At 34.3% G+C, this 112,057-nt stretch overlaps 1 protein-coding gene across 1 annotated transcript; it reads right to left on the reverse strand.

Moving 5' to 3' along the window:
• Nucleotides 1-10,899: 10,899 nt before the first annotated feature.
• On the reverse strand, nt 10,900-100,140 carry BMAL2 (basic helix-loop-helix ARNT like 2). Its single transcript, XM_052000969.1, has 16 exons — nt 99,854-100,140; nt 69,466-69,504; nt 67,974-68,012; nt 65,502-65,659; nt 52,297-52,376; nt 49,885-49,977; nt 48,197-48,314; nt 45,001-45,144; nt 36,906-37,146; nt 35,635-35,741; nt 35,261-35,411; nt 31,814-31,872; nt 28,474-28,582; nt 20,218-20,293; nt 17,072-17,180; nt 10,900-12,139 (listed from the first exon to the last, which is right to left on the reverse strand). Exons 2-16 carry the CDS (start codon nt 69,483-69,485, stop codon nt 12,003-12,005), a joined length of 1,641 nt encoding a protein of 546 aa, XP_051856929.1. The 5' UTR covers nt 69,486-69,504; nt 99,854-100,140; the 3' UTR covers nt 10,900-12,002.
• Nucleotides 100,141-112,057: the final 11,917 nt, after the last annotated feature.

Here is a 112,057-nt window from a genome sequence, read left to right on the forward strand (position 1 = left end):
CACAATCTACTTACCTTTCATGATCTACTCCTCAACCCTACCTCAGCCACACACCAAGATGATTATGCCCTTATTCTTGCCATTACCTACAAATGTACCACCAGCATGTTCGAGAATTCAGAAACTCTCTTATCTAACCTTAATCTATTGGCCTGTCATCCCCTACATGACCTTACTCTTCATCCCCGTTGTTACTTCCAATCCCTTGACCTGTCATTTCTCTTCCAGGCCATCATTCCTGAATTAGCCACTCTCTCCTCTTCTCCTTGATGAAGCGATTTCTTTCTTGAATTCCTACCCCCCTTATTATATCATTGATAATACCCAGCCAAGCCCCAGCTTTGCATCACTTCCACCATTTGTTGTCTCTGGTCCTACACTCCGATTACTAAATGAAGGTAAAGAAAATCAGGCAACCATTCTGACTCTTCTACAGATCTATATTAAATAACTTCAACTGGGCCCTCACTGCTGCTAGACAATCTTACTACATCTCCCTTATCAATTTACTATTCTATTCTTTGAAGCTACTCTTCTAAAACTTTTCATCCCTTCTCAAACCTTCCACTCTCTCAGCTGGGAATTATATCTCATATTTAAAAAAAAGTTCATTTGTCCATTTGCCCTGAGGTCCCTCTTCTCTTGTCACCCAAATGCATTCTGACTGTCTCTCCTCTGTTCAGCCATGATGAAATAGCTGTACTCCTTCCCAAGGCTAACCCTTCTAATTGTCCAGGTAATCCCATTCCATCTCATCTTCTCCAACAGATTTTCCCCTCTATCATTCCTAATTTTCTATTTATTTTCAATATCATTGAGAAATGGAGTGTCCTATTCAAGAACAAGTAGGCCAGAAGAGTGGGTAAAGGGGAATAAAGTTTAAGGAGAAAAGTAAGAAAGGGATGGCTTAGGAAAAAGCTTTAAATGCTAGACAAGTGGACTTTGTATTTGATCCTGGAAGTAACAAAGATGCACTAGAATTTTTTGAGCAGGTAAGTGATACAGTCAGACCTCTACTTTGGAAAATCATTTTGGCAACTAAGTGGAGGATGGATTGAAGGGATAACAGACTTGAGACAGAAATCTTAGAAAAATCCAGTTATGAGATGTTCAAAAAACAGATGGTGTTTATTCAAAAGACACCCATTGTCCAGTTCTAGTTTCTCTCAGGAGGGGGAAAAAGGGAATTCTTGGCAAATTGTCTCAAATTTTTCAGTGACAGTGAAAAGTGGGTATCATGGAAAACTGGAAGAAAGATGAGAAGGTTTGGAACAGCTGCTTTGACAATGACATACTCACTTGATTAAGGAGGAAAAGAAAGATAGCTTTGTTATATTGAAAAGCAGTTCTTATTCCCCAAAGTTCAGCTCCCATGTATATAGTCTATTGGAGCAAAACAGAACGTGATTCCCCATCCCCTTCTTGCGCCCCCCCCAATTTAGTCTATGTCCATATTTGTTTGTTTTTCCAAACAAGGTAAGTTCCATAAGGTCTGGAACATTTGTTTTGTGCTTATTAAATTTCTACCTGTACTAAGATAATATGAATACATGGACAAAAAAAAGAGCAGTTGCCTTTGAACAGCTTATATTCTGTGGGCTGGGATGGAGGAGGGGAAAGGATATACTACAGATAAGTGAATATAGAAATATATCCAAAAAAAGCAAAGTAACTTCAAAGTAGAGGAAATACTAACAACTAGGAAAATCAGGAAAGGCCTCTTGTAAGGAGGTCTTTTATTTTATTTTATTAAAGCTTTTTGTTTACAAAACATATGCATGGATAATTTTTCAACACTGACCCTTGCAAAACTTTCTGTTCCAAATTTTCCCCTCCTTCCCCCCATCCCCTTCCCTAGATGTCAGGTAGTCCAATACATGTTAAATATGTTAAAGTATATGTTAAACACAATATATGTATACACATTGATACAGTTATTTTGCTGCACAAGAAAAATCGGATCAAGAAGGAAAAAAACCCTGAGAAAAAACAAAATATAAGCAAACATCAACAAAAAGAGTGAAAATGCTATGTTGTGGTCTACACTCAGTTCTGAGTCCTCTCTCTGGGTGTAGATGGTTCTCCATCACTGAACAAGTGAAACTGGTTTGAATCACCTTATTTTTGAAGAGAGCCATGTCCATCACAATTGATCATCATATAATCTTGTTGTTGCTGTGTATAATGATCTCCTGGTCCTGCTCATGTCACTCAGCATCAGTTCGTGAAAGTCTCTCCAGGCTTTTCTGAAATCATCCTGCTGGTCACTTCTTACAGAACAATAATATTCCATAATATTCATATACCACAATTTATTCTACCATTCTCCAAGTGATGGCATCCACTCAATTTCCAATTTCTTGCCACTACAGAGAGGGCTGCCACAAACATTTTTGTACATGTGGGTCCCTTTCTCTCCTTTAAGATCTCTTTGGAATATCAGCCCAGTAGTAACACTTTTGGATCAAAGGGTATGCACAGTTTGACAACTTTTTGAGCATAGTTCCAAACTGCTCTCTAGAATGGTTGGATTCATTCACAGTTCTACCAACAATGTATCAGTACCTGTACTAAGATAATATGAATACATGGACAAAAAAAAGTACGTATTTCCACATCTCCTCCAACATTCGTCATTATCTTTTCCTGTCATCTTAGCCAATCTGACAGGGACAGGTGTGTAGTGGTATCTCAGAGTTGTCTTAATTTGCATTTCTCTGATCAATAGTTATTTGAAGCACCTTTTGACATGACTAGAAATAGTTTCAATTTCTTCATTTGAAAATTGTTCACATGTGAGGAGTGGTTTTTGAGTTAAGTTTGAAGGAAGGTAAGGAGTGAGAACATGCTAGGTATCAGGCTGGGGTGGGGGGAAAGTTGCTGCAAAGGACCAGAAACAGTAGCTGGAACATCCTATTACATAGAATCTGTGCAGGGGAGTAATATGGAATCAGTCTGGAAAGCCAGATTTTCAGCTTTTGGTAATTGGGAGCCACTTGAGCTTCTTAAAACTGGACTTCAAGCTGAGTAGGCCTGTGCTTTAAGAATATCAGTTCACATGAGAACATTGTACACAGCAACAGCAAGATTGTGTGAAGATCAACTTTTTTTGGTTCTATTCAACAATAGCGTGATTCAGGTTAATTCCAATAGACTTGTGATAGAAAGTGCCATCCACAACTAAAGAGAACTATGAAGACTCTGAATGTGAGTCATAATATAGTATTTTCACCTTTGTTGTTGTTATTTGTTTGCTTGTTTATTTCTTTCTCATTTCTCCCCCCTTTTAACCTGATATATATGGAAATATGTTAGAAAAATTTGGGGCACAAGGTTTTGCAAGGGTAGATGTTGAAAACATACATTTTGATGCATGTGTTTTGAAAAATAAAAAGCTAGGGGCAGTTAGGTGGATGCAGCACCAGCCTAAAATCAGGAGGACCGAGTTCAAATGTGACCTCAGACACTTAACACTTCCTAGCTGTGTGACTCTGGGCAAGTCATTTAACCCCAATTGCTTCAGCAAAAGAAAAAGAAAAAAGTTATTACTTTTTAACAAATTAAGATCAGTTTTTTTGTGCAGCATGATAATTGTGGTAGAACTGCACATGTTTAACATATATTACCCTCTAAGGGAGGGGGTGCGGGGTAGGGAGGAAGAAAAAAAATTGGAACAAGGTTTTGCAAAGGTGAATGTTAAAAAACTATCTATACATATATTTTGAAAATAAAAAGCTTTTAAAAAAGAATATATAATAAAAAATGAATATCAGTTCAGCAGCCAAGTAAGTGGAGGAAGAATTGGAGAAGTTATCAAATTGTCAAGGCCAAAAGTAATGAGGCTTGAATTCAGGTAGTAGGTATATGAATGGCGAGTTAGCAACAGGGTGGAGAGATATGGATCAATAGGAAACCACACCTTCCATGATAACTAGGTTTATTACAAGAGTAATAAAAGTACATATAGAAATAAAAGCAAGTAAATCTGCAAAGAGAGACATAGAGAAACCTGTTGTAGCTGATTAGATTATCAAGAATCAGTCAGTCAATACGCATCTATTAATGCCAGGCGCTGAGAATATAAAGAAAGCCCTCCCTCATCCAAAAATGATCCTTTCCCTCAAGAAGGGCACATTCTAAAGACCAAAAGGCAGTAGAGAGAAAAAATAAAAAGGTCTAGGACAGTCCTCACCCATAGAGGCAGTTGTTTGAATGATGTTTCTTTCGATAATACTTAGAAGGATCATCCATACAGGTAAAAAGAGAACCAGGAGAGACCAGTTTTATTAAAAACCAGAGAAGATTAGAATATTTCAGAGGGGATGATGAAGAATGTTACAAATACACATTTATTTATAGATTTACTGTTCTAATATTGAAGTATTAATAAAAATTAATCAACAAATTAATACAAAATTAAACAGTAAATATTTATATTTATTACAGACATTTATTTACATTTATATACATTTAGAGAGTGTGAAAGAAAAAAAAGAGTGATCAAAGAGGATAAGGACTGATAAAAGAGATTTTTGTGGTTTGGATATCATATGATTTTGGAGAAAGTAGCTTCAATCCAGTGGTGAGGTGAGAAGTCCAAATGAGTGAGTTGAAGTGAGGAAGGAGAGTCAGGTGTAAATAACGTTTTTTTGAGGAGTTTGTCTCTAAAGGGGAGGAGAACTAGGAATCATGATAGGGTTATGTGAGGAGCTCTGGTAAGTCTGTCAAGTCTTGAATGCTCTTCCAGTGACATAGTCTACTTCTCTTGATCCTGTGGCCAGAATTAGTCTTACCTGGAAGCAAAAGGAATTGGATTGCTACTATCCACTTGGTAATTTTTGAGAGGCATATTCCTCTTTTTTTTTTTTTTTTGGCATATTCCTCTTGAGAGAGATATTCCCCTTTTCCCTCTCTTCTACCACATTCCACATAATTACATTTTTAGAAACATCACATTACGGCATCTGGTGATAACAGGCAGATACACTTGGTGAAAGACATATTAATTTTTTGCAGTCATCCAACACCATAGTGTGAATTATTTCTGTTTTCTTTCCGAGTGACAGCCAGAGATTTTGAGTGAGTGGGCCAGAAGGAATGGAGAGGTCCAAAGTTTGGTGTATTAACTAGTGAGGTGGCCTGGAGGAGACAGAAAGTACCATACAAGTAAGGATGGGAGATTTTGTGTGTGGGTGCAGCTGGGTGAGGAGAGAGAGAGGAGAGGAAAACATGAAGGAGGGAATGAAATAGAGAAAGGGGAAGTGATGTCTCTGAATACAAGCTATCTATTTCCTGATTTTGTCCAACATGAAGAAAGTCCCTAGCTCTCTCTTTTATTCTTGAAGAGCACTGGAACACAAAACAGGACCAGAGACTCTCCCTTTTTTAAAGGTCTGCTGAGTCATCTGCTCTTTCTGCTCAATGGCCAATAATGGGAAACTTCTTAATAAAAAGTGAAAGACCCGAAACTGAGTCACACATGGCCTTGTCATCCCAAAGACCAGCAGCCCTAGGTCATGCACATGTAGCTGGCTAGAAGCAGGGAGGGAGACTTTGTGAGGGAGGCCTTGTGGAGACACTATTCAACTTCTCAATTACATTATAATTTGATCTTTGACTCACTCATTATTGAGAACATTATTTTATAATCTCAGTAGAGAATTAAGGCATGACCTATAATACAGAATCAAATGTTTTAAGTTTACATAGGCAAGGCTCTATTTTGGGGTAGCTTCTCCCTAATATATATCCACTGACTAATGTCTCCAGCTAGCTTTTCCTTGGCTATGTCAGAATTTTGCTTGTGGCTAAATTTGTGTAGCAAAGATAAAGAATCTTCTGTTTTTTGCAAGCATTCAGACCAACAATACATCAAATATAGGACAGGTTTTATTGACCTAACAGGAAACAGCAAAAATACAGAATACTCACATCCAAATCCATAAACAAATGAACAGTTGAATAGCACAAAACAACTTTCTTTCCCTTTCCAGTGGGCCTCCATTTTCCCATAAGGACTAACCTATTTTTGAAGAAATCCCCAAATAAATAAAGCACATGGGGTTGCTAGAGTTGACTTCTTTTACTCAGTTATTTCCACTTCTTTCAAGTAACTATATAGCTCTTCAGATTTATGATATTACATTGGGGTGTTCTCTTTAATCACTTCTTCCAGGAAATTGTCTTTATTATTTCCTGAAACATGGCATTTACATTCTGTGTATCTATTCTGAGATAAGTAATTCTCAGTAAGTTTTACCTACTTCTTCTGATATTTTTGTTAGGATTACAGATATCCCACTTCTGCTCTTTTTTTTGGGTTTATTTGTTTTTAAATTTCTGCTTTGTTATCTATTCTTTTCCTTCTGTACTCATGTTTTCTATATGAGCTTTTCTATTCCAAAGAAAATTCGTTGATTTATTAAGATTTTCCACTGATTCTTGGGCCTGCTAAATATCATGTTTGTTTGTTTGTTTTCTGTTCGTTAATTAAATCCATTTTACTAGATGCTAGATTTCCTTTCATTTAGCATATAGTACTTCTAAACTACTTTGAAGATTTTTTTTATTGTAGATCCATTTTTGCATCTGAGTATCTTGTTGACATTGTTGTTTGAACCTTTTTGTGCTACATATTTTTTTTAGTTGCTCTTTTCATTTTTTTCTAATTTTTTTCCTCTGCAGATTTCTTTTTTTTTTCTTTCTCTTTGGTTGCTAATTTTATTTGGCACATTTGGTACTATTTTGAGGCAATAAAAGACAAGCTGGTCTTAATTATTACTACTCAGGCATTTGGAATTGCCTTCTCCATGCTATTTTTTTTCTACCTATTAAGCAGTGAAAAAACAGTGAGTTATAGAGTGATAGCTTAAAGGGATGGTACTATTGCCTAGTAAGGCTTTTTAAAGGATTTTGGAAAGCTGAACAGCTCAAAGGAAGAAGGAAATAGAAATTAGGAATGATCAATGGGGCAAACTTCTGAAAGAGAAGGAGAATAGGATCCAAGGTATATGTTAGAAAACCAGAAGAGGGGCCAATTCATTCTATGACATTAAAGCAAAGAAGGAAATGAACGGTGGAAATGCACAGAGCTTTTTGAGGCGTGGGAAAATATAGAGATTATAAGTCATGGCCTTAATCTCTACAAAGTAGGAGGTGAGGCCATATGTTGAGAGAGGTGAGAGGTATAAAGAAAGTCCTTTAGAGAAAAGGGGAAATTTTATGGATGATTTGGGGAGTGTGGTAGGTAATAAAACAGAAAAAACCAAAAAGGATGAGAACAGCTGATCAATGACATAATCTCAATTTGAAATATGTCTGCTTCAGATGGTAGTTGTAATTCATTGTTCACTAGCAAGGGTTTTTCTCTAGCCTCTGTCCCCTATTTAGGAGGAACATTAATAGTTTGCTTTTTCCAAATATATATAGTATTACCAAATTTTTAAAAAGTCACCTAAGTCCATAATTTTCCTAAAATAAGTTTAAGTTTACCTTTTCATTACTGATTGCATATGTGTAAGTACAAGCACATAAATATAATCAGAAAAGAACTAAGAAATGTATAAAAGAAAAAATCTAAACTAGGCCTGCATCCTGGTTAGCATTCAGCATGATATGACTAGGGATTCTGTGAGAATATGTCAATCCAAGTAACACTTTCCTCTTTAAAATATTAAAAATGCAATCATGTATCAAAAATATCTATTTACATGTGGCAATATGGGGATATGAAAATAGGCTTATTTTTTTTTTCCTGTTTCAACAGTCCCTAATTTTTCTTTAGTCTATGAGTAGTCCATGCCGCCAGACCAGCATTAAAGAGAAAAAATATGTTTATAGTGTATGTTAAATCCCAAAGTGTTCTGTGGCCAAATTAGTTTAGTAAACATTGGCCTCAAATCAAGATTGAGGAAATCAGTTGCCTCTTATATTGACTATCTCTCTAATTGGCAAGGTGTGCAAAAGCTTATCTCAGACAAAAGTTTCAACAGGCCTTCTTCTTGAGGCCAAAATTTGCTGGCACTAATCCTCCTCCAAGAAATTCCTACCAAAGTATATATCAATATGTGGCCAAGTTATTTTTTAATGCCTAATATCTATCTATCTATCTATATCTATATCTATATAGTTATATATAGATATAGATATAGATATATCTAAATATATCTAAGCTCTTCTCAGAAAAATGTATTCTAAAAGATATCTCATAGGATATCCATTATTTTAATGGTAGCACAGAAAAAGTTTAACTCAGAAGTACCAGATGTAAATTTATACTATGTAAAGGAGTTACAACTGCCTTTTTAGTGTCCTATCTGGCTTACATTAAATGTCCAATAAAAAAACAAAGCACTATATATAAAAAATCGTATCTAATGGCTCCTTAGTATTTATTTTTTAAATGGCTTCTTTTTTTTCGGAATGGTTAAGCAAAAAGTTGCTCTGCTCACCAAGACTAACAAGGTAAATCTAATCTTCATTGCTGAAAGATAATTATCACCTATGTTGAAAGTTTGTCTCCAGACATGAGATTGATTGTAATTGAAACACATACTCTAAAAAATTAGTTTTTAAGCATATTTACATGTCTGTATCACATATACACACTTGGTAAATACCATATCCATCATCATCAGATTTACATTTTTTGGATTTCATTACTATGAATACAACATAATTTATAGAATTCTTAAGATTTTCATTTAGCTTTTGTTTACCAAAGTGTCTGTTTTAAGGTCACTTTTTCCCTTATTTTTCTCTTTTTCTCCCTCAATTACTTTTAAACAAATCAAATATATTACTAAAAACATGCTACACTTTAAATTTGGTTTGTTCATCCATCCATTCATCCTGTTTTAAAAAAAAAAGGGACTGAAAATTTTTAGATGGCTTAATATTCTATAATTTTATATAGATTTTTACAAAAAATTAGTACATGAATAGTTATGCTCTTATATTCCTACTTTGTACCACATGAGCTCTACTCTACAGTTAATGATGTTTCAAAGAATGGTTATTCACAGGTAAATAATATACATGAATTATTCTTTTGGCCTACCTGGATAACATAATCCCTTCATACAATATACTGGATTCTGACCTCAGTGTTTAAAGTTCTATGTGATATGAAAAAGCATCACATGACCTTAAAGATATTTTTTTCTGACTTGACTGTTTTCACTGTTGAAGAAATCAAGACTCTGAATGGCTTGCCTTAGGTCACATAATTAAGTTGATACCAGAGCCAATACCAGAACTCAGATTTCTTGACTTTTAATTCAGCTCCCTTTCTACTCTAATGTACAAAATAATATAAAGAAGCATGTTGTTTTCCACCAAAATATAACATGTACATCATTTGTGATAGGAAAAAATAATAAATTTAAATTCACATAAATATCCTACTTTCTTCTAAACAGGGACATATATAGTTAACATCCACTTTTCCCAGAAACCCTGTCAGCAGCATAAAATTGTATTACATTGTGCATTATTCAAGCAAATGCTTCTGGTTACAGAGCCATGTGACCTATGGGAGTATGTCTGTGCAACAGTGGAAGATACTGTATAGGGTCAACTACTAAGAGACAGCTAAGTGGCCAAGTGGATAAAGTGCTGGACCTGGATTCAATTAGACTTGAGTTCATCTTCAGACACTTACTTGCTATATGACCCCCAGGCAAGTCACTTGATCTCTTTTAACCTTACTTTCCTCATCTATAAAATGGGAATAAAAATAGCACCTATTTCCCAGGATTGTCATGAGGATAAAATGATTTAATATTTGTTAAGTGCTTTGTAAACCTTAAAGCTTATAAAGATTATATAAGTACTTGCTATTATTATTAATAATTATTCCAGATAGTAATTGGTCTTTTCCCCAGTGGCCTATAGGACAACCTATACTTTTGAAGGAGGAAAAGTTTTGTGATAGATAGGTCAGCAGAAAACCCTGCTTCATGTTCTGGCACTATGAGCCTTCAAGAAGCTTCCCAATCATGAACCATTCAAATCCAACCATGGGCTTGTTAATTTTGAGATAAGCTTTGGAGACGTGGATAAACACATCAAGCAGATGGAATTCTTAGTCCACTTTCAGTCTTAACAATATGGCTCAGGTTGTCTCAGGTCAAACTCAGATATTCTGTACCTGAAAAATGGGCTAGTCCTTTCCCAGGTCCTCAAAATTCAAAACTTATATACACCTAGGAACATATACCCACATCCTGTCACAACAAGATGTTTTCTAAGTGATATTTGCTAACTTGTCCTTCCCCTCACAATGATTTCTTTTATATTTCAAGAGAATTTTTGTTTAGTCTACTCTTATTCAAAAAACAGTGTACTCTACATTTTTTTATGAAAATTGAAATTTAGAGCCTACAATAATAAGAATATAAATCCTACACTGGGTCAAGCCAGGTCTAGCTAGACCAAGATTCTGTCTCTGTCAATGGAAGTTTTGGGGGGAAAGTTACTTTCTACTATATCCTCCTCAAGGGCTAGAGATGTACTCCTAAACATTTCTTCCAATCAATAAGTCAACATTGATTAATTACCTAATTACTTCCAATGAAGAAACTCTCTTTGTCAAGGCCTATTATCAATTGCTCTGAAATTTAAAATTTTGGAGATTTTTTGGGGGATATAGAGAAATTAATTGATTTGTTCAGAATCACAGGACTAGTATGTGTTATAAGTGGGACTTGACTTCATGTCACCTTGACTCCAAGGTCCATTCTATCTACTATGCCACCCTATTCCTATATTGTGCATTTTTGTTAAACTTGAGCTTTTTATTCATTGGTGATATTGAAAAATGGTACTATTTTTTTATGTTAGCCTGAAAAGAAATAGTGACAACTTATCCCCATGAATACAAGGATATACAAACATATATATATATATGAGAAAAAGGGATCACTAAGATATCTTCCAGCTCTAAAATTCATCTATAATAATACCATGTCCAAAGTTGACAGTAGGAATATTGAGTAAAGCAGAGAATATTGATTTATGTAAAGTAAGAAATCAACAGCCTGGCTTTAAGGCACCTTAAAAAAGCTCTTAAAAAAAAGAACCAGCAAGAACAGAAAAATCCTGTGAATAAAACATCACATTTTCCAATATTTTAAAAAGTATTTTTACTTTATCTGGACAAATCATTTAACCCCAATTGCCTTACTAAAAAAAAAGTATTTTTACTCAGAAGCATAGGATTCCAACTAGAAGGAACTTTAGAGACAATCTAGCTTTAAGTCTGCTATTTTAAAGATATAGACCTGGAAAGATGAAGTGATTTGCCTAAAGTCATATAGACAGCAATTGAAGAACTAGATTTCAAATTTCTTTCTGATTCTAAATCTTTTGTTCTTTGCATTTCCTTGCTCTGAATACTAACTCAGAGTACCATATTCTGCCTCTATCTTCTGATTTGGTTCCTATTTGTAGCCATTAAGACTACATACAATATTCTGTATGATTGTGCTAAACATAACATTATCCTTTCAGTTTTGAGGTATTTACCTTGTCCTTATAGCCTATAAACCCCATCACCAATTAAGAGTACATACTTAAATAAAAAAGACATATCAAAGAACAAAACCTCATCAATAATCCAAAAAGAAAAAAAAAAGTCATATAATTAATCCTGTTGAATTCAGATGTCACACAAAGAAATAAACAACTAATATACAAAGAACATTGATACTTAGTACAATGTACATTTGAGGAGAGGGGGGAATAAGAACATTTTAGGATAAAATAGCCAATCCATGGATATAAGCAATCTTATTCTATAAAGGATTAGTAATAAACTAAGGTTCTCCATTGATGGAAAACTGCAGCTTTTCACCTATTCCTTCATCAACAAGTTGCAATTCAGTACAAATCAGTAGATCAACAACTTGAAAGATAAAAATAGTATTAATACAATACTGAGGAATATACAGTTGTATATGAAACACTTTTATACACCTCTCATTTATAGAGAAGGACAAGAGCTAGAGTGTCCACTGGATGTCACTAAAGTCAGCTGGATCCCCCAGACCTCCTTCTGCTTCTAAATAATTCATGAAGGCAGCCATGGCAGTGTCATCATTTTCACACATTGCATCAAAATCCAACTGCGTGTTGTCACCTAACAAATTTTAAAAGAGACACAGAGTAAATAAGGAGAATTAAATAATAGGACAAGAGACGATTATACCTAATTCAACAAGGGAAAGGCATAAAAGGCATGGTGGGGTAGCACTGAATGCCAAGAACACAGACCCTCACTATGTATTCTAAATGGGAAGGGTACATAGGACAGAGCATCTGGACATTTGGAGAAGGATAATTGTGGAGAGAAACAGAAGCAATGTCATGGTAAGAAAAAAGTACAGACCACCAACCCACAAGGAAGAAATGAGGAGTTACAGAAGCACATTATATATGGTAGTCATGAGAAACTGTCAAAAGTGGAATAGCTGATAGATTCTTGTCTTCTTTTAAGAACAATGTAAAAAACTACAAAGACAAACAATGTTCTGGATCTGATTCTGAAGTAGAAATGGAAAGAACCTTGAAGGCATGTGATTATACTTTTTGTTCCTAATGAGCAAAGAAGAGAAAATGAGATATAGACTGATGTGCATTCCACATCTTGGGGAGAGTAGACTTCAAAAAGTTCATTGAAAGGATGCTGCAAATTCCATTAACAAAGACTCTTCAAGGGAAATTGGCTCAAAATGTAAGGTATGCTCATAAGAATGAAATTCTATGACAAAAACACAAATTATTCTATTTAGGAAAAGGGAAAGCTTTATTTATTTGAAAAAAATTAAATTATTATACACTTGACAAGCATCAACAAATATTATCATTTTCTTATGCAAAAAAGAAACGAAAAAAGAGGGTTGTACATCACACTATGATAGCATTAAGTTAGTTTTACAAATCTACCTGGGTTTTTGAAAATGCAAATTAGTTTAAGTACTGTTAGGACATTTTCAACCCTACTTAATTCAACCCTCCTGCTGTCTTCTGTGTGTTTCAATTTCACTGATACTCTTTTCTTTTTTCTTTTGATTATCACTATGCCTCCATCATGCCCTATAACTCTTCCCCCAAATAAAAGCTTTCTCTTGTAACAAATATAGTCAAGCAATTCAAACCCATGATTATCATCGTACCACTGCTCACTCTCCATAATACTCATTCATCCTCAAAATAAAAAAAAAACCTTCCCTTGTAACAAATATATTCACAAATCCAAAAATTGGCTGTATCTGAAAATATACATCTCCTCTTGAATCTCTAATCAATCATCTCTATGCTGTCAGATGGGAAACATACATCATTGTCATTATCATCATTATCATCAACAACTCTTTTCTAGAGCTATGATTGGTCATTTCTTTGAAAATATTTGTCTTTCACAGATATTTTCCTATATAATATTGTAGTTATTGTATAAATTGTTTTCCTGGTTCTTCTTTCTTCACACTGCATCAGTTCACACAAGCCCTCTCAGGTTTCTCTAAATCTCTGCTTTGCATAATTTTTTATGGCACAACAAAATTCCATTATATTCATATGCTAAAATCAATTAAGCCATTGATCAATTAATGGTAACTACTTTACTTCCAGGTTTTTGCTATAACATAAAGTGTTACTAGAAACATTTTTCTATCTATGAGTCTTTTCCCTCTTTGATCTCTTTAGAGTATATGCTTTAGAGTAGCATCTCTGAATCAAAGGGGATTTACAGTTTAGTGACTTTGGAGATATAGATCTAAATTGCTTTCCAGAATAGTGTATCAATCCACATCTCTCTAAACAATGTATTAGTATGCTTATAGTTCTATAGCCCATTACCTTTATTTCATCTTTGTCAACCGATGAGAATGAGGTGGAACCTCAGAGATATTTTAATTTGTATTTCTCTTATTATTTGTGATTTAAAGCATTTTTCTATATGATTGTTGATAGCTAGTTTTCATTCTTTGAGAATTGACTGTTCATATTCTTTGACCATTTGTCTATGGTGGAATGGTTCTTATTTTAATATAGTTGTATTAATTCCCTTTGGAAAAGAATCCTTGAAGATTTTTAGAGGAATTTGCTGCAAAATTTTTCCTACGTAACTTTCTTATAATTTTAATTGTGCTGATTTTACTTGTTTAAAAAAAACTTTTTGGTTTCATATACTCAAGATTGCCTATTTTATCCCCTGTGATGCTCTCTATCCTTTGTTTGGGCAATAACTTTTCAGAAAGAGTTTCATAAAAAGAAGTAGCTATATAAAAGAACACAAAATTTTAAAAAAATATTCATGAAATAGAATTCAGTGCCGATATAAAATATGTCACTATAACTTCAGAATTAGGAAAGTTTAAGTCTAAAAGGAGTTGAAGCTAGCAATGAAAGCTTAAGACAGAAAAGGGGGAGCTTTTTCTTTATTAAGAGCTAGAGAATGATTTAAAAAGAGAGAAATAGAAAGGTACATTTACTTGATGTAAATAGAATAGTAATAATTGATAATTGAAAAAAAAAACCTTTTTGTTTTGCTTCTGTTTGGCATTTGTTTTTTTCCCCCACCAAAGAGAGTGTACTCTTGACTAGAAGGTATTGGTTGGCAAGTGCAATTTAAAGTGCAGATAAAGGGGGCATATTAAGAGAGTACCTAGGGCAGCTAAGTGGTACAGTGGATAGAGCACTAGGTCTGGGGTCAGAAAAATTTGAGTTCAAATACAGTCTTTAGATACATATTAGCTGTATGACCCCCATGTTATTTAATGTCCATTTGCCTCAGTTTCTTCATCTATAAAATGGGGACCAATGATAGTACACACTTCTCAAGGCTGTTGTGAGGATCAAATGAGATAATAATTGTAAAGTTCTTAGATTAATGCCTGGCACATAGTAAAGTGCTATATAAATGTTTCATTTTCATCATCATTATTATTACCTAGCTGGCCTCCATGAGTCAACAGGTCATGATGAACTTAATCCCAGGATACTAAGGGAATTTGGAGATTTGTATTTAAGCCATTCTCAGTAATCTTTGAAAAAATGGGGAGAACAGGAGAAGAGTCACAGGACAATGGATAGAAAAATATCCCAATATTTAAAAAAGAACAGGGAGAAGTGATAAGTTGATTCTTCAAATGATGAGCCGATGCCCCCTCTCACTCTACTGATGCCTTCCTCCAAAGATGCTTTGGTTGTCTCCAATTCCTCAGGGTTTAGGCGTGGATAATTTGTCTTTTTAACAAATTGTATTCCCTTATTGACTGCACCAGAAAAGTGTTTCATCAGATAAAAGCATCAAGACCCAGAACAGCTATTTTTAGTTAAATACCTCACTGAAGCCTTGTGATTATATTCTAGCCCTTCTGTGACTACACCAACTGAATTAGAAGAGGAGAAATCATTTCCCTTTATTTCAATTTTTGACAAAATTCTGGAATACATTATTAAAAGTATCAAGAAAGAGAACTAGGGATCATGAAGCCCCAGTATGGATGTTTACCAGGTCATACCAGAGTAATCTAAATTCTTTTTTTAATGGGGTTGCTCAATTGGTAGATCAGGAAATTTGCTATTGACATAAGATACTTAAATTTCAGCCAATTATTCAATAAGTGAAGACCAGAGATAGCATGGCAATATTGGGGAGAGAACTAGTCTCAGAGATAGGAGGCTCAAGATTATATATATAAAATATATAATACAGATCCTTAAGTCACTTAACCATTTAACTTTCAGACTCCCAGGAGTCCTGACTTCAAATTTCAAAGAAAGTGCCAATCTATATTTGGAGAGGGAGTTCCTCATCAGGAGTTCCCAACATGGATGTAATTACAGGTCTAATCCATACACATTTTACACTCATCTGCTGCAATCTTAAATAAGCATGTAGCCTTGGAGGTTGTAGACCTCCTTAAAATCCTTTGGAACTCTTTGAAAAACAAAATATTGTTTTTAAAAGTTTGTTTGGGATGCTTTAGATATAACCGTATCTGAAAGCAAGGAATAGTTTGGATAATTTCTCATGATCCTTGATTCAATTCTCTTTATAAAAGGTCTCAGATGTAATCAGGATGGAACTATAACTCTTTAAGATCTAATTCAAGATCAAGATAATGTATATAAAGTGCTTTGCAGACCTTAAAGCACTGTAAAAACTCAGCTGTTATCAATGTCATTATCAATACCATGAGTATTATCATTTTCATCATTGTCTTAGTCTCATCATTGTTGGGGTTTAGAAAGAAACACATTGTTCTCATCATTTTTTATATTTAATGTTATGTGACTATTAAATAGAAAAAGGGTTGCTTTTTGTAAATGAATGACAATATATAAGTTCAGTCTCTGTAGACTCACTAAAAGCATCTTCTGGGATCACTCCAATATCAAAAAGGATGACAAAAATGATATGTACTCATCTCGTTCTCACATAGTTTTAATTTCTTCTATCAGGTCCCTATGTTTTGAGTAGTTTTTTTTCCCAATGTGGTTTGGAGATTATAAGTATTTAAGTAAAATGTTCTTAAATTTTTATGGATCAGTGTAATTTCTGATGGCAAAGACCAGATGTTTAATCATTAGTATAAATAAGGTCCTTCATTTTGATAAGCAAATATGAATTATTATCATTATCAAAATGTCTTTTATAATTAATCTAATTTCATTCCAAACAGAAGTTTCCAAAATAGAATTATATTACAGATAGAATTCTACATATACCCCCCCATCCATACTGGACTAGTCTTGAAAACAGTATGCAAATTCTCATCGTCTTTCTCTATATGCATATTAGTAACTGGAAACATATTTGCTCATTAGTTTGCTTATTAGTTTAATGGCACACAGACTCAAATTGAGTTCTGTCAGGCCACCCTTCACTATGTATCGTCAATATAACACTCAATAATTTATTCAGTTGCCTCATTTAAAAGGTTAATCTCAGCATTCAAGAAAAGGTTCTCCTTTAGAGAGGTCTGCTGGGCCAAAAGCTTTAGTCTTGGATAAGGGGTCTTTGTGGAATTAAAATGATCAGCGGGAGCCAAAGACAACTTACTGAGCAGTGTTTCATTGCCGGAGAAAGAAATAATACCAAGGCTTTGCCCCGAAGGCTCATGGTTTCCCCTTTCAGAAGAACATAACTGAATCAGCTCTTTGTTTGGCACCTAGAAAGACAAGAGGAAAAATGAATGGTAAGTAAGCTTTGCAATTAAATGAAATCAAAACCTTGATGGAAGCATAATTGTGGGTGGGTGGATAGGGAACCAGAAGGGAAGAATGGGGGCGGTTTGAGATTAATATAGAAAGGAACATGAATAATAAATACATCAAGTGACAATTACTTCAGGATTAAGACAGGAAGTAATGAGAGAATCAAATGGATTATGAGCCTACAAAGGTGAAATACTGTTTTATAGAAACAGAATGATCAAAAAGTTATCATGATGCTTGGGCACAGACCACTTATTTGCTTTCATCTGCCTTTACTCTCTCTTCACCTCCAAAAAAGGGACAGGTAACTTGAAGTTTCTCATCTTCCTCTCTTTTTGAGACCTGATCAGTCATTATCTGACTTTCCCCTTCCCCATTCTTCTTTATATTTTTCCAAAAGGCTTTCATCGGTCTCATCTAGGTTATCTTAGTATTTGGCACAGTGTGTGGCACATAAGTACATAGGATTTTTGGTTGATTAACTGATAGTGATCTACTAATGGCAAAATGTGATTTACTTGCTGAAATATTAATTTACTTAAAAAAATCTACTCTCCTCCTGCCTTAAAAACCCCAACAAAACTATTTTACCTTTTTTTTGCTTCTTTTAATTCCTAAATTTATCTCTTAAAATTTTGAGTCCATTGATGCTTTCTTTAATTTCTCATTTCCTTTCAGATAGTGAAAAAAAAATTTTTTGAAAGAAAATCAACAAAAAGATTCTTTCATTCTACCCTACATTCAGGACCTTATTTTGTTTCCAGCAAATGAAAACAACTTTTAAAAAAACTTTTTTTCATTATTATTTGAAAGTATTTAACTTTACATTGTTTGGTCAGTTTGTATGTTATACTTTGCTTACCTTTTTTTTTTTTAAGAAATTATTTTCATTTTCCCCTTTTACTGAGGTCCAATTTTTTTTTCTGCTTAAGTTCATCTTTACACTATATTGTTTGTTTTTCCTGTGCCAATTGACTTTTGCTTTTAAGAATATCATATACTGATATTTCTTTTGGTTTCTTATACACTCAATCTATTCTTAGTGATTGGAGGCATGAAACTCGAATATTTTGGAATGTTATTATTTATTTTTCTTGCTGCCTTAAAATTTTGTTCTTTGATGTTGTAGTTCTGGAATTTGCTTAGAATGGTTCTTAGTGACCTAAACTTTGTATGTTTTGTGGATTTTCTTAATCTATACTTTGCTATCTGCCTCCAGTATTTCTTGATAATGTTTCCATATGATTTTCATATTTTCCTTTTCCCAATTTTCCCTGGAATATCTGTAATTCTTAGGGTAATTGTCTACATCATATCATCAAGTTTAATATCTTTGGGGCTTTTCTGAAGTCTCATATATTCCTTTAACCTTGGTGTTTAAAAATTTTTGTTCTATCATTTTCTTCTGTCTTTACATTTTTGCACTCCTAATTGTTCATTCTTTGCTCATCCTTTCTTCCTTTTGAAAGCTAAGCCTTGTTAACTTTTCTCTCAACATTTGCTAACTTTATTCTGTTCTCTCAGACTAATAGGGTTGGACTAAGTCTGTGTCCCTCAGAAAGTAAGAGTGAAGAATTGCTTCCGTGAGATTTTGGGAGGTTACTGTAGTGGGACTTATTCTTTATCTTCACCACTTTTTGAGGATGTATCCTCTTCTCTGCAGTCACCTTTAGAACCAAGCTTGGTCAATGGGAACTAGTCTCAAAGCCTTTGTGACTTTCAGAGCAATGATGAATTAGGTGTTCAGACAAGTTTTTACCCTTGGATCTCTTTCTCTTAATCTTTCTGTTGGCTGCTCTCAATCCTTTTGCAGACTATCTTTCTCCTAGTCTTGTTATTTTGTTCTCTGCTTTTTAAATAATTTTAACCAATACTACATTTTGGATGACTTCCCTCTTTAATAATCTTGTTCCTCAGACTCCATGCTCTTCCACAAATGCCCCTTTTTCTTCTTGAGCTATGAAATCTCCATGGTTTTGTCTTTGGTGATTGAGAGAGACCACTGACTACCAATTTATTGATTATTTGCCAGCTTAATTAATAAATTGATTATTAATTCCCCAGAAAATCTGTCTCTTGGGCTATTCATTCATCTCATGTGAGAAAACTGGGATACTAAGGCATTGTTGCTGGAGTTGTGAATTGATCCAACTATTCTGGAGAGCCTATGACTCTTTGAACCTATGACTAAGGGGCAATAAAACTGTGCATACCTTTTGATCCAGCAATACTACTACTAGGTTTATATCCGCAGGAGATAACAAAAAGGGGGGACTAGAAGGATCTATTTGTATAAATATATTTTTAGCAGCTCTTTTATGTAGTGGTTAAGAACTGAAAATTGAGGAGATGCACATCAAATGGAAAAATGGCTGAACAAGCTGTGGCAGATTATAGTGGAATATTATTTTACTATAAGAAATTATAGGCAGGATTTCAAAGAAACCTGGAAAGACTTACAGGAAAGTGAAATGAGCAAAACCAGGAAAACATTGTATGAAGTACAGCACAGTACGATGAACTATGTGTTCCAAGACAATCCTAAAGGACTCATGATGAAGCATGCTATCTACCTCTAAAGAAAGAACTAATATTCTGAATACAGACTGAAGCATGCTGATTTTTACTTCTCTCTTTTTTTACTTTCTTTCATTTTCTTTTGTTTCATTTTCCCATTGACTTCTTTCATTCCTTTTTTGCTATTGAGTTTTCTTGTACAAAACGATTAATATGTAAATGTTTTATATGATTGTACAATACAACTTATGTCAGATTGCTTCCTGTCTCAGGGAGAGAAAGGAGAGGAAAAGATTAAATTTGGAAGTCAAAACTTAAAAAAACCCTAATAGTTGGGGGGAATAAAAAAAAGATAAGAGCAAGAATCACACAGGATCAGCAGGCTTTGGTGGCTTGTGACCTACAGTGGAGTAGGGAAGCACAACCATCAGAGAGCTCACAGATCCACTGAAAAATCAAAGTATGCATACTTACATTACTGCAATTAATTGCTGGAGATTCTCTGATGTTTGTTGGACTTGAATCAGCAAGAGATGGAGAAGAATGTAACCTTTAAAAAGGAATATATAGAAACATTTGTTCTTGGCTGACTTTTAAGTGACCTCAAGTCCCAAATACCTGAGAGACCTTTACTTATCTAGAAGGCTCATCTAGAACTATTTGACTTTTGGAAGCAAGGAAGAAGTCCTAAGTTTTTCATCCTAGTGGTCAGAAGTCAGAACAGCTCAGGAGAGACCTTCAAGATTGTAATTCACACATTTGTTTTCAGGGGTCATCTATTTGTTCACTCCTCTGAGACATTTTAAACAAGTTTTTCTTTTAACAGATTTTCCTACAGTTTCATTTTTATTGATTTTTTTTCTTTTCAATTGGTAAGTGCCAATTTAGGTATGAACCAATGGGGATTTTGAAAATGTTTGTTTGCTTGTTGAAGTTGAATGATATATATTTAGGGGATATATGTAAGCTCCAGGCCCATTTCTCATGGGAAGTCTAAACTTCAAAAAAGTTAAATTTGAGAGAGTGTTTTAGAACTATGCATAATGATTCCACTAGATATAAATGTCTTCTTCCCCAAATTACCTTGTATTGGCTTATACGTGTCCATGTTGTTCTCTTTCCTTCCATCCCCAGAATATAAACTCCCTAAAGGCAGGAGCTATTTAATTTTTTGCCTTTATATTTTGCCACTAGCACAGCTCTTGAGCAGCTAAGTGGCTCAGTGGATAAAACATTAGACTTGGAATCAGGAAGCGATTCATCTTCCTGAGTTCAAATCTAGCCTCAGATAATTACCAGTTGGATAATCCAGGACAAGTTACTTAACTCTCTTTGCTTCCCATTTCCTCATCTGTAACATGAGCTGAAGAAGGAAATAGCAGACTATTCCAGTATCCTTGTTAAGAAAACTGCAAAAGGGGTCATGAAAAGTCAGACATGACTGGAAAAATGACTGAACAACTAGCTTTTTGACTGCCTTATAGGTGACCCCAAGTTTGAGAGTTCTTAAGTTTGAGAGTTTGGGTAATGGTCCTTTCATAGAGAAAGAAGACAATTTTCTAAGTGGCTCTTATGGTTGCAGGACTAAAGATATTACAGAATTTCAGAGTTCAAAGGGACCTCAGAAGCCATATACTTCCAAACTTTTGCAGAGCAAAAGTCCCCTTTCCAATGTACCTGGCAGGTTTAGTCTTTGCTTAAGAGCCTCCTATGAGAAATTACCCTGGCATGGATTCTGTCAATACAAAGTTATTATTAAATAAAAAAAAAGTTTGCAAAGCTCTATACCTAAAAAAAAAAAAAAAAAAAAAGAACCTCCTATGAGGAGCAATTGCTTCCCAAAGTAGTCTCTTCCACTTTTGGATAGTGGTACTTGTGAATAGTACTTGGACAGTAGGTACTGTGCCAGGAATTCAAGTAAAGCTCACTGGACTATGGTTTCTAGTTGACATTCTCTGCCCTTTTTAGAAAATTTGGAAATTTGTCCTTCTCGAATCTTAATTTCTTTTTTATTTTACTATCTTCTCATCTATCAATAAATAATTCTACAAAGTTTTATGAAGCATCTATTCTGTGTGAAGTATTATGCTGGGCCCTGGGGATACCAAAAATAAAAAAGAAAAAGAAAAAGAAAAAAAAAGGTCTTTCGCTTCAAAGAACTTACATTCTTTCAGGAGAAACAATAAGTCTATGTGCAAAATGCATGCAAAGCCAATACAAAGTAATTTTGAAGATGGGGTACCAAAATTTGGGGGAATCAAAAAATCTTTATGTAAAAGGTAGCACTTGAGCTAAACTATGGTGGTAGGTAGGGATTTTATGAGGCAGAAGTGAAAAGAGAAAATTCTCTTTAGACATGGGGGATAGTCTGTGAAAAGGCAGAGAATGGAGGTGGATTTTCATTTATGAGCACCACAAATAGGCCAATTTAACTGCAAAAGAACGACTGAAGGAGAATAATATTCAATTTACCTAAAAAGGTAATCTGGAGCATATTATGAAGGGGTTTAAATGCCAGCAGAAAAAGTTTGAATTTAATCCTAGAGACAATAGGAAACCATTAGAGATTTTTGAGAAAGGAAGTGACAAGATCAGATCTATACTTTAAACATGTTATTTTGGTAGCTGTGGTGTAGAAATAATTGGAAAGATCAGAGCCATTAAGTCAAGAGACTAGTCAAGAGGCTATTGAAATAATATCTTCTTCTTATTTAATTATTTTTGGTCCTCTCCTATTGTTTAAGATCCTTTTAATTTTTTTTTGGGGGGGTGGAACAAAGTTCTTGGCAAAGATACTGGATTTAACATTTCCTTTTCTAGCTCTTTTTACAAATTGGGAAATTGAAGTAAAGAGAATTCAATGATTTGCTCAGGGTCATATAGTTATCTGGTTATCTGAGGCTACACTTGAAATCAGATCTTCCTGACTCCAGGCCTCCCCTAGCATTCTACCTACTTCATCATTTAGTGGAATAGTATAAATAAAAGGAAATCCATTCTAAGGTCTTGGCTGTGTGACTAAAGAACTAGAGACATATCTGTGAGATGTTGTGAAAATATAATTGATAGCCTAGGCAAATAATTGGATGTCAGAGATAAGAGATAGTAAAGAGATAAGGATGACCTCACGGTTATGAATCTATATAATTGGAATGGTGGTAACTGTCTCCTTGTTTCAGGTCTCCCCCTATTCTACTCTATCTTCCATTCAGCTGTCAAATTAATTTTCCTAAAGCACAGATGTGAATATATCACCTACCTAAAATCTTACTGAATAAATACTTCCTATGCTTCCAGGATCAAATATCAAAACTTCTTTTTTGGCATTCTTCTTATACCTCACTCACCTTTTCTTCTCCTTATTCTTCAATCTAGAGATATTAGTGGTTTGGCTGTTCCTGAAACAAGATGTTTTATTTCCAGGCTGGACATTTTTCACTGATATTCCTTCATGCATGGACTATTCAGCATTAAAGGGATTGAGAAAAGACTTCTAATAGACCCTGGGATTTTAGCTAGGACTTGGTGGAATGCTCGCGCCTTCCCTTTGTTCATTATCTCCAATTTATCTGTTATATAGTTTGTGTATGCATAGTTTTGGTGGTGTATGTGTGTGTTGTCTCTCTTGTTGGACTGTAAGCTTCTTAAAAGCAATCATTGTCCTTTTTACTTTCTTTGTATCCCTATCCTAGGGGCTTAGTATTGTGGTTGGTACATGGTAGTTCCTTAATAAATTCTTATTGACTGACTTACCAATGCCCTCAACAGAAAGAGGGAAAGAAGAGTTTTGGGGGCAAGATAATAAGTTCAGTTTAAATCATATCAAATTTAAGATGCTTATGGAATATCCAATTCATAATGTGTAGTAGTCAATTACTAATAGGTAACTGAATTTTAGAAGAAAAAATTGGCTGCTTATATGGGTATTATATAAGATCTTATGTAAGTCTTATACATATTCATGTTAATTAAACTCATGGAATCTGATAAAATTATTAGTAAAGAGGTTATGAAGAAAAGAGAAAAGGGTCTGAGGCAAAACCTTGAGGTATACCTTCAGTCAGAGAGTAGGATATAAATGATTTCGAATAAGAGACCAAATTCAAAGAGGAAAGAATAGCTAGAAGGAAAGAATGGTCAACAATATCTAATATAGCAGAGAGATTAGGAGAGAAGAATGCAGACTGAGAAAAGACCACTGGAAGTAGTAATTAAGATATCATTTGGTCACTTTGGAGAGAAAAGTTTCTTTTGAATGATTAGTTTGCAAGGATTTGGGAAATGAGGGAGAGGAAAGAAAAGAAAATTACTTAGGATACAAAGAGTTTTTCTAGGAGTTTGGCCATAAAAGAGAAGAGAGATAGCATGATAGCTTGAGGGTATGGTCGAATGAAAGGATTTTTTGAGAGTAAGGGAGACCTGCAAAGGATATGAACAGACAATTCTTAGACTAAGAAATTGAAAACATTTATAGACATGAAAATATGCTCCAAATCATTATTAATCAGAGAAATGCAAATTAAGACAACTCTGAGATACCACTACACACCTGTCAGATTGACTAGAATGACAGGGAAAGATAATGCAGAATGTTGGAGGGGATGTGGGAAAACAGGGACACTGATACATTGTTGGTGGAGTTGTGAACACATCCAGCCATTCTGGAGAGCAATTTAGAACTATGCTCAAAAAGTTATCAAACTGTGTATACCCTTTGATCCAGCAGTGTTACTGCTGGGCTTATATCCCAAAGAGATACTAAAGGGAAAGGGACCTGTATGTGCCAAAATGTTTGTGGCAGCCCTGTTTGTAGTGGCTAGATGTGGAAAATGAATGGATGCCCATCAATTGGAGAATGGTTGAGTAAATTGTAGTATATGAATGTTATGGAATATTATTGTTCTGTAAGAAAGACCAGCAGGATGAATACAGAGAGGATTGGCGAGACTTACATGAACTGATGCTAAGTGAAATGAGCAGAACCAGGCGATCATTATTTACCTCAACAACAATACTGTTTGAGGATGTATTCTGATGGAAGTGGATCTCTTCGATAAAGAGAGCTAATTCAGTTTCAATTGATCAAGGATGAACAGAAGCAGCTACACCCAAAGAAAGAACACTGGGAAATGAATATAAACTGCTTGCATTTTTTGTTTTTCTTCCCAGGTTATTTATATCTTCTGAATCCAATTCTCCCTGTGCAACAAGAAAACTATTTGGTTCTGCACACATATATTGTATCTAGGATATATTGTAACCTATTTAACATGTAAAGGACTGCTTGCCATCTAGAGGAGGGGGTGGAGGGAGGGAGGGGAAAAATCAGAACAGAAGTGAGTGCAAGGGATAATGCTGTAAAAAATTACCCTGGCATGGGTTCTGTCAATAAAAAGTTATTAAAAAAAAAAGAGAGAGTAAGAGAGACTTGGACATGTTTGTAGGTCATATACAAAGAGACTGGAGATAGTGAAAACATACATAGTACATTTTAGTCATTTTCATTCTGTTCTTTTAAATCCAAAGATTATTCTTTTTGGCAAAGAAAACTGAAGTGAAATGAAAGGCTAGCAGTTCTGCTTTGTTAGCATTGTTTCATCTATCTTGGGGAGGCATCTTTGATCATCTTCTTGTCATCAATATGTCAAAGCCAAACAAATCCTAATATCCTTTCAGTTATCTTGTGCTTTCTTCATTAGTCTCCATTCTTTTTGAGCCTTAATGCTCTTACTATTCTTCTCACAGGAGTGTACCATTTGTAATTTTTTTCCTCATTGTAAGTTCTGACTTCCATCTTCTGAACAGGCCTCTTAGAAATCCAAATTAATTGATGATATCTCTATGCATCCATATTGGTCTCTTTTGATCATTTCTTTTCTTTTTCTTTGAGTCTTCAGAATTTGGTTTTGGGGAGAATTCCATCTCTTCTGAACTAATTTACCCTGTGGAACTTTTTGGCTATGGAATCATACCAGTCCTTTCTCTATACTCTTTAAAATCTGCTTTCCCAAATATAGGATGAAACTCAAGATATTTCCTCTCAATTTCTATCACAAATTCTGCCAAAAAACAAATAGCTGATAGTTTTTAACTGAATATAAGGACAACTTATCCTTTCATGAGTAGAAAAGCCAAGAAGGAAGATTTGTTCTTGATCTGATTGTAACCAACAAGGATGCTAGATTGAAGAACACGAAAACCTCTGGGAAAGTGGCCACTTCATCTATTTATCAATCTTCCAATCTCTTCACACAGCCAAGATTCCCCACTGTACCTCTTTACATCCTTTTTTTTTTTTTACGCTAGAAACTTTATGTTAATTCTATTTATTTATAAGGAAAATATTCTCCTTGATATCCCATATAATAGAAGGGTATTCTTTAATTCCTTTTCGTTTAGCTTTTCTAGGAGGAAAGCCTGCACTTTGGATATAGACAAGTTACTTGGCTGTAGCAGAAACATAAATATCATACACTAGAGAAACTTTTATCCATCTTACTAGAGTATATGGTAGGAAGATGTTTGTAATCACAAGGATCACAAGAATAGGCAGAAAAATAAGCAACTATAACATAAGTAGCTGTCTTAGTCTATTAATGGATTGATACTTCTAGAATCAATAACTTGTAAGGCTACTGTCTTAGTATAATAGAATTTGTAGCAAAAGATTTATATGCTCTACCTCCACCTTAGAAAAATTACCAATATGCTAAATTTTCAATGTAATATTTGATTCACTGGTGCAGACCCCCTATTCTTCAAAGAGAATACAGAAACTTAAACATTATTCTAAGCCCTGAAGCACTTTGGAAACAAAAACTAATTCTCATCGTATCTACCAAAGACAGTTGAGGAATTACTCTAGAGAGAGAAATAAAAGAAGAAAAGGAGCTTAGGACAACGCAGATGGGCAAGGAGAATGTTCAGCTCATAGTCTGCTTTCCAGGTAGTTCATACTGATCAGCATAATGGTTGGATATTTTCCGCTATTGATTTATATTTTTAATTCCTTACCATTGCATATTAGCTTCAATTTTAAGATCAATACTCTTACTGCTTCAAGCCATCCTGTACATGAGTATCAGATTAATTTTCCTAAAATTTGGTTTTAACCATGTTATTCTCCCAAAGAGGAATCCACAGGTGTAAAGAGCAACAAAGCATGGTAGAAAGAATTTTGGTTTTAGATTCGGAAGACCTGGCTTTGGATCACATTACCTCTTGGGGCCTCAGTTTCCTCACCTTTAATAAGGAATTTGAACTAACTGATCTCTAAGTTTCCTTCCAGCTTTATCAGTTTATGAGTCTATTAGTTCTACAATCTGTAAGATAAAGTTCAAATCTGTTAGTTTGAAATTCAAGGCCCATACAATCTGACTACCTTATTTATTCAGACTGATCTCCAATTTGTTCATTGCACTGCAGTTAGTTGAGCTCCTTCACAGCCTTCTTAACTACTCTAAAAGTCCTGTCTTTACTTCCTTTCTTATTTTCCAAAGTCTATTTATCCTGCAAGTTCTAATTCAGCTTCACCTTTCTTCATGAAACCTCCCCAAGTTACATTGATTTCTCTTCCTTCTCTGGCCTCCTAGAGGAAATTTCTGAGCCAGAGGGAACCCTAGAGATAACTGCTTTTTGCAGATGAGAAATGAAGATTTAGAAAAGTTAATATCTTGCCCCAAATCACAGATTGTTAATATCAAAGTCAGGACTAAACTTCAGATCTCCCAGTTCTCATTTCTCTTATACCATGAGATAGAGCCCCCATGGCAAGATGCTTGATAAGAACTGAACCAAGTGGAATAAGAGGATGCAAGGGCCCTCAAAGGTCAACAAAGGCTGGTGAGAGGGAAAAGGATCCTCTAGAAAATCACACAAGAAAATAATAAATAGCTAATAAAATTTAAAATGAGCAGAATACTGAAATATCCTATATATGATTAAATGCTCCAAAGTCTAAGTGATGTTACAAAAGTTCTATATCCCCAGTGATGCTGGGGAAAGGGCTTACAGATATAGAGCTGCAAGAAACATTAGAGGACATTTGGTCTACCTCTTTCATCCTTCAAATATAGATTAGTTTCCTACAATATATAAGATAAAGTCCAAATCTGTTATCTTGGAATTCAAAATACATCATAATTTGACTTTACCTTATTTATTCACAACCATCCCCTCCAATTTATTCATTTCACTCAGTTAGAAGAGTTTTTTCACAGTCCCCTCATCTTATGCCCAGGCTCTTCCCATCCCTAAAAGCCTAGAAAGGCAATTTGTTGAAAGTCACAAAAGTAGTGTTATACTAGTTCTAAATTTCTCTAAGTAGCCAACATAATTCAAAGTCCCAGGTAGCAATTAATAAATATTTATTAAAGTAAATTGAATATAGAAGATAAAATAACATCAACTTTATATAGTATTTTAAGATTTGCAAAACTTTTCCCACAAATTTTTAGAACAACTCTGTGATATTAGAGATATAGTAATTGTTATTCCCATTTTACAGATGCAGAGACTGAGTATGAGAGAAGCCAAGTAACTTGTCCAGGATTCACACAATTATAGGTGTGATAGGCAGGATTGGGGTCCAGGTTTTCCTGACTCCACACCTCATATTCTATTTACCTGGCCAAACCGTCTCTATATCAAAGCCACATGACAATAAGCCACCAGACTCACAGTCTGTGCTCTACATACACACACTTGAATTTTGTAGCCACATAGAATTACCTCTGTAAGTCGAGAACTTCATTTTCAATCTCTGTTCCTATACTACCAGCACCAACGACTGTTCCTGTAGATATTCCAGGCACACTAATAAAAGACTGTCTGGAAGCATCTAAAGCCAGAAAACACAAATGAAAACATGGGGAAATTGTGAAAAGATTACAGTTCCAAGCATGTCATCTCTATTAGTTTTAGTTTAGGTTTTTTTTTCTATTCAGATTGAATTCTCTGAGCACTCTTTAAAATTGTAATCCATCTGCTCTAAAATGTGTTTTGCCATTGGATTTTAACCCATACTATAATATTTCAAAAGAATGAAGAGGAATTGATTATCTGAGAATTAAATAAAATAGCATCATCACTAGTTATCTTTTCTTGTCTGACTACTAGTACTAGTGAATGTAAGAATGTGATGCAATTATTTCAATACTAAAGAACTAAGAGGAATAAAATGCTGGTTTGACTTAATTCATGAACGAGTTAATTATATATGGCATATGATCATCATCATAATCATTATAACTAAATTTATGTAATGCTTACTATGTTCCAGATACTATTTTAAGTACTTCACAAATATTACCTTAATTGATCCTCCCAACAATCCTGGAAGATAGAGGCTATAATTATCCCCATTTTTACAGATGGGGAAACTGATGTAAATGGAGATTTTTTTTTTTTAGATGACTTGTCCTGGGATCACATAACTAGTAAGCGTCAGAGACTGCATTTTAACTCAGGTCTTTCTGACTCCAGGCTCAGAACTCTTACTGAGCCACATAAGAAAAGTGTCGTATCCACACAGCTGGCATAAAGTAGGCAAGGGTTAACAGCCAGACTGTTTATAATCATTAAAGATAAAGGCAAGGGTGTGCTGGAGTCAGATTGAACGGGCTCAAGAGAGGCAATTATTAAGCTTTCAGTGTGAACATTCATGTGGGCAAACACTGCAAATTAGAATTTTGGTTCATTGTTTTGTTGATTGTTGAGACTTGAGAAACTGATTGTGAAAATTATCATGATTCAGGTTAAACTTAAAAGTGTTCCATGTGCAACTCCAAAAGACTCATGATGGAAAATGTTATTCACATCCAGAGAAAGAACTAAAGAGTCTGAATGCAGATTGAAGCATATCATTTTCACTTTTTTTCTTTCTTGTAGTTTTTCCCTTTTGTTTTAAGTCTTCTTTCAGAACATGATTAATATGGGAATGTTCAACATGATTGTACATGTATAGCCTATATCAGATTGCTTGCTGTCTTAGGGAAAAGGGAAAAGGAAGAAAAAAAATTGGAACTCAAGATTATAAAAATGAATGTTGAAAACTATCTTTACATATAATTGGAAAAAACAAAATATTATTTTTTGGAAAGTTTTTGGAAAGTTTAGGAAACTTTTTTTTTAATTAAAAAGTGTATTATGTATACTTTATTTTTTCTGGAGATCTGGTTAAACATTTGTCAGCACATCCCTAAGTAAGGGTATTGGCCACTATAAACAAGGAACGGAGATAACAAATTTGGTAACAGAGTGAGGAAACTGGGGTCCTTCAATGTTGGAGTTAATAAAAAAGAAACAAAAGCTGAGGCAAGAACAAAATGTCAATCAGAAAAGGAAATGAGGCCAGCATAAGTGAGCCTGACTGCTTGTTGAACTCAATGTTCTCCAGCAAATTTTTGCAGATGTGTGAGGACTGATTCCACTACTTTTGCTTTCTTAAAAGGGACAATGAACTTGGACACAGAACTGTCCCAAGATCACAGATTTAGACTGGAAGGTACTCAGGGATCATTCAATTTGATCCCTTCATTTTATGAATCAGGGAATTGGGGGGGGAGGGAGGTGTCTTGCCCAAGGTCATCCAAGGTCAGAGCTGTCAGAGCTGGAATTCTAACCCAGAGACCTTCACAAAGAGCTTGAGAGATTTTGCAAGCAACACTGTCTCCTAAAACAACTTGTAGATGATGTACACTTACTTCAGTACCAGAAGACACATAAAATATTCCATTTTAATATGCTATAATCTTGATTTATTGGGAGCCAAAATGCTAAGAATCTTATTGTCAAGTTTCCCTGCCAGGATCGCCTTTCTCCATAAACACAGGATTGCTACTTTTTAATGAGCTCTCAAAACCAAGACCAAAATCTTAGGGACATGCCAACGGGCCCTTTATATTTCCTAAAACAAACCAACCTTGTGGTCACAGTGGTCCCAAGAGGATCTGATTTATGCACAGAGCGGACAAGATTAGTGAAACATCCCAATGTGACTAGTTCAGAAAAATACCATCTCCTACATTAAGTCTTTCCAGAGCCCAGAAATTGCCATTACCTTCCTCTTACCAAATTACCTCATATTTATATATTCATAAGGAAACAATTGTCTGTCTTAAAGACCATCACCTTATTGAAGGCAGCGACTTCTGCATTTTCTCTTTGTATCTCCATCCCCTAATGGCATAGTGGCCTAAACTTTTTTTTTCTTCAGTTAGACTGCTAAGAAGAAATGCTGGTAAAGAACTTCCTTTATTAATAATGTGCATAGGCATCTATTCTGCCACTTACAGTCTTAGAAACTTTCCTGGGTCACTGAATGCTTTAAATAACTTGCCTACAGTTATACAGCAAGAATTATGTCAGGGACAGTCTGTAAAATAGGATCTTCCTGATAGAGAAGCCACTTATTATACCATTATACCATACTGCCTCTCTACCTGGCACATAGGAACTTTTATTAAATGCTTACTAACTGATAGAAGGTAAACTGCCTAGAGGTATGGTCTCTGTTCCTTTCTTTGGATACCTATCCCCTATCATATTTTAAGTGCTTAATAAATGCTTGTTGATAGATTGATTGATGTAGAAATAGTTTAATTATGGAATCAGCATTCTCCTTTTCCTATTATTTCTTATGTAACATTGCCAGTATCTGGAAATCTTGCTTCCAAACAGGATATTGGCTTCTTCCTCTTGCTTTAATATGGAGTTTGGGTCCCCAATGTTCAAAATAAAATATCCTGAACACTAACTCCCCATCTTTTCTTCAGCATTGAAAAATGATTTAAAATCTTAAAGATAGAATAGCACAATGGATCAGACACAGTGGAATCAGATTTAGGAAGACCTGGGTTCAAGTAAGTCCTGCTTGAAACATATTGGCTATGTAATTCGAAACAAGCCCCCTAACAACTCAGTGCCCTGGACAACAAATTAAAACTATCCATTTCAGAAAAGTTGCTTATCGCATTCATAGAAAGGGTTTCCTAACATCAGAATAGAGTTCCCTGTACCAATGAAACCATAAGCCCAAAAGAAAAGATAAAGCAAACCCCCCTAATCTTACCTTCTGATGAGTGTGAGCTGCAAGTAAGCAGTGATGTTTCCCTGGATTCTCTACATCCCCTAAAATTAAAAAATGCTAAAAATTTAGAAATTTTTTTTCAACAAACAATACAAAAATAATGTATTAAGTACCTTCCATGTACAAGGCTTTGTTCTGAGTCCTAAGGAATTAAATTTATATGCAATTATTTTGTATAGTAATATTTGTAAATAATTGGTTAGAATTTTTAAAAATCACATATTTTTAAATTATCAAAAAAAACCCCCAAAACCAATAAGCATTTGTTTTCCCCCTTTCCTCACTAGAAAAAATCCATTGTAGCAAATACATGTTTATGTAAATATATTTATATGACTATGTATACATTTTTTTTTGTTTGGCTATATATGTATATCTATTTGTATAAATTTGTATAAGTATATACATACCCACACATATATATGTTTGACTATATATATAGTCTGTGTCTATATGTTGATGTTCAGTCATTTCAGTCATGTATGATTCTTTGTGACTCTATTTGGGTTTTTTTTAGCAAAGATACTAAAGTGGTTTGCCATTTCCTTCTCCAGCTCTTTTTACAGATCAGAATACTAAGGCAAACAGGATTAAATTAAGTGACTTGCCCATTTTCACACAAGTAAGTATCTGAGACCAGATTTGAACTGAGGAAGATAAATCTTCCTGACTCTTGGCTTGGCACTCTATCCACTATACCATCAAGCTGCTTCCTATTGTTATATATCTACATCTATATCTGTAAACACATATAGTCAGGCAAAACAAATTGCCATGTTAAACATATAAGTTTTGCACAAAGTGATATATAATGTTTTAGAGAGAATGTCACCCTCTTAAACAATATAACTCTGGATCAACGCTCATTATCTTATATCCAGTACATGCCCTGATATTTAATTTTATGTCTTCCTCATTATACTTGCTTAAATTATATCATCAATGTTAACAAGACAAGAGATAATGTAAGGGACAGCATATTAACAAAAGGTATTAAATTCTCATCTCTTTTTCACGACTTATTCTAAATAAAAAAAAGATCACTATTTTAGAAATCCCATTGCAAATTCAAAGAAACAATTGCACATCAAAAAGTTTACAGGATAAAAAAGTACAAATAATAAGGGGAGGACATGAGCTTTTAGATAATAAATTACCATATGTGGTTTAAAATAAGCCTGTAACAAAATATTCATATGCTCTGTTAATGGTTGGGGAGTGCTACAAATAAGTATTGATAGTGAGATTTTGTCATAAGTATTTTACAAAGGAAGTACAAGCTACAATAACTATAACAATAGCATGTATGTAGTGCTTTAAGATTTGCAAAGTATTTCACAAACATTATTTCATTTGGTCCTCAATAACCCTGAGAGATAGGTGCTATTATTGTTCTTATTTTAGCAATGAGGAAATAGAAGTATACAGGATTTAATTAAGTGGCTTGTCCAGGATCCCATAGCTAGTAAGTGTCTGAGCCTGGATTTAATTGGGAAGGAAGGGAGGGAAGGAGGGAAAAATGGGAAGGATGAAGGGAAGGAGGGAAGGATGGAGGGAAGGAGAGAAAGCTGGAGGAAGGGAGGGAAAGACAGAGGGAGAGGGAGAGGGAAGGGGAGAGAAGGAGAGAGAGAGAGAGAGAGAGAGAGAGAGAGAGAGAGAGAGAGAGAGAGACAGTGAGACAGAGACAGAGAAACAAGAGAGAGAGAATGCTTCAATCTGTGTTTAGACACAATCAGTTCCTTCTCTGGGTATGAATAGGATTTTTCATCATAAGTCCTTCAGAGTAGTCATGAATGATTGTATTACTGAGAACAGCAGTCATTTACAGTTGGTCATTCCAGAACATTGCCATTGCTTTTTACACATTTCATTTTGTTTGAGTTCATGGAAGACTTTTTAGGGTTTTTTTAATTTTTCTGAGAGCATCCTACTCATTATTTCCCACAGAACAATATTCCATCACAAACACATACCACAGTTTATTGAGCCATTCCCCAACTGACAAGCATCCCCTCAATTTCCAATTTTTTTTCCTGAGAAGAGAGCTACTATAAAAATTTTTGTACACATAGACCATTTTCCTTTTTTAAAAAAATTACTTTTGATATTTATGCCTAGTAGTGGAATTGTTAGGTCAAAGGATATGCATAAATTTGCAGCCCTTTGGGCACGATCATTATTTTTTGATCAGTTATCAATTGGGGCATGGCTCCTATTTTTTATAAATTTAATTCTGTTCCCTCTATGTTTGAAAAATGAAGCCTTATCAGAAAAATTTGCTTCAAAATTCTATTTACAATTACTTTTGCTAACTATATTTCCCTCCATTTATTTTCTCTCTCCTTTCAATCTATTTTGCTACTGACCACTCCCTTTCCCCCCCTTTTTTTTGTTACTCTTCCCCCTTCCCATACCCCATGCCCCCTCCTATTTTCCTACAGGGTAAGACAGATTTCTATACCCACATTGAGTGTGTATTATACTTAATTTTTAAAAAAATATAAATTGTACAAGTAAAGGTTGGGGAAACATAACACTGACAGTTTATAAGATTTAGTGATATTGGTTGATTGCAAATTCAATATGAATTCAGAGTATATTGTGGCTACCAAAACTAAGATTTATCAATAATTCTCAGTAAATGATAACAGGCTTACTATTACATACTGGTCAGATTACTCTGGTGAATTTTTTTTTTTAATAATAGCTTTTTATCTCCAAAATAAAAAAAAAAGATAAAAAAGATAGTTTTCAATATTCACCCTTGCAAAATCTTGTATTCCAAATTTTTTCTCCTTCCCTTCCTCCACCCCCTCCCCTAGATAGCAAGTAATCCAATATAAGTTAAGCATGCACAATTCTTCTATATATATTTCCACATTTATCATGCATAAGAACAATCAGATCAAAAAGGAAAAAAAAATGGGAAAAAAAACAAGCAAACAACAACAAAAAAAGGTGAAGCTACTATATTGTGATTCACATTCAGTCCCCACAGTCTCTCTCTGGATACAGATGGTTCTCTCCATCACAACAGACTACTCTGTTTTCAGGTTAAGAGAAACACTGACAAACCAGAGCACATTCAAAGAAGGGACAGGACTTGAAACTATGCTACTTGAGGTAGCAAGTAGAGAAGCACATGGCACTTGGAGGAGGAAGATCTGAGTTTGAAGTTGGCTTCAGACATATTTATTAGCTGTGTGACACTGACTGGGTCTTAAGCTCTGTGTGCCTAAGTTTTCTCATTCTTCACATGATGATAACAATAGTATCTATTTCACAGGATTCTTGTGAGATTCCAATGAGATAAAATATATAAAATCTTTTGCAAACCTTGAAATTAGTATTCTAGATATTATGTCATAGGAGGAAGCATTAAAGAAACAGATTGTATGTGCTATGATAATAATTTTTAAAATTACTTACAGAACTAATGTGTTGATGGATACAATGTATTCCAGTTCTTTGGTCCAAGGGTTTATGAAACTAAACCACTGGCTTTTTAAAGTTATAAATGAACCATCTTTTGCTTTGAATTTGTAGGAATCAGTAAAGATTTTCTCCTTACTCTGTAGGACTAAACAGATAAGAAAAATTCAGATTATTATAATATTTTTAAGATAATATATCATTATTATAAAATTAATTTCTTTAATATTCTTTCAAACTTCTGAATTTATGTTCTGTATGAATTAGGTTTCAATACTATTTGAGGGAAGAGAGAGAAAGAAGAGGGAGGGGACAGAGAAAAGAAAAATTCAGGTAAATATTTACAGAGAAAAATTCTATTCATTGCATACCTGCTTTATGTTTGTTGGTTAGATTACTCTGATCATCTTGATGGAAGTATTCATAACAAGAAGTTCCCAAAAGTTCTTGTGGAAGATAGCCTAAAATTGCTGTTGCCCTTTTTAAACAGAAAAAAAATTCAGAACTGGTGAATACACAACTGTCTAGTATACTGTATACTGATTCTAATTAATAGTCTACATGGGAGGTATTCCCCTGCTTCATGTGGTTCACAAAACTCCCAAGTGCAAATGAACTAGATTAAAATTTAATTGGGAAATATTTAACAAAATAATAAATGTATAATTCAATATGGATAATGTTAATTACATTAATACAATTACTAATACAAGGTAGCCAGGTATCTGTTTTTTTTTATTTTTTATTTGACATCACTAGTCTATCCTACATTATTGTTATTGAGGTAGACAGATGTCATAATTGGAGAGAGTGCTTGGTCTAAAGTCAAGAGGAGATAAATTCAAATATAATCTCAGATACTGACTATGTGGCTCTAAGCAAGTCACTTAACTGCTCTGTGTAACTCAGTTTCCTCAAGTGTAAAATAGGGATAATAATAACACTTACCTTTCAGGGTGGCTATTCTGACCAAATGAAATAATATTTATAAAGAACTTAGCACAGTGTCTGGAACATAGTAAGTATTTAATGAATGTTTGTTCCTTTCTCCTTCTTCCCTTCCCAAGTACTGGTTAGAAGAAAACTATAGCAGGACAATATATAAGTAGTAGGCAAGGAACCTTCACAGGAGTTTCACAGGATTATAACATTACAGATCTGAAGTTGGACAAGACATCCCAAGCCATCTAACTCAACCCCCTAATTTAATAAGTGAGGAAACTGAGGCTTGAGGAAGTTAAGTGACTTGCCCAATGTCACATAGGCAGTAAGTATATTCTTCTTATGTATTCTCTGATTTCTTTGGACTCTGAGATTCCACTCTGGAATGTTGTAGCACATCTGGAAATTTCAAGGGAGGATGCAGATCTTCCTGTGTCTCAACCTAATCAAAGACATAGTGATTATTACTCCCAGATCAATGAAACTATGGCTACAGATTGTCTCCATCTCATATCATTGACTGAGATACACTGTAGTGATCATGCTTCAGTTAGAAGTATGCTGACATAGCAATATACTCATTCTACTCAAACCTTTTCTTTTTAAATTAAATCAACCCAGATGGGCTACAGAACAACTTATCATTCTTGTAATCTTATAAATCAGCACTTGCAATTATAATTGTTATTGCATTGGTTACCGTTGATCCACATAAACAAATTTTCCATTCGTGGCAAAGCGGGTAACAAATTCTGTTGGTTTGACTTTAATTTCCCCACTGTTCTGTGGAACAATATATGGATGTAATCTTCCAATGGCCACAAGGCAGTTAAAGTTACTGCTGTTTTTCTGGTTGTCGTTGTCTTCTTCCAGTCCTACTACGCTCATGGGCCAACTCCTCAAATAACCCATACAATGAACAGTACAGAACTTCCTGTGATCTAATTTAAAAGAAAGAGGGAAGGAAGAAAAGAAAGAAAAGAAGGGAGGGAAAAGGAAGAAAAATAGAAAGAAAGGAGGGAAGATAAAAGGAAGAAAGGAAGGAAGGAAAGAAAGAAAAGAAGGAAGGAGGGAAAAATGAGGAAGGAAGGAAGAAAGAAAGAAAAAGAAAAGAAAGTGAAAAAGAGAGAGGGAAGGAGGGAAGAAGGGAGAAAGAAAAAGAAAGGAAACAAAGAAGGAAAGAAGGGAAAGAGGGAGGAAGGCAAAAAGGGAGGGAGGAAAGAAAAGAAGAAAAGAAAGAAAGGAAGGAAGAAAGAAAGAGAGAAAGAGAGGGAGGGAGGGAAGGAGAGAGAAAGAAAAAGAAAGGAAAGAAAGGAGAGAGGGAGAAAGGCATAAAGGGAGGGAGGAAAGAAAAGAAGAAGAAAGGAAGGAAGGAAGGAAGAAAAAAAGAAGAAAAGAAAGAGAAAAAGAGAGAGGGAGGGAGGGAAGGAGGGAGAAAGAAAAAGAAAGGAAACAAGGAAAGAAAGGACGGGGAGAGGGAGGAAGGCAGAAAGGGAGGGAGGAAAGAAAAGAAGAGGAAAGGTAGAAAGGAAGGAAGGAAAGAAGGAAGGAAAGAGAAAGGAAGGATGAAAAGAAGGAAGGAAGAAGGGAAAGAAGAATGGAGGGAGGGAAGGAAAGCAGAAGAGAGGGAAGGAAGAGAAGAGTGAAGAAAAGAAAATGAATTAAAGTCATTAGGAATGAATTCTAAAAATTTTTCAGTCATAACATTAATCATTGTATTTCAAAAGTATGAATAAGCCAGAAAATGACAGATGAATTGACCCTGTTTTAAAAGAATTCTGTGTTCTTTTCTGCTTTGTAGTCTTGATAACTGAAATGATTCTATCTCACTTTCTGGGAAATTTAGTTATGCTTTCCACATGAAAAGAAGGGAAAAAAAACCACATGGCTAATCTCTTGTTTCAATTGATATTAATCTAATTCTGGTTGCATAGCTATAATACAATTTGTAAAATGAAGGTCATTAACATGTATTGAAAAGAATTTCACAACATAGCTCCATCCATCCTCTTAAATTGTATGGTTAGTCATTTTTCATTAATTTCTCAAATTTAGTTTGGTTTTTTGGGGAAAAATATTTTGAATATATTATGGGCATATTCTAGAGGTATCCAGGAACTAATGAAAAGTGAAAGAGTATGTTTAAAATAGAAATTTTTTTTAAAAAAGAAGAGGAAAGAGATTTCTTTTCAGTGACCTGATGACACAGCTAGACTTTTAATCTTTTAATTTGACTTAGTCAGATCCTCAATAGAAGGACTCAGGATTGGAATAACATTTTACAGAGCTCCCAAATTTACATTAGTAAGAGCAAAGTCATAGTCAAAGCCAAAAATGCTCGAGCTTGAAGAACACACTGACCTTTAATTGTTAGTACCTATAAATATGTCTGTTCTGGGCCCATGCAAATATTGCAGACATTGCAGAGTAGGGAACACATTCTGTTGGTCTGACTTTAATCTCCCCACAGTTTTATGACGTTGTATGTGGAGAGAAGTTTCTAAAGTCCACAAGACAGTTAAAGATATTGTTTTCTTCTTATTGCTTCTCTGTTGGCATTATAATGTAAATAAATATGTTTATTATATTTCATATGATTATATAGTATGCTGTATATTTAATTATGCATTAATATATATTTACACATGCTTATTGAGAATGAATCACATAAAATTTATAATCATAGTTATTTTCTATAATTATTAGCAATTGCTACTAACCATAGCCCAAGTTTAAATAGCACTTTAAATTGCTATCTGAAACAATAATTCCCCCCTTCGCTCCCCCTCCCCGGCTCAATTTTTCACACTTTGTCCTTGTCTCTTACTATATTCTGGAGCTAGTTCCTCAAATAATGACAGTGGAGGTTAACTACATTGACTTTTACATTTTCAATAGAATTTTCAGGGAGGTTTCCTGGTAATTTCAAAATTATTTTTAAAAATTCAATTATATTTCATCTTCAGTTCTAAGTTTTCTTCCTCCCTTACTCTCACCCCATTTGGAAGACAAGAAATATATTTTTAATTATGCAAACTAGAAAAATTATCTAATTTGCCAAAAATATTTGATGGAAACATTTCTAGGAAAAATCATATGTTTTTATTTGATACCTTCTTAAGAGTTTATTTTTGGGGGATTTTTTGGGGGGCTCATTTAAAATTCAGTTCAACTCATTCCTCTCCTACAAAACCTATAGTGGTCTCAAACATTTTATTGGACCCGCTCATTGGTTAGACAAACACAATCTACTGATATCTCAGAATCCCAGACTTATTATTCTTATTTACCTTACATGGATTAATTTTTTCTCTTTTCAGTTAGACTGTAAGATCCCAAAGAACAAGACTCTATTTTATTTTTTATATGTTTATTATTTTTACATGTATTTTTCATATTTCATTTATTTATTTATGAAAATTAATTACAAATGTCTTTCCCTGGGTCACAGAGTTAGTGTCTGAGGTTGCATTTGACCTTGGGTCCCCCTGACTCCAGCAGTGATCCACTATCCACTGTGCCACCTAGAAGCCCCAATTTTACTACTTTTGATCCAAAACCCATAGAATTGGAACTTCAGAGATCATCTAGGCCAGTAGTTATTAAAATGTGGTCAGAGGGTCTTCAAGACTTTTACAGCGAATGCATGAAACTAAAATTATTTTCATAATAATACTAATATGTTATTTTGCAATTAAAATGTCCCTTGGTTTTCTGGTTACATACATATCTGTGTGAGGCCAGATTTTCTTCATAAACTTTGACTAGATGTATTTTAGTGGATCGAATGCAGAAGTAGAGATTTGCAAACCTATAGAAAACAGGGGTACTCTTCTCACCAATTTTTTTTGTTATGGAAAGCAATGGTTATTTTTCACAAATAATATAATTTATGTTAACATATAATAGGTTTATTCTTATATTTAAATTTATAAACATTTTAAAATTTATCAATTTTGATTTCAAATATGGTAAGGATAAGCAAATATAACCTATCTAAACACAAAGCTCTTTGGGGTCCTCAATAATTTTTAAGTGTATAAAGGGATCCTGAGATCAAAACATTTGAGACTTATTGATCTACTCTCACAATCTTTTAAAGAAATTTCTGGTTAATATTTAATATCTTTCATTTATTTATTTTTAATTGAATTTTCCTTCTTAATATATTTGTAAAGAATTTGCAGCAAAATATGTACAAATGGAAGGATTGACGGAACAAAATTTCTGATATAAATTTCTATTTATCCCCTATTCTCAAATATTTATTTCCTCTTCTTTCATTAAAAAAATCTGTGATGTCATATCCTATTCCCAATGCTGACAATTTGGTAATAAATATATTGACATTATTAAAGCTTCAGCATATGTCTTTCCTAATCCTCCCAATTGCTAGTAATCTCCCTCCCAAATTACACATTGTACTTAACTACTCTGTATATATGTCTCACAGCCTTTTTGTATTCTCTTCAGGGTCCAGCACAGGATTTTTCCATGGCAGACATTTTAAAAATGTTTGTTAACTTGAAAAAAAAAATAAAAGCAGAATGTATTCACACAGTAGCCATTAACATTGCCATAAGTGAATTAAATGAAATCAGAGATATCAAAGGGAGGCAGTGTAAATTCCTTGATGATAAATATAGTTTCATTTTCCCAAGGAGCTAGTTGGCAGAGTAAATAAAGCCTTGCACTTGGAATCAGGAAGATCTGATTTCAAATTCTACTTCAGATACTAAAGCAAATCACTTAACTTATATATGATTCAGTTTCCTCATCTGTAAAATAAATATGAAAAATAGCACCTACTTTAGTGTTGTGAGGATAAAATGAGATAATTGTAAAAGCTTTGTAAACCTTAATAAAGGGCTATATAAATGCTAACTATTCTTATCATTATTTTATCTATATATTTATTTTTTTCTTTATAGTTTTATCTTTATATGTGGGATCAAAAAAAAAAAAAAAAAGACTTCTTAGAGGAAATGCCTGAGTTGAGCCTTGAAGAAAATTTAAAATTTTAAGACATGAAGTGAGAAAGTATTTCTTTATAGTAATGAAGAACCCAAAAGTATATAGGCAAATGTTATACCTTATCAGGTAACAATGAGAAGACTACTTTGGCCAACCATGGCAGCCTGAGAGATGGTAAAATGAAATTAGTATGGAAGAAAGGCTGGATCCAAGGCTGTGAAGGGTTTTAAATGCCAATCTGAGGATTTGATATTTATCTGAGAAGCAACAGAAAATTACTAAAGATTCTTGAGCAGAGAAGTGTTAGGGTCAAATCTGTGTTTTTGGAAGACTGTTTTGATAGCTGGACAGATGGATGGATGAGAGAAGGCTCAGAAGGAAAAGTACCACCAAGAGGCTATTGCTGCAATAGTCCAGGTGAGAAAACTTGATCTATGGCATAGACTGCATGAATGGAGAGCAAATACATATAAAATATGCATCTGATTAGATGTAAAAGAGAGGGAAACTGAACAGTTGAGGATGATTCCTAGACAGCAGACCTGGATAACTAGATTCTGGAAAGTAATTTGGAATGATATCTCCAAAGGTATCAAACTATTCATACTCTTGACCCAGCCACATTAGTTTTGGGACTATACCCAAAGAAATAAGAGAGGAAAAAGACTTTTATGTATAAAAATATCTATAGCAGCTCTTTTTTCATGGTAATCAAATATTGGAAACCAAAAAGGCATCTTCCTATTGGAGGATGGCTAAACAAATTTTGGAACATGAAAGAATGAACAATAATTGTGCTATAGGAAATAATTAAATGTATAATTTCAGAGGAAGACTACTATGAATGAAGATGAAATATGCAACTCATTTCCTGCCAGAGAGGTGAACTTAAAAGGTGCAAACACACATTTTTGGACATAGCCAATGTGGGACTTTTTCTTTTCAGATTACATATGTATATATTTAGATTTTTTAAGATGTACTCAATTGAGAGAAAATGTAATGGGGGAGGAAACAAATTAAATTTAAATATCTTGGTGGCTAGAGGTATTGTAGTTCCTTTAATAAGTAAAGACATTCCTATATAAGATGAATTTAAAGAGGAAAGTAATATATTCTCTTTTGGATATTTTGATTTTGAAAGCTCATCAGAAGGTTGGAGCTCAAGAGAGAATTTTTATTGATGATGTCCAGTCATTTCAGTTGCGCTCAAGTTTTTGTGATCCCATTTGGAGTTTTCTTGGCAAAGAAGTTTGCCATTTCCTTTTCCAGCTTATTTTATAGATGGAAATACTGAGGCAAACAGGATTAAATGACTTTTCCAGGGTCACACAATTACTAAGTGTCTGAGGTCAGATTTGGAACTCATAAAGATAGTCTTCCTGACCTTAAATCTTGTGTTCTACTTACTGAACTAACTAGCTGCTCCCAAGAAAGAATAGGGCTAGATATATAGATTTAGGAATCATCTTAATAGAAAGGATACTTGAACCCACGGAAGCTGACAATAAGATCAATGAGGGAGGGCATGTATATAAAAAAAGGAAAAAAGGGTGCCCAGAACAAAACTTTGAGAAACAACCACAGTTAGGGGGAAGGGATCTGGAATTTCACCCAGCAAGGGAGAAGGAACAATCAGATGGGTAGGAGAAATACATGAACAGTTGAAGGAGAAAGTCAGAGGGAGAGGGAATAGTCAACTGTGTCGAAAGCAGTGGAAAGATTGAAAAGGATGACTAAGAAGAGGGCAGATTTAGTTAGAAATCATCTATAACCTTAGGGAGAGTGGTTTCCATGGCATGATAGGATTAGAAGCCCAAGTATAAGGAGATGAAGAGTGAGAGTTAAGGAAGTATAGGCAAGTACTAGACAGTTTTTTTCCAAAAGTTTAAAAATAAAATGGAAGAGGAGGTTAGGGGATGATGCCTTAAGAGGGGAAAAGGATCAAGTGAGGATCTGTTTGTTTTTTAAAGATGGGGATGACTCAAACATGTTTATAGGTAACAGCAGATGGGTAAAAAGAGATTAAATCACAAGAGTGTACCCTATGTGTGAGGAAGGGGGTGGAATGGCCAGATAAAGGATTAAAGTAGAAGGGTTAACCTTGGCGAGAAAAAAAGCACATCTTCCTCAGAGACTGAGCAAATAAGATGAGACTGAGAGATGACATAAAAAGAATTTTGATGTATAAATTAAAGGAAAGAGGTCACTTTTATAAGTTGAATTGCTCTGCTGAATGGGCAGCAGGGATGGGTTAGAAGACCTAATGAGGAAAAAGAGATTTCAGAATAGCCATTTTAAAAGAGTGTGATTGTCAATCAGGAAAGGATAAAAAGGCTATTTTGTAGTAGTGATGGTTCAGTTGAGATTAGATGATATAAATTTGTGGTGGATTAAGTCAGCACTGCAGTATGACTTTTTAAAATGCATTTAAAGCTTTGACTTACTCTATTTATAACTGAGCTGGTCTGTTCCTCTTTAGTCACTAGTTTAGTCTCACTCCTACTCCCACTCTTAGGCCCCATAATATTAAAGCCAAACAGTGCAGATCCAGGATGGATATAATCCATAACAATTCAGAACTCCTGAATTAAAGATATCTACCAGCACTAGCCTCCTCAGGAACTAGGATTACATTATATACTACCACTGACCTCTTTTCCTATACTTCTCAAGCATATTCTACAGTGGGTTGGAAACAGAACTTAAGAAGAGGAGAAGGAGGTACTGACTCACAAATTAGTCAATTAATATTCTATAAGGACAGGTTACCCATAATCATTCATATTTTCACCTGTAAATTGTTTTCCTATATTGATATGTACCATATAAATGATCATGATCTATTCTTCCTATTGGATTCAATTTGTCAGCACTCGGTGTTAATGTTTTTCCTGCCAAATTATGATCATTTATTCTTTATCAATGTATAAAAAAGGTAAATCTAGTATAGAATTTTTTCACATATCCCTGTTTGCAAACCAAGATAGGGAGGTGGATAGACACAACATTGGTATTAAGAATGTACACAGAGTAAAACACATTTTCTTAATAATCTGCTTTGAGGGAAATAGAATCTTACATTTAACTTATTTAGTATATAGTTATAGCCAAAAGGCCTCTGAAGGTCCTTATATTTCCAGACTAAGTTTTGTGGATAAAAATAAAAGCAATTCAATATAAAGTTACCCACAAAGAAAATCTGTAAATGGACACATAACCAGCAAAGAACTGGTTTTATTATGAAACACAAAATTTACATTAAAAGAAAATTATTGGGATATTTTTGGTAACAGTATAATTCTTTAATGGTCCTAGAGGCCAATACTAGGACCAATTTGTTCAAGGTTCAGAGATAGGTTTTAGCTCAATGTAAAGAAAATCTTCTTGACAATTAAAGTATTCCAAAGTAGATTCCAAAGTAGAATCAACTTCCTCGAATAGGTTAGGTTTCACTTAGTAAAAGGTTTTTCAAGTAAAGACCACTTGCTGGGTATGTTGTAGAATTATGGTTTGGTTTTTGAATTATGAGTTGGAGTAGATGTTTTTGGGGTCCATTCCAACTTGGAGATATTTTCTTTTTGATCCAACTCCTTTAAGATTGTAGAGAATAAGATGAAGTATTGACTTGATTCTGGAGTGAATGTGATGATTCTGAATTGCCAATATGGACAATTAAATTAAATATATTGCTTTTTCCCTCTTGTCAAGAAGCTTATGTTTGACTGGTATTAAGAGTACATTTCATTTTGTTTAGTAGTAACTACCTGGGGACAGTAATTTTATTTTCAAAAACAAAATCACATATTTTAAAAAGATACCTTTCTTCTTTGAGTTAGGTAAGCATTCCTGTTCTTCTTTGATTGATGGTCTATAAGATTTTATCCGACAAAAAAAGGATCGTCTTGCACCAGAATAGAGATGAGTTGTTCCAGCAGGGAAATTTGCTTGGACTTGAAAGCCAGCTTTCACAATAGACAAAGGATAGAGAATTAGTCAGAAGAAAATGTTTTCAAGTAATAATGAAATTTTCATTCCCTAACATTTTTAATCACTTCTTACATTTCTCTGTTTACAGTAAATGAAAAAATATTGCTTTTGTGCTTTGATGTAATAACAGGCAAATATTAACAAAATTCCTGTTAACAGATCCAAAAATGGCAATTACAAAAAAAATCTATTTTAATTTTATGTAATTTCATTTTGAATTTTAAAAGATTTTTTAAAACTTTTTTTTAAAATAAGTTTTTATTGACAGAACCCATGCCAGAGTAATTTTTTACAGCATTATCCCTTGCACTCACTTCTGCTCCAATTTTTCCTCTCCCTCTCTCCACCCCCTCCCCCAGATGGCAAGCAGTCCTTTACATGTTAAGTAGGTTACAATATATCCTAGATACAATATATGTGTGCAGAACCAAATAGTTCTCTTGTTGCACAGGGAGAATTGGATTCAGAAGGTATAAATAACCCGGGAAGAAAAACAAAAATGCAAGCAGTTTATATTCATTTCCCAGTGTTCTTTCTCTGGGTGTAGCTGCTTCTGTCCATCTTTGATCAATTAAAGCTCTCTTTATCGAAGAGATCCACTTCCATCAGAATACATCCTCAAACAGTATTGTTGTTGAGGTTTATAATGATTTCCTGGTTCTGCTCATTTCACTTAGCATCAGTTCATGTAAGTCTCGCCAGTCCTCTCTGTATTCATCCCGCTGGTCATTTCTTATAGAACAATAATATTTCATAACGGTCATCTACCACAATTTACTCAACCATTCTCCAATTGATGGGCATCCATTCATTTTCCAGCTTCTAGCCACTACAAACAGGGCTGCCACAAACATTTTAGCACTTACAGGTCCCTTTCCCTTTTTTAGTATCTCTTTGGGGTATAATCCCAGTAGAAACACTGCTGGATCAAAGGGTATGCACAGTTTGATAACTTTTTGAGCATAGTTCTAAATTGCTCTCCAGAATGGCTGGATGTGTTCACAATTCCATCAACAATGTATCAGTGTCCCTGTTTTCCCACATCCCCTACAACATTCCACATTATCTTTCCCTGTCTTTCTAGCCAATCTAACAGGTGTGTAGTGGTATCTCAGAGTTGTCTTAATTAATAATGATTTAGAGCATATTTTCATATGGCTAGAAATAGTTTCAATTTTTTCATCTGAGAATTGTCTGTTCATATCCTTTGACCATTTATCAATTGGAGAATGGCTTGATTTCTTATAAATTAGAGTCAATTCTTTATATATTTTGGAAATGAGGCCTTTATCAGAACCTTTGACTGTAAAAATATTTTCCCAGTTTATTGTTTCCCTTCTAATCTTGTCTGCATTTGTTTTGTTTGTACAAAAACTTTTCAATTTGATATAATCAAAATTTTCTATTTTGTGGTCAATAGTGATCTCTAGTTCTTCTTTGGTTGATTTTTTTAAACTTTTAAATTTTTTAAAGTATACAAGAAATAATTAGTTGACATCTTTAAATATATTTTAAATGTGAGAAGAAAAAACTCCCAAGTAACTAGATAGTTGTGATCAGTTGGAAAAAAATCCCATAATTTTCTGTCCATTTCATACTTCACCATGATTTTCATAGTTCAGGAATCTATGATTTCATCAGTGTGAAGACTCTTTTCATTGATGCAGATCATGATTAAAGTATAAGTTATATGATGTGTATAAGATACACTAATGAACTTGATCATGGGCCTGTTCAATAACTTGTTTTGGCTAAAATAATAGATCATATGGTAACTACATAATAAGTGAGATGCCTCCCTGAACTTGGCCAAGTTTCTTCTCCCAATATAGTTATAGTCTATTCCCAAATCTGAATAAAAACCCTTTCTGGCTTGATAAGGTCTGCTAATGTCCTACCAGAGAACCCATGATCACCTCAAGATGGAGCAACAACAAGATGAAGCATCAGAAGAGATCTTTGGTAGAAGTGTCTTTTCCTTCCTTGGCTCTGTCTCTGTCCCTTTCTCTGTCTGTCTCTCTCTCTCTCCCTGTCTCTTTCTGTCTCTGTCTCTCTCTGTCTCTCTCTCTCTGTCTCTCTCTCTCTCTCTCTCTCTCACACACACACACACACACACACACACACACACACTCACTCACTCTCACCTTTCTCCCTCTGTGAGTGTCTCTATTTCTGACTCTCTGTCTCTCTTTTTCACTGTCTCTCCGTCTCTCTCTCTGTCTCTCTGTCTCTCTCTCTCTCTCACACACACACACACACACACAAACACACACACACCCTCACCTTTCTCCCTTTGTGAGTGTCTCTGTTTCTGACTCTCTGTCTCTCTCTTCACTGTCTCTCTGTCTCCCTCACGCACAATTCTGTCTCTCTCTGTGTGTGTCTGTATGTGTCTCCCTCTCCCTCTCTCTTTCCTATGGTATCATTAGTATCAGGATTTCTCAGGGAGAAACTTCCTCTACCATATCAGTGCATACTGGCAGCTTCTTTGGAGCTTATATTATTAGAGAATTTTGTAGGGAATTGAGAGATTAGGTGATTTACCGAGGGTCACAAAGGCAGTATGTATCAGAAGTGGGATTCAAACTCAAGTCTTTATGTCTTTCAGGTCAGTGTTCTTTCTATTATCAATTCTTTTTATATCCTTGTGTTATAAAGGTATGAATTTTACATGATTTAAAGTCTGATGAAATTTACTCCTTAAAGCTGTGAGGAAATCATGTTTTGCCAAATGAGTGTAAGAATGGGACCAATCAATGATGGTTGCAGAGCATGACAACAGAATAGGATTCCATTTCTTGAACAATGTCTTTTCATCTTAGAGAGAAAATATTTGAAAGCAAAAATGTCACAAAATGAAGTCACTTTTTGATATGGCTTTTAATAGACTGTTTATGGATGTGAATTGCAGAGCCCAACAAAATATACATATTTGAGTAAATTGGTACTTAGATACAGATATGATTGATCTCAACTTTTAAATAACTAATCAGAGTCTTATAAAACAGTGATCATAGCAACACTTACTTTTGGCATCTATCACTTTCTCTCTTGAAGAAATATCAGAAGAAGAAAGCTGTTCCTTTACTTTGGCAACATCTTTTGGATGTAAGTAGTCAAATAAACTTTGTCCAGTCAAACTTGCCTAATTGGAAGATAGACTATTCATTTCAAAGCAATATAACCAAGCTACCCCCATTTTCCCTCCATAAAATAAATATGATTGCTTTTGTTGAAGTTCATAATAAACAAAGAAATTTTCACAGTGCAAACTATCCATTTTATGTTTCAGATAAATATTATTTATTTCCTGTACATCCTTTCCCTAGTCCTCCTCATTCCCCTGCCTATCTCCTTGCCAACAGTGAATAGAATTAATAAATTTAGTTTAATACCATACATTTCCAAATTTATATACTTGTGTTTTAATCACATGAAGATATACCCTAAAGTCATTTAGCCCTGAAAAGTAGGAAGGTATTGTTAATTAAGTTGTAGCAAATAAAGACAGCAGTGATTCTATAAAATATTTTATAATTCTAATAAAGAATAAAGTAATTCCTAGTTAAAAAAAAACCACAGAGATGTGTAATGCCATATATAAACCAAACTAACTTTAGGATCAAAATAACAACCCAGATATTCTTTGAATTTGTGGGTGACCATTTGTATGTAGAAATGTGACCATTTCTACCCACAATGATTTCTCTTATGACTACTTATAGTTTGTATACTGTTCTCCCTGACTGAAATATCCTTTTCTCTAATTATTTAAGTCCTAATTTTCTGAGCAATTGTGATAGAGTAGAAAGAACACTGTGTTTAGAGAAAGAGGATCTGGGCTCAATCCCAGCTCTGGGATTTACTCCCTGTGTAATACTAGACAAATCATTTAACCTGCTTAAGCCTCAGTTTTCTTATCTGTAAAATGGGAAGAGTAGAAAGGATCATCTTTAAGGTCTTTCCAGTTCTAAATCCTGTAATTGTATGACACAGCACCCTTTTCTGTTCTTTGTACTTGAAAATGTTCATATTTGTTGGTGTTTAGGAAGCTCAGAATAAAAATAATTAATTTTTAAAAGGGCAGGGAAGACCTGGAGGAAGCCTCCCTGTACCTTGAGTGGATCCTTTGTGGACAATTTCTCAGAAAATATGGACAAGAACTATACAGCATGAAAAATTGTAGCTGAATGGCAAATAGATTATAATCTATGTCCACGGAAGAGATCACAGATTTATACCAATATAGAAGTATAGCCAGAGTCTGATGAATGTAAATAATGGGAGTTCCCTCGAAATCTCATTATTTGAATTTGTAATAGCTATTTCCATCAAATTGGAACCAATTGCCATCTTTCATAATTATAACTTCAAACACTGAGAATTCAAATGCATGCAACCATTTCAGGGGATTTAATATGGCCATTTATCTGTTTTACCAGTTTTTCAACAATTTCTTAGTAAGTAATCTAAGCCTAGCATTCTTTAGTCCCTAATAACTGAAACCACTGACATTATCTCATTACTTAAGGGCATATTTTGAAAGAGTATTATGCAAGATTATATTAGGAACTTTCACAATAAGAATACTGCTTTTGGAATTTTGATGTTAATGAATAGAAAGAAGTTACTTGGATAGATTATATTTGTTCAAAAAATGTAAAAATAAACTATTTTAAAACTACCTTCAGTTTTTGAAAAGCAGTGTGGCATACCTGATCATAATTAAGTGTTTTGGAGACTGATTTAGAGACAAACAAAATTTTTCCTCGATCACATCCAACAACAAATAGGAACCCATCTGCAACCTATAATAATAATAATCATAACAATAACAACAGTAATGTTACATGTATTCTTTTTCATATTTTGAAAGGTTTGATTTTGAACAAACTATCTAGTAGCCTCTAGAATAAACTAAATCTTAATTTATTTTAATCTACAGCATAAGACAAAAAGTAAAATGGAACCAATGTTTATAAGATTCTTAAGTTAAATCTAAGCTCAGACTCATGCTTTTGAACTGGAAAGAAAACTCAGATATGGAATACATTGTTTTGGTCTTAAAAATTATCATGTTTTCTTTTTTTATAACAATTATCTTTATAACATTTCTACTATATTAATGACATTCACTTGGGGAATCATATTTTTATTTTATAAGAAATTAGAAAAGTTTGCCAGCCTTTCAATTAACAACACTTGTAACTCAATCCAGATTGTTCAGACCATGTGAACAAAATACTTACTACTTACTGTCTATGGGCAATGTATTCTGCTTGCAGAGGAACCTCTTGTAAGTTACTCTGAAAATCTAAATTCTGTTAAAATATCTGCATTTCCTCTTCATTCTGACTGAAGCAAATAGAAGGCATTTACCATCACATAAAATATCTTTATATTTTATCGTAAGGAGTTAGGTAGTACAGTGGATGGAATACCATGCCTAAAATCAGTTCAGATTTGACCTCAGTCACTTATGGGCCATATTCCCCTGAGGCAGCCAGATGGAACAGTGGATTGAACTCAGGACTGAAGTTAGGGGATCACATCTTTTCGAGTTCAGATCCAGCCTCAGACACTTTCTATCTGTGTGACTCTGAGCAAGTCACTTAACCCTGTTTTTCTCAGTTTCCTCATCTGTGAAATGATCTGGAGAAGAAAATGGCAAACCATTCTAGTATCTCTTTGCCAAGAAAAACCCAAATGGGATCACAAACAGACATGATGGAAACAACCGAATAACATTTTATTGTAAAATTATTGCATAGCCAATACTTTCTAATTTAGAAAGAGATTCAGCATAAATTGTAAAGCCTAGCAAAATTTAGAGTAAACAAAATCGACATGATATTAATATATGACAAGAAAAGTAAAAAGTGGAAATAGTACTAAATAATATATCATTTTTCAACCACTCTATGTGCAAATATATTTTTGAATATTTTTAAATTTAAGGAATAAGGAATATTTTTAGATTGAATTGCTTTAATAGGAACTTTTTACTATAAAAGGAGCTTGAAAAAAAAAAGGCTAATCTCTTAGCTATTGTCATAGCTTAAAACTGATAATTCAGACTACATGGCCTAAAACAACACACATGACCTGACTGGTGATACTACTCTTCCCTAATCAAAGAGAGGATCAAGTTTAGAGAAATTACTCAAGGGAGTAACTTTTGAGAAAGATGAACTTAAATCTCAAAGATAGGAAGTAAAGATGACAGCAAATGCGCCAAGTTATTTGCTGACAATCATTTAATCAGAGATTATATATATATAGATATATAGGTCCTGAAAGAAGAGGAAATATTTGAGTGAATTTTGAGGAAATGGGCAGTCAGATGGAAAAATAATAATTGATATTTCTTTGTTATTCAGTCATTTCAGATGTGTCCAACTCTTCTTGGAGTTGTGGTATTTTTCTTGGCAAAGAAACTAGCATGTTTTACCATTTCCTTCTCAGCTCACTTTACAGATGAGGAAACTGAGGAAAACAAAGTTAAGTAACTTGACTAGGGTCACACAGCTAGGAAGTGTCTGAAGTTAGATCTGAATTCAGGAAGATGAGTCCCCATTCCAAGCCCAATACTTTATTCACTGTGCCAACTGGCTAGTTCTATGGGATTGTATGCATTCACAGATGCATGCATGTATGCACGTGCATATATGTACATATATATATTCAATAAATGTCTCCCATGTGTACATGCATATGTATTTCTACATATAAATGCATTGTGCACATATATAACCTTGATGTTTGCAAAATATTTACATATGGGAAAGATTTCTGGGCATCCGAGCAGCTGGTAGAATAAATGTTTGAGAGGAAACATGAAAGCATCATATCCCTTAGATGGAACATTGGGCTAACTATAAGGAAAGGATGGCCACCAACTACCTTACCACACACTTTGGTTTAGTTTTGTCTATTCATACTCCTTTTCTACGCTGTTGTCTCAGAAACTCATATACTATGGGCAAATCTGCATATTTTCTTTTCCTAATTAGGCAGGACTCAGTGTTCCAAAGATTTCCTCTGTTCCCCCTCCCCTCCATCCTCTCTCCAAACAAAAAGGAAAGACAATAAGGATGAGAATGGAGGAAATGTCTGTCTGGACTTACCTTGAGGATTAAATGTCTCAGCTCATCATCCTGTATAAATGTAGGCTTATAATTATCTCCTGTATAAGAACTGGTAGAGCCTAAAAATAAGGAACAAATATAAAAAGATCCTGAGAACACATTCTAGGTTGAAATATATATTGTTTTCCAGAAATCTTTTTAAAACAGCAGATTGTCATGAAGCTTATAGACAACCATAAATACAACTTAGAGTAGAAGCTGGTCCCAGAGACAAATCCGTTTTTCCCCCTAACCTTAAGTGAGAGAAATGTAAATAACTTACTCTGGAACTGTGACTCTACGAGATATGAAACTATACATGACTTACCTTTTAGGGTAAGAATGTACAGTCAAGTTGGGGCAACTAGATTGAATAATAGAATGCAGGGCGTGGAGTCTTCCTGAGTTCATTTCTGGCCTCAGACACCTAATAGCTGTGTGACCTTGAATAAGTCACTTAACCCTATTTGCCTCAGTTTCCTCATCTGTACCATTACCTCTGATATACATTCTTGAAGGCAGACCAGACCATCTCATCATTTCCTTGTGGAGACTGTCTTTTATAAAATATACTTACTGAATGGAACTACTTCTGCAGCTCATTAAGAACAGAGGACTCATTCTCTATATCCCAGTACTTAAAAAAACTTCATCATTCCATCAAGAAGTACAATCTTATTCAAATAAGAGACCCCTTGAAAATCAGATTGGATCAGACATAGATCTGTGACTCCATCTCCAAAAGATGACAAGAATTATTAGAACAAAAATGAAAATTGAAAAAAAAAATCAGAAAATGATTTTTTCAAAAACAAATATCCTTGAAAACAGGTCAAGGGAATCATTATATACCTCAACAATAATACTGTATGAAGATATATTCTGATGGAAGTGGATTTCTTCGACAAAGAAACCTAACTCAGTTTCAATTGATCAAGGATGGACAGAAGCAGCTATACCCAAAGAAAGAACACTGGGAAATGAATATAAACTGCTTGCATTTCTGTTTTTCTTCCCAGATTATTTATACCTTCTGAATCCTTGGGTTCTGCACACATATATTATATCTAGGATATATTGTAACCTATTTAATATGTATAGGACTGCTTGCCATCTGGGGGAGGGGGGTGGAGGGAGGAGGGGAAAAATCGTAACAGAAGTGAGTGCATGGGATAATGTTGTAAAAAATTACCCTGGCATGGGTTCTGTCAATAAAAAGTTATCAAAAAAAAAGAAAAAGAAAAAAGCTCAAGGAAGGAGACCTTCAGAGTCAACAAACTAGATGAAAACCTAAACCATTAAAAAAATTATAGGAACCAAATGCTTCAAGAAATGATGATCTGAGGTACCACCTCATATTTATCATATTGGCTAAATAAGACAGAAAAGAAAAATGATAAATGTTGGAGAAGAAGGAAAATTGGAACACTGATGCATTGATGGAGGAGTTGTAAATTGATTAAACTATTCTGGAGTGCAATCTGGAACTATGCTCAAAGGGCTATAAAACTGTGCATAGTTTTTGATCTAGCAATTTCATAGTAGATCAGCCAAAGAGACCCTAAAAAAGGGAAAAGAACCAACATGTACAAAACTACAACAACTCTTTTTGTGGTGGCAAAGAATTGGAAATTGAGGGAATGGCTATAAATCAAGGAATGATTGACCAGGTTGTGATATATGAATGTAATGGAATACTATTGTGCTATAAGAAATGATGAACTGGCAGATTTCAGAAAAACATGAGCATGTCAGAACAACAATGAACTGATCCAAAGTGAAATTAGCAGAATCAGGAGAATATTGTACACAATAACAACAACATTGTGTGATGATCAACTATGACAGACTTAGCTTTTGATACAATGATCAAAAACAATTTCAAAAGACTCATGGTGGAAAATGCATATCCAGAAAAAAAATAATGAAGTTAGAATGCAGATTGAAGCATACTACTTTTACTTTTTTGATTTTTTCTTTCTCATGGTTTTCTCCTTTTCTTCTGATTCTCATTTCATAACATGACTAATGTGGAAATATGATTAATATGATTAAACATGTATAGACTACATTTAATTATTTAGTGTCTTGGGGAAATGGGAGGGAATGAAAGGAGGGAAAAAACTTAGAATTCAAAATCTTATAAAAATGAATGTTGAAAACTAATTTTACATATAATTGGAAAAATATTAAGTGTGTGTGGGGAAACAAACAAAAATCAATTAATTAATTAAAAAAGAAAAGAAAAGAAAGAAATCATAAATGAAAATTGCCCAGACCTAAAAGAATCTTAAAGCAAAGTGAAAATAGCAATAATTACCTAATAATCTCTGGAAAGAAACCCCAAAATTAAAATGACTAGGAACCTTAGCTAAAATCCAAAGCTTAGAGTATGGCAGTCAACGAGTATTTATGGGACATGGGAAAGGAAGGAGATCGGTAGAGAAAGACTTCTCACAGAAATTATGATTTGAATGAAGTCTTCTGCTTTCTGGTTTCTCTTGCCTTCTATGGTTTCTATGTTCTTTGGTCTACCAATCTTTTGATCTGTTATAATTGTTATTAATTTTAGTCTTTTCTTCAAAGGTCCACTATTTTCATTGCATTGTGGTTGGTAAATGATGTGATTTTTTTTTTTTAAGTTCTCTTCCTGACATTCTTTGAAAGACTAATTCAGTTCAATATAGTATGTATAGCATCGTCTATGACTTCAGCCTAATGTGGCTGATAGTTCCTATATTTTAAGTTTATTAGAGAGTTACAAAACAAAGTGCTAAGTAAAGTTCAGAAGGGAAAAGTCATTATAATAATCCATGAATTAGGGTAGCCTTTGTGGAGGAGATCACATCTGAGTTGAATTCAGGTTTTGTCAAGGACATTAAAAGGAGCCAGGGATGTTTAACTTGGACAAAAGAAGACTTAAGGCAAGCTGCTGCTGCTACCACTTTTGAATCTTGTTCCCCTTTCGTTCCAGTGAGATTGACATTTCTTGAGGATGAAACAGCAGAGAAATTCCATAAAAAACTGATAAAACCCAAATTGAATTGACATACATATCCAGTGAACAAGAAGGAATTAGGCTGCCTCTCTTCAAACTAGAATGACTCTGAATGAAGATCAAAAGTTCTACATCTTCAATGGCTCCCACTATGTTCATGGTATTTACCAAGATTAAGACGCTTGATTCAGATACCTTTAAAAAAGACAAAATAACATCATTCACCAGTGAAAAAGAATTTGATAACCTCACTTAAAGTGAAGTTTGAAAACAAATTGGGCATTTGACATTCATGAAGCTGATTTTGAAAATATAAAATCCTCCTTAAAAATGTAATTGAAGAAGTAGGAGATTGATTTAAGATAGTGATGAATGTCAGGAGTATGAGATAGATTTAAAAGAGCAAAGAATATTCAATTTAGTAGGAGGAATTTAGTTGATCAAGTGACCAGGAAATTGATTGGAATAATAATAAAATATGCTTATACATGATCCAACAGATCTCTAAGTGGATTTGGATCAAAAAAGCATATGTGGAGACTCTGTATGGCCTGCTTTACTGTAGGGATGTTGGACAGAACAGGTTTTTCTGGAAGGCAGCCATGATAAAGGCATTTAGGTCAGAAGCAATTTGAATTTGGGTGAGTGAAGCCTTACAAATTGTTGGAGGATTAAAATAAGAAATATGAACTGTGTGAATGCTATCTCTATTTTTAAGGGAACAAATTAGAACTCCACAAGTATATTATCCAATACAGATCAATATTTAGGCAGTCTTAATGGGAAAACATTAATGAGATAAAGTTGGAGAATGGAGGTGTTGCAGTGTTGCAAATATTATAGAAATGAGAAGATAGTTTGGGAAGGATGATCTATTTGGGCCTAATAGGAAAAAATTAACTGGCACATCCCAACATGGGGGAAAATACAAACAAATTGGAAGGAAATCTGGAGAGAACAGCTGAAGTATTGCTGAAACAGTTTGGCAAGACTTACTGTAGAAGGACAGGAGGCCATGAATTGAGTGACAGACACTTTTATCAATCTATATTCCTCTCCAGTCTTTCCAGAGCCAGTAATTCCATCCACATTAGGCTACACAATCATGATCATGAATATTTTCTGCACAAAGGTATATTTCTAAAACTTTTACAACACTTCAGTTAGAAAAAATATCCTTCCAAAATCTAGATGAACATGTTTAAAAACTTAACATAGTAGATACTGAATAAATAGGGGTTCATTTGTGCTTGGAAAGGACATGCCACAGGGTAGATGAAAGTGTTTATAGAATCAAATATATGATCATGATTAACTGTGTCATTTAGCTATATTAGCACATAACTTTACACATGTCTGACTTGGAATGACACTTGCAATTTTTTCACAGAATAAAGAAATGAATAATTTAAAAAGAACAAAATAGATTCTATTTTAACAGGTAGGAAAAAAGTTATTGATGTAGAACTTGTCTCAGCCATCTTGGTACAATAAGCTCATCAACATGTCAGAGCTAATAGAGGAAAAGGAAAACAACCTAAAAGTATAATAATGAGTATAATAAAAGTATAATAATGAGGAAAAAATGGTATGCAATTGAAACAATTTAACCCTGAACAATTAAATAAGCATTTAAAGTAGAAATGGACAACAGAAGTAACATTTACAACAACTCTAATAATTTTATCCACAAGTTTGACCAATATAAATTATTTGCAAAAAATAAAAATAAAAATAATCCCAGAGGACATCATAGTCAGCACATATCCTGACATTTGCCAAATGGAGAAAGATGATTTCCAAGGGCAAAACTAGGTTAAAATAAACTCATTTGTAAAATCTAAGAACGAATGATGGACAATTGTAAGAAGTATAATCTCAGGAAACAAGAGAGAAGTGGTAAAAGGTAAAATCAGTTAAAAGATAGCTTGGTTAAGATATGCAATTAAGAAATTTCATCTCAAGAACATTCAAAGAAGTAGCAGTTAGGTGGCGCAGTGGATAGAGCACCAGCTCTGAAGTCAGGAGAATCTAAGTTCAAATCTGATGTCAGACACTCAACACTTCCTAACTGTGTGATCCTGGGTAAATCACTTGATCCCAATTGCCTTACAAAAAAAAAAAAAATCAAACATTCAAAGATGAAAAGAGAAAGATGTCATATAGAATAAAAATGGAAATGATTTGCAAAAATTATCCTAACAAATTGTGTTTTCCATCAAAGACAGTAGAACCCTAATACCTGGACCCTACCATCATAGTATCAGATGTCCTTATAGGAAAAATAGAAATGGAACTAAAGAATAATACACAGGAAAAGCAACTGTATCAAATTGAGAATATATAGTAGATTTTAATATTGAAGGTGACAGAACTCTGAGGACTCTGATTGACTTATATAAAAATTACCTAAAAGAGATGAAAATACCAGAAGTGGAAACAATCTCAGATTTTATTAATGCAAAAAGAAATACAACTGAGAACATAAATTACTATTTACTATGTGTGTACTCTTCCATATATTCAAAAATCTGTATAAAGATCATTTTTCCAGGACATCTTTGATGAGGATATTAACAAGGGAAAAGAAATAGAAGAGAATAAGCATTTAAGATTCCTTGGAAGATATCACAAAAATAACCCTAATTAACTACATATTACAATAAAAACCAGACAAAACATAAGATGGGGAAATGTATATTCCTCAAAGATAGTTGCCACTGTAATAGAGGAGATCCAGAAGAGATTCTAGATTGAAGAGGAATTCCCTGTGGATGATGAAGTTATTCAATTGCACCCCTTGGTAAATAATGTATTGAATACGTTAAGATCCAGAATATTGCAGACCCTCCTAGAATCAATCTACAATTACTTAAAGATATTTGGTCTGTCCATTTACATGGGAAAAAACAAAAGAATGAAAATATCAATTTCCCATATTTTAACATGTATTTTGGATGGACACTCTGTGACACTTGTCCAGCAGAATGTATATTTGGATAATACAACACAAACGAGGAATTATTTGGGTTCAGAGTTGAACAGGAAAAGAGTGGGCTGGATTATTTCAAAACTCCTTTATAGACCCCACACTTTCTATGAAAGCAAAGGTCTGGTGTTTTAATGTTATTTTTTTCTGGTGTCATTATGAGAGAGTGGAACATAGGATACAACTGTCTCAGAAAAATGAAAAACAAGTTTCACACCAAGGGCAATGAAGTTCTAGAATAAGATTAGTCTCTTCAAGTTTGTGTCCAGAGGCAGTGTGATTTTTGATTGAATCATCATTCTTCCACTAGATTGGATCCAAAAGATCACTCTTTGCTCCTCGGGGTATCAATTATAAGTCGGCTATGACACCTGGCCTGAAACACTGGCTGTGGGCTACTGAGATATCAGGATATCCTCAAAATAATCTTTCTAACTCCCTGGGGTATAAGATTCTATGTCTTTACCTAAAATGAAAAAAAAAAATGAAAAAGGCAAAGGATAAATGCCTTTCTTTCAGACTTCATGGCCTCAGAAGGAAAAAGTCTTAAGGCTTTTTCCCTGGAAATATGGCATCTCGCTTGATGTTGTGAGCAAAAACGTCACTGAGATCTTTCAAGATTGACTATGACAAAAGAGGTAGAAGGCTGACAGGTGTTTTTGAGAGTCTCCTTTCACCACTTAGCTAGCAACAGAACCAGTTACAGAATGTCTACACATGGTCTACAGTCTCTTTAAGACAGCTCTTTCCTGGAGACAAGCTCCCTAGAATTTTCCAGGTGGAAAAATAGCTTTAGCAGAATAAACTGATGGGATCTGCGAGTGTGGTAGACATCTTTAATGTCTATATGCCATATGTATCTCCAAAAGAATATAAGCTCCTTAAGAGTAGGGATTGTCATTTTGTCTTTGTAACATCATTGATCTATCAATGTCCAGAACATGGTAGACACTTGATAAATTTTTGTTAAAATTAACGGGGAAAATTTTTTTTGCAGGGAATTTCTCAAATTTTCTAAAATTTTATCAAAGTCTCATTTTCAAACTATATAAAGGACAAATTCAAATGAATAAAAGTCATTCTCCAATCATTGTTGCTCATTTTTTGTTTTTGAAAAGGACCAATGATATCATGATTTTGGAATAAATTTTTTTTAAGTCAACAAACATTTATTAAGTATTTTGTCCCAAATATTATGTTAACTACTAGGGTTAAAAAAAGATAAAAACAGTCTTTGTTCCAAAGGAACTGACAGTCTAATGACTTCACATCAAACCAGGTGGGGAGAATCAGCTGCAAATACAAACTCTTTATCTCTCTATCTGAAGGCTTAAATCAGCCTACTTATTTTTGGAAAATCCAGTAAGCAAGAGAATATTTTGGCTGATTAGAGTTTTTTGAATGCGTACTCAGTTTTGACTCAAGTCAAAAGTCCTTTTCTCCACACCCCCACTATATAGTGGGGAGCCCACAGGTATCACTTCTTGAGTAATTGCACATTCTCTAAGTAGCAAACCATTTTATCCAGCATTTCCAGAAGTCCTCCATTAACCAGTCTCCTTTCTCCCCAGTTGTTTCCTAATGTTAAAGATTGACTAAATGATAATCTTTAAGATCCTTTAAAAAGAAATACTATGAAATGCTTCATGTTTACCCTCAGGAGAAAGAAGTTTGAGTGGAATTTTAGTGAAATCAAAAAGATTAGTTTTAAGGACTGAAAAAACTGGCCAAAAGCCTACTGAAACTGAAAATTTAATTCTTACCCTTCCCCTCCAACTATAATTCTGAAACAACTGGTTAAAAAATATATGTGTTTAACAGAATTACTCTGTTAAACAGCAGTGATTTTATCAGTGAGACATCTAACAATTGACTGGTATAATTTCTTTATCAATTGGATAAATTTGCTAATTTTTAAAAAATTATAATAACTTTTTATTGACAGAACCCATGCCAGGGTAGTTTTTTTACAACATTATCCCTTGCACTCACTTCTGTTCCGATTTTTCCCTTCCCTTCCTCCCCACCCCCCCCCCAGATGGCAAGCAATCCTATATATGTTAAATATGTCACAGTATATCCTAGATACAATATATGTGTGCAGAACCGAACAGTTCTCTTGTTGCACAGGGAGAACTGGAGTCAGAAGGTAGAAATAACCTGGTAAGAAAAACAAAAATGCAAACAGTTTACATTCATTTCCCAGTGTTCTTTCTTTGGGTGTAGCTGCTTCTGTCCATCATTGATCAGTTGGAACTGAATTAGGTCTCTTTGTCAAAGAAATCCACTTCCATCAGAATACATCCTCATACAGTATTGTTGTTGAAGTATATAATGATCTCCTGGTTCTGCTCATTTCACTTAGCATCAGTTCATGTAAGTCTTTCCAAGCCTCTCTGCATTCATCCTGTTGGTCATTTCTTAGATTTTGGAGTAAATTAAGGGATTCTGGGTGATAATTTGACTTGAGTGTGAATTGGATTTTCGTGAGACAGAGTTGTGCAAAACTATCAGCAACAGAATCATTAAACTCTAGTAGCAGGACAAAAGTTCCACATCACCTACTTTACTTACACCTTTACTTTACACTTACATCATCTCTCTAACTCCCCAATTGATAAATGGCTAGAGGACATGTCGTTTTCAAAGAAAGAAAGCTATCAATATCCATATTTAAAATGTTCCAAAACACTAATAATTAGAGAAATGCAAATTAAAGTAACTAAGATCCTAACTCACACTTGCCAAATAAGTAAAGTTGGCAAAAAATGAAAATAATAAATATTGAGAATTGCTGTGGGAAAACAATTATTACTCTTTTAATGAAGCTTTGAAGTGGGCCAGCCACTCTGGAAAGCAATTTGGAACCATGCATACCCTTTGATCCAAAAATAGGACTATCATGTCTCTATTTCCAAAAGATCAAGCATGAAAAAAAGGACCCATATTTTATTTCCTACCAGCTGCATTTATTGGCCTGGACCCCATTATGATTATGTTCTTTGGAAATCTCATCAAGATTGCATTAACCTTGATACTGACCCCTTTTCAGTAATTCAGTACCTGCTTTCCCTACAATTGGATGGCTAGAGGGCAAATCACAGAACTCCTCCAAGAACCTTCATTTGAAAAGGGCTCCTATACCAGCTATTTTTTTATTTTCCACCAATTTATACTTCTAGGACTGGACTCAACCATGTCTCCATAATATATTCTTTCCCTGGGTCCTGGGTTTTCAGCTTTCTTTTGTATAGTGCTCTTCTCTGTTAGATTAGATTAGCTCTTTGAGGGACTTTCTTATTTTTATTTGTAATTTCAGAGTTAAGCACAATGTCTGGCACATAGCTGATGTTTCAAATGTTTACTGACTGATAAAGACTTGGATAAGGACAAAACTCTTATTATTGAACCAAAGAACTAGAAGCTGAGAGAGAGTCTGTCTACTGGGAATAGCTAAACAAATTATGGGATGTGCACACACGTGTGATATAATATTATTGTACCATCAGAAATGACAAAAGGGATAATTTCAAAGAAACCTGGGGACATGTGTATGAAATGATACCAAGTGAAGTAAGCTGAACCAGGAAAACAATTTATACACTAACAATATTGTAAAAACAACAATTTTGAAAGGCTTAAGAACTCTGACCAATGTAATGACTAATCACAATTCCATAGGACTAATAATGGAACTCTTCTGACAGAGAGAAATAATGAATTCGAGATATAGAATAAGACATACATTTTTTGTTATGGCCAAGTGGGAATTTGTCTTGTTTGGCCTTACATATTTATTTGTTGAAAAATAAATGTTCTTTTTTTTTTCCTAAATAGAAAGGAGGATAGTGAGGGAGAAAAAAATTGCTTGTTAGTTGAACAAAATATTTTTAAATAAATAAATGTTTAATTCATCAAGGTTAAAAAAGATTTAAAATAATTTAGTCTAGACATTTTTTAAAGGATTTTCATATGTAAGAAAGATCAACATATTGCTAATTGAACTGAACCAGGCAGAAGTTAGAGAAAAGCATGTTTTAGCTCAATATAAAAATTAACTTCTGTGATTCAGACTTGTGATACAGATTGTGTAGAGTGAGTTCCATGCAACTGGAGATCTTCAAATAGAGACTGAATGGTTGTTTGGAAGGAATGTTGTAAGGGGGGGTTCCCACAGGGGGCTTAGATTAGATGGTATTTTGCTGCCAACATTAAAGTGTTGTGATTGATTTGTAACTGGGATAAAAGCTTAAGGAAAATGTTATATAAACTTCATGGCAGTCTTCACTGATGATGACAAATCAAGTAACCTATTATGCAACAGAGTTTTATAAAAAATTGTGTCCCAGGAAATTCCCCTAAAAGAAGCTCCCCAGTGAATTCCCACCATTAACCATTCCATTGCCATCATTAGGAGCATCAGGACCTTTTCCTCTTCTAGTTGACCTGTAGGGTCCCTTCCCTACTGTGTCATTTAGTATACAGCATACATACTAAGTGAATTAGACTATGAGTACTTTAATAGGTCTCACATGAATCCCACAGTGTTATAAAAATCGCACTGACTCTGGAATGAGAAGACCTAATTTCATATATAGCCTCTGGTAAATAACAACCTTTGTACATCCCTCCACACATCTCTTGTCTTGTTCTAGGGCCCCAAGGGTCCTCAAACTACGGCCTGCGGCCAGATGCAGCAGCTGAGGACATTTATCCTCCTCACCCAGGGCTATGAAGTTTCTTTATTCAAAGGCCCACAAAACAAAGTTTTTGTTTTTACTATAATCTGGCCCTCCAACAGTCTGAGGGACAGTGAACTGGCCCCCTATTTAAAAAGTTTGAGGACCCCTGTAATCTAGACCTTCTGGGGAACCAGTTCAATCTACACTATGCTTTACTTTCTAATTCCTTGCTCCCTTGTCCTGTTACTGATTACTCCTTGCCAAACCTCAATCTCAAACCTCAAAGTGGATTACTTCCACTATTCATCACCTTCATTCTTACTCACATGTTACTGAATCAAATTAGAAGAAGCCACAAATCCATGCTGATTGGGTCTATTGCAAATTTACATAATATAAACTCAATTGAGCCCTCATGTCAGTAAGACAATTCTTTACCCATTATTAAAAAAATGCCATCCATTTCCAGAAAAAGAACTGATGAACTCCAGTGCAAATTAAAGCACTTTTTTTCTTATGTATGTCTATGTGTTTTGCAAGATAGATAATATAAAAATATGTGTGATGGTGATAAGATCTAAATCTTATCCTTCTTCAAGAAGCCCAAGTGATCCCTCCTTCCACCCTCTCAGCTGAAGACCTTACTTTATATTCACTAGAACAAAATTTTTGAGGCCTTCTATTAAAAGTGCCTTCTCCTTTTCTGCTCCTTGTCTTATATCCCTCTGACATCTCATCTTCATCTTTAACTCCAGCCTCTAATAAAAAAATGACCCTTCTCCTTGCCTAGGCCAATCCCGTTACACACATATTACACACATCTCTTTTCTTATGCCTCCTTTAGCAGATTGCTCTTCCCTTCCTCTGTACTCTCTGATTTTCAGTCTTCCCCTATCAACTGGCTCCTTTCCTGCTGCATACAATTAAGTTCATGTCTCCCTCAGCCTCAAAAAATCCTGACTTGATCCAACCATCTCTTTTAGTTCTCATCCTGTATCTCTTCTCTTCTCAATTAAACTCCTTTCGAAAGTTTTCTATCTTAGATGCTTCTGCTTACTGTCCTCCCACTCTCTTCTAAACCCACTTCAGTCTGACTCCCAATGTCATCATGTAACTACAACTACCCTTTTCAAAGTTACCAATTATCTCTTAATTTCCAAATCTGATAGCTTGCTTAATCCTTCTGATCTCCCTTAAGAATTGGACATTGCTGGGCATCCTCTCCTAGATACTCTCTCCTTTCTGAGAGTCCTATTGATCTCTCTTGCATCTCCTCCTTCCTATTTGATTATTCTTTCTCTGTCTCCCTTGCTGAGACTTTTCCAGAATGCTGTCCCTAATTATATTTTAGAGTTCTATTTTGGGTCCTCTTCTCTCTGTACTCTTAAGATCATTTCCCATGACTTCAATTTTCATCTCTAAAAAGACGATTCCCAAATCTTTATATCTATCCCTATTTTCTCTCTTGGACTCTAGTCCACTATCACCACATGCAAATCGAACAATTCAAACTGGATGTCTCATAAACATATAAACTTAACCTGTCTTATTATATTTCTTCTCAGATACTTCCCCTCATACTTATGTGGAACACTACCAAACCTCCTATCACTCAGCTTCTTCCTCCAATCTTTGTTCTCATTTACCATCCATATCCAATTAGCTGTCAAGTCTTCTTGGTTCTTCCTTTACAATATTTATTGTTTATGTCCTCTATGCATACAACTAGCATCCTAGTTCTGATCCCTATCACTTTCCCCTTATACTTGTATAATTGTCTTTTATTTGATCTCCCTGTTTCAATTATCTCCCCACTCTAATCCATCTTCTACACATCTACCAAAGTTATTTTTCCAAGAGCCATGTCCATGTTATTTCCTTGTTTGATAAATTTCAAGCACTCTATTACCTTTAGGATCAAATACAACAAAAATTTGAAAATTAAGATTTTTGAAAACTGGACACCTCACATTTTATTTCTTCCTATACTCTAGGAACTAACAGAACCAATTCACTTGTTATTCCTCAAATAAGGCACTACATCTCTCATTCATCCCTTTGACTAATGTCCCCATACTTTGAATGTTCTTTCCCTATTTTTTCCTTGACAAAGATACTATAGTGGTTTGCCATTTTCTTCTTTAGTGGTTTAAGGCAAATAGGGATAAATAACTTGTCCAGGATCACATGGTTTTTGTTTTGAGGCCAGATTTGAACTCAGGTTTTTCTGAATCCAGGTCTAATGATGAGCCACTTAGCTGCCTTTCTCTTTACTTCTCTGTTCTTGACACCACTAGCTTCATTAAAACTCAAATCAAATGCCACTTTCTGTAGGATGCTTTCCTAATCCACTCAACAACACAGCCATCTGCTTTATGCCTACTTTCCTTCTACTTTTGAAATGCCTATTTATTTACATGTCCCCTCACCCATTCATATGTAAGATTCTAGAAACAGCAACACAACTGAAAAGTAGCCCTCACTAATATAGATCAAGAAATTACCACATACTGAAAGACAAATTCTTTCCCATCACCTTTTAAGGACTTCAAGTGCTGTACAGTCATTCTCAATACAGTAAGTTTGTCCAGTTTGCGGGCCGTGGGATTGCACTGGGGGATCATAGCGGATAGTTCTTCAATTAAGTTATTCATTTTATCTCTTCTCCGTTTTTCTGTCTGACTGTGAGCTTCTCTGAAAACAAAAAGAAGAATTTCATTTAAGTATAAGATTCAAAAGACTCCAGTGACTGATGCAAGAATTATCTTAGAGGATAACACCAGAAAGTAGATCTATTTAACCTTTCCTTTTCCCTTGCGATATTTGACCAATAGGATCATGGAATCATATATTTAGAGAGAGTAAGGCCATGGAATCAAATTCCCTTATTTTACAAATGGGGAAATTGAAGCACAGACAGGTGAAGTGGCCTGATCAGGGTCACACAGCAATTAAGTATCTGAGGTAAGATCTAGCTCAGGTCTTGCAGATTCAAAGTCCAGTGCTCTATTCACTACTCCAGGCTGTGGATAAAAATTTCTTTGGATTTCTATAAACTAATGAAATTCTTTTTTACCTTTTTTCTTTCCATTCCCATATTCTTCTACACATTAATTCTCAAGTAGATTAGGCTTTTCCACTGCATTTGTCAGTGTTTTATATTCAAATGGAAATTAATGACCACTAGGTTATTGACATGGGAAGTTAGAAGGAGCAGTGAATAGAGTGAAAGGCCTGGAGTCAAGAATAACTGCGTTCAAATCCAGTCTCAGACACTAACTAGTTGTGTGACACTGACCAAGTCCCTTAACCTTTTGCTGACTCAGTTTCCTCATCTATAAAATGGGCATAAAAATAGCACCCACCTTTCAGGATTTTTGTAAGGACCAAATAATTATAAAGCTTTTAGCAGAGTGCTTTGGCACATAGTAGGTACTCTATAAATGTTAGGAAGAGGATGATGAGGATGAGGATGGAAGTGAAAGTTCAAAATGGGTTCTAGTAATCTCTGATATAAGAATGCTTTTTACCAAAGTAGATCAATTAGATTGTTTTAGTGAATGGGTGGAGCATAGAGAGTTTCTCCTGGTCACATAGTTAATATCCAAAGCAGGATCAATAGAAGTCTTCCTGACTCCAAGGTTAATTATCCACTACATCAGAATTATCAAATACTCAAAGCTGCAACACTTCCAAGTGCTGCCAGAATTAAATTAAAATGCACTTGGGAAATATTTAATAAAATAAATAAAATATGATGGAATGCAGATATTAACCTATAGTTTTCTCAGTCGATATTTAGCCAACAATGATCCTTTTAGACTGTATAATGGCCCCTAGTTCTATTTAATTCTGAATTTTCACTACACCATTAATGCATTAGTAGCTTTTCAGTTGTGTCTAACTCCATGATGTCTTTTTGGGTTTTCTTGGCAAAGATGATAGATTTACCATTTCTTTCTGCAGCTCATTTCATAGATGAAGAATCTGAGGCAAACAGGGTTAAGGAATTTGTTCAGAGTGATACAATTAATAAATGTCTAAGACCAGATTTGAACTCAGGGATATAAGTTTTTCTTACTCAACTCTGGGCAGTCTATGCCTCCTGATTGCCACTACACTATGTACTTCTCAGTACTTGTATATCTCACTCAAATTCAAAGCCTTCATTATCAGATAATTTCTGAATTGAAAATACTGTTATTATCTTTATGGCTGTCAATTATTGAATCTTCTCTTTGCTTTTGAAAGATTATGAATTGGCCATAACATAAAATAGGCCCAGAAACTAGACAACAGGTTTATAGAACAGGACTAAGATAATTAATTGCTTTGAGAAGAAAGTTTGGGACAAACTGCTTCTGAGTTTTGCTTCTCAGTTCTGCTTTTTCTGTCTGAGGTCCACTAATCATGGGAAGTAGTCAACCAAAAAGATTTAAGAGAGATTTCATCAAAGAAAGATTAATCAACCAGTTTGTAAATTACTAGGGCCATGGCTTTTTCCGCTCCCTATTTCTGGACCATTTAGTTTATTAGCAAATCCATCAAAAAGTGGGCAAAATGGAGAGGAAACACAATGGAAATGACTCAGCACTGCCAGTTAATAGTTATAATACAATTGGTTAAAGATTTGATGGAAGAAAAGGTCAAAACTATTGACCAAAATAATGACTCAATAATGTAGTATATGAGAATTTTAGTTATCTTTCCATGAATATTTAAAGCTAGCTATATAACCTGGATCTGTTTTCCACTATAATTTCCAAATTATAACACAATTTAAAGAGCTGTACAAATTAAAAAAAAATCAGCATTGATTATTCAAGCTGAAATGATAGCTAGAATAATCAAGAAGAGTAGCAAATAACAGGAAACCATCACTACGCAGTATTTTTTTTTCTTAACAAGAAGGCAATTCATTTCTGACAACTTCCAAGAACATCAACTAAAGACTGTTCATTAAAAACAAATATTACTAAAACATCAACCAACTCACATATTAATGTACCTGAAGGACTTCATTTTCACTTGTTCACCATCTTCCATTCTACAAGAGAATAGGATAAAACATGAAACTATAGAGAAAAATATTTCTTTCATATTAGTTTAAGAAGAGAAATCAAATATCCAGTGTCATGAAATCACTTTTAAGTAATCTGAATCCTCCTAAATCCTTGGTTATAGAAGTCATGACCTGGCACACAGAACTCTCAATATACCATCACTTGTAGGAATGACCCTCCAATGAATACTGCCATAAACTCTCTAATCCCTTTTCAGAGATAAAGATAATATTACGACTTACCTATCTTATCTACATGTAAAATTTAGCAATTTTTCTTTTTAAGTAAATCTCTTATCAAACTTTCCTTTTGGCTCCTTAAATCCCAAGAAATCTTTTAAGACTATAGTTACTAGGAAGGGTAGAAGTAATTTCTAGAGGTAAAGTGGCAAAAATGGTATTGATCAATAAAATAAAATTTAATATCCACAGAGCTTTGTGCTATCATAGTAAGAAGGAAAACTAGAGTGAGGAAAGAAAGTTTTCATAGAAAAAGTTAAAAGAGGGTTTAAATGCTAATTTCATAAACATCATATTATATACATTTTGTTGTTCAGCCATTTTTTTCAACCTTGTTTGCTCTTAGTGACCCCATTTGGAGTTTTCTTTGGAAAGATATTGGAGTTGTTTGCTATTTCCTTCTCCAGCTCATTTTACAGATGATGAACAGAGGCAAACCAGGTTAAATGATTTGCTCAGGGTCACACACAGAAAAATTTGAATTTAGGTGTTCCTCATTCTAGGACCTATGCGTCACCTAGCTTCCTATTCATACATACATACATACACAATATGCATACATAATATATACTGTATATATGTGCATGTATATCTATTATGTGTTTATATGTATGTATGTGTATATATTTATACATATGTATGTATGTATATATAATAAATTATCAATCACTTTCACATACAGAGATTGACCAAAAAATAATATTTAATCTAATGATAAATATATTGACCCACAGAATGATCTGAACATAAAATAAATCACTAGGCAAATAAGAATTTTAATTAAAAAATTAAATTATGGTCTCTACTTCTATAGCATCGGTGGTGAATTGGTTCAGTTACTAATGCTCCTATCCATCAGAAATGTAAACATTAGAATACTAATTAATATGAAGTGAATTAAACTTTTTTCAGCATTAACATTTTATCTGTGATGTGACGAATAAAATTTAATCAATCAGTAAGCATTTATTAAGTGCCTACTATGTGTTAGGCACTGGAGATAAAAAATCAAACAATCTCTACTTGCAAGGGAAGTAACAGTATCTTCTGATAAAGGTATTCTTAAAGAAATAATTACACATTCCAGAAATAAAAAGGGGGCAGTATCATACAAACAATATACACACTCATAGGAATAACTTTCCTTTTCCCCCATTGAAATAATTATTAGTTATTTTGAAATAGCTGATGGTTTTACCTGCTTTGTAAATGATCCATAACAATGTCAACAGCTTCTCTGCAGAAATAAAAAAGAAAAAGATGAACAAATTAAAATGTAATTTTTTTCTTCCCCCTTTTTACTCTGACTTCACAATTAGGAGTAAAACAGAAAAAAATGATAACTAATGATGCTCTTCAATAGGTCAGCTGGAATCATGGAACATATACTTTAATATATAAAACTTGATGCTAATGTATTTAAATAGAATAAATGGGGATTTTAATCACAGTTGTCATTTATTAAAGTTCAGGGTAAATGTGGCTCCAGAATGTGAAACACAAACACACTGTTCTTACATTTAAACTTATTCTCAATTATTAATGAGACCTTTGGGTAAGCAGTTCTCAAACTTTTTGGTTTTAGCATTAGTGAGGACTTCAAAGAGCTTTGGCTTGTGTAAGTTACATGTCTTGCTATTTACTGTATCTGAAGTTAAAACTGATAAAATTTTAAAATATTTATTTCTTAAATTATTTAGTTTAAAATATTTATTTATTCACTTAGTAATAAATCTATTATGTGTTGATGTAATTTATTTTTGTGAAAATAACTTTCCAAGCCAAAAAAAAAAACCAGTAAGGAAACTGTTATACATATTTTTACAAATATCTTTAGTGTCTGGCTTAATAGAAGACAGCTGGATTCTCACATCAGCTTCTCTGTTTAATCTATTGTTATAGGTTTTTTGATTAAAGTAAATGAAGAAAATCTGCCCTCATGCAATGATGGCGCTGAAAAAAAGGAAGAGTATTTTAATAGATGAGTAATGTCTTGATATTATTGTGAAAATATTTTTGAACTTGAAGATCTCCTGGAATCATCTCAGGGACACTTTAGATTAAATGCTGAGAACTGTTATTTTAGACCATAGTAATATTTTGTAACTTAAATAGACATTTAGCTTGTTACCAGCTACCATATTTTATTTATATTTTTATAACTATATTATTATATTACATATTATATTTCTGCTAATACTTAGTCTAGAACCATCTTTTCCCCTTATCAGATTATAATATGTTATACTTATTTGTGTATTTCTTGCTTCTCTCACCCCCAGACTATAAGCTATTTGCGGTCAAGGGCTGTATTATTTGATAATGATTGTTTATCATTATAAAGAGCTTTAAGGTTTATGTAGTGTATTACATACATAATTTCACTTTCTTCACACAAACTCCTCCAGGTACAGTTTATAATCTCCATTTTAAAGAAAAAGGCACTGGAATAATTATCCCAGAGGGACAAGAGAATTAAATGTCTGTTTAAGAATTCAAAGCCAGTTTTTTCTCTAAATTTAGTCCCTTCTCCGTTACCACACTGTGCCTCTCTTGGTTTTCAGTTTGGTATTCCTGGTGGCCAGGACAATGCTTTGCACAAAGAAGAGATTTCTCTACATTAAGTTGTAAACTCCTTGAGGGCAGAAACTGTCTGTCTTTTTATTTGTCCAGCGACTAGCATACATAATATGTGCTTAACACATATGTTTATTGACTTTTGATGAGCTAAAACACAAACCAAGGATAATTTATTATTTGTTCTTTCTCACTGACATTCAGTTGGAGGAGAAAAGGAGGCATATATCAGACAGAGGTGAAATCAGCAGGCCTTGGCAACAGATTGCAGGGGTCCTCAAACTACGTTGTGCCGGCCAGATGCAACAGCTGAGGACAATTATTTCCCTCACCTACGGCTATTAAGTTTCTTTATTTAAAGGCCCACAAAACAAAGTTTTTGTTTTTACTATAGTCCGGCCCTTCAACAGTCTGAGGGACAGTGAACTGACCCCCTATTTAAAAAGTTTGAGGACTCCTGCAGTGTGAGAGACAATGAGGAGGTAACGATGACTGAACAGTCGTGAGCCCGAAAGACTGGAAAGATGTTGTTGCCCTCCACAATACTAGGGAAAGGAGGGAAAGGACTTAGAAAGATGAAAGAATCCTGTTGTTTCTTGGATTTTTCTCACATATTATATCCATTTAATTATTATTATCATTTCATCTTGCAAAACATGCAGAACATTTTCTTCATTAGTATGTGAATCTGGGCAATTTCCACTGATATAAGAACATAGAGATTATACTATTTTTTTTCCTGCAGATACTCTGCATTCCCTGATAGTCTACTACATACTCAGTGTTTTTGTATTTTAGGACAGCTTTGTAAGGAGGAGGATGATTGATAAATTGCTCATAAAGATCAGGGCAGAAATTATTAATTTCATAGTGCTGTATCTCTGCATACTGAAATGGCAATCCACAGCAAAACTCAAAGAATATAAGCTTGCAATATAAACTCAGGATGCAATGGAAAGAACAATCCATGTAAAGATTCCTTTTGAAGCCAGAAGCCACCTACATGGTACAGTGGATGGACTGCTAATTTGGAGTCAGAAAGACTCATCTTCCTGAGTTTAAATCTAGCCTCACATATTTTCTAGTTGTTTGACCCTTGGCAAGTCACTCAAACCTGTTTGCCTCCATTTCTTCATCTGTAAAATCAGCTGGAGAAAATCATGACAAACTACTCCAGTATATCTGCCAAGAAAATCTTAAATGGGATTACAAAGAGTTGGACACAGTGAAAAATGGCTGAACTAACAAATACTAAGTTGTCATTAAGAAACGAAGTTTTTTATGAAAAAATTCTTATAGAAAGGGTAGATCTATCAAGCTAATAAACTGATTCTATAGGAGCCACATAATGCCGATGGGAAAGGCCAGCAATTAATGGGATTAGGCAATGATCTGAGAATTTGAATATAGATGGATAGTGTGAATATGGTGAATAGTACCAGTGAACAGTGTTTGGTGCATTACATCAAAGACAAATATAGAATGACATAGTAAAGCTCACTTGATTGAATTTATATTTCCATCCAAATTATAAATAAAACAAATGACATTAATCATTGTAATTATAACACATTGAGGGGACAGTAACACTTCTGAGTCTCTACAAATTTATAAAACATTATCTGTAAAAGATTGAAAACAAAATCCACATACTATTGTTTTTCCATGAAAAAATGATATTTTTTATTATCATTATAATTAAAACAATAATACTTTTTAATCAGTCATATCTGAACCTTTATGATCCCATTTAGGTTTTTCTCTTTTCTTTTTTATATTAATAGCTTTTTTATTTTTCAAAATACATGCAAAGATAGTTTTCAACATTCACCTTGCAAAACCTTGTGTTTCAAATTTTTCTCCCTCTCTCTCCCCTTCCCCTATACAGTAAATAATTCAATATAAGTTAAACTGTGCAAGTCTTCTAAACATATAAAATTAATACATTAAATCAATATTATTTGCAAGAGAGAAAATGTGTTATAAGGATGCAGAGATAGCCTCAGAGTCAAGAAGACTTGATTTCAAAATATTACCCTGATCCATACTGGCTGTGGGACCATGGAAATCTCTTAATCTTTCAATCCCCTAGTCATCTCTTCATGACTATAAATTGCATTGGAAGAGAGTATTTATTTTCTTGGAAGTTCCTATATACATGAAATAATAGGTCTGGACTAAAGGTACTCCCAAATATTTATGGGAACATTATTAATACCCTATTCTAATATCTTATTAGACTATGGAAGTGACAGTGGGATCTTAAAGATTATACCAGTGGATTGTAAGTTTGAGCAATTCTCACAAAGTCAGAAAATCTTTGATTAAGTTCCTTGTGATGGACTATATCCTTTTTGGCCAAAGACATAATTTTGCAGAGAACTGGCATTAGTTTGGCTGCAATGTAGTGAATTCTTTTACCACAGAAATTCTTGAAAATCATTTATGAAATTGTTGAGGAGATATAATCTATACTGGTAGAAGATACAAGTATACTGATTAAATACAGAGCCTATTGATATAATATTTTCAAAAGCATAGTGCAAAATTAAAACAACCCTGAGGTATCTCCTCAAATCTATCAAATTGGCTAATGTGACAAAAAAGGAAAATGATAAACATTGGAGAGGAGGTGGGAAAATTGGGATATTGATGCATTGTTGATAGAGTTGTGAACTGATCCAACCATTCTGAAGAACAATTTGGAAATATACCCAAAGGGGAATTAAATTGTGCATAGCTTTTAATCCAGCTATGCCACTATTATATCTATATCCTAAGGAAATCATAAAAAATGGAAAAGGACAGACATGTACAAATGTATTTATAGCAGCTTTTTTTTTGTGGTAGCAGAGAATTAGAAATTGAGAGAATGTCCATCAGTTGTGGAATGGCTGAACAAGTTGTGGTGTATGAATGTAATATAATATTATTGTGCAATAAGAAATGATGAGCAGGTAGATTTCAGGAAAAAAAACTGGAAAGACTTATATGAACTGACACTTAATAGTAGAACCAGGAGAACATTGTACACATTAATAGCAATATTGTACAATAATTAACTATGATTGATGAGCAATACAATGATCCAAAACAAGTCTAAAAGAGTTATGAACATATTTCTCATATCCAGAGAAAGAACTGATAGTCTGAATGCAGAGTGAAGCATACTATTTTTGCTTTCTTTATTTTTTATTTTTTTCCTCTATTCTGTTTCTTCTTTCACAACATGACTAATATGGAAATAGGGCTTACATAATTGCACATATATGACTTATATAAAATTGCTTACCATCTTGGGGGAGGGAGAAATTCTGGAATTCAAAATTGTATAAAAATTGATGTAAAGATTGTCTTTACATGTAAATGGAAAAAATAAAATATTATTTAAAAGGAAAAAAAGCAGGGAATATTAGAGTGGGTAGAAGTGAAGATAATCAGAGACAATTAAGATAATAATCTCCATTTTAATTTTTACTTCAAAATAGAATATGTAGATGTCATATGTCTAATATCAATTTATTTTCCAAGAACATAAGTCAATGTGACATTATTAGGAAAGAATTTGATTCCATATAGTCTATCTCTTTAGAGGAAGTAGGTAAGATTACTGAGTCATCAGACTGTGGATGTGAAAAGATGTGATCAAATAATGAACATTAGCAGAGACTATTATCATTCACCAAAGGCGTTAAATTGATGTACATCAATTGCAATGAGGAAAGATAAGAGGATTTTGGAAAGTATTTTGGTCAGCAAAATTTGATTTTCTCGGCAAGGAGGGAGATAAGGAAGCCCAGGGCAATACCAACTTAGAACATAAGCTAAATTTTACATCAAATTTATATATTTATTTATTTTAAATGTATTATTCATTATTTATTTGTTTATTTTTATTTATAAAGTTTATATTAAATTTAAATAAAAATTTAAGGAAAGGCATAATAGAAGATTAGGACTAATATCATCTCATAAACATAAGAAGCAATAGAGAGAAAATGAACTTTCTAGCAAGCTTGGCAAGAGACCAGTTCAAGCCAGATTATACCAAAGGCAAATGATGAAACTGGATGAAGGAAAACAGAAATATTAAAAATGAAAAAGATCATCAGGTTTTCTATAACAAAATTTTCTCCATTTGATTTTTTCAGCAACAGGATAGAAAGAATTGGTTGCTATGTGTAGAAATGATAGAGACTTTTGGAGGAAGTGAACACTTTGTCCTAGAATTTGTAATCAAAGAGAAAAAATCCTAGATTTGGGGACATACATTTCAGAATTGATAAGAATAAAAAGTATCTTATGTCCTAATCTTCTCTAGAAATGGGATCAAAAGGGATGGACAACTCAAGAAATTCTAAAGACCCAGGAATATGACTCCAATGAAGGAGAGGGAGGGAAGGGATGGAGGGGGAATGAAAGTTGTCTAAAGACATTGAGATGTATATACAAATAAAAATCACCAATTAACTTATTTTTAAATTAATTTTTTAAAGCTATGAACAGAAGATGGAAGCAAGTGCAGGTCTCAAAGTCTACCTTTTTATTCAGAAAGTAAAAACTAAATTTCTTTTAAAAGTATAGTATGAGGGCAGCTAAGTGGCACAGTGAATAGAGCACCAGCCCTGAAGTCAGGAAGACCTGAGTTCAAATTTGACCTCAGACACTTAACACTTCCTAGCTGTGTGACTCTGGGCAAGTCACTTAATCCCAATTGCCTCAAGAAAAAAAAAAGTATAGAATGAGCCTTTAGAAACATCTCAGAATGTGTAATGGGCTGGTAAGGCCAAGAATAACAAAACAGGTTGTTGTTGTTTTTTCTTTTCTTTTTCTTTTCAGAACTATTTTGGGAAGTAATGAGAACCAAAGAATAGAAAAGACAGTTGCTTAGAGTAGATGAAACAAGCAATCAGTCAACAATCATTTATTAAGCACTTGCTGTATCATACAAACATGAAAATGAGATCATTTCTACCCTCAAAAAAGCTCTCATTTGCTAGAGGAAAAATATGTACATGTGTAAGTAGAAGTCATTTGTGTATATGTACATAAAATAAATATAAAGTAATTTGAGGAAAGCACTAATAGATGGGAGAAATCAGCAAGGGCCTCCTGTAAAAAAAAAAAAAAGGTAGTGCCTGAGATAAGCTTTGAGGAAAACCGAGGAACAGAAGAGGGAGAAGTGAAGAAGTACATTCTAGGCATGGAGATAGCCAGTATGAGCACAGAAAAGAGAGATGGAATATTGTTGGTGAGAAACAAGAAAAATTCAGTAGAACACTGAGTGTATGAAAGGGAATAATATATAAGAAAGCTGTAATGGTAGATTGGAGTAAGTTTGTGAAGGGCCTTCAGTAAGGAACAGAGAAAATTTTATGTAATCTAGAGATAATAGGGAACCATTGGAGTTTATTGAATATGGTAGTAATGTGGTGAGACTCAAATAAAATGCTTAGATTTGATAACAATACTCAAGGCAGAGTTCAGAGGGAGAATAATCTCTCTATGCTTGTAAGTTATGCTTCTCTAAATGCAAACCCACTGTATTAGCCTTTTTTGTCTGCCATATGACACTGTTGATAGGCAGATTGATAAAGAGAACAGAACTCTGGACCCAGAATCTGGAAAATTGAGTTCATATTCTGCCTTTGATACAAATTGAATGACAATGGACAAGTTATTTAACCTAAGACTCAGTTTCTTCATCTGTAAAATGGAGCTAATTACCTTTTACATTTTTTCTAAGGCCCAAATTAAATAATCTGTATAATAGGCTCTGTAAATTGTCCAGTTTTACATAAATATCAATTATAATTATTTTTAAATTCTACGAAATGCAGTCTACTAAAATAGCTTTCTAACTAACCAAGACTCTCTGATCTTGTTCAAGTCAAATTTTCAAACTATCTTAAGACTTTTAATTTGTTCCTATTAAATTTCATCTTATAGATTACTAAATATATTTTTTTAAAACATAACTATCAAAATCAATGCAATTCTAATAAGAATTATTTTTGGGAGAAATTTGCTTCAAATATCTCTGTCAAAAATCTAATATCCAAAACATATAAGGAAAAATACAAATATATATAATCCAATTTCCAATGGACAAGAGGACAAAATTTATCAACCATTTTCAAAAGGTTTCACATTATATCTAGCAAAAGGACAAGAATGAGAATGGAGAAACAGGCATGCTAATATACTGTTGGTAGAACTGGGAAGTCATCCAGCCATTATGAAAACCCAGAACTATCCTAAAAAAGGCATACATATTGATTCACAGAACTTACGGCAAGGCCCCAGGAAAATTATGTTCCAAAATATATGTTGCAGCACATTTACAGTAGAAAAGAGCTAGAAACAAATAGATGACCACCAATTACATAATGTCTCAATAAATTTAGTGGCATATGAATTTTATGAAATATTATTGTTTTTTAAGAAATGAGAATTATGAATACAGAAAAGCAGAGAAAAAAAAGAAAAGCAAAGGAAGACTTATGTGAACTGATGCAGAGTGAAGTATTCAGAGCCAATATATACAATGACTACAACAATGTAGTCGGTTTTAATCACCAGACTACACTGAAAAGAAAACAGAATTGTCTATGATCTTTCCTATTGTCTAGATATCAGTATTTCATGTACTCTAAGCAATAGTCATATCACAGGATCATAGATTTAGAAATTTATTGGAGATAATTGGAGGTCAATCTAAACCAATCTCTTCATTCTATAGATGAGGGCTAAAAAAATCCTTCTAGGTCTTAACATTCATAATCAGTCACAATTCATTCAAAACTTCAGTACTCCTGATGCTATTCTTTTGAATTTATCTTCGGTCACCAGTCCTTAGCCTTTCCTATATATCTTCTATATGTTCCAGCAGATTTATGATCTCATCAATCTAGACATTTCCTTCATCTGTATAGACCAACTCATCTATGTTTTTTTCATTCATTTTTTTATCATTCACAGCTCTTCCATAGATGATCCAAGAACTCTACTTTGAAGTTCTTTTACATTTCATGTCTATCGTTTTGATGAGGTCCTGGGTCACTGGGGTTGACAGAGAAAGCCTGAAGCACTGATAAAATTACTCTTTGAGGCAAGAAGGGATAGGCATTGATGGGAATCAGCTCAGCCTTACAGTCCCATTTCTGTAAAGACTTTGTGTAACTCCACAGAAAGCCAAGAAATGTCAAACCCCTGAGGTTAAATTTTCCCTATAAATCTGTCCATGGCTCAGCCATCTTTGCTGAATCTCTTTTGGGTTAGCCTACCATGGGTTCTGTCTCGTGGTGATTTTCTCCACAACACTCCCTTATACCTCATGGCATCTTTTCTTTCATTCCCCAACTATAGCTCATGATGTCTTTTCCTTCTTACAGCTAACTCTTTTTAGAGTGCTAAACTCCTTTATGAATTTAGCCTGCTAGTTAATAAATATTCCTAGCTCATGGTATATTCCCTTTATCCTGGCTGATTGTGAGTTTCACTAGGAAACTTGTCTTTTCCCTTGTTGTTAAAACCACTTTCCTGTCTAACTATATACTCTCCCAAATCTATTTCATATTTACCAGTACCTATTGTACTCCTTCATTTTGTCTATAACCTCTTCTCCTAAATAAATCTATTTTTTGTCAAAGAGAATGGCTATTGTGAGTTCTTCACATGATTTAATCCCAACATTTGGTGCCTTCATCAATCTCTTTATTTGGGGTTGAACCTCAAACACATCAACTGTTTCACTGGGAAAATCCATCTGTTATCCTTCATCTCAGTACATGAATAGCCGACCTTCTTAGCTTATCACAGATTTCCCCCATGAGATTCCTTATGCCATGTGCATAAAACTTATTACCAAAAATATAGTATAGGCAGCTCACACCCATCATGAATCTTTCCCTTGTCCTTTGGGTCACTGACAATTTTGTTTAAAGTTTATGGATTATCTCTGTATCTATACAGATACTTTGTATCTATAATATACTTTTACGTATGTCTTATTAAAACATATTGGATGATACTTTCCATTAGTCTCTTTAACTAGCTCTTTTTTTCTTCTACTCATCAAAAGTATCTGTGTTTACACTTTTGAATTTCTCAAGTTAGTAATAACTATGAGAAGACATTTACTTCCTTGAATTAAACTATTTTATGCTGCTTATTACCAATACTGAGATTATTTAGGTTTTAATGTTTAATTGGTAGGTAATTAATTGTCAATAATTGTTTAATTTTTAGCTTTTATTCCCTGTGAATTACTGGAGCCTCTCTACTAATGAAAAATCTTCATTTTCTTTTTCTTTCCTTCTTTCCTCTTCCTCCTTCTCCCTGCAGTTTGGCTCAGCAGATATATTAGGTCTGTTTTTTCTCCTTCCCCTCCATTTTGAGTTTAAACTTTTTTTTGAAAGATTGCTAGCAAATATATTTTCACTGACTTTCTTATGTAAAGATTACATTGTCAGTCATTTTTTTTTTTAGATATCTGGTTTTACCTAAAATCTTTAGAACTTTGAATTGAATCTGTTTCTACACAGAAAGCTTTCAGATAGGCATACTAAGAGTGGAAGGAAAGAAAGTGTAGTCCATTTTAAATTTTAAAAAAAGACAATTTACACTACTTTGTTTGAAATACAAATTTGGCATGTATTGTATCTAGGATATACTGCAACATATTTAACATTTATAGGACTGCTTGCCATCTTTGGGGGGGGGATGGAGGGAGGGAGGGGAAAAAAATCGAAACATAAGCGAGTGCAAGGGATAATGTTGTAAAAAAATTACCCTGGCATGGATTCTGTCAATACAAAATTATTATTAAATAAAATAAAATTTAAATTAAAAAAAAAGAAATACAAATTTGGAATTACCCCATTTTTTTTCTTTAAAAGTAATAATGTATATGTCACATATGCCTTCTCAGGACAATCTGGCAAAAGGAGAGAGATCAAAATATTAAACTAGTTTCCTCAGAAAATGAATTATAGAAAAAACAACAAATCTGAATTATATTACTTAAATGACAGCTATTTTCTTTTTTCCTCCCTATATAAACATGCTAAAAAAAAAGGGAAGCAAGAACATTAAAAAGGGAGTATTTATTCTGTAAAACATGAGACCACTTGAACAAGTAAAAGACCATTATATAATGGTCAAATTGCTTTCAATACAATGGATCCTTTCTGGAAACATTAAATCAGGACAGAACCATTTTATTTACCTAAAAACTCTCTTTGTATATTTAGCAAACCATTTTGTTTTTTTTAATGTACTTCCACTGCAAGTAGCCAGAATTTTTCTATACTTCTTAGATTAAATCAGGACAGAGAATTGCCTAATTGTAACTGATTTTGATCATACACAACAAAATAAGATTATTCTCTTATCCTTTGAGTAACAGAACATATACTTATTTTTAAGTGTTAAAAGAGGTAGTGGTATGGCAGACACTTTGCTTCTAATTATAAGCTTCCATGCACCTTATAAACTCCCTAAACTTCATTTTATTTCATCTTTTTAAAAGAAAGGGAGCGAGGTTAGAATAGATCACAGGCTCTTAATTTGAGTTCTAGGCTCTTGTTTTGTCTTGTCAATATTTTGATGACTGTATTTCAATATAATTGTACTTTTCTTTGTGATTGTATGTAGTGCATTTTACGTTTTAAAAAATATTATTCTGAGCAAGAGTCCATAGACTTCACCTAAATGCTAGAGGTTTATAACACAAAAAAGAGTTAAGAATCCTTGGATTAAATAATCTCTCATGCTTCCCAACTCTCAGTTCCTAAATTTTGTAAATTGAAATATGATACTTCGTTTGTTCTATATTTCTCCTTAAAGATTCAACTTTAATTTTCTTTCCTAGAAAACAAATTCTTCTTTTTCCTTTGGCAATAAATCTAATTTTAGACAACAAATGAAATTGAATCATAACTAAGCAAACTGAAACCTAGAAAAGGGAATTGTATTAAATTAACAACATTTTTAGCCAATGTGAGGGATCTGTTTTATATAGTTGTCCCTTCCACACTCTGATTTCAATATAAGAATTAAATGGGAGTCTGACAATCTGTAAAGGCCAGTATATGACAGAAAAAGTTTAGAAATTCAAAAATGCATAAAATTTTTGTATAGTATTGTATAATGGCAAGAAAAAAAGAGAAAGAAAACAGAGAAGCTAGACTTCTACTCTGATACAAAAAGAGGATCAAAACATTTTAGATTTTTCCACATCGCCAGCAGGGTCACCGCACACCTAACTTATGCAATGTGGAAGGGATAACAATATTCTGACATGTATTTCTTTGACAGGATAGTGAGTTTTCAATTATCATGTGCTGACTGACATGCAGTTTAATCTGTGATGATCCTACAATTAATAAGAAAAGTGGGAGGTAAGAATACATTTGAGAAATTATGCAGCACTTTTAATGATCCCAAATTGCTCCCTGACCTGACATAAAAATTCTTCCCTTAGTACTATAGATTTTGAACTAGAAGGGACCTCTGAGGAAGTCAAGTCCAGCTGTTCTGTTTTATAGATGAGAAAACTGAAGCGAAGAAAACTGATTTAATCAAGTTCACAGGTTGACAAAGTTGGGACAAGCCACATTTTTTCCTGTCAGGGCTATATACTTTAATACTTTATCATGTAAGCTCTGTTCTGTGATTTCAGGACAGAGATAAATTCAATTATCTGCCAATTATCTATTAAAAGCCATGGTCCTACATGAAAGAATAATTCATTATTAGCAATTGTACTAGGATCTCAGTATAGAATTAAAGCGCTGCAAACAGTAGTATATTGTTTATCAATCAGACCTCAATAATCTTTTAAATTGAATTCCACATCATTAACATTTTCTCTAGAATTTTCTTAAATTTAGACAATCAACCAAATAAATCGAGTCCTGGTTTGTAGTATTTGTTAGATTTCTGAGGTAAAAATACTCAGAGAGAAAACAGTTTTCTCTTGCTAGCCTTTTAAAATTGATTCTAATATACTGCTGGTAGAAGGGACCTTATATTTATATTTCCTTTAAAGGCATTTCTTTCATTTCAATATAATATTATAGGTCTCTCTTAAGGTAAGTAGGGTTGAAATAGATGAGAAAATATAGATAGATTGTGATTTGTGCTGGGTAACAGAAGATTCCATATTGATGACATTATAGGTATAATACTAAGAGTACCAGTACATAAATAGTTCTGTTTTTCACTCTACTGAAAAAAATTCTTAAGTATCCTTTGGTAAAATAAACTTGATGGTAAAATATTTATACTTGTAGTAGTGAACAATTACATCCTAATAACTGTCTGAGTTATCTTGATGTAATCTAATAGGGCTCTACTCTATGCCAAGGTAGATAGACATCCTTCTATCTCATATACATTCTCTTTTGACTCATCATTCCCCAATGGGTTCACTTATTATCTCTATACATATGAAGCTAAGGTTAGCAGCCTTCAAATATCTGAAGACATTAATATGTCCTCCTTGAGGACATTCCAGTTCCTTTCATTGATCCTTATATCACAAGGCCTTTGCCATATTAATTGCCTTCTTCTGGATGCTCCCTTCTTATCAAAATCCTTTCTAAAATATGATGCCCAAAACTGAATATAATACTCCAGATGTAGTCTGGCCAAGGTAGATCTAGTGGAATGATCTCTTCCTTATTCCTGGAAACTATGCTTCTCATTGAAGCCCATGATGGCATTAACTTTTTTGGTTGCCACAGCACATTATTAACTTATACTGAATTTGTATTCCAATAACCTTTAGATCTTTTTCAGACAACTTGCTGATTAATCGTGATTCTCTCAGTTCGAATGAGTAAAAATTATTTTTTAAATCCATATCCAAGAGTTTAGACTTGTTTCTGTTTAATTTCAATTAATTTGATTAAGCTCAATGATCTAGCATGTCATGATCTTTTTAAATCCTGACTGTCTCACATCCAGTGTGTTTGTTCTCTGTCCCTCACCACTTGATGCCATTTTCAAGTATGATAATCATGCCATTTATGTTAAATCCAAGTGTTGGCAGTATATTTAAGTAGAAATGTTCAATAGATGGAAATGCAGAACTGGAGGTTCGCCTGGCATTTCAGCAACTGATGACTGAAGAGGCAGCTAGATGCCATAGTGAATAGTGAACTGTCTCTGAAGTTTGGAGGACCTGAGTTCAAATCCAGCCTCAAACACTTTAACACATCCTAGCTGAGTGACCATGGGTATGTCACTTAACCCCAATTGCTTTGGCAAAGAAAAGAAATTAATGACTGCCCCAAAAAGATGATAAAGATGATAATGATGATCTAATCAACATTTATATAGAGCTTTAAGATTTGTGAGGTATTTTACAACTATTATCTTATTAAGTCCTTTCAACTTTGGGAGATGGATACTACTATTATTCCCATTTTTACAGACAAAGAAACTGAAGCAGAAGAGATCTGATTTACCTGGGATGACAGCTGATAAATGTTTGAAGTCATATTTGAACTACAACTTCCTTCTTCTAGATCTAGATCTACATTATACCAATCAAATATAAATATATAAAATGTATCTCACAAGTAACAGTTATTTAGTGACAAATATTTTAAAAGATCCACTTAACTTCTGGAAGAGAGGATTTCTGTAGTTAAGTAATGGACTTTTGTGCTGAGGTTGTTTTTTTTTTTAAACCAGAAAGATTTAGTGATAGATTAAAAATAGAAACTGTTTCTTTTAGAGTATCCTTCTGAGTTTGAAAAAAAAAAAGTAACATCATGCTTTTTGAATAAGATATTTGTAAAGCACTTAGCACAATGACTGGAACATAGCATGCACGCAAATATTGCTTTTTTCCCTTTTCCTTTCTATGAAAAAAACAATATTTGGCTACCAGCTTGATAGAGATCTATTCTAAAGTCAGTTTTGCCCACTAACCTTTGTTATACATAAATACTTAGAGATCCATGATCTCATCATCACCTTTGTTGTGAATATTGCAACCCATCCATGCCTTCTTAACCTTAATAATTCTTAGCCATTTAACTTTTAGTTAATTAGTCATTTAACTTTTCAGTGTCCCCAAACAAATCTTTAAGACTAAGTTTAAGACTAAGTAAGAACTACTCAGTGTAAGTTGAGAGCTTCTTCTGGGTTTCTTAGAATTTTGAGTTATAGGCTTTATGATCTATTATTCCTCATTCTCTCTACATGACTGTTTCTCCTCTTTTTTCCCAATCATACATCTCCTAAATATTAACTTATATGCCATCACCACTTGAATGCAAGCCATCATTAATCATAAACTGTAATATTCACCATGCATCTCTCCATTGCCTTTTGGACCACCTGCAATCTTGATTCTCTGAAGAATGTGGTATTTAATAGTGTGTTCAGTCCTTGGTGCAGGAATGATGGAAGGACATTTGAAAAGTTAGATAATGTCCAGAGAAAAGAACAACTTTTATACTCCATAAATAATATTTTTTTTCATTTGCTATACTTTCTATATTTTTAAAAAGAGCTTAAGGCAGAAATAAATAATAACATAACACAATTCCTAGAGAGGTTAAATTTTATTATCCAACAAAAAAGGTAGACCCATAGTTGTTGAAGTGGAGTTTCTACATCTGCAAATTTCTATCACTCTGGATACATAAAGAAACCTAACAACATAGATAAAAACAGCTTAAACAGCTACATGAGCCATTTAACCAATTAGAGACATACATTTTTTAAATGGCTAAATTTAAACTTTCCCCAAAGGAAACTTTTTTTTTTTTTTTGCAATATTCAACTTGTATCAGTCTAACTAAAAAAGAGAAGTGGGGGGGGAGTAAGGCTAAGGAGTCTATAGCAATCCACCATAGTGTTCAAAATGAGTGATGATCAATATTATGGTCTTGGAATCAGACAAAATGGCTTTGTTGAAACAACCATGATCTCTATGAGGAGATCAAGAGTAATAATCTGTTTCTTAGTGATATGGTATATAATCAAATAATATTAACACTGAAAAATCAAATGATGAGTATATTGGTAAATGCCAGTATATTTATAGAAACAAATAATCTCAACGTTGAAAGTAATGGCAAAGGTCAACCTAACTAATTGCTTTTATGACATCACCAATAAGGGATAATTAAGCTTCCACTTCAAAAACTCCTAGGAAAGTGAAACCAATTACTTACCTGAGAGAGACATTCCTGAAGAATTCTAATGGTTCAAAAATTTTTTTTCTTATATCAAGTCTCAGAAGCCTCTTCTTATTGCTCTTTCTACTCCACTTCAAGTATCTATGTCTCTTTTTAGTGTTTTCTTTCTAGTTTATTTAATTGAACCTCATATGGTATGGTTCTTCATTTCAACATTCTTGTTCTTTTCTTTAAAATGTGGCCATACAATTCAACACAATTTTTTAGATATGATCTGATTATGGCAAAGTACAATGTAATGATCACGCTTATTGTACTACATACTACTATTAACTTAACAAAATTTAATACAATGTTAGGATTTTTTGGCTGAGATGTCACACTAATTACTCATTTTTAATGTATTGTCCATTAACACTACCTACCAGATAATTTTTCACATGAAATGTTGTTATACTATTATGCCCATCCCATATTGCATTTGTTAAAATAATTTTTTACTCAAATACAGAACTTTACATTTATCACTAGTAAATTTTATCTTGACAGGCAGCTTGAAATAGTAAACAGAAAGCTGACATGATGTCCAGGAAGATCTGGGTTCAAATGCAGGCTCTGACACATACTGAGTAACCCTGGGTAAGTCATTTAACTTTTTAGTTTCCCCAAACAAATCTCTAAGACTAAGTTTCAGAGGAGATACTGACCCACATTGGTGGAAGGAGTTTCCTTATTGGGATGAAATTACAAGTCGATTCTCTATCCCTAAATTACATCTTCTTAGACCCTACATTCATTCTTTTTAATCTCAAATATGTCACCAAAGATATTAGTTATCTTTCCCAATTTTGTGTTATCTGCGAATATGCAAGCATGCCTCTGATGCCTTCATCTAAATCACCAAGATAAAAATAATGAAAAGATACATAGAACATTCTACTAAACTTCTTCCAACTTAACACAGAATCACAGACTAGAGATCATTTGGGTTTGGCTATTTGACCAATATCAAAGTTATGGAGCAGCACAGGCATATGGCCATCACTGCATCATGTCCACAAGAGAAAATATAACTTTCTCAAACATTCTTTTGAAATCCAGATATATTTTATTTATAGCATTCCCTTGATCCACCCATCTAGCTACTTTAAAAAAAATGAAATGATGTTATTTTCGCATGCTCTGATCTTGATGAAGCTAGGCTTAGTGGCCACCACTTTAATTTCTAAATGCTCAAAAATCTATTCCTTTAATAAAATATATTTTTACTGGTAATTGAGTGACTAGCAATTCTTGTTGTGAATTAAGAAACAACCACAAAACATGTTTGTGGGAAAATATTTTTTGTACAGATTAGAAAAGCATGTAATTTTCAGAGGTCTATATTATAAATTTTAGATTTTCTGTGCTATTAAGTAATATCACCATGAGTTCTGACAGGAACACAGAGTTTTCAAATTATTATATCCACATATATCCTCATTAAATGCCATTTATCATTACTACAGAACATATGATAGATAATCTGAAGCAAACATTAAATTTCAATTTGATTTAAAAATAATAATTAGAATAATATTCCCAAGAATTTATATGGTACCAATCTTCTGAAAAGCAATTGGTATAGTGGGTAGAGAGCCAACCTCCATGTCACAAAGACTTCGGTTTGATCTCTATTCTGACAAATATTGGATAGGATCTGGGCCTCCTGATTCTCCTGAACAGCTCTCTAATATTATTAAGTTGCAGAGCAAATAACTTATATGCATGGAAGGAGAGAATTTCCTCATTATCCTCAAATGGATGAAATAAAAGTCTGGATTCATAATCCTTCTAGGGGGCTCAAAGCATTATTTATCCTTAAAACACATCCTATATAAATAAAATGCCTTAGAAAAGGATAAAGAACATTATCTTCATTTTACAAAGTTATCAAAATCCAAACTAGTCAAAGACAAAAACCAATTTAATTACATTTAAGTATAATTTAGTTCTAAGATAAATATGATAATGAAAATAGCTGATATTACATAATAATTTAGAGTTTGCTAAAACATATTCATAGACATTATTATGTATGATCCTCACCATGAGCACCATTTGATAGATGAAAAGACTAAAGTTGAGACAGATTGACCTAAGTGTTTAAGATGGGATTTAAATCCTCAATGTGATGTTCTCTCTTGTCTTTTCCTTAACCTGTGCTAATTTCTATTAATATAAGTATGTTAATTATATAAGTATATTAAAATACTTATATAGTTAATATATATTATATAATATATCATGTATAATATATTATATCATTAATAATATAAGTATGTTAACATAGTATATTAATATAAGTATTCTGCTAATATAAGTATGATGACAGATAGCATCAATATCAGTAGGGTTTTTCCATAGGCAAGCACAAACACAGAACTCATTTAGCTAAATTAAGATGATCTACACCCACATCATTAAAGTGCTTATCAAAATACAAGTTGTAAGAATCTATGAAATAATAATGTGAACAATGGCCAGAATCAATTAATACGAGGAGTCCTAAAAGTCTCAGTGCAGTTTTAAAGCAACTAAATCTTAAAAACTATACTAAGACTTTTGGGATGCCCCATATTTATTAGTCGGTCCAAGATAATTCCATTAAATCTATGAGTTTCTAAGAAAAATAATTTCAGAAATGGGGCATCTTCAAAATTCTCTTTGGAAAAATGCCTTATGATTCATAAGAATATTTGCTAATCTGATTAAAAGATGATTATTCTGTAAAAAACAAGAATTAAAAAAGGAGAACTTAACATGGGATGACAGATGTTCAACTCAAAAAAGACAAAGAAAATAAATCTTGAAACAAAATGTTGTAAGGAACTTACTAATCACTGTAATAATCATAGTCAGAAATACTCTCATATTCTTCCTGAAGAGACATTTCATTTAAAGTTTCAGGATCATGGCTTGAACATTGAAAGGGACTTTATAGGTCATCCAACTAATAATGTAAGCTCCTAATTTTACACTTGAAAAGCTGGCTCTGAAAAGTTAAATGATTTGTCTAGTGTTAAAAATTGCTAGTGGGAAGAATTCAATCAAGAAAGCTCCAAGACTTTATTTTATTTCCCAGAAAATCGGGTTTGGTACTTTTCTAGGTGTATGCTGTTGCCAGGGAGACCTGTAACAAAATAAATGATGTCTCTCCAATTTAATGCTTCTTTGCTGTCAAAGAGAACATGAACACATCGGTTGGACTTGATTATTTTATTCTATTTTATTTTTCCTGGTTAGCAGCATGACTATCATATAACTTTGGGAGGTCAAGAAGGATATAGTCCATTTCTGGTTGGAGACTGACAGATTGCAAATGATCAAATAATCAGCTGATCAGATACTTGACAATCTGTCAAGAAGTAAATCGGTGATTTACAGCTACCTTCAGATCAAAATCTTATGTTCTTTGCAAGTCTAACTCTTAGAAAGGTCATTATTTTTGCATCTAACTTACTATTTACCACTAAATTATTACTAATAATTATCACTACTAAAAAACTACTACTACAAAGATAGTATTTATGTCTTTGGTGTCCCCTAGATACAGATGGGTATTTCCATTTATTCTCCCAGATTGTAGGCATGAATGATCTAATTTAATGATACTGCTTCTATTTAGGAGGAACTTCTGAGACTTAAATTAAGAGATGAATGTTCTCTAATGACCATGTGCATATGTGCTCCATGAATCAGATCAAGAACATGTTTAAACATTCTGGGTGTTGAATTCCTTCCTATTTATAATCCTTCATTATGCAGTTATGTTGGATGTGGAGTGTGTGGGTATTTTCCCCTTCATTCTTTGTCCCTCTTTGGTTTTATAGAAAGGATTTGTGTATTCTGACTGAGTTTTTCTCCTACCTGGAACATATGTTCACCAAAAATTATGAGGGATAGAGAGAGGTTTTTCTTTATGATGATATAACACATCTGATTATATTTCAACAGCTTTGGTTAGCCCAAATGTCAGCCCCTCACCAGGCTGTAGTAGTGAGAATGAATGAAACAATTCTCTTGAAACATCCTAAGCTTCTCAGAAGAAAAAATACAACATAAGTAGGTGGATTTTAATTGATAGGAGCAGGCTTTTATGCAAGAAGAAAAAGACAAGAGTCAAGAAAGAAAGAATGAAAGTAGGAAATGGGAAGATTGAATCAGAGAACTATCTAATTGATTCATATTCAAGCTTCTGCTTTGTGGCTCTCCATCTGGAGAAAAATAAGCTATACATGTCTTTTCTAGGTGACATGACAGTTTTGATGCTGAACAAACAAACAAAACACTGAATGGTTTTAAAATCTTTCCAGAGGAGATAAACAGTAATCACACTGAAGGTCAATCTTTTCTTTTATAATTTATCATGTTACAAAATAGATCTAGCAAGTAATGATCTAAGCTCAGTTTGTGGTATAATTAATCAATCAACAAGTATTTATTAAAAACCTACTATGTGTCAGCTATTATGCTGGGTGTAAAGGATACCAATGCAAATAAATCACTTCTTTGATACTTTAAGTTCTTTAGTTAATTCATTTCAATAAAGATTTAAGTGCCTGCTTCTCTTCCAGATTCTTGTCTACTTCTGTGCTTAACAGCTTTGTTATCCTGAAGACATAATCACCCTGGCACCCTCTCCTCTAATTGGTGAGTTCTTTCCCAAGACTCATATTTCAGGAAATGTCCAGACCATCCATGTTCAATTCTTCTCTGTCTTTACTCTGGAAACCCTACTTATTATTCTGTTCTAGAGAGAAATTAAAAAAAAATACTAAATAGGGAGGAAATAACATTAAAAGTAATGCATTCTAAATCAAAGTAAAATTATAGTTCATTAACAGTTAATCAAAAATCATTATTGTTCCTACCTCAGAAAAGATGGAAGAAGAGTTGCTGATTTTTTAGGCAAATGGACAACTATTTCTACAAGGCAATCAAATTAGTACAAATAAGTCCCAAGAATGAAGTGACAATGTGACCATAAAGATAACATTTATCCCTGAAAAAATACATCTCTTTTCTATTGCCACTTATAAATATGGGATAAGAGACTACTTGGTCTAGGGGACAGAGAACTTGGCCAGGAGTATCTAAATCCTTGGTTGAATTTTTGCATCTGATCCATGCTTTGATGAAAATGAGGGATTCTCGGAGACAGAGGTAGAGAAGAAATGCATTTTGAGCACATTGGATAATCTGTGCAAAGTCATGGCCATGAGAGGTGAAATTGTCACACACAGGCCAATTTGGATGGATCATAGACTGCTTGATGGGAAATAATATGAACTAAGATAGGAGAGGGAAGGTAAAATAAAATCAGATTATAGAGGATTTTAAATAATAAACAAAGGAGTTTATTTTATTCTAAAAGCAATAGGGAGCTATTAAGCTATTTCAGCAAAGGAGCAACAAGGTGTGACTTAGTCATTTCAATTGGCCATCTGCTTGCAGGATAGATGGGAGAAGGAAAAGATAGGTATAGGGGTATCTTCCACATGGTGGTAGACTTCCTGGCAAGCATGCATCTCCAATGCAAGTGGAGTGGAAGCAGAATCAGAAGAGAAAAGACATTTTCTTCATCCTGCTGAAAATAAACTACATTAAAACTGCACATAAGTCATATATTCTTTTCTAATGTTTCAAATTAGCTTCAAGCTGTAGCTTGAAACATACAGCCCAGATTCTTGAGGAAGAGTAGTGAAAGATAGTTTTGTGAAAGGCAGATTGGAACAGGAATAGAATAGAATTAAGGAAACAATTAAGAGACTACTATAATAGTCCAGGGGAGAGGTAAAGAAAGCCTAATGTAGAACGTTAAAGTTCTAGCTTTCATATTGGTAATTTTTTTTTCCACAATGGCCTGGTGTGCTCTCTGATAGCTTATTTAGTCTAAAGACTGGGCTGGCTTGTGCTAGGATGCATTTCACATATCTTATTTTATTTGGGTCTCATGATAACTCTGGGATTTAGAGACTAATACTAACTCTATTTAACAACTAGGGAAACGGGCTCCAGGACATATGTCTAGGGTCATAGAACTAGTAAGCAGTCTATGGTGGGATTTTACCAAATATATTTTTGGCTTCAATACCAAAATTCTAACCATTATTCCACATTCTCACTAAGAGGTACTAGTCTTTAATTTGTTTCTTGCAGAAACAAACCTAATTTTGTTTTGATGAATATTAATTTTTCATCTTGATTTACTAATATTTCAGTATCTGTAATGCAAAAGAAGTTTCATGCCTTTATGTTTGGAAAAAATAATTGGGGGTTAAAATTTGGAGGAGTGGCATGAAATATTTCAGTACCAATAAATATTAATATCTAAATCTCTGGATATGAGCTCCTTTAATTGGTTCTCTTCAAACTGTGATAATTACTCTGACAAAGGCCTAATGGCTACTATTTTTTATACACATTTTAAAAAGTGATTCTATTTAAATTCCATACTTTTGAACCATAAAAAATATACTTCAGCAATTTTTATGATCAGTGTAATGTTGGAGAAATGGAGGCAAGACTGAGATTAGAGTTATTAATATTTTAACAGCAGAAAATTTGGACTAGTGGCTGAACAGAACCCACATTCCACCCCCAGACAGTTGGACTGGACTTTTGTCTCAAAGTACCCAGCAACAAGCAAGTAATTCCAGAGACTTTTATAGGGTTCCAGCAATCAGGGAAACAAAGGCAAGGGGGGCAGAGCACTGGATGAGTGGAAATTCCAGGAAGGATTATAATTTTTTAATTCTGACAGGTCGGGGATGAAGAAGATGGTCTAGCAGGAGACAGGAAGTCTGGTCCCAGGAGATAAGTATTTGAGATAAGCCATCTGGAGGTTTATGATTCTTTGGAATGCCAGAGTGGCCAGAGCTCTGAATCCCTAATAATCTATCCTAATGGCCAGGAAGGGGAGATTGCCACCAGGGAAACTGATGCAGAACAATTCAGGGAAACTGAGATATTACAATTCAGGGAAACTGAGGCATAACAGCAGAAGACAGGAAGCAATTTTAAGTCTATAAAACAATTCACTTGTTGGAAAATACAGCTAAACTTTTTTTGATAGGGAGAGATTATGTAGAGGACCACAGATATTGGGGAACTTTGAGAAAAGTATACTTGAAGCAAAGATACTTACAGCAGGGTGTTAACTCAATGTGATTAATGAGATGATGATTCTCTAGTTCACATATACTTAGTACTTACTATGGTGATGTAATGGTTCTACAGTTGGCATATGCTCAGTATGCTATAGTGATGTAATTGTACTAAGGTATATAAGAGCTGGGAGGACTTGAAATAAGCAGACTTGAGAGAGACTCTAATGAGAGTGTGTTCAATCTCATACTCCAGACTCTAGAGAGATCCTAGAGAAAGCTAGTCTGGACATTACAAGATGATATCACAATGTACATCTAAAGTTGGCCATCATCTAAGTTGTGAAGTTTTAGATGGACTCAAAATAATTTTCTCTCATTTTGGTTGTGGATGTGTGGTTCTGATTCAAGGAAGTGGTTTGACATCAAGAGAATTTCAATTTACTCCCTAAGGCATTGGACCTATTTGCTACTTCAAACCTTAAAGAGTTTAATTTAGGTCAAAGAACAAAATAGCCAAAGGAAGATTCTTGGCAATGAATAGTGTATATCAGTGTTTTCATGAATATAACTGAGTTCTGAAAAAGAGGGGGAGGGAAAAAATAAGGAGGAGGGGAGAGAGAGAGAGAATGAGTATTAAAGACTGCTCTGCTTATCCATGACAATTAATTACATTTACACTAGTCTTCATGATTTTAAACCTCCATTAAAATCCTACTCTGATGGTTCATCATGAGACAGAGGGGGTTACCCTGGCTTCCTGATAGCTGTACCAGCCTTAAGGCACAAGCTTTAAAAATTATTCCAAGATAGAGACACTTCAAAGACAGGTTTAGGGAGAGACTCCTACCACCAAGATGGCTCCAGGATGATGAATATTTTAACTAAAGTGAGTGTGGAAGACAGTCTGTCAAGTGAGAAAGGAGTTGTGATTTGTTTTAAAGGAAGGAGTACTCATACTAATGAAAATATGGATCTTTGAAGTATGAAAGTATGGTTATAAGCACAGATAGCAAAATGCAGACAAAAATAATCTACTAATCACTTTCTGAAAAAATAAGGAGAAAATACTAGGTATGTCATTACCCAAATCTCAAGCTCCCATGTTGAACAAACAAGGGTTAAATCTGTAACTATCTTGGGGGGGAAAGCAGTTCCAGTACCAAGAAAATAAAGTTAGCATCATATACAACTTAACAAGTTCTACTGAAGATAAAAGGAGAACTTGGAATACAATATTTCAAAAGACAAAAAAGCTAAGTTTACAATAAAAAAATAACATGTTGCAAATCTAATTATAATCGTACAGGGAGGGAAATAAATCTGTAATGGAATAGAGGACTTTAAATATTTTCTAATGAAAAGACCAGAGTTGAGTAGAAACTTTGGAAGTAAAGAGAAAAATCAAGAGAAATCCAGAAAGGTAAATTATTTTAACAAGGGGAAGGACTTCCATGATGCAGTACTGCCAACATTCTAAAAAAGGAAGAAAACACCATATCTTTTCAGAATCTTAATGTCTTCAAAGGTTATCAAGAGAGATACACAAGAAAAACAGAGGACCTGAATATAGATTGTTGTTTTTATTTTTCCTGAGCAGTTTAAAAGAGAAAGCTGAGAAGTATAGGTAAAAGGAATACACAAATGTAGAAAAGGAGGAGGAGATGAACTTGCTATTACTTTTAAGTGAAATACATGAGAAGAGTATATAAACATGGAGAACAGGATGGGAAAGTAGGAATCAGATGAACCTCATTCTTATCTGAAATGGACAAATGAGGGTAGAACACATCCCAAAATCATTTGGTGTAGGAAACAAATAGGGTTAAGTGAAGAATAATATGGTGGAGAGAGAGCGGTTTTTTAGCAAAACAAATTTCTTTATCCTGGAGGGGGATTTTCTTCCCTTCTGTGTGAGAGAAGAAAAGGAAAAAAACTAGAATCTAATGGGAAATGTCTGAACATATTTTAGTATATGAATGTAATGAAATAGTATTGTTCTATAAGAAATGGCAAAAGATAATTTCGCAGAATCCTTTGTAGTGTGAACTGATGCAGAGTAAAATAAGGAGAATAATGACTACAGTTTATACAAGGTCAACAATAGTAAAGAAAAAGAACTTTGAGAGTATAAATTCTTATCACTGTGATAGTTAATCATGTCTCCAAAGGATTTATGATGAAACATTGCTAACCACTTCCTGATAGAGAAGTAATAGACTCAAAGTACAAAAAGGCCTACATTTTTGGACATAACCCCTCTATAGGTTTGTTATTGTTTTGTTGTGTCTGACTCATCAAGACCTCTTGGACTGCATCATCCATGGTTTTCTGGGCAAAGATACTGGAGTGGTTTGCCATTGTCTCCTCCAGTGGATAAAAGCAGAGGTTAAAGGATTGTAAGGATTGCACAGCTAGTAAATGTCTGAGGCTGGACTTAAACTCAGGTTTTCTCAACTCCAAGCCTAACATTCTATCCATTGAGCTATCTTGCTGCTTCATGTTTTGATTAGTTTTGCTTGTTTTATACATGACTGGGTTTTCTCTTAGTTTGTGATGGAAGAGGCAGTTGTGATACCCTCTTCTCCCAAAAAGGAAGAGAAGTGGGGCAACTAGGTGGTGCAGTGGATAGAATACCAGCCCTGAAGTCAGGAGGACCTGAGTTCAAATCTGGCTTCAGACACTTAATACTTCCTGGCTGTGTGACCCTGGGCAAGTCATTTAACCTGAATACCTTCAGAAAAAAAAAAAAAGGAGTGAAGGAAACATTTTTTAATGTACAGCCAAACACAGAAGTAAATTCAAAAGGAAGCACAGATAGACAGGTCAGTTTTGAAACAAATCAATGAAAATTATAGTTTTTAAAGGAAGTGATATATAAAATAGACATGCACAGTCTCTTTTTTGTATCCTGCTGTGTATGTGAAAATATTCTACTTTTTGTAAGTTCAGAATAAAAAGAAAAATTTCTAAGATGCATGATTACAAAATACTTTGTCACACTTGACCTTCATTATGATCTTGCCAGGGAGATAAATATGATTACCCCCATTTTACAGATTATGTTTATATAGTGTTTACTATATGCCAGGTACTGTGTTAAGTACTTTACAAATACAGTTATCACATGATTTTTTCAACAAGGCTGGGAGATAGGTGCTATTATTATCTCATTTTACAGATAAGGAAACTGAGTTCCAAAGAGATGAAGTAACTTGGCCCTGCCAATTCACTAGTTATGTCTTAATTTCTTTATTACTCAGTTTCCTTATATGGAGAATAAGCAGGGACTATCACATTTTTGTCTTTGTAGTCATAGCTCCTAGAATAGTGCTTAGTATGTGATAGACACTTAATATATGTTTGTCCAATTTGTTGCTGATGATGACTAATGACCTAGATCTTCTTTGGCCTTTAACTATCAACAATAAAAAGTAGAGCTCAATCAAGAAAATAGGTCACCTTTTTTTTTTAACTAAAAGTAATGATTTTTTTTTATAGCTCCATCCATAATTCCTTCAACAATATTTTCAGGGAAAAAACATTTGAATCAAGTTTCACAGTAAAGACAAATATTGGATGTACTCACTATGACATTTTAAGAGTTTCTCATTTTGTTTTACAGCTTAAATGATGACAAGGCTTATTTTCATTGCATTTCTATAAAAGATAATCAGAGGCAGCATAGTGTGCTTAGAAAAGCCACTGGACTGAGTCAGAAGCCTTAAGTGCTGATACTGGCTCTGCCATTTTGGAAATATCTTTGGGCATATCGCTTACCTTTCAGGGCTTAATTTCTTCATCTGTAAAATGAAAGAATGAGATAAGATTTTCTCAAAAATCTCTTCTTAGTCTAAGATTTTGACATTTGGTAAGAGTATTCTAGTTTGACTTGTGGAATATGCACCAAGACAGGAGCACTGGGTGTGAATCCCAAACATAAACACAAGTTTATATAGAGTTAATTAAAATGGGTTCTGATTGCTGAACCATGAAAAAATGAAAAAAAATTAACTCCACAATGCAAAATGGTATCATTCTGGAACTTCAAAGTAAAACCAAGAGGAGATTAAAAGAAAAATAGAATGACTAGGGGCAAAGCAGCTCTGTTTCCATCAGATTCAAGGCCCTCTTCTACCAGCAGAAGATCTCAGTCTAGTCTGCTCTTCTCAATGTTGTCTTGTCCCCAATTCCAGGAATTCTGAAGTACTTTACAAAGAAGACACTCACCCTCACTTGGCAATATACAGTCTTTCTGTTTTTCTTAAGTCTGTCAAATAATGTTCTCAAATGAACTGTCTACCTGTGGTTTTCCCCCAGGGAATTTTTGTTGGCTACAGATTCCTTACCTAAGGCTCTATAATCCAAGCACAGAACATACTTCCTTGCCCTTTTGCTTTCTTGAGACTTTTTACTAAAATGATCCAATAAGATCAGACTATTTAGATATAATGATAAATTCAGTAGTTTGGTAGATGGAAAAAGTTAAAATAGATTTCTGGAATAGGGACTTAATAATAAGAAGGTATAGATCAGAATTTTCTTAAAACATTTTTATTTCACTCAAATTGATGAAATAGATAAATAGTTTGAAAGTGTTTGGTGGAGGAAGACCATTAAGTAAGATTACAGACAGTTTTAGTTTATCTTGAGTGTATCTGTCAAGTAATATAGGATGATGTTAGATCTGTGATTTCATTAATTGGAACTCCTAGGTGAGGAAGAACTCTCTCCCAAATGCAAAAATGTATATAATTTTACACTGACCCTGCAGTCAAGAAGTACTGAGTTCAAATCCAGTCTCACATACTTAATAGCTGTGTGACCCTGGGCAAGAGAGAGAATGGAGGTGGTGATAGAATAAGATGCAAATTGGCTTGCTTCATTCAGTCTTTCAGAAATTGCCTCCAAAATTTAAAAAAAGGAAGGAAAGAAAGAAGAAAAAAAAGAAAAAAAGAAATGTAGAGTTGTCTAGAATACTGAGAGGCTAAGTGATTTGTCCAGGGTCCCATCCAGTATACTAGAAATGGGACTTTCAACCCATGCAAGTTTTCTTAGACTCAAGACTGGGTATTTTTTGCCTTTCATGTAATACAATGAATTAAATTTTGTGTAGGCATCATATCTTAGATGAATCTTTTATAGTTTTAGGTCTTAACTTTTCTTTATCACATCACATTTGTTGTTATTGTTCAGGCATTTCAGTCATGTCCAATACTTTGTGACTTCATGTGGGATTTTCTTGGCAAAGATACTAAAATAGTTTATCATTTCTATCTCCAGCTCATTTAACAGATGAGGAACTGAGGTAAAACAGGGTTAGATGACTTGCCCAGAATCACACAGCTAATAATTGTCTGAGGCTGGATTTGATCTCAGGAAGATAAGTCCTCCTGACTAGCAGTCTGTCCATTGTGCCAACTAGTTTCCTTCTCTATTACAAATCTTCACAAAAACAAACAAACAATAAAACTAAATAAAAATCAAAACAAAACAAAAATTCTCAGATACCCAGTTCTGTTCTGAATCTTGTTTAAAGTTGTACATGTAAATCATATCAAGCCCAAGGGATCTATTGGAATCTCCCACAGAACCACAGAGAATAAATCAATTTTGAGTCATGTCCAATGTGAAAGACTCCTGGAAGTCTGATAAGTTACAGAGATACTTTGGATGGCACAGGAGTTCACCACTAAAATTCTACCCAGCACCAACCCAGTACTGCCCAAGATGAGGCTCAAGTCCTCAGACTGGCCTTAAAACTAACTTGATATTTCAAGGATCTCATACATATGGATAATGAAGGGTTGAGTTGGACTTGCTTGGCCCATTAAGAAATACAATGCCAATCTGAATCCTGTCTCAGTAACAAGGTGAATACCTTTTGAGCTAGATCAATTTAAAACAGGGCCCTGGAATTAAAAAAAAAGAGAGAGAATGGAGGTGGTGATAGAATAAGATGCAAATTGGCTTGTTTCATTCAGTCTTTCAGAAGTTTGACCTCTCATTATGGTAGCCATCAACTCACTATTTATGTATAGTATTGAAATTTTCCTAAGCTCAATTAGAAGGATCATTTTAAACATGTTCTAACTTCACATTTGGTTTTCAACTGAACAATCATGTTTATGATAATGAAAATAATTTAGCTAAGGGCACCTTATCCCTAAGATTCAGGCTAGGCCATATGATTTAATCTAGAATTTGTACTCATCTGGATTAGCATACGTTGAAAGAATCCAAATGCCCCCTGGATTTGGACAAAACTGGTTACATATTTTTACAAGTCTAGACAAATATTTTATCAGGAGACCAGTCTTAAGTAAAAACAAATTGGTGCTATAAATTAAGTAATGGATTGTCTCATTCTTCAGCAAAACACATGGTAAAGTATATTTTGATGGTGGGAATTTGGAAACATTGGAAGCCTCTAACTTCCCACTCTGAGAATGCTCACAATCTATTTCTGCAAATAATTCTATATATTTTAACTCTAATAAGTAAAGCTTTCATAAACCTAATCACTTTTATTTAAATATTTTTTTCTATAAACTCTATAATTCTTTTTATTTCTCTGCCACTTATCTTAAATAGCAGACACAATGATGGTTCCATCCTTTTCAATAACAGACCCAATAGAGGGTCCACATAATTATACTAAATGAAAGAAAACTCTGTATGACCCTCCCAAAAGTTTTTTTAACAACAATAAAAGCACTGAAAGACAATTTATCAGCATTGTACAGTGAAAGAGGCACTGATATTAAAGAATGAGAGGTCCTAGGTTCAAATCCTGACTGTTACTTTCTGTCATTTAATTCCTTTGGGCTTCAGTTTCCTCAACCACAAGAAGGGATTGACTAGGTAGCTCCTGCAATTCTAATCCTTTGATCTTTTCCCTTATAACAAAGGAGTGTGGGAAGGGTAGTTTGGTTTAGGTTTCTTGGGACAGTAGAATATAGGGAAAGAAATAGTTTTTTTTTTTTTTTTCATTTCTTTAAAGGAGTTTGTGAGCTAGAGCTCTCCTGCCTGTTTTTCAGTCTCAAAGTTGGTTAGTTTCTGGAGCCAGGAGGAGGAGAGAATGATCCTTATTCTTGTGTTCTAGAATGACAAAAGGGAAAAAAAATTCTTTTTTTTATGAATGATGATGGCAGGGGGCCAGCAGAATCCAAATAGACCATTCAAAATGACAGACAGAAAGAGGGTAGAAGGTAGGAGATCTGTGACTAAAGATTTGCTCTGGAATAACGGAACGGATTCTCGGGCATGATCCTCAGGGCAAGATATACACTTAAATCTGCAAAAGCAGTTCCTACACAACTTCCCTCGTGCCTTTCGGGCATGTATCCTGCCACTGAGCCCAAAAGGGCAGCCTTTACAAATTAAACAACAACAACAACAACAAACCACAAACCAGAGTTCGTCTTCCCTTTTTGAAGGAGGCAAAATGTACTTACATATCATTCCTTCATTCTCATCTGCAGCAGGTATCCTAAGGAGCGATGAGAACTGGCAAGCCCTTCCATCCCCTACACTGGGGTAGCAGGAGCTTGCAACGGCGGCAGTAGCATCTACCCGGGTCTTAACTCCGGGTAGATGGAGGGGGCTAAACTCTCAGATTTCCCCCCACCTCCCCCTCTTCCCTGAGCGGTTGTCGGCTTGCCCCGAGCCCGCCAGTCTGTCTCACTTAGAGACTCACCTGCAGCGGCAGCCTCGCCGGGCTGGCTCCCCGCAGCCTCAGCCTCTTCTCCCCAAGCCATAGCACGGGCCAGCCGGCTGGTTCTCGAGCCCTCCGGCCGGCTGCATGGAGGAGCCCCCGAATCCGTCCCGCACACTCCCGAGGAGGCTTCACCAGCCGCGCGGCGGCTGCAGGCACACCTGCGGGGCTGCGTCGGGGATGCTCAGCGGCAGCCTCTGCAGCAGGCTGCGCCCCTTCCTGCTTTTCTCCTTCCCTAACCCAGCCACCGGAGCGGGCAAAGCTTCACACTCGCCTCTCAAAGCGGCCGGGCTACTGAGCATGCCCAGTCTTGCTCGGCACCCGTTCGAGGGAATCAGAGGATGTCGATTCCACTAACCGGGTTTTAGGGGTAACTGGGGAAATGTGGAGGAGGAGGAGGAGAGGAAGGAGCCGGAGTAGAGGAGCCTGCGGCAGGGATAAGTCTTTGAAAAAGAGATTATAGAGTCGGGGAGCTCAGAAGATAGACGTGTGACAAAAGATACAGACAGATCACAGATGTTTTGCAGACTAGGCAGACGAGAAAAAATGGGATTCAAATGGTCCTCCTTGTTCTCAGTATCAACAAATACCCAAAGGATTCACTTAGACGTATAGGATTGAGAAACGGAAGGGACCCTAAAGACCATCTCTCAAGTTTACGAATGGGGAAACTGAGGCCCTTTTTAAGGGACTTGCGTAACGTCGCACAGCTACTAAATAGCAGAGGTGACAGGATCTTTTAACTCCGACTCCCAGTGTTCTCCTACTGTGCCCTGCTACGTTCATACAACTGGAATTTACATCAATGTATGAGTATTTGAAAGTGAAATTTCTTCAAGGAAATGTCAATGTCCACGCATTAGGGAATGGCTAAACCACTTGTGGCACAAAAATGTAATGATGAAGAAATAAATACGATGAAATCAGAAAAGTATGGCGAGATTGTTTATAAAAACTACGGAGTCAGGAGGTCCTGGGTTCGAATGCAGCTGCAAACATTTACTATCTCTGTGACCCTGGGCAAGCCATTTATCCTCTCTGTGAGTCAGTTTCCTCATCTATAAAGTGAAAGGGATTGGACTTGATGGTCACTAATGTCCCTAAATCTATCATCCCATGATGCAAAGTGAAGCAAGCGGAACTGGAGAAACAATATACACAGTGATCACAACGATGGAAATAGAAAGAATTTCAAGACTAAAATATTAAAAAATTACATGTTAAGAATTTGTAATAACCAAGCATGGCCCCAAACAAGAGTATTAAGAGACACTTTCTCCATGCTCTTTTTTATAGAAGTGAGGAATTTTGGGTGTGGTATACTGGATATAATGTCAACCTTTTTTTTAAAAATAATTGTGTTAAAACAACTTTTTATGTTTTTTTATCTTTTTTTTTTTAAGTAAACAAGGGAGACAGGAATACATTAGAAAGGGGAGGTGAACCAAAAACAAAAAAAAAATCAAGAAAAAAATTATTCTATAATTAAAAAAAAGAAATAAAGTGGCATTTCTTTTTCATACTTCAATTCTCCTAAGCCTTTGGTCTTATTTTTAAGTTAAAAAAAAACCTGTTTTTACATCACCTTCATTTGCAGTTATATCTCCTTTCCTCCTACTCAGAGAACCTTTCCCTATAATAAACAATACGAAAGAAAAGGAGAGGAGGGAAACTGTTCAGCAAAATTAATCAACATATCAGTTAGTTCAGAGAATACTAATATTCCATAACCACAATATCCCACCATTGTTAAAAAAAAAAAAGACAGAGAGGGAGATTCAGAAAATGGTATTACTTACTGTCTTAACTCACATTGAACTTGGCATCCAAAAAAACCCCACAGAAATATAATGCAGAAAGTTGGATTTTCAGAACTCCACAAAGAAGAGATAAAGAAAGGGAAAGAATATTTTAGTTTGAAGAAGATAGCAAAGAATTTCAAGTGTGATACTATGGGAACAGTAAAGACCAATGCAGTAAAGTTGGAGTGTAAAAAGATGGGTTTAAGTTCTAGCTTACCAAATAATTATATTTTTATGTAATAATGATATATAAGGTATATAATAATTACATAATAAGTAGCATTGCTTACTTATTAATTGTGTGGATTTACCTTTCTGATCTTAACTAAGTGTATAGGATAAATATGTTGTGCAATAATTTTAAAAAAAAATCTTTTCTTTTGGAAAACTTTCCTGAATACAGATGACAGGCTAGTCAAACCCATTACTTTTTTTTTTCTGGAAAAAATCCATTTTGGGTACCTTGATGGCCAATCCCCAGTTTCCTTTGTGTATGATTTAAAAAATAGGAAACTTTTCAAATCCACCTAAGCATGTGCTTCTACCCCACAATAAAGTCCATCTATCACATCAAGAAAGAAGAGTAATGAAACACTGGTAGATCCTGGGTATGATGGGCCCTCTTCCCTTTGCTAGAGTCTCAAGACTATTAAACCCCAAGTTCTGCTGAACTTCTCAAAGTATAGCTTTTTTTCCTTGTTCTTAAGTTTTTACCTCTCCTCCCATCCTCCCTTCCTCCTCAACAACCTGGTTTCTTATTTTAGTTCTTGAATTTTCCCTTGTTTGAATTTCAACATTTGTTAATAACAGCCTATGGCTTTATATAGTGTTGCTCTCTCTCTTTTGTGAAATTTGCTCTGTAAAACTTCCATTATGGGTTATAATTTAATTGAATGAGTAATATATGCTTAAAATCTGCCCTGTATCACATAAATCATAGTGTCATAAATGATAGATCATGGATTTTAAGGACTGGAAGGGAACACAGAAGCTACTAATTCCAAACTCCTTATTTTGTAAATGAAAAAACTGAGATAGAAAGAGGTTAAGTGCCTTACCAGAGGTGTGATTGTGAAAATCAAATGACATCATATATATGAAAAATTTTTGGGAAGAAAAAAAGTTCCATAGAGATTTAAGATATCATGATTTGTTTTTTTATAGCAAAATTGCAGAAAGACAGATTGGTCCAAATATAAGGAAATCAGGTGATCATAAGAGCTAGAGCTAGAAAAGATCTAAGAGGTCATCTGGTCCCAACACACCCACCTATTTTAGAAATGAGGACATTGAGGCACATAGAAACTAGGTGACTGGTCCAAGGTCTTACAGGAAGTGAGTATGAGAATCAAAATTTGCACCCACTTCTGATTGCACAACAACATACTTTTGACTGTATTACAAAGATTTCCCTTGACCTTCCCAAAGGTAAAAATACTAAAAAAACCAATATGAGGTAAATGAATACTGGTCTTAGAACTGGCAGATCTTTTTAAAATCCCCACTTGGATATTTGCCAGTTATGTGACCATAGAGAAATCATAACCTCTCTAAGCCTATTTCTTTAAGATCTGGATAATCATGCTTTGTATTGCCTACCTCAGAAGAAAAGGGTTTTGTCAAACCTTAAATTGTTAGAAAAAGTGTTATCATTTCTATCCTAACTGATGGGAATTCAAGATATCCCAAAAGTCTTAATGCCATTTAAAATTTTAATCATTTAAATTGCTTTAAGCCATATTAAGATTCTTGGGATATACTGTGTCTTATTGAACAAGCCAATCAATGTTACATTTTCTTCTCCTTGGAAATGCTTTGATGACAAGATTGACACTTATCTATTAGAATGCTTTATACAAAGCAGGACACTGGGCAATGTCACCTTTAGAAGTCAGTTATAGCATTAAGTTCCTACGATGACTTTTCTAGAGATATAATCCAAGTTTAGAATATGCTATTTCATAGTCCTCAGGTTTCCTTGGTTACAGCTTTCTTAGCTGAGGTAGTGGCAAATGAAACAGCCCAGAAAAAAATTCCAAAGCCTTGTATACAAACCAGATGACATTTGATAATTATGCTTCTACGAATCTAACCTTAATCATGGGGTTCTAAGTTACCCATTAAGGCTGGAGAACCTACTCATTAGTCCTGAGTGCTATTTAAAAATAAGGCCATGCTGAGGGTATGACAGCTGAGGGCTCCCTCTTCCATTTTTAGAATCAGAGACCTCCACCAAATAAGAAGGAGAAACAGGTTACAAAATGGGATGCCAGATTTTAAGCTTTGGCAGGTTCTATCAATCTGGAAATGTTCTGAATAAGGTGCCAATGACTAATTGGATGTTGTACAGCTGAACCCTGATCACCAAAGTGATAAATTTTTCAGCCACAATAACTCAAGGATACCTGCTATTGAGGCAAAAAGAAGCTGATATCTTTGTGCATACAGGAAGTACTAAAGAGATCAGTTAACAATCAATCAACAAACATTTATGAAGTCTTTATTATACGTCAGGGACTATACTAAGACCTGGGCACAAGAATTACTTTTTTTTTTTTTTTTGGACAAGGCAATTGGGGTTAAGTGACTTTCCCAAGGTCACACAGCTAGTGTCTGAGACAGATTTGAATTCAGGTTCCCCTGACTTCAGGGCTGGTGCACTATCCATTGCACCCCCTAGCTGCACCCTCATAGCAAAAGATTGCAGATGAGGCCATCAAAAATCCTTGCCTTCACATTATCCCTCCTGCCCCCCACCCTGCTGCAACTTCATCTTATACTTCATGTTCTTGCATGGCCTTGAGTTTTTACCTCTCCTCTCATCTCCTCCCAACATTGCTAATGAGGAGCTCCTGGACCAAGTTCTTTTCAACCTCTTTGCAGAAAAGATTCCAAAGAGCAGAAAATTCCCAGGATGAGACATTGACCCTGAAGCACACTGTCCATGGCTGGATACAATACAAACGGCTCCCTGTTTCTCATCTGTAATACTAAGACTGGTTGGTTGGATGGTAAGTATATGGTCTTTGGCCATGAGAAAGAAGACATGAACATCATGGAAAGCATAGAGTGCTTCAGATTCCATGATGTCAGGATCACCATTGATGACTATGGATAATTCTTATAAAATTTTGGATTTTTTTGGTAACCATTAAACTATTCTTCTGTAGCTGAGAAGAACACCCTTGAACCCTATTCACTCTTGTACCCTATAATCTTTGTGCTTCACATTGCAATTCCCTTTAGAGTTTATTACACAAGTTTGGCTAGACTAGAGATATGTTTATGATTGTGAAATTTAAAATAAACTAAAACCTTCCCCCACAAAGTAAAAAAACCTGCCCTCAATAAGTTCGCATTCAAATGGGGAAGACAACACAGAAGTTGTAGGTATTATAAAATATATACAGTGTAAATAGGGGAGGGTGATCCTAGAAGAAGGCACTAGCAGTGGGACTGCAGTAACTAGCAAAGATCTCTTGTAAAATGAGATTTGAACTGAGTCTTAAAGGCAGAGATTGGTTCGGAGACCATTCTAGGCATGAGACAACCAGTGAAAAGAGAGAGATAAAATAATGGAATCACAAATCTTGCTGCCTTTAGAGGTCAGCCAGTCCTTTCTCCCCCATTTTAAAAATGAGGAAATTGAGATTGAGAGAGATGACTAGTCCCAGAACAGAGGTGATTATGTTGCTTTCCAGCTCAGGAAGCTTCAGTTGTAACTTGCCTGTGGGTTACAGCACAATGCTTCTGTTTGGCATTGGGAAGCCTTTGCAATATTTTCAGGATGTTTGAACATTACTTCCCCTCATGTAGTCCACATTCTAGGCAAACTGGCATTTTTGCTGTGGGCAGTCTATGATGTTCCATCTCCTGTCACAGTTAGACAATCAACAAGCATTTATTAAACACCTATTTAGGCATTGTACTAAGTGCTGGGTATGCAACAAAAGTGAAAAACAGGGTTCCTGCCCTCAAGGAACTCACATTCTAATGGAAGAAATGTTATGTAAATAACTATGTACATGCAAAATACATATAGAACACATGAGAATTAATATGGGAAGAGGGAGGGAAGATTAGGAACGACCATCTGCAGAAAGTGAGATTTGAGCTGAATCTTAAAGAAGTCAGGAAATCCAGGAGGCAGAGGTGAGGAAAGAAAATATTCTAAGCTTAGAGAAAACAAATGAAAAGGTGCAGAGATGAAAAATGGAATGTTAAGGGACAGTGGGATGCCACTTTCCTGACCTTTGAAACTCAGAAGACTGGCTTCTCCAATCCCTTCATCTAGAACAAAAGAAAAGAAAAAATGCTGAGGTAGGCAAAGAAGACATCTTCATATTAACAGACCAGTTAACAGTTCCCAGAGTTTCTTCCTTTACAGCAATCAATGTCTCTTACTGGACATGTCAACAAAGACATCCTAGATATTTGCCAACAGTGCAGAAGAAGAGAAAATCACTGAGCTCTGGCTGTCATTCTTTTGGAATGACTCCATAGTCTATCCAAGAGTCTTCTATTCACTGAGTAGTTCATAGAAATAATCCTATTACAAAATATTGACCCATGCTCTATAATTCATCCCAGACACTTTTGTTATACATCATGATGACTATCCCAGAAGCAAACTCTCCACTTTCTTCTATATGGATAATTTGAATCCATCAAATATATTTTATGTGCCCAATCCCTTTAATACCTAGTTAAGAGGAAGTGATTTTAACCTCACACTTTCTTATATGTTCATGTAACATAATTTGTTGAAGCATTTTCCAGTTTATGGATGCCTATTTAGGCAGTTAGGTAGTATGATAGAGTGCTAAAGTTATATTTAGAAAGACTTGAATTCAAAGCTTAGCTCAGCCATAGCTGCGTGATGCAGTGTAAATCATGTAACATTCCTCAGTCTCATTCTCCTTATCTGTAAAAAGAAAAAGAAAAGCATCTGCCACATGGAATTATTGTGAGGATCAAATGACATACAACATGTGTAACATGCTTTGCAAATTTAAAAGTACTATATACAAATAGTAGCTATTATCATTTACAAGTTTTGCATATAATTTTTGGCATTTTGCATATCTGTTTATCTATACATGTATCTATAGATATTTATCTATAGATGTATCCAGATATATACATACATTATATATAAATGTTTATATATAAAATTAATGTAGACATATATGAAAGACTTGCTGACTGACTCCCAAGTATAATGCTTTTATCTACTACACCAGGAAAAAAATCATTCAGCTAGCAAATGATACTCTAACTAAATTCTTTCCTCAATCCATTGCTCTTTATATTAACCAAAGCTAGCTTCATAATTCTGACTTAAGTGATAACTTAGATTTTTGAAGTAAAAAGCAGCAGGATTAAGTATATTTTCTTGCCACAGACTCGAAAATAGATAGATTATAACCTATCTGTAGTTGTTTCTGACCATTGTGTCTATATGAGTGGGAAGGGGAAGGGTGGGAGAAGGGCAACCCTCTATGCTACAGTTTAGGCTTTGTATGACTCTGAACTCCACTCATTACAATTCACTCCAACTCCCACCAGCCTCAATTTCTGCTGGCATCCTAGAACAGTACATCAACACAGAGTCAAGCAGATACAATCCTTTCAAAAAGAACACAGCTTTCCACCAAAGCTTTCATTTGAGTAGTTGCTCTAAGGTAAATGTACACAATTCACATTGGCTGAATTATCACCTTAGTCCAAATAAAGTTCCATTGTTGCCATCATTCCTGTTCTTAAACCTTCGGGTTCTTCCTAAACTGGAATCTTGATTATTTTAAAGGTGACCCTCTACAACACAGTGAAAATAACAGGACTCAAGGAGAAGGGAGTAATCATTTATTAAGTCTCTATGATGTGTCAGGCACTGTGCTAAGTGCTTTACAGATATTTTTCCATTTGATTTTCACAACAATCCTGTGAGATAAGTGCTATTACAATCCCCATTTTACATTTGAGGAAACTCAGTCAAACAGTGGTTATTTACCCAGGATCACACAGTAAGTGTCTCAAGAGTTAAAATACATATTTATATGTTACTTCATACTTTTTTGATTCTTACAATAATCCTATGAGGTAATTTGGGCAGGTATTTTCCTCATTTTACAGGATAGAAAAACTGTCTGCAGTTGATTAAACAGCCTATAAAGGTCACAGAAGTAAGTGATGGGTAAGGAAAAAATTTAGAATTCAGCCTTCTTGACTCCTAGTCCAATGCTCTCTTTAATAAGGTAGCTGCAGTGATCCACAAACAATCAGTGAACAAAGGCCACATTTCTTTAAAAGGATGATTCGCTCACATAAAAAGCCTGAAAGTCATATTGCAGTTGCCCAGATTCTAAAACAACTGGGTGCAGCATGTGTAATGGATGGAGAGAAGCAGGCAGTATTTATCAGTTCAACTTATCTTTCATGTTCATTATGTTTACCACTCCTTTGGTAAAGTTTAAATGATACTCATTCTTTGTGTTCTATAATGCTGACTTTTTTTCTTTTCAGAATAACTAATTTTTTCCTTCACATATAAAGAGAGCCAAAGAATATCTTAACAGATGGTTTATGAACATGATTTCTCTCTGTCTTGTTTTCTCTTTGGGGGGGGAATTTATTTAGTATTTTTTCCCAATTTCATGTAAAACCAACTTTTAACAATTGTTTTTAAAACTTTGACTTCCAAATTCTCCTCCTTTCTCCCTCTCTCTACCCCTATTGAGAAAGCAAACAATTCAACATAGGCTATACATGTATAGTCATGTAAAACATTGGTCATGTTGTGAAAAAAAAATAGACTAAAAAAAAAAAACATTCCCAAACCCCAAACTCAAGGCAAAATAAAGTAAAAAAAAGTATATTTCAAACTGTATTCAGACACCATCAGTTCTTTCCCTAGAGATAGATAGCATTTTTCATCAAGTTCTTCAGAGTGGTCTTGTATCATTGTATTGCTGAGAATAGCTACATCATTCACAGCCGATCATCTCACAATATTATTCTTATTTTATACAAAGTATGTTTCACTTTGCATCAGATCATAGAAGTCTTTCTATATTTTTTTCTAAGAGCATCCTGCTTATCATTTCTTATAACACATTAGAATTCCATCATAATCACACACCACAAATTGTTCAGTCATTCCCCAGTTGATGCGCACCTCTCAATTTCCAATTCTTTCCCACTCAAAAAAAACCACAAACTGTTAACAAATATTTTTGTACATATAAGTGCCTTTCTTTTATATTTTTTATCCCTTTTTGGTATACAAACCTGGTAGTGATATTGCTAAGTTAAAGAGGTATGTATACTTTTATAGGCTTTTGGGCATAGTTTCAAATTGCTCTACAGAATGCTTGAATCAGTTCACAACTCCACCAATAGAACATTAATATCCCATTTTCCCACACCCCTTCCAACATTTGTCATTTTCCTTTTCGGTCTTATTAGCTAATGTAATAATTTGCATTTCTCCAATCAATAAGTATTTTTCAATGTGACTATGGATCACTTCATCTGAAAACTTTTATATCTTTGGATCATTTATCATTTAAAGAATGCCTCTTATTTTTACAAATTGACTCAATTTTCTCTAAGTTTCAGAAGTGAGACCTTTATCAGAGAAGCTTGTTTTGAAATTTTTTCACTATTATTATTATTACTAACTGTATTTTCTTTCATCCTATTCCACCCATCCCATTTTTCTATTTCTCCTTTTATCCTTTCCTTCCTCAAATGTTTTGTTTCTGATTACTCCTTCCCCTAGTCTGCCCTACCTTCTATAACCCCCCTTCTCTTATCCTCTTCCCCTCCTATTTTTCTATAAGCTAAAATAGATTTCCATTCCCAATTGAGTGTGAATATTATTCCCTCCTTCAACCAATTTTCATGAATGAGGTTTACTCATTTCCCCTCAATGCCCCCCCTTCTTCCTCTCCATTGTAAAAGTTATTCTAAATATGTGAGATAATTTACTCCATTCTGTTTTTCTCTTTATTTTACTTTCTCACCCCTTAGTTTTATTTTTGTAGATATGATCTATTTATATTCAACTCACAATTGTGCAATCTCTCTATGTGTACTTCCTTTTTGTAGGGATTATATTACAAGCATCATCTTCCCATACATATAGGAATGTAAACAGTTTAACTTTATTACATCTCTCATGATTTTCCTTTCCTGCTTACCTTTTTATGCTTGAGTCTTGTATTTGAAAGTCAAATTTTTTATTCAGTGTTGATGTTTTCATTAAGAATGCTTGAAAATCATTTATTTCATTGAATGCCCATTTCCCCCTGAAGGATTATATCCAGTTTTGTTGAGTCAATGATTCTTGGTTGGGATCCTATCTCCTTTACTCTCCAGAATAGCATATTCTTCAGTCCTCTAATAGAGAAGCTATTGAATCTTGTGTTATTCTGTCTATGGCTCCACCATTCTTGAGCTATTTCTTTCTCTCTACTTGCATTACTTTCTCCTTGACTTGGGTGTTCTGGAATTTGATGTTCCTGGGAATTTTCATTTTGAGATCTCATTCAGCAGATGATCAGTTGATTCTTTCTCTTTCTATTTTACTCTCTGGTACTAGAACATCAGGGCAGTTTTCCTTGATAATTTCTTTTTTTTTTTTTTTAAATTTTATTTTATTTAATAATAACTTTGTATTGACAGAATCCATGCCAGGATAATTTTTACACGACATTATCCCTTGCAATCACTTATGTTTCGTTTTTTCCCCTCCCTCCCTCCTCCCCCCCCCCCAGATGGCAAGCAGTCCTATATATGTTAAATATGTTGCAGTATATCCTAGATACAATACATATTTGCAGAACCGAACAGTTCTCCCGCTGCACAGGGAGAATTGGATTCAGAAGGTAAAAATAACTCGGGAAGAAAATCAAAAATGCAAATAGTTCACATTCATTTCCCAGTATTCCTTCTTTGGGTGTAGCTGTTTCTGTCGATCATTTCTCCAATGAAACTCAGTTAAGTCTCTTTGTCAGAGAAATCCACTTCCATCAGAATACATCCTTGATAATTTCTTGAGAGATGATGTCTAGCCTATTTTTCTTAATCTCGAAAAGTAGTTCTATAATTTAAAAAATCAATATCCTGGATCTATTTTCCAGGTCTGATGATGTTTTTCCAATGAGATACTTCATACTGTCTATTATTTTATCGTTCTTTTGGTTTTGTTTTATTTTTCTTGATTTCTCATAAAGCTATTAACTTCCATTTGCTCAATTCTAATTGTTAAGGAATTATTTTCTTCAGTGATCTTTTGTGCCCCCTTTTCTATTTGGCCAATTCTACTTTTTAAGGAAGGGTTTTTGTTTGTTTGTTTCAGTGAATTCTTGTGCCTCTATCCATTTGGTGCTTTTTAAGGTATTCTCTGCATTGGCTTTTTGTACTTCTTTCATCATTCTGTTTTATTAAGGTTTATTTTCTTCAGTGTGTGTGTGTGTGTGTGTGTGTGTGTGTGTGTGTGTGTGTGTGTATGTGTATTTTTCCAAGCTGTTGACTCGTTTTTCATGATTTTTTTGCATCATTCTTGTCAAGATATTAGGAAACACCCTGTTTTCCAGAGCTAAGGCCAAGTAAGCAGGCCGGATCCTGAGCTTGACATAACAATAATTCTTTGCACTCATCCTCTGAATGATCTCAGACACAGCAAAATACTAGAATTATTTCACACCAGCATCATGTCTGAGCTCGGAGACCCATGTTCTAGTCACAAAGCCCTGCTATGAATCAAACTTGTCACATTGTTCCTGTTACCCCTTATTGTCAGGATTACAGCTCACTGTATGGCCATAAATATAAATATTGAAATCTCCTCACACTGTCCCCACTAGGGGCGGAGCTCTGTCACATTTGTCCTTGCTTACTTGCTTGCAAACCATTTTCCTCACTTTGAAATTAAATTTCTCTTTGATTCCTGATTCTCCTGTCTCTAGCCTGCTTTGTTTGGCTCTAACCACCCACAGGTTGGAGACCTTTTCTAGTCCAACTGACTCATTTTTCTTCCCAAGTTTTCCACCTCTCTTACTTGATTTTCAAAATTCCTTTTAAGTTCTTCCATGGTCTGAGAAAAAAGCCTTTTTTTGAAGGCTTTGGAGGTAGGAGCTTTGACTTTTCTATCTTCTAAGCATGTATTTTGATTTTCCTTGTCTCCACAGTAACTATCTTATGGTCAGAATTTTTTCTGTTCTTTGCTCATTTTCCCAGCCAATTTTTTAACTTTTACCCCTTTGATAAAGTAGGACCCTGCTTCCAGGGTGAAAGATATACACTGTCCCAAGCTTCAGAGGTTTTATGAAGTTGTTTTCATAGATACTTCTAGAGACCTGTAAATTTTCAGCTCTTC

This window comes from Antechinus flavipes, chromosome 5 (genome assembly GCF_016432865.1).
Source record: "Antechinus flavipes isolate AdamAnt ecotype Samford, QLD, Australia chromosome 5, AdamAnt_v2, whole genome shotgun sequence".
In the NCBI taxonomy this organism is placed as follows: domain Eukaryota; kingdom Metazoa; phylum Chordata; class Mammalia; order Dasyuromorphia; family Dasyuridae; genus Antechinus; species Antechinus flavipes.

Coding starts and splice junctions, on each gene's coding strand:
- BMAL2 (XM_052000969.1), bottom strand. CDS start 69,485: ATGGATCATTTACAAAGCAG. Junction 37,147..45,000: donor ACCTAACTCAAAGAAGAAAG/GTATCTTTTTAA, acceptor CTTTTAAATTAG/ATCACAGGAAGTTCTGTACT. Junction 28,583..31,813: donor CAGCTCACACTCATCAGAAG/GTAAGATTAGGG, acceptor TTCTGGCTTTAG/ATGCTTCCAGACAGTCTTTT.